At 45.8% G+C, this 144,179-nt stretch overlaps 1 protein-coding gene and 1 pseudogene across 1 annotated transcript; one reads left to right on the plus strand and one right to left on the minus strand.

The window, feature by feature from the left end:
• Positions 1–11,255: 11,255 nt before the first annotated feature.
• Positions 11,256–29,485, minus strand: LOC117507860. The gene is made up of 4 exons (XM_034167662.1): positions 28,604–29,485; positions 27,367–27,724; positions 11,473–11,641; positions 11,256–11,388 (listed from the first exon to the last, which is right to left on the minus strand). Exons 1-4 carry the CDS (start codon positions 29,000–29,002, stop codon positions 11,256–11,258), a joined length of 1,059 nt encoding a protein of 352 aa, XP_034023553.1. The 5' UTR covers positions 29,003–29,485.
• Positions 29,486–39,413: 9,928 nt separating this feature from the next.
• On the plus strand, positions 39,414–113,511 carry LOC117507975 (annotated as a pseudogene).
• Positions 113,512–144,179: the final 30,668 nt, after the last annotated feature.

A 144,179-nucleotide genomic window follows, 5' to 3' on the forward strand; every position in this document is an offset into this window, starting at 1 on the left:
AGGTTACACAATTCTGATTTGGTATTATTTATCTGAACAAACTGTTTTCTATTTTCTAAGTAGCTTTTTACCCACTGATGTGCAGCACCTCTTATTCCATACTGTTGTAACTTGTGAAGCAATCTTGAGTGGTCTATAACATCAAAAGCCTTTTTCAGGTCGATAAAAATACTTACAAAATAATCCTTATTATCTATTGTTGTTGATATTTTCTCTATTAGTTCCATATTTGCCATAGCTGTCGAATGTTTTGTTCTAAATCTATACAGAGCATTATTTAAAATATGATGTTTCTCAATAAATTTATCCAATCACAAAAACTTTTTCCATAATTTTAGAAAACTGGAAGCAATGATACTGGCCTGTAATTAGAAAAATTATGTTTGTCTCCATTTTTATATAATGGGACTCTTAGCAATTTTCATTTCATCTGGAAAAATCCCAGTTGACAGAGACAGATTACAAATATAAGTAAATGGTTCAATAACAATTTCTATTATACTTTTTACAGTCATCATGTCTAAATCTTCATGGTCAGTTGATCTTTTGCTTACACAGTTTTTTACAATATTTCTTATTTCATCTTTTTCCACATTGTCCAGGAAAATACTATTGACCGTATTTACCAGTGTATGTAATTTATCTTCTATTATTGGTTTATTTCCCACCAGACTTGATCCTACATTTGAAAAATAATCATTAAACCCATTTGCAACTTCTTTTATGTCATATATCTCTTTATTTTCCTTAACAAAGTAATTTGGAATAGTTGCTTTCGCTCCATCACTATCAATCACACTTTTTATAATTCCCCATGTTACCCTCATATTATCTTTACTCTTATTTAATTGTTCACTATAATAATCTTTTTTGTTTCCTAATTATTGTTAATAGTTTATTTTTATATTTTTTGTATTTATGTTCTGATTCCTTTGTTTGCAATTTTAAAAAGCACCAGTATAAATAGTTTTTCTTTGCACAAGCATTTTTTATTCCCTTTGTCAGCCATGGTTTATTCACTCTTTTCTTACTAATTTCTATTAATTTACAATTTTTATTGTATGATTTCATCAATATTTTCATAAATGAGTTATATGCTACATTGACATCACTGACATAAGCTTCTTCCCAATTTTGATTTTTAAGGTCATATTTTAATGCCTCTAAGGCTTTTACTGACTTATCTCTTTTAAAGTTCATAACAGTTTTTTTTGTTGTACCTATTTTTATATTTAAATATTGAAAAAATTGGTAAATGATCGCTAATATCTGTCATGAAGATCCCATTCTTATCATTTCATCTGTTCTGTTTGTAAATATATTGTTGATTACCGTTGCAGTTTGTGATGTAATTCTGGTTGGTTTTGTTATCAAGGGGAATAACCCCAAACTATACATCGAGTTCACAAAATCACTTAATCTTTGGCAACTGGAGCTTTCTATGTTAATGTTAAAGTCCCCACACATAAAAAGTGTTTTGTTTTTAATTTGATGGAATAATTCTACTATTTTATCTGTAAATTTCACAACACAATAATCTGGTGCTCTGTATACACAACTGATTAGAATATTCTTAGATGTTTCATGTACAAGTTCCACTGTTATAATTTCTATGACATCATTCATAATTGTCATTTCTTCAACAATTGTACACATCAGATCTGTTTTTATATACAGAGCAATACCACCGCCTTTTTTATATCTTCTGTTTACAAAATACAGCTCATATCCCTCCATTTGAACTTCATCCATGAGATCATCTTTAAGCCAAGATTCAGTGATTGCAACAATACTAAATCTATTTTTAAACTGATTTAAGTAATCTTTTATTTGTAACATTTTACAATACAAGCTTCGGCTGTTTATACTATGTAAGAGTGACAGGGTATCTTCTGCAATTTTTTCACTATTCAGCTGTTCTACCGTATAATACTCACAACCAATCGTTTTTAAGTCAAATATACTTTCATCAATATTAGTGTCTATGTCATATATTTTATCATGTGTTTCCATGTTTGATCTGATTTTTTGTTGGTCCAATTACCAACAGACGTCATATTTGATTGTCTATTCAGGTCTGTATTTCGTAAGGTCCTCCATGTTTTTGATTTGTATACCGTTTGTTCCTTCCTTTACTCTAATCCACACCCTACAATTCCAGACCCATGTAGCAACAATGTGTTTGTTTTCTTAATAGTCCTGCTTCCCTAGCAATATCTGCATTTTTTTTCGTTAGATGCTCATTTATATAGACACTCGTTCCTTTCAAATTCTTTGCCTGTCTTAATAACTCATTTTTATATTTTCTGCTTGTAAATCGTATAACAATGTTAGATAGTTTATTTTTTCTATCTTTAGTTGTAATAGTATAACAGTCTGATATTGTGTCTTGATGGATGACAACACCTTTTTGATATAAAAAATTTGTAACTTGTTGTTCCAATGATTGTCGTTCTTCAGGTGGTGCATCCTCCCCACTAGTTCCACCAGAATCCACCACCCTTGCATATGTCCGATGTTTTGTTTCTAGTCCAGATATTATAACGTCATCTTTTCTAGTGAATTGTTCAAGTTCATCTACTCGTTGCTCAAGTTTCTTAATGATCTTGTCCTTCTCTTTAACCAGATTTTGGAGTTCTTTAATCTCCACCATCAGCTTGTCTAAATTAGACATGTCTTTTGATATATGGTTTAATGAGGTCTTTATCTCCTCTATATCTTCCTCGAGTTTATCTGTTTTTCTGGGTGGTGCCATGCCGACTATCGTGGCTCAGTATGCCCACTATTGATTACAAAAACAATTCTCACCCGTAGCCTCCACCACCACAGGTCCGGTCACCGCACACCAACCCTCCCCGTTGCTAACCTCGTTCACAGCCGCCCCCAGCCACGGTCGTAGCTACCGCTAGCCACGGATGTAGCCGTAGGCAACCTCAGATGTAATCGCCTCCAGCCTCAGATGTCGCCACCGCCCCAGCCCCGGATGTAGCCGACGCTAGCCGTGGATATAGCCGCCGCTAGCCTCGGATGTAGCCGATGCCGCGGGCCTGGATATATCTCCCCCACTGACGCCGCAGGGCTGGATGAACCGCCTCCACCGACGCCGCGGGCCTGGATGAACCGCCTCCACTGATGCCGCGGGCCTGGATAAACCACCTCCGCCAATTCCGCGGGCCTGGATGAACTGTCTCTGCCGATGCCGCGGGCCTGGATGAACCACCTCCGCCGATACCGCAAGCCTGAATGTAGCTGCTGCTAGCCGCGGATGTAGCCGCCGTTAGCCTCGGATGTAGCCGACACCGCGGGCCTGGATGTACCACCCCCACCAACGCCGCGGGCCTGGATGAACCGCCTCCACCGACACCGTGGGCCCGGATAAACCACCTCCGCCGACGCCGCGGGTCCGGATGAACCACCTCCGCCGACGCCGCGGGCCTGGATGAACCACCTCCGCCGATACCGTGGGCCTGGATGAACCGCCTCTGAGCTGTCTATCGCTGTTGGAGTGACGCTGCCACAAGTGACGCTGACGCTGAGGAGGACTGACTGTGTCAGAGTTCATCAATTCGAATTGGTTCCAAGGACCCACGTTCCTATGGCAAAGAGAGCTTGATATCAAGCAAGGAACGGCAGGGCTGATGGTGGGAGACCCTGAGGTCAAGTCAACACAGGTGCTGAACACATTGGCTGTAAAGCATGATAGCTTTCTGGAGCAACTCTTACGGTACTCAAAATGGACCACTGCTGTGAATGTTGCGGCTCGTATCCAACGATTGGCTGAGAGGCCTAGGAAGAAAGAATCTCCAAATGTGGAAGAAAGAAGGCGAACTTCATTTACGCTCATCAAGCTTGTGCAGCAAGACTCTTTCAAAGAAGAGCTGCTTATCCTGAGCCAGAAACCAAGAAAGCTGTCACACAATAATCCACTGTACAACCTTGACCCAGAGCTCCATGATGGCATACTCAGAGTCGGAGGACGTTTGAGGAAAGCATCCTCACCTTTTGATGTGAGGCACCCAATAATCCTGCCAAGCAATGGTCATGTAACACGCCTCATTCTCAGCCATTACCATCAAAAGACACAGCACCAAGGAAGAGGGCAAACCCTCAGTGAAATTAGAGCCAATGGTTACTTGGAGGAAGTAAAGCTGTCACCAGTTACATAAGAGAATGCGTCTTCTGCAGAAAGGCTCTAAGGCCCACAGAACAGCAAAGGATGGCAGATCTTCCTATAGATCGCATCGAACCAGCGCCACCATTTTCATTCTGTGACATGGACTGTTTTGGTCCCTTTTTCACCAAACAGGGCCGCAAGGAACAAAAGCGGTACGGTCTTCTATTTACATGTCTCTGTTCCAGAGTGGTACACATAGAAATGCTCGAAGACCTGACAACTGATGCTTTCATCAATGGCTTAAGATGTTTCGTAACCATCCGAGGGGCAGTGAGACAAATAAGATCAGATAAGGGATCGAACTTTGTTGGTGCACAGAACGAACTAAGAAAAGCCCTTCAAGAACTTGATAAAGAGAGAGTTGCAGCATTTCTGGTGGAAAGACAGACTTCTGCATGAATGTTCCAGACGCAAGTCACGCTGGAGGTGTCTGGGTATATACAATGAGGAAAATAAGTATTTGAACACCCTGCGATTTTGCAGGTTCTCCCACTTTGAAATCATGGAGGGGTCTGAAATTTTCGCCTTAGGTGCATGTCCACTGTGAGAGACATAATCAAAAATAAATAAATAAATAAAAAAAATCCTGAAATCACAATATATGATTTTTTAATAATTTGTTTGTATGTTACTGCTGCAAATAAGTATTTGAACACCTACCAACCAGCAAGAATTCTGGCTCTCACAGACCTCTTATTCTGCACTCTTTACCTGTATTAATTGCACCTGTTTGAACTTGTTACCTGTATAAATGACACCTGTTCACACGCTCAATCAATGACACTCCAACCTGTCCACCATAGCCAAGACCAAAGAGCTGTCTAAGGACACCAGGGACAAAACTGTAGACCTGTACAAGGCTGGGATGGACTACAGGACAACAGGTAAGCAGCTTGGTAGAAGACAACAACTGTTATGATTATTTAATAGAAAGTGGAAGAAACACAAGATGACTGTCAGTCTCCCTCTCTGCACACGAAGGTTCAAGCTTGGCTGACATAAAAACATATGAATCAAATCCATATATTTTTTGCATATAATAAAAAGGTCGAATACTTTTCTCACAGACCTCGTATATATATAAAGAAGAAAAAAAAAGAGAAAAGGGGAAAAAAAGAAAACCTTCTTACTTTGTGGGAAATGTTGTGTCAGGAAATGTTATGTTTAATGTTTTAAATGGTTAAATAAAGAGTTTAAAAAAATAATAAAAAGGAGGGACAGAAGCCAGAGAAACCAGAACGTGAAAGAGTTTATTATTCTACTGCTGGTCAAGGGCGCACACAGTAAAAAAAAAAAAAAACTTTCTTTGTCCTGTTGTGAGTTCTGTGTGATGTTACATACTAAGTGTTTTGAGGTGTGAATCACTAATTAGCATAACAATGCTTTGCATTCAGTGCATTGCTGTGTATGAGCCAGCTACCACTTTATCACAGTGCTTTTCTTAAGATGATTGTTCATGCTCTATTGAATGTTTCTTTTCTTACAATGCACCTTTATTGATTTGCATATGGTCTTAATGTTTTAAGCCTGTTTTCTCTCAACATAAATATTCACTGAAACTTTATTTTCTCACTCTTTAGTTTTCACGGTGTTCAATGAAGAAATACAACTTGTCAAGAAAATAAATGCACTTTATTGACATCAGTATGGATCGTGGACTCAATGATTGACCAGGAAGTAGTTACAGTATGTGTTTAAAGCTGCCTGATTATAAAGTTTTTAAAATTAAGTTAACATAATGGTTTGAGTGCACAGAGCAGTTGGCTCTTTTATATTGTTAGTAGAGAAATGAAATTTGTTGTTTTTATGCATTTTAACCTGTAAAGTGAGTTGTGCGAGCTGCTGTGATTTTGCTAAAAAAAAATCTGATTTCCAGTTGGTGCGTGGTTTAGTGTCGCCATTTTATCTCCATGTGAGATCTACGTTAAACTGTTTTCTTTGGTCAGGTCTATCGATGTGGAGATTGATCGCCTTTGACCACAAATTTACATTTGCTTCTCAATATTACTACAGGTATGTCAATGTGTTTAAGTTCTGTTGAAAATATGTTGTTTTAAGGTTTATTGCTGTCAGTGACTTTAAATGTGGGGTAGTTGTCACTGTTGTCATGGGCATTCATAAGTATTTACTTTGGGAGGGATTCATTTTTATTCATGTATTTTTTGTTAGATCCTGTGGTCGTTTAGTTCACATTTTGGAGCATTAATTTAAGCTGAGCCTAATATTGGCACTTGATGTAGTTGTGCTCTATGTGATGAGATGTACCAAGTAGTATTTTTTACTTGTGATTAGGGATGGGTATTGATAAGATTTTATTGATATCGATTCTGCTTATCAATCCGATTCCTTATCGATACCTCTTGTGAATTTTCTGTGTACTAAAAGTAGGCTTTACAGGTTTTCTATGTTAACAACATTTTATTGAGTCTTAAAGTAAATAAATATGAAATTGGTCACTGTAGCCTTGATCTCTGGACATAAATAAAAATAAACAAAATCTGTAGCTTTTGTCAAAAGCATTTCCTTTCAGACATTTTGGCATGAATGTCTCTCCATACCTCTGAGCTGAACTCAGCCGGCTGCTGCACGTCAGTGCAGGACATCTCATTTTGTAAGGAAAAAACTGTTTTGATTGATTGCAGTTTGTTTGTATTACAACATTTGGAAAGAGGTGTGAATTGATTTAAACTGCGTTTCAGTTTGAATTTATTAATTCCGACAGGACTCTATCATTCTAACTTGACTCGGTGGAGAGCCGCGCAGCCTTTGTAGCTGTGTGAAAAGAACAGAGGACGATTCTCGTTTCTATCTTGCAACAACACAGGAGTCCCAGTTACTGACTTTAATCCGCACAAAAGTGACTCACGGTTGACATATTCAGGGATGCAAGTGGTGAAAAACAAAAAAGCTGTAACCCAAAATTACTCCCAACACCACCCCCCACGAAAATGTTTGAATTCTAGAAGCTCTGACATGCAATGGCGGGGAAAAATTAAGATAAAGCAAAACAGACTTCTGGGTGATTATGTCTGGCTAGAAGACATGCCTTTGCTGTGTTCTCGCTTCCACCAACAGGTATTAAAGTGTAATACGCATGACTACCTGTTGTGAAAGTGTAGTGACACGGACCCACAACAGGGGGCGTAAATGAACGGACAATAGAAGGAGTTAAATTTGAACACTTTACTGTTGTGAATGCCACAACCACACACAGCAGATTATAGAATAAATACAAAGTCAATGGATAAGGGTGTCGTGTGGGCAGGCTCGATGATAGGAGACGTCCGTCTAGAGAAGAACCGGAACCACACGATTTCCTCCGCCACCGAACCCGAAGGATACTGGAGCCGCCAGGTCCCCGAGTCCCTCAGGTGGCCACCGTCTCCGCGTGTCGGATCTGGTACTGCTGGCGAAGAGCAAAGACAGTCAAGTGTGGGTGTGTGTACACCCAGTAACAACAACGGTGGGAATTCCACCTCCACCTCTAACACACACTCGTGCAGCGTCTGTCTATTCACTTATCTGGCGGAAAGCAGAGTGAAGCAGTCGCGGCCCACGCCGGTCCTCCGGGGAGACAGCTGCAACAATGTCTCTACTGGAATCAATATTGGAATATTCAGGCTGAGAGTATTACCTCCGTAGAAGAACGATATCTCGGCGACGTGGTGGAGGTGTCATCCTGCTTTTATCCGGGGTGAAGTGCAGATGATCGGTGACAGCTGTCATAGTTGATGAGTGACAGCTGTCACCTCGGCTGTTCCTGTGAGGCGGCAGCGCCCTCTCGTGCCTGAAGCCCGCACTTCAGGCAGGGCGCCCTCTGGTGGTGGGCCAGCAGTACCTCCTCTTCTGGCGGCCCACACAACACTACCAATATCATTAATAGTTAAGCAAGCTACGTGTTTCTGGCACTATATATACGCACTTTCTCACTCTTGAACGGAGGACTATGTCGAAACAACTGAAAATCCAGACCAAAAAGCTCGCTGGTAACGCTAGCGCTAGCCAAAAAGATGCACCACTAACAGAGGAGCCATTTCATGCACAGACTCCAGCACCAGTCCACACAGTAAAAAAAACCTGTTGTTTTTACGGTAAACCTCCAGCAGCTGTGGTTGCCGAAACACTACCGTAAAGTTACAGTAAAACATTTTCTTCATTTACTACTGATACTGTTGATTTTACGGCTAAAAAATGTACATCGTTCCATTTTATACTGTGAAAAAAAATAGTTTTAACCTTTAAAAAAAATTGTTTTACTTGGAAAATTTACATAAAAATACAGCATAAAACAAAGTTTGCGTCATATGACGGTTTTTTCCTTGACAATTAACAGTCTAAATTATAAACTACTAATTTATTCTGTAAAAATGACCAAAAAGTACTGCAAATATTAAGGTCCACACAGAAATTCCTTGTAAAAATTACAGTAATTCGATGTCTGTTAGTAATAGCAATGGGTGCCAATGCTGCTGCTTTTATGGTTAAACATGTTTTTTTTCCACATATTTTACTGTAAAAAACACTGAAAGACCTCTTTAACCTAAATACTAAGCAAAAAGTTTTGTACCATGAAACATGTTCTTTAACTGTATAATTAGTACTAAAATCCATCAAAATGCAAAAATCTAACAAAAGATGTTAGATAAATGTAGTGAAGTAAAGTATGCTTCAGAGTAGAATCGAGAACATAATATAAAAAAGATCAGATGTGCATATTTTTAAAAAAAATATATACTTTAAATATTCAGCTAAATTAGCATTTCCACTGTTGTCAGAGGATACAGAACTTGACAGACAAGTGTGTATTCTTTGTCATTCATTCTGTTCTGTAAACTTAAAACAAAGAGCATGAATTAATATTGTCAAATTACTTAATGTACCATAACAGTCACAAAAAATAACCACCTTAAACTTTTCAAAAATATAAACTTTATTTGATAATTGTGAGGTTGTAAGTAACAAATATTTGAAGTTTTGCATATCACAAGATATCTATGAACGAGAACATCATGTAAAAATGTTCAGAAGTTCACTTTGAAACTGTTCCAATTTCAAACAGTGTAATAGCTGAACAGACCTTTTACTTACAAACTTTAACAATTTGCCAAGAATCCTTGAAACTTAATTTGATAACATTTAAGTGCATTTTTCTGGTACAGATCTAACCACAAATTGATATCAGTGTACATAGTGTTTCATTTTCACATTATCAAAATAAAATCATCCTTGAAGGGGAGCAAAAGTTTCAAATCTTGCATCAAAAGCTAAAGAATATAATATCTCTATGACTATAAGGAATTGATAAAGGTAACAGTTCACTTGAGGGGTACAAGTCATACTTAAGGAATGTTTAATGCATAATTCATGATGAATTACTACATGCACTACCAAAAGATGGATAATTATTTAATGTTGCTCACAGTTAACAGATTATGAAGTCACTATGACTTTATGTGATCACACTTAATAGATCATCAATTAAGGATTATTAATTCACAGGTATTTCATATGTCAATTGATATTTGATGAGAAGAGCTTGATTTCTGTAGTATAAAGGTTTATGGACAACACCTGCATCTTTATGGCATTAGGCCTAATAGAATTTGTTGGACAACTGATGGTATTATTTTGTTAGCGAATGAGTGTCCTTTACACTCAATCGACCATTTATTGGCACGGTCTGCAACACAATGTTGAGCTTAAAAATATCTGATCATAACATATTCCAACCACTGTGTTGTAAATCGCCCCCAAAATATGGTCTATTCCCTTAAATGTTTTAAGGGAAATTAAGATGTGGTCCATAAACTTTTATACAAAACAAAAAGAGAAAATAATTAAGCTAATCTTGTCAAATATCAATAAACATATGAAGTAACTGAACTAACAACCCTTGATTGATGATCTATTACGTTTGGAAAAAACACATTGTTTTTCAAAAGGAATTAATCAGGAGTCCTTCATTATTGCATAGTAGTTCATTATGAATTATGCATTATTTAAGTTTTACTTAAGTGAATAGTTCACATTAAAAGGGCATTCCTTCATTATCTACTCACCCTGATGCTTACACATTTTAAGACAATCCTGGAACTAGCAAGTTTAACTCAACTTGTTTAAAGTACAAAACCAGTGCAGTAAAATCGAACATGTACAGCAAGTTTACCTCAACTTGTTTAAAGTACAAAACCAGTGCAGTAAAGTGGAACATGTACAAACTGTACCAGACAGTTTACCTTGTGAAACTATACATTTTGTAAAACTTTCAGAAATTTAACTCTAACAACAAAATATCTGCAATGTATATAACATGCAGTGTATGTTGTGTGGGCCGCCAGAAGAGGAGGTACTGCTGGCCCACCACCAGAGGGCGCCCTGCCTGAAGTGCGGGCTTCAGGCACGAGAGGGCGCTGCCGCCTACAGGAACAGCCGAGGTGACAGCTGTCACTCATCAACTAGGACAGCTGTCACCGATCATCTGCATCTCACCCGGGATAAAAGCAGGATGAGATCGCGACTTCTGTGAGAGGTAATATTCTCTGCCAGTATTCTGTGATTTCAAGAGCTATTGTGTTGCAGTTGTCAACCAGAAGACCGGCGTGGGTCGCGACTGTTTCGTCCTTCGTCTCGTCAGATAAGTGGTTAAACAGATGCTGCACGAGTGTGTGTTAAAGGTGGAGGTGGAATTCCCACCATTATTGTTACGGGGTGTACACACACCCACACTTGACTGTCTTTGTTCTCCGCCAGCAGTACCAGATCCGACACGCTGAGACGGTGGCCACCTGGCGACTTCGGGACTTGGCGGCTCCAGTATCCTTCGGGTTCGGTGGCGGTGGAAATCGTGTGGTTCCGGTTCGTCTCCAGACGGGCGTCTCCTATCGTCGAGCCTGCCCACACGACACCTTCATTAATTGACTTGTATTCATTCTGTAATCTGCTGTGTGTGGTTGTGACATTCACAACAGTAAAGTGTTATAATTTAACTCCCTCTATTGTCCGTTCATTTACGCCCCCTGTTGTGGGTCCGTGTCACTACACTTTCCCAACAGTGTACCTTTTATAATATCATTCTTCAGCATCACTGGTAGGTCCACTCATGGTCAGCAAGGTCTGAGATCAGAGTGAGGACCCTGGGATTGACTGAGAACACTTTCTTCTTATTATTCCACTCGACTTTGGTGCCTTTCTCAGGATTTATTGAAAAGAAACACCTTTAAGAAAGAAAGAAAATGAACCTCAGGTGGGACATCAAATAAATTGCATTTTCTGATATTATAAAAAGAAAGAAATTTTACCGTTGGAGGAACTCCAGTGTAGACCGTAGTTCTACTGGGTAGTGTATGTTGAAGCAGTAGTAACTGCCAAACATCAGGCAGATAACAGGTGTGAAGGAAGTGATGTGGTTGTTGACAACCTCTTTGTCGATGCTCAACATAAATGTCTCAGCAGCAAAGCAGGAGGACCCTAAGAGTAAATAAAATGAATAAAAACAAAACTTTAATGACAAGGGCTTCAATATCAGCCATAAACAGAAATTCAGTGGTACTTATTTCAATACAGGATGAGTCATAAAGTGGGCTGCAAGTATGGAGCTAAATCAAGGCCAAAAGTTTTGTAATCTGAAAATAAAAAAAGATTGAAAAAATAAATTTTGAAACTGAAAATTAAAGTTTTGTTCTTGAATTTTATAATCATTTAAAAAGTATCAAAATAATAAGTGTAAGATATATATTTTTCAGTTTAAATACATTTTTGATTCATCTCTGTAATTTTTTTGATCAAATAATTTATTTTCATTCATATTTCTTTTTTTCACCTTCAGATCTTTTTTCACTTTCAGATCTTATTTTTTCAGTTTCAAACTTTTGGCCCTGTTCTGGCATGGGAGGGCGTGGCTTCGATTGAGAGGGGCGTGGAATTGTGAGTGACAGGAGAGCAATCAGTCCTCATGATGTTGCATTCAGGAAACGTGGGTACTTTGATAGATAATGACTCTGCTCCCGTCTCCATCGTTTATTTACGTGGCTGGCGCGTGAAAGAAAATAGAGAGAATGAAAGCTTATTACGAGGCTTTAAACCCTCGAGATAAAGCTGTTTATTGTGATCGATGCGTAACAGTTGGTTCAATGGATCCGTATGTTGTACCGGATAGTGAATTTAATGACCATGTAACAAAGTTGACAGCCCGTAAATCCAAAGCCGCACGGAAGAGTGCTCCGGCTACCGGCGGTGTTTAGAAGCCCCACCGTTACAGGCGCAGCACTGAGGCGCTGAGAGAGATCCACCGCCACCAGAAATCCACCGAGCTGCTGATCCACAAACTGCTGACCAGGTCAGCCTCGCCGGCATCCTGCAGAGCATCACAGTGGAGCTCTGAAAGCGGAGGTTGGTCTTGAAGTCCTGAGCGATAATCTTACACTTATTTTTATTTTGATAATACTTTTTAAATTATTATAAAATTCAAGAGCAAAACTTTAATTTTCAGTTTCAAAATTTATTTTTCCAATCTTTTTTTATTTTCAGATTACAAAACCTTTGGCCTTGATTTAGCTCCATATGCAAGATAACATGAAAGTAAATAAGCCAAGAATACAAATGGGTGTTGGTACAACGGTAGAGAAAGCTTGCAGGTTTGTTTGGTTTACTTACCACACACAATAAGGCAGGGTGTTGGTGGAACAGTCTCCATCTGAACCTCCTCAGCAAGGGTTGTCTTCTCGACAAAATGGAACAGATGCTCTTCCTTCTCATCAAAATGAGCCAGTAAAAGAAGCACCATCTGTATGACTTCTTCTGAGCAACCAGTCGAATGACCTCTTTCAGTTTGCTGCTTGAGAAGAGCATCCAGAACTTGTTTACGTTTATGTGCATCAACACGTTTGAAGAAGTTTAGTAGACGTGCGAGACATCCTCTGTCTCCAGCTGTTCGATGGCAGATCTGTACCTTTCTGGAGTCCGCTGCAGTCCACAGATGTTAGGATCAGCACTCTGAAATTCAGTTTGAGAAATCAGACAATATCTGCAGAAGAACTCAGATGAACTGAAATTTTCTATGAAACCGCCAATTGTGTGAGAGCCTAGGTTGTCTCCAGCAATGCAGTAGAGAGCTCCCTTTACCTTAAGTTCATCTCCCATTGTTATCCCATTTTCCTCCAGTTGTTTCAGATCAGTAAGCAATTCAGAAAAAAACCTTGGTATGGCCAAATTCCTTAAAATCTTTCTCTCTACACAACAAAACCAGCTGCATGTGGTCAACATTTGATCGCACATGGGGGGGGCATGTTGAGTAGAGAGAAGTACACAGCCAAAACCTTGTGCTTCTTTTTTTGCAGAACCTAAAGAGTTCACAACTTCAAAAGCATCCTGGTATAAAACCAGCTTGAGACAGTTTGGATTTTCCTGAAAAAATGTGTTTGACATAAACACCTTACCATCACAACTGTCAGAGAGAACATCTGTTTTGGAAACATCATTAGGATCCACTGACATGAGGCCCTGCCAAAAACTGGACTCCAGCATACCCTTTAAAGTGTCGCGCACAGGAATATAATAGGCACACCTCTCTGTCCTGTTTTCATCTGCCCAACAACATTTTTTTGGGCTCCACATATTTGAACATGTCTTTAAAGCACTGGGCTCTTGAGTAAGCAGTTCTCATGGGCCCTGTGTGGCAAGCTGTAAACAAGTCAGATTGTTTAATTGTGTCATGGATTTTTACAATCTCTTCATCTGAAGCTGACATATCTTTTAGAAGCAAGTTAAGTTGATTCAAAGTATATGTCTGTCCCAGCTCGTGTATATTCTGTATTTCTTCAACAATGTTTTGAATGGTAGACACTGGAAGAAGATGTCCCTGTAGTTTTATGTAAAACATACATATACGAGATCTGTCAATAAAGCCATCAGCCATCAGCTGGACATCAGCCAAAAAGTGGCTGATGTCCAGCTCTTGTGATAACCAGAGAAAGAGCACACGACGGTCTGGTATCCACAGAGCCATCTGTTTAGAAATGGTCCGGTGGCTTGTGCCGCGTCATCACAGCTTGGAGCGCGGCGCGCCGAGCGTCCTTAAAGGGGTCCTTGAAGCTGTAGTAACAGACCTTATTCTCTGTGAAGCCCGTAAAATTTTCACCGAAAGCCAGATAAATTTTTCGAATGGTTTCCAGGTGCCTGTCTCTAACCACTTCTGAAAAAATTCTGATGGAAAAAAGTCCTTTTCATTCCGCCATTTCCAGACAATGAAAATCTGACGAGGGGGTGGGACCACTCCTTCCCAAGGCGTGCTCACAGGCGAATGACGTCACCGACAGGCGTGGAAAAACTCACGCATGCGCACGAGGGTTCAAGCATGTCTGACGTAAAAACATATGAATGAAATCCATATAGTTTTTGAAAAAAATAAAAAGGACCGTTACTTTATTGACAGACCTCGTATTTCTCAGATACAGGTCACTGAAATTAGACCCATCCCCAACAGTGTCTTCAGCATCTGACACATTGGCAGCTCCCTGTGTGGTTGCACTTGTAGTGGGACTCTCACACTGTGTATCTCTGATTGATGGACAAATCACATTTTCTGACCATTGTCTGTGCTTTCTGGACATGTGAGAGGTAAAAGATGTTTTTGCAGTGAATACACTTTTGCATCCTCTCACTGGGCAAGCTACATGACGCCCTTCTGCTATGTGCTCCTTTAAGTGAGCAACCAACAATTTAGTTCCCTCACACTGACATTCACAAAGTGAGATGGTGCATGTTAATGGCGTTAAAGTCGTATCCTGAGTAGCTGTTGGTGTACTGTTGTGGTGGCGATAGAAGTGTGACTTTAAAGCTGCATATCCAGAAAAGACCTGCTGACAACTTGTTCCAACACATTTGAAAACACGTCGGGGTTCATTGCGGTGCAGTTTGCAATGCAAAACATATGCTTTTACCGACGGAACGTTTTCTCCACATACGTTACAAGAATACATATTAAATAATCAAAGAAATCCAATTCAGGCAAAGTTAGGCGACAAAAGACTGATAAAAGAGCAGATAGAACAAGGTAATCAATGGATTAATCTTCCGCTGAAACTTTGGCTAAATTGTTTTAATAAGAATGGTTGGCATGAGAAAGCTAGGATTTTAAGATGGTGTGCTTATGACTTGGATTTCACTCCTAATAAACTAGATACAACATATAAAAGTTGGGCCGGTCTAGGCTTAGGAGCTTATTGTATGTTGTATGATAAGGAAATTTTGAGGGAATTTCAATCAGTAAGGGAGCAATATCAACTAAGTAATTCAGATTTTTACAAGTTCCTCCAAATGCGTCATCATCTACAAAAGACTTTGCCTAGAAATAAGGATATTTTTGAAACTCCAATACTTAGAATTTTTATTAAGGCATATCACACAGACTCAAATTTTAAATTAATCTTGAAATGATACAAGGACATACAGGCAGCCAAGGATTTAAATACATCATATATTAAACAAAAATGGGAAAGGGAATCAAAGGTGGTGATTTCTGATGTTACTTGGTCTAAATATTGTGCATTTCAATGGAAAATATCCAGCTCTAATGTTTGGAGATGTTTTGGTTGGAAAAGCTTGTGTAGATATTTTATCACTCCAGCACAAACCAAATATTATTCAAGCTCCTCCAGTTGTTGGAGAAACTGCGGAGCCCAGAGTGCAAAACACTTTGTTTTGGTCATGTCCACTGCTTTTGGATTTGTATTCATTCTGAAATGGAAAAAATTTTGGGTCTGAAGTTCCCTTTTAATTGGGACGAACTTCTTTTTGGACCTTTACATTCAGTGGACACAGACAAAGAAACCAGATGTCTATACGGCATGTTAAGTACGGCAGCCTGTAAAGCAATCACCAAAAAGTGGATGAGCTCCCATGCAACATCTTTAGAGGACTGGCACAGGATTGTTTACGGACTATTCACAATGGAACAAATTACATTTTCCAGGAGATTACAATCGGACAAATTCGAAGAGGTTTGGAGCAAATGGAGGCAGGCAGGCATCCTGAATTTGTATGACACTCTGTATTCTCATTTTAAATTTAATGTTTTGAATGTTGTTGTTTTTTAAGTACACCCCTGCATGTTCTTTGATCTATGTTCTAAAAATTTTTTGTGTGTGTGTATCTCTGTAAAAATATTTTGTTAAACTTTAAAAAAAAATAAATTAAAAAAAAAATCAAAGAAACACAGGTTTATATCTACAACGTGAGCAATGTCATTAGCTAACCAGAGGCTTCAGCAGACTGACCCCGCGTTAGCTTGATGCTAGGTGGCTAAACACACAACGCATTTTCTGAAAGCAGTCAAACTGAAGGGTACTTACCGAAGTGACTGAAGACAGGTTCTGGCTAGAAAATTCTAAAAAGTCCAGACCGCTGATAAAGCTCCTCCGGTGATGACCATGAACTTGAACGGTTGAAGTCCGAAACAAAAAACCGACCCGAACCGGAGCGTGTCGGAGGTTAACAGACGGGAGTCAGATGCGATGCGCTGATTGACCCGTTTGAATTTCAGGCGCGTTGTCAAAGAACGCACAGTCTGTAGAAAGAACTGTAAGACTTCTACTCAGTTTTGAGATGCTTTTAAATTTAGTGAGATGTTTTTAAATCATTCAAATGGTTTTCTTTATATAAGCTGAATGTGCCTCTGGGTGGTAACTAAAGAGGGACATACTGTAGAACTATAGGCAGAGCAGACAGATTAATGTTTACATTTTTTTGTTTTTATATTTTTTTACATAAAAATGTAAGGGATCAGAACACCCAACATTTCACTTTAAATAAATACATAAACCTGGCAAAATGTATGGAAACTTCTGATTGAGCAACTATTTCTCTATTGTTATGATGCTAATTGACATTGTATTTTATATCAAATCAAATCAATTTTATTTATATAGCGCCAAATCACAACAAACAGTTGCCCCAAGGCGCTTTATATTGCAAGGCAAAGCCATACAGTAATTACAGAAAAACCCCAACGGTCAAAATGACCCCCTGTGAGCAAGCACTTGGCGACAGTGGGAAGGAAAAACTCCCTGTTAACAGGAAGAAACCTCCAGCAGAACCAGGCTCAGGGAGGGACAATCTTCTGCTGGGACTGGTTGGGGCTGAGGGAGAGAACCAGGAAAAAGACATGCTGTGGAGGGGAGCAGAGATCAATCACTAATGATTAAATGCAGAGTGGTGCATACAGAGCAAAAGGAGTAAGAAACACTCAGTGCATCATGGGAGCCCCCCAGCAGTCTAAGTCTATAGCAGCATAACTAAGGGATGGTTCAGGGTCACCTGATCCAGCCCTAACTATAAGCTTTAGCAAAAAGGAAAGTTTTAAGCCTAATCTTAAAAGTAGAGAGGGTGTCTGTCTCCCTGATCTGAATTGGGAGCTGGTTCCACAGGAGAGGAGCCTGAAAGCTGAAGGCTCTGCCTCCCATTCTACTCTTACAAACCCTAGGAACTACAAGTAAGCCTGCAGTCTGAGAGCGAAGCGCTCTATTGGGGTGATATGGTACTATGAGGTCCCTAAGATAAGATGGGACCTGATTATTCAAAACCTTATAAGTAAGAAGAAGAACTTTAAATTCTATTCTAGAATTAACAGGAAGCCAATGAAGAGAGACCAATATGGGTGAGATATGCTCTCTCCTTCTAGTCCCCGTTAGTACTCTAGCTGCAGCATTTTGAATTAACTGAAGGCTTTTCAGGGAACTTTTAGGACAACCTGATAATAATGAATTACAATAGTCCAGCCTAGAGGAAATAAATGCTTGAATTAGTTTTTCAGCATCACTCTGAGACAAGACCTTTCTAATTTTAGAGATACTGCGTAAATGCAAAAAAGTAGTCCTACAAATTTGTTTAATATGCGCTTTGAATGACATATCCAGATCAAAAATGACTCCAAGATTTCTCACAGTATTACTAGAGGTCAGGGTAATGCCATCCAGAGTAAGGATCTGGTTAGACACCATGTTTCTAAGATTTGTGGGGCCAAGTACAATAACTTCAGTTTTATCTGAGTTTAAAAGCAGGAAATTATAGGTCATCCATGTCTTTATGTCTGTAAGACAATCCTGCAGTTTAGCTAATTGGTGTGTGTCCTCTGGCTTCATGGATAGATAAAGCTGGGTATCATCTGTGTAACAATGAAAATTTAAGCAATGCTGTCTAATAATACTGCCTAAGGGAAGCATGTATAAAGTGAATAAAATTGGTCCTAGCACAGAACCTTGTGGAACTCCATAATTAACCTTAGTCTGTGAAGAAGATTCCCCATTTACATGTACAAGTAATGGTTTAATTACTGCCACTTTAAAAGCCTGTGGTACATAGCCAACTAATAAAGATAGATTGATCATATTTAAGATCGAAGCATTAATTAATGGTAGGGCTTCCTTGAACAGCCTGGTAGGAATGGGGTCTAATAGACATGTTGATGGTTTGGAGAAAGTAACTAATGAAAATAACTCAGACAGAACAATCGGAGAGAAAGAGTCTAACCAAATACCGGCATCACTGAAAGCAGCCAAAGATAACGATATGTCTTTGGGATGGTTATGAGTAATTTTTTCTCTAATAGTTAAAATTTTATTAGCAAAGAAAGTCATGAAGTCATTACTAGTTAAAGTTAAAGGAATACTCGGCTCAATAGAGCTCTGACTCTTTGTCAGCCTGGCTACAGTGCTGAAAAGAAACCTGGGATTGTTCTTATTTTCTTCAATATGTGATGAGTAGTAAGATGTCCTAGCTTTACGGAGGGCTTTTTTATAGAGCAACAGACTCTTTTTCCAGGCTAAGTGAAGATCTTCTAAATGAGTGAGACGCCATTTCCTCTCCAACTTACGGGTTATCTGCTTTAAGCTGCGAGTTTGTGAGTTATACCACGGAGTCAGGCACTTCTGATTTAAGGCTCTCTTTTTCAGAGGAGCTACAGCATCCAAAGTTGTCCTCAATGAGGATGTAAAACTATTGATGATATAATCTATCTCACTCACAGAGTTTAGGTAGCTACTCTGCCCTGTGTTGGTATATGGCATTGGAGGACATAAAGAAGGAATCATATCCTTAAACCTAGTTACAGCGCTTTCTGAAAGACTTCTACTGTAATGAGACTTATTCCCCACTGCTGGGTAGTCCATCAGAGTAAATGTAAATGTTATTAAAAAATGATCAGACAGAAGGGGGTTTTCAGGGAATAGTGTTAAGTCTTCAGTTTCCATACCATAAGTCAGAACAAGATCTAAGGTATGATTAAAGTGGTGAGTGGACTCATTTACATTTTGAGCAAAGCCAGTCGAGTCTAACAATAGATTAAATGCAGTGTTGAGACTGTCATTCTCAGCATCTGTGTGGATGTTAAAATCGCCCACTATAATTATCTTATCTGAGCTAAGCACTAAGTCAGACAAACGGTCCGAAAATTCACAGAGAAACTCACAGTAACAACCAGGTGGACGATAGATAACAACAAATAAAACTGGTTTTTGGGACTTCCAATTTGGATGGACAAGACTAAGAGGCACGCTTTCAAATGAATTAAAGCTCTGTCTGGGTTTTTGATTAATTAATAAGCTGGAGTGGAAGATTGCTGCTAATCCTCCCCCTCGGCCCGTGCTACCAGCATTCTGACAGTTAGTGTGACTCGGGGGTGTTGACTCATTTAAACTAACATATTCATCCTGCTGTAACCAGGTTTCTGTAAGGCAGAATAAATCAATATGTTGATCAATTATTATATCATTTACTAACAGGGACCTAGAAGAGAGAGATCTAATGTTTAATAGACCACATTTAACTGTTTTAGTCTGTGGTGCAGTTGAAGGGGCTATATTATTTTTTCTTTTTGAATTTTTATGCTTAAATAGATTTTTACTGGTTGTTGGTGGTCTGGGAGCAGGCACCGTCTCTACGGGGATGGGGTATTGGGGGGATGGCAGGGGGAGAGAAGCTGCAGAGAGGTGTGTAAGACTACAACTCTGCTTCCTGGTCCCAACCCTGGGTAGTCACGGTTTGGAGGATTTAATAAAATTGGCCAGATTTCTAGAAATGAGAGCTGCTCCATCCAAAGTGGGATGGATGCCATCTCTCCTAACAAGACCAGGTTTTCCCCAGAAGCTTTGCCAATTATCTATGAAGCCCACCTCATTTTTTGGACACCACTCAGACAGCCAGCAATTCAAGGAGAACATGCGGCTAAACATGTCACTCCCAGTCCGATTGGGGAGGGGCCCAGAGAAAACTACAGAGTCCGACATTGTTTTTGCAAAGTTACACACCGATTCAATGTTAATTTTAGTGACCTCCGATTGGCGTAACTGGGTGTCATTACTGCCGACGTGAATTACAATCTTACCAAATTTACGCTTAGCCTTAGCCAGCAGTTTCAAATTTCCTTCAATGTCGCCTGCTCTGGCCCCCGGAAGACATTTGACTATGGTTGCTGGTGTCGCTAACTTCACATTTCTCAAAACAGAGTCGCCAATAACCAGAGTTTGTTCCTCGGCGGGTGTGTCGCCGAGTGGGGAAAAACGGTTAGAAATGTGTACGGGTTGGCGGTGTACACGGGGCTTCTGTTTAGAACTACGCTTCCTCCTCACAGTCACCCAGTCGGCCTGCTTTCCCGGCTGCTCGGGATCTGCTCGAGGGGAACTAACGGCAGCTAAGCTACCTTGGTCCGCACCGACTACAGGGGCCTGGCTAGCTGTAGGATTTTCCAAGGTGCGGAGCCGAGTCTCCAATTCGCCTAGCCTGGCCTCCAAAGCTACGAATAAGCTACACTTATTGCAAGTACCATTACTGCTAAAGGAGGCCGAGGAATAACTAAACATTTCACACCCAGAGCAGAAAAGTGCGGGAGAGACAGGAGAATATGGTTGGAAAGCCTGTTTATTCACCTTAGTGATGTTGCAGTGGCAATTCTAAAGTCTGTTGGGGTCCCTTGGTCCAGGGTTAATCACCACTATATTATAAATAACCTGACATCTACAAAAAAATTGCAAAATGTTTGCATATTTTATTGGGGTCAGCCCTATGTTCTCACAACCCTATGTTCCCACATTTCTCATATTTCTAAGACCGTGCTTACATGAAGGGAAAGCACAGATATTTCCATGCGGTTTGGCCTCTCATTTACACGAGATGAGTGGCAAACCCCTAATTACCAAGGGTAGGAATGTAGGAACTGTGGGAACATAGGGCTTAATTTAGATTTTTTTTTTTTTTAGAAAGCTGGGAACATAAGGCTGTGGGAATATAGGCATGCTCCCATTTTAATTCCAAAAGTTCATATGAGAGTTATTTTCAAGATAAGCATTTAGACATTTTAAAACATTTAAAGGCAAGATTTTTTTTTTTTCCTTAGGACAGAAATTGTTCATGTAATTCATTGTAAAGGCCAATAAACAGGCTGTCCTACCATATGAAAAACAACAACAATTAGCATTGTAAGTTTTCAGTTTCAGTTTGTTATAGCATAGTTCTCTCATCAGCACAATGGTATAGTTGAATAGTACAATAGTAGTTACAAACTGCATTCTTTACAAGAAATGAATGTAAAAACTGTAGTGTGACCTGTTAAAAATATAACAGCATTTTCCATTATCAGCATAACAGCTAGTGTATTTAACATTTTAGATTTTTAGCTTGACATAAAGCTGTCAGAAATATTAAAGCATATGCCTTTTATTAACACAAAAGTAATGTGTGTGAAATAAATGCAAAAATTATCATGTTACTTGTTATAAATATCACAGCATGTTTCTGTGATCTGTTGTGTGTTGGGGGGGTTTGGCTGGACAAGGTTGGGTTGTTTTGTGTTTATTTTCCTTCCCAGGTGATTTGGGGCTGTTCTCTGAGGAAAATGTGCTGCAGAAGAGTCTCTCTCCTCTGTTACGATGATTGGCTGCACCTGTTGCATTCTCGTGTGGCTCTCTATCAGGACAATCCACGACACCTGTGATGTTCACGTGCAGATCTGAGGACTTCCAGCTGGTACCAATGTAGTGATGAAGAACTACATTTAAACCAGCAGTGAGTTGGATAAGATGGCCGGAGAATACGACCTTGTGACGACCGTGTGGGGACGCTGAGGGCCGTTTCAGAGTCTGACATCGCGCCTGTGAAGGAGGATGAGGGTGAGAGGCAAACGTTATCAGCACACAACAGAGGTGAATATTCTGAAAAGTTTATCCGTGAATGTAAATTGGCGTTTATACGCAGCTATAAGTAATTATTGGTGGAAATTGTTTGGCGTGCTCCTCACGGCAGTGGCGTGCGGATTAATGATCCTCCACTAGCTGTGAGCAGCAGCCTCTTTGAACTAAGTTTGAAACCAGACCTAAACGTGTAGCTGATAAGTTTGCCTCTAAACAGTATTTCGTAGTAATAAGTGTTGAATAATCTCATCTCTGATCCTCCTTCACAGAGTACAGTCTGGGAAAGTCACCTGGGGGGGGTGTTGGCGGAACTCCTGAGTCCTGAACGTTCGGACTCCGACTGTTGAGACGCTGAGAGAGCGCGCCCCCTTTTCACCTCACCAGAACTCTAATTATTTAGTATTTCATGTATAGCACAAAGGTAGAAAAATAAATGTGTTTTCTTTTTGGAACTGCTTCTGATTATTTCATGCTGGGTTCAGTCAGATACTGGACCACTCCTCAATCCACGTCTTATCCATAACATGATCAGCACAACAGTACGTACATTTAACTGTGAAATACTGTATTCTTTTCAAGAAATAAATGCAAAATTCATGGTATTGAATGTTATACATATTACGGCATTTTCCATAAAAAAAACTGTGCAAGAGTAGGGAAATGTATTTTTTCAAGAGAAAAAATTTAAAAAATACATTTTTTTTTTTTTGCTGATTAACGTATTTACAGTGATTCAGTGTTATATAAACACTATCAAACTGTTCTGGAGATTTACAGATTTTTGCTGTTATGATTCACAGTTATTCACCGCAAAATTTACGAACATTTTTTACAGTGCAGGGACCAGATGAGACCGAGGCACTGATTCTCAAAGTGTCTGAAAGTTTCAGTGCAGCGATGGAAGGCTGACTCACTAAGTTTTCTGAGACACTGGATAAAATCTCATCCAGACTCGATATGTATGAAACGCGTTTTATAGATGTGGAGCAGCGAGTCTCGGATGTTGAAGACAGCACTGGGGACCTGGCGCTAAGACTGGCTGAAGTGGAAAGGAGAACCCTTACGAAAAAGTTCAATAGGTTTCTATAGGATTCTATAGAGGTCATATAGCTTTCTATAGAACACCTATAGACACGCGACCTACAGGGGTCTTGGCCTATAGAGACCGATAGCATTCTACAGACATAAGGACCTATAGGCACCATTGCGTATAGAAACCTATAGGTTTCTATAGACATGCCAGTATATAGAAACACCATATTAATAAATTCTGACTCAAATGTAGCCGATAAATTATTTGATAGAAAAAAATGTGGAATTTGGATGAAAAAACAGATTGTTTTATTTTGTCTGCATATTTTTATGCAAGATAACGTTGCCACTGTACTAGCAAGGAGATAATTTTTGTTCACTTGTAACTATAATATATTTGAGAAGTGTGTATATACACATCACGCTTATACACAAGCAGATAAAGGCAAAGTATAAAAAAGTTACACAACATTACAAATTCAACAATATCTTTTATTACAAGTTAAAAATTATTACATGTATATACATAATCACATATATCATTTTCTTTGTCGAACCATGGAACTTGGAAACTGCAGTATCATCAAACACAAGTATAGATGTAAACATCCAAACAGGTCAGCATTAATGCAGACAGTTTGCTTCAAATGGTTACTATAACATCTGTAACTGAAACTACACATGCATATGTTATATCAGTTCAACCCATACGCCAGTGTATACAATCCTGTAGGACCATCTATATCCTATGCCAGAGGTGGGACTAAGTTACTGTCAAATCATTCTCAAGTCATGAATCGGCAAGTCTCAAGTCAAATCTCAAGTGAGCTTGCAAACAATTGGTGGCCGATTCATGACTTGAGAGTGACTTGACGGTGACTTTGAGAGAATTCTATAGGCTGCCCTATAGCATTCTATAGAGGGCCAAGTTCTGCTAACATGTAAAACATTCGTGTGTAACCATCAATTCACAACTTAATCCCAGTAAAACCGAGAAGGCAGTGGGCACAGGTAAGATGAAACATCAGTTTTCATAAAAATACATTTTTGCAGGATGTCTCCTGGATAAATACAAATATTTGGGTTATCTGCATGTTGGTCAATATTTACAAGAAAGTCAGATGAACAGCCTAGCCTTGCATCAACAAATAATGGTCTTCGTGTAATGCTGAATGGCTTTACTAGTATGATATTTGCTTTATCACACAAACAAAAACCATTATCATTCATGCAGTCTGGTCCCAATTTAACACAGAGAAACGTTTCAATTCTTCCATATTTATACACACCATGAGTAAATGCAACATAGCAGTTGCAATGCCGAGCAGATTGAAAATAGTCACTGCTGGCATACAGCTGGTGGTGAAAATAAATCTCTTATATACAATGGCGGAAGTGTGCACTTGGTTCCCTGTCAGTCTGCTTGCAGCCAGTAACTTTGATGGAGGCAGAATAACTTGCTCTCCTTTGCCAAGAGCACGCAAATTATTTGAAAGTACGTTTGTACATTTTGATTTAGTGTGTCTGCTGGCCAATGAGGTATACAGGACAGACACATCAGTGTTCTCCTCCATGCAACTAACTGCTAACTCTGTCATCACCTTCATGAGAGAGAATGTCTCACAAATCTGAAAACCAACTTTCTGGGTACCGTGGAAACACCTAATCAAAGTCCTGTTGTATCCCTCAAAAACAAAGGTGGAAGTTGCCCATAAAGGGCCAGTGTTGATAACTGACTGGGCAAAATGAATCAATGAGTGGACATTGAAAGTGCAATGTCTTATTCCATATAAACGCTCAGTCATCAGAACAAACATCCTGAGGCAAGCATTGCTCTCACGAACCTTTCTTTCAGAAACACTCTCACTCATGAGGTAATAAATACCAAATACAAATAGGAACCAGTGTTTCATATACACAGCAGGTAAAATTCCCTGAAATACCACCAAAGAATAGAACAGGAGAGCTCGCCATTCAGATGCCTTCCAATACTTCCGCGTTTTGAGAGACCTGGGGCATCTGGTTATTTCACTTGGAGGTGCTATATCCTGCAGTCTCTCATCTAATTTCTTCACTTGGTCCCCAATGTAATATGCCTCTGCTCTGTTTGCTGAATCCAGCCAAGTCCCCACAAAATGTCTAGTAACTCCTAAGAAAGCTGTGTGTTGTGATTAGAACAAATGCCTTTCACAGAGTCATAATGTGGTAACTGCATGACAACTGAAGGCCCCTTCACACCTTGCTGACACATCCCTGTTCTCTGTGACTCTATTGACAATCTCCTCTGATCATCGTCAGTTCTTGGGAGTGCTTCACCATTGTATGGGTAAGTACGAATGGGAGGACCATTTCCATTTGGTATTGGTGTGCCTTCCTGCTTACACCAGTCGCATCCATACTTCCCATTGAACTGTTTGGAATTCCTCACTAAAGACCTGGCAGGTGCATCCGCTGACAGGCAAAGAGCAAAAATCCTGGTTTGGCCAAGAGGTGAGTGCAAACCATCTGCACCCAAATCTCTAAGTTCATCCACAAATGGTTTTAAGAAAGTATTCATTTTGGGTTTACATTCTCCAAACCACAAGCCTGCCATAATCATATGTTTCCTGCGCATATGTGGTGGAATTTCATTTACTGTGGCAAACAAAGGCCAAACAGAAAAATTGGAGGATTTAAAAATAGAAACTCCATCAGTATTGAACAATAATGACAAGTCACTGGGACCTATTATGCCATCATGAAGAAGGTTTTTATAAAGTTTACCATGAACAATGTCATTTATGTTAGTTTCTCTCAAGATTTCATCAATATTTCGATTTTCAAGGGCAGCTGCCACTTCTGGTACTTTCATCATTCTTTTCAGCTGTGTTTTGATGGGCATCCTGAGAAAAAAACTACCCTCTGCAGTTGAGATGTCTGCACTGAATTCATTGCCGCTGTTGTGTGGGCCGCTGAAGAGGAGGTACTGCTGGCCCACCACCACCAGAAGGCGCCCTGCCTGGAGTGCGGGCTCCAGGCACCAGAGGGCGCCGCCGCCTTACTAGAGCAGTCAGGGTGACAGCTGTCACCCATTACTGGACACAGCTGACTCCACTCAGCACGGGGGTATATCATCAGGACGGCGTCTCCACCTCAGTGCCGAGATATCGCCTTAAGACTGAGGTAACGTTCTCTGCATTCATATTCTGAATAACCAGCTAAAACTTGTTAAACCTTTTCAGGACTGCTGACTACTAATAGCTAAATTGCTTGGATAAGTACTCACCTTCCTGCTATATATTGACAAGAGGTGGAGGCGGCTTCTCCCCTCTCCGTTACTGGGTGCTGTCGCATCCACACCTGTGTGTTGTTGCTCTCTCCCGCCAGCAGTACCGGATCCGATGAGCGGAGGCAATGGCCACCTGGGAATTCGGGACTTGGCGGTTCCAGTATTTCCAGGGTTCGGTGGCAGAGGAGATCTGGGTGGTTCCGGTTCGACTGAGACGGACGTCTCCTACCTTCGAGCCTGCCCACACGACACCAGCGGATTCGCCCCCAAATTGTTAATTGTTGTATTCGTTGTGCTCGTTTCACAACAGTAAAACTTGTTATTCACCTTTCTCCATTGTCCGTTCATTACGCCCCCTGTTGTGGGTCCGTGTACCTACACTTTCACAACAGCCGCAGTTTGTACAATTCCTTGTCAATTTCTCGGGGCCAAGATATACAGTGCACGGCATGCAATAATAGTGAACCTGAAATTGAAATAGAAGAATGGTATGAATATAAGAACATTGAAACCTGCGAGAGCATGGTCGTTTTTTAATGCACAACAGAAGCTTGAGCATATTGATTATCAATGATAAGCAATCTGTATAGCAACAAAAAAACACCATACACCAACAAGAACATGATTTACTAGCATACCATGGCAAATGATAACAGCACAGACTAATGCTGCATTTACACATAACAATGACAAGAAATGAATGCCACGAAGTATACATTCTTGGCCGCTGATCATGTTAAGAATGAAGCAAATATGACGTTCGTAATGCATTCTGCCTATGTGTAAATGCAGCATAACTCCCTTTATATGAAACACATTGGTCAGTACAGATGATGATTTAATAAAAAATAAACATACCTCGTACATTGAATCTTCAACACTCTTGTACAGCAAATACTTTGATGTAGGAACACTGTTTGGACAGTGTATATTCATCAAAGAAAGAAGATCATCCAAAGCACTATCAGAAAGACCATGCCGCAAGACATAGGACACTATCAGCAGTAGACTCTGTGACTTGGTGATGGGTGCATCTGGATAAATTGGAAGATTTCCATCTTCAAGGCTGAATCCCTAAAAAAGGCAAAAAAACAAAAAAACAAAACAAAACAGTGAACATCAGAAAGGTGTAACATTAGTCACGGGGCTGATATCAGAAAGAGCCTTAGATAAACGTGGCTGCACTCATCAGACATGGACTGTTTATAGTTGGTTGAGCCTTAATTTTTTATTATACGAACATTAATTGCGACACTATTACACTCACAGAAATATTTAACCCTGACTTTGAAGATTTATGTAATTTTATTACATGACTAATTCCCATTTACTTTTTTTTTTAGATAGTTTTAATACAAACCTACCAAATAGACCTTACATGATTCATATTCATTACTGTAATAATTCCTATTTATTTGAAATGCATAAGCCTCAGCTTTATGTATTTAGTATTAATAAAATATAATTACTCTAAATCAATAATGACAGTATTTATTTAAAACACCTAAAGTATATTGTTTGAACTGCATAATAATTAGGTTACCTATGCCATTTATCTTGTATATGGTTAAAATAAGTATAAATAATTTAAAATTCCTGTATACAAAAAGAATGAAATTTTTGGCCCAAGATGCACTTCTAATAGAGGAAATATGGTACATGTGTGTTTGAAGTAAGAAAATATTTTAATTTGTTTTTCTTTTGTTAAGGTTAAGGTCATAGACAATGCCCTAATTCATACGGTTACAGTGCATAGAAAAACCAAACACCATATTTGTTCTATTAGAATGGCATGTGCTTAAATGACAGAAGCAATTTTATGTTTAAAATAAGTCATATGTTAACATTTCTATATGCAATAAATGCAATGTTTGGTTTAGGTGTGCTTCTATTTATTTCTATAATAGAGGAAATATGGTACATAAATTGGTATCAGTCATGATGCTTATTTACCTGGTAATTATCATCTGGTTCATTTCCTTCCTCCCCATCACCATGCTGAAAATCATCATCTTCATCATCTCCTCCAGAGTCAACTCCATTGTCATGCCAGTCCTCATCATCCCCCTGATCCATTTCTTCATTTTGTACTGAGTCTCCACCCATGTCTTGCCTCAAATCATCCTCGCCTTCCTTGTTGCCATCAATATGCCAAGTGTTATCTTCAACATTATGATCACATCCAACATCACCATACCACATGTCTGCTGAATCTGCTTGGTCTACTTCATTGAGAACATCATCCTTGCTTCCATTGTCCACTAGATCATCCTGTTCTAAAACCACCCCGCCTTCTTGAGAACTACTATGTTGAAACACAGCTCTATTTCTGATGTCCATTCGATCATTCATTGGTAAGTCAGTTTCAGGTTGTTCAACATCAGTGCCACAGTGGTTACAATCAATCCCTTCGTCAGTCTTTGAATGCTCCTAGGAAAAAAATATAGGATACATGCACCTTTAGCAACATGAATTTCAAGTATGCAGAGAAGTGGCATTTCATATTTTTAATCTTGATTGATGTTTATCAAAATTTACAATTTCTCATAAAATTAATAAAAGGAAAAAGTCAGTATACAAATTATCTTCAAGCAAACAGAAATATTGTTCAAATGGAAACAATTCAAATAGTGAAAACAGCCATACTAATTTAGTTTCAATTTCAACTGGTTATTCTATACATGCTGTAGATCATAATATAGCCAACATTCAAGAATCTACAAATTAACCATATACATGCCAAATTCATTGTCAATCAAGTGGACAATGATTAGAATGGTGTGGCATTATGTTACATGTGTTTTTCTTCATGAAAGAAATCTTAATATTTTCGCATGCCTCGTTTTTTTTTTTTTTTTTTTCAAATCCGCCCGCCCGATTGTTAGTGACCCCCCCAGTCTAAACATAAGACAACGGGTCTCTTTTGTACTTACGGGAGCAACCAACTGTGAAGAGTTGAGATCAATGGTTTCACCACCTACAATTCTTCTTCTCTTTCGTCGATTACATTTTGTTTGTCTCGGAAGAGAGATATCGGGATTAATCCCATATTGTCTGTAACGTTGTCGAAGCATGTCAATCGAAATATGGCCGTCGGGTTGTTGGTGTTTTTCTTCTGCTGCTTCTTCTTCTCTCTGTTGGTCAGGAGGGGCCATCAGGTTAGGTGCGCATGCGTACAACAGAGCAGCGCCTGCAATGATTCAAAATGCATACATTTTTTAAAAATAAATGAAACAAAAATTTAAAATAGAATTAACTTTTCAGTTTTCTTCATAAAAACATCTAAACTTAGATCAATGTGAACAAATAAACACGTATAAGTCATGAATCTGTCTCCGGGTCATAGGTCGTTATATCCCATGATGCCACGCGCTCATAGGATCCCGCCATTTCAAAACGAGGCCGATCTTGGAGAAAGACCGCGTCACTTTTATCTGTTTCCTTTATTTCACATTTACGCTTGTATAATGGTGAAATACGCCCTTTTTGAGTTTTTTGAGGAAGATGCCGTTGAAGTAGGCGAATTCAAGTGGATTGTTGGCCACAAACAGATTGCAGAGTCTACAATTGGAAGTAAAACAGAGGTATGGATTGTGTGTTACGTGTGATCGCCTCGGACATCACACAATAAGAGAATGGAGTTCCGAGTGCGCGCTTGGGCTCCGGGTTGTACCAGCCAACCAGGAGTTATCCTGAACGGCAGTTCTATATTATACCATCTGAGAAATACAGGAGTGAGAAATGGCTCGCTACAATCGTCAGGGGGGCTGTAAACACCGATGGGAGTATCAACAAAAGGAAACAATGGACTCCCAAGTCCGGTCCTGCTGTGTTCTGCCCATTTCATCTCGTAAATACTTTTTGTGTTAATATTCGATTTCAGTTTTAAATCGATTCAACAATGCTTCACGATTGACGAACAGCGTTTGTTTATACCGAGCTGCCTACCAGATGTTCAACTCGCACATGTGCACTCCGAACTCCAATCTCGCTTATTTCGACCAGCATTTTGAAGGTGAATCTAAGACCTGCTTCAACACTAGTTCTGGACTAGGAAACTCATTTTACCATTGAATAAAACATGCTCAATTTGTTTGCAATGCTCGCCCTATTTATGCAAGGACACCCTCCCTCCATTGTGTCATGTACAAGTTCATTTGTCCTGTTGATTGGTTGTTTGCTAACAGCACAAAAGATGAAATTCATGTTTTGTAATAACCAGGCACTTTTTATCTACAGCATAATTAAATTCCATAGTGTTCATTTCTACTTTCCTATGAGTTCCATTACAAAATATAATCGCATTATGTTACCCCTAAGGTACAATGTGTGACTACACAGACCTCAGCAATAAATTAATTTAAAATGCCCCAAATTATATATGTAATATTTTGTCACATTGTGTTTCTTTTTCCTCAGGTTATTGTTAAATGGCCTTTAAACAAGAATTTGATGAAGAAACTTGGGAAAGAAGAGATCCACTTGAAGAGTTACCAGGCAAAAAACTGCTGCACATACATTTTGAAAACTGGCGGTGAGTTAAGTATTTTCACAATATATGACCACAATGGGTGGTTCTAGTTTCCTTACAAGCTTATGTATTATTTAGGGGGCATCATATTCTTTTTGGCCTTATTTAGGGATAACATGCTCCAGGAATAAATGGTAACAGAAAATAAATAATAATACAGTAATGACAAAGCTGCAGTAACCCCCAACAACCATATATTTTTATAAAGCTTAAATACTCTTCTATTAAATCAAATAATTATAAAATTAAAAAATAGACTGCTAACATTTATTTTTTAATTAATAAAAATCATGATTTTTATCCTATAAATTAGAAAATACTGTTATCTAAGCCGAACTTAGAAATTCTGAGACACCATTTTGAAGCCATTTACACGGGGATCTTTTTGCTACAAAATCCATCCAAATCCATTGAGCAATTGAAATGGTCAAACTGAGATAATTGCTAATTTGCATATCAACAAGGTCATTGACCTTATTACTATTATTGCAAGTTTAAATGCCCATATTATATAGAATCAGTGTATCTTAGATGTTTAAATGGCTATGTGTATGTTTTGATTATGGTAAACTATTAGATATATTTACACACCTGAAAGATTGCTTATGCAAATAGTATGCAAATTGGTCTGAAAAAATGAATCATTTTTGACATTTTCAACTCAGTATGTTACACTTAGGTTGAAATTTTCACAGAAGTAATGGGCCTTTCACACTGGACATGTCAGAGGCATCACGAATCGGTCTAAAAAGCATTATTGTCAATGAGACGCATTGCTTTTTAGAGACGTAAGAAGCGTCACGCCAAAAGCTAAAGCGACGCTTCTGACGGGAGTGCACATTGCCGCTTGTCGACAGGCGGACGCGGTCAAAGTTCAACCCAGTCCAACTTTTTGACACTGAGCTGTGACATAGCCAAAACACGGAAAACTAGTGTTAGAAACCGCTGATCTCTACATAAGAGATCGGCGCAGAAACCACTGATCTGTACAAAACAGAAACGTGTCACAGGACTGCTCAGTTATAGAGCAGTTTTCTGAAGAAACATGGTGATCGCTGAACTTTTTTCAGGTTGTGGAAACAGCCAAAGTGTGATGTAGCAATCTCCACCCCCTTGCCGCTTCCGAAGCGTTAAAGCGTTGGTAGGCGTTACCTGAAGCTTATGAAGTGTCCAGTGTGAAATACCCTTGAGAGGTATATATTTAGATTTTAAACATGCAAAATAATACATCTGGTGAAAATAATTAAATATCACATCCTAATACCTTACAGAATTAACATTCATGTACCTTCTATTTCAGATGATCTTCCAAGCTTGCGCCAAGCAGCAAATAAGTATGCAAAGAATACAAATGTATGTTTGCAGACACCAAACCAGAAAAGGGTGCGAGTGAAAAACCCAAGGTTTGATTCATCCTCAGAAGATGAAGATGATCGTCCATTATTGCAGGTACCGTTTTCTATATTTGCTTCTTGAATCATCAGTGATCTGTAAATGTCCTCCCTGAAATAGACACCCTCATTGTATCTGACACAAAACAAACAATACTTGTGCCTATTTGAGGCAATTTATCAACATGGTATTTAAATTTACATGCTTTCATGTCCTGCAAATTTCACCATTATCTCGATTGAGAAACTGAAAATAAGTTCACAGCATTTGTGCAGTTTTTGTAAAAGAAATACTACTTCTGGAATTTGATGGTGATTTTGACAGCGTATGCCATCCAGTAACATTGCTCTCTTAATGGCAGTTTAGGGATTGTTTTCTTCATGAATGCACTATGATAGTGTCTGTGTATGTCCTTGTCATGTGTGGATTTCACTTTGTTAATGCTGCAATATAATTTTGTCTCTGTAGATTAATAAGAAAAAGAAAGTGGTTTCAAAGAACAATGATGAAGAAGAACTGGCAAGAGCTATAGAGAAGGAAATGAAAGAGAAGGTATGTATAAAGTAACATTATGATTATTTCCAAGGAATCGTATAATAGTATATAGAGATAAATTACATTAACTGGCATGCTTTACATACACATCATATTAAACTGTTCTTTTTACCACACATGTACAGACCACAGCGGCTTCACAAGAAGAAGAATGTATTTTGAGTCCTGAGGTAAGCTACATCTACAATTCTTATTGTTCTTTGCTTGCTTTATTTGTAATCGCAACTCTTTGTTTAATTTCAGTAGGGTTAAATTAATCATGATTATTATTCTGTTACAGAGTGAAGATGATGATGATGAAGTAATGGACAAGGACATGGAGATTGCAAGAAGTGTGATACCACTGATTAAAGCCTTCCCCTAATGTTCAATATTTCATCCAATACAAAGTTAAATTGTCACTGTTTGTGTATTGTTTATTTGTGAAATAAATGTTATATTTAAATGTTTAATTGTTCCTATTATCCTTTGTATATTTTATGGCATAATGACTTGTAGGTTCTTATAGAGAGCCTATAGGTTAATCTATAGGTTACATAGAAATCCTATAGGCTATCGTATAAGCTCCTATAGGTTGATCTATAGGTTTAGATAGAAATCCTATAGGCTATCGTATAAGCTCCTATAGGTTGATCTATAGGTTCTGATAGAAATCCTATAGGTTATTGTATAGGTTCTTATAGGGGCCCTATAGGTTGTTCTATAGGTTTTGATAGAAATTCTATGGGTTGGTGTATAGGTTCTTATAGAATTCCTATAGGTTGGCCTATGGGTTCTTATGGGGGCCCTACGGGATCCAATAGAAATGCTATGGGTTGGCCTATAGGTTCCTATAGAGATCCTATGGGTTGGCCTATAGGTTCTTATAGCTGGCCCTATAGGACCGCCTATGGGATCCTATAGGTGAAACGTCCCAATTGCCTATAGGCACTTATAGGTTTTTCTGTAGAAGCCTATAGGTTGCTCAATAGGCTTGTCTATGGAAATTCTATAGACTAGCCTATAGCAACCTATAGGCCATGCCTATAGAATTTCCTATAGATTTCCTATAGATTTTTTTTGTAAGGGAATTGAACTAATGACCAGCGGGTTGGACGACCTGGTTAACAGAAGTAGACGGGACATTTGCCTTATCAATCTGAAAGAGGGCACAGAAGGAGCTAACCCACTGGAGTTTTTTTGAAGCCTGGCTCCCCTCATTTTTCAGTCTGGATAAGGGCACGGGAAATAGAGCTGCGCCCCGCATTAAGATAGACCGCGCACACCGAGGCTCTGGCAGACAAGGCACGCATCCACACCCGGTTATCATCAAGCTTAACAAATCCAGAGACAAGCAGCGCATCATGGCAGCAGTGAGAGCAGCAACAGAGCTTAAACATGATGGGCAACGCATCTTCATTCATCAGGATTTGTCCGCAGCAGGACGGGGGGAAGAGACGAGCCTTCAACGACGCATGCCGTGCTCTTACTGGAAAGAGCATACGCTTCATCATGCGTTATCCCGCCACACTCGCCTTCAAACACAATGGTACTACGCACGAGTTCTCCTCGCCAACGGATGCACAGGATTTCATCAACGCTTTAGAATGAAAAGTTCACCGTCAAGAAAACTGTTTCACGTAAGTATACTGTATTCATGGTCACATATCGAGGACAAAGCCTGAAGAAAAATGACAATTTAAGTACTTATTGTTCACAAATAATTTTGTAGTCAGAATAATTATATTGGTGGGAACAGAGTAGGACTTTTGTTTCCTGTAGAGTGGAGACTTCTTTTGGCAGCACTCGGGATTTTTTTTCCCATTTTTTGAGTGTTTCTTTTTGTTTGAATCATTCTCAAGAATGTACCTTTCTTCTTTTGCACATTTTGTTGGTTTGTGTGTAATAGTTCTTTTACCATCTATGTTTGATGGTTTTGTTCATGCCAGCACAGCTAGTCAAAGGGTCAATAACTATTGTATTGTGTTACTTACTTAAAATCTTTGAGTGTGGCTAATGAGTAACACTAAAATTCTGACGCTAAATGTCAAGGGAATTAATCATGTCATAAAAAGGCGCAAAATACTTTCCATGCTTAAAAAAGACAAGGTAATGATTGCATTATTACAGGAAACCCACCTAACTGACTTTGAACATTTAAAACTAAAGCGGGACTGGGTGGGACAGATTTTCTATTCTTCGTTTAACTCAAAGAGTCGAGGAGTGGCAATACTTATTCATAAAATCTTACCTTTCACAGTGGATAAAATTATTAAAGATGAGGAAGGACGTTTTGTGGTAATTACAGGGGTTTTATATGGGGAACAAATTTTACTTGGCAGTGTTTATGCCCCAAATACATATGATGGCACATTCTATTCTACAATTCTGTCAAAAATTTCATCTATATGTCCTCTTCATGTTTTAATTGGTGGTGATTTTAATTGTGGTCTTTCTTACTGCTCCAACTACCACCCACCTAAAAGTCAACCACTTTCTAAAATGGTAAAAGCTACATCTGACCTGTGTGCTGATCTCTGCCTCTTCGATGCTTGGAGGATTTGCAATCCAAATGTTAGGGATTTTACCTTTTTTTTCTCATCCTCATCAGTCTTTCTCTAGAATTGATTTCTTGTTTGTCTCTAGATCTATTCTTGATAGGACCCAGTTTGTTATGTGTCGACGCGGGTTGAGGAGCGGACCTGCGTCAGACGGAACCCAGCGCTACAAATAACCAGAAAAGCGGTTCCAAAAACAATATATTTATTTCACCCACTGGTGCATAAAAAGTGTAAAAACAGAAATAGCGTCCTTCTGGTGGAGTGAAGGCTGGCACGCTCTCCAACGCCCAAAAGGATCGAAGCCCGGTGCTCCTGGACCCACTACCACCGCCAAACACCCCCCAGGTGGACACGACAAACCGATTCTCTGCGAAGCATAGAAGAGGTGAGGTAAGTTAGCAGTTACAACTAATATCCTTCAAAAGACACACGCTATCAGCAACACATTCAGGTCTGTATTTTAAGCTTTATGCAAATGAGCAGCTTCTCACAACAGGTGGAGGACCACTTGTCCGCATGCCACAGCAGTGAGAAGCGAGCTGCACAATCCTCATCACAATTCAAGTTTACTGCGTAACAAAATACCAAGTTACTATCAACAATTAGTCAAACACTTAATCACCTTTGATGTGTGCTGACAGCATGTGTCCCTCACCCTTCCTTGCTTCACGGGCTCGATGTGTCAAACCCAGGCGCGGTCCTCAGCGTCTCACAAACGAACATCACAAGGTCGAGTTCCCGGCAGTTCTGCTTGAATCACACATGACTTAAATGCAGAACGCCATCCAATTATCTGCTTCAGCTGAAAGTCTTTAAGTTTGCATGTGAGCACCAGTCACAGGTGCTACACATGATGTTGATGAGGGTGAAGGATTCTTCAGCCAGCACCTTCTCCACAGACAAATCAGTTCTCATGCCACCTGGAGAGCAAAGAAAAGAAAAGAACACAAAAATATCCAGCCACACCCCCCAACACACAACACAGTTATGTTCAATTAACCCATGTGTCCTTTCTGACCACTCGTCACTTTTTCTGGATTTATTGCCACCCTACTGTGATCCTTTGGCGAGACATTGGCGCCTGAATCCTATTCTCCTGAGTGATTCCGTATTCATAAAATATATCAAGAACCAATGGGAATTATTCATATCTACAAATGATACTCCTGGAATGAGCGCCTCCAGCTTGTGGGAGGCGGTCAAAGCATTTCTGAGGGGTTCTATTATTTTATTTACACCTGCAAAAAAGAAGAATACACTCTCTAGACAATTGGAATTGGAACAGCAGGTCACAACTTTGGAGAGGGAATTTAAACAGTCCTCGTCTGAATCTGTACTCAAGAAATTAGATGCAGCTAGATCCGCTTTAGACCAATTACTTACCCAAAAAGCAGAAACAGCAATATTTTATGCAAAACACAAATTGTTTGAGTCAGGAAATAAACCGGGACACCTTCTTGCCCACCTCGCCCAGGGAAAAGGTGGCTCTTTTGCAATATCTTCTCTTAGAGATAAAAAGAATGATTTGCATTTTGAATCAAAGAATATTTGTAAAATAATGAGGGATTTTTATCAAGAACTCTACTCTTCTGAATGTGAGGGCACAACAAAAATAAGTGACAGTTTTTTAAATGGACTTGAGCTTTCTGTATTATCTCAAGAAAAACGGATTGATTTGGAAAGACCTATAAGCACTCAGGAAGTTTTAAAAGCTATAAAATCATTACAGAGCTGGAAAGCGGTGGGCCCAGACGGGTTTGGACCAGACTTCTACAACCCCTGGCAAAAATTATGGAATCACCGGCCTCGGAGGATGTTCATTCAGTTGTTTAATTTTGTAGGAAAAAAGCAGATCACAGACATGACACAAAACTAAAGTCATTTCAAATGGCAACTTTCTGGCTTTAAGAAACACTATAAGAAATCAGGAAAAAAAAATTGTGGCAGTCAGTAACGGTTACTTTTTTAGACCAAGCAAAGGGAAAAAAATATGGAATCACTCAATTCTGAGGAAAAAATTATGGAATCATGAAAAACAAAAGAACGCTCCAACACATCACTAGTATTTTGTTGCACCACCTCTGGCTTTTATAACAGCTTGCAGTCTCTGAGGCATGGACTTAATGAGTGATAAACAGTACTCTTCATCAATCTGGCTCCAACTTTCTCTGATTGCTGTTGCCAGATCAGCTTTGCAGGTTGGAGCCTTGTCATGGACCAGTTTCTTAAACTTCCACCAAAGATTTTCAATTGGATTAAGATCCGGACTATTTGCAGGCCATGACATTGACCCTGTGTGTCTTTTTGCAAGGAATGTTTTCACAGTTTTTGCTCTATGGCAAGATGTATTATCATCTTGAAAAATGATTTCATCATCCCCAAACATCCTTTCAATTGATGGGATAAGAAAAGTGTCCAAAATATCAACGTAAACTTGTGCATTTATTGATGATGTAATGACAGCCATCTCCCCAGTGCCTTTACCTGACATGCAGCCCCATATCATCAATGACTGTGGAAATTTACATGTTCTCTTCAGGCAGTCATCTTTATAAATCTCATTGGAACGGCACCAAACAAAAGTTCCAGCATCATCACCTTGCCCAATGCAGATTCGAGATTCATCACTGAATATGACTTTCATCCAGTCATCCACAGTCCACGATTGCTTTTCCTTAGCCCATTGTAACCTTGTTTTTTTTCTGTTTAGGTGTTAATGATGGCTTTCGTTTAGCTTTTCTGTATGTAAATCCCATTTCCTTTAGGCGGTTTCTTACAGTTCGGTCACAGACGTTGACTCCAGTTTCCTCCCATTCGTTCCTCATTTGTTTTGTTGTGCATTTTCGATTTTTGAGACATACTGCTTTAAGTTTTCTGTCTTGACGCTTTGATGTCTTCCTTGGTCTACCAGTATGTTTGCCTTTAACAACCTTCCCATGTTGTTTGTATTTGGTCCAGAGTTTAGACACAGCTGACTGTGAACAACCAACATCTTTTGCAACATTGCGTGATGATTTACCCTCTTTTAAGAGTTTGATAATTCTCTCCTTTGTTTCAATTGACATCTCTCATGTTGGAGCCATGATTCATGTCAGTCCACTTGGTGCAACAGCTCTCCAAGGTGTGATCACTCCTTTTTAGATGCAGACTAACGAGCAGATCTGATGTGATGCAGGTGTTAGTTTTGGGGATGAAAATTTACAGGGTGATTCCATAATCTATTCCTCAGAATTGAGTGAGTCCATATTTTTTTCCCTCTGCTTGGTCTAAAAAAGTAACCGTTACTGACTGCCACAATTTTTTTCTTGATTTCTTATAGTGTTTCTTAAAGCCAGAAAGTTGCCATTTGAAATTACTTTAGTTTTGTGTCATGTCTGTGATCTGCTTTTTTTCTACAAAATTAAACAACTGAATGAACATCCTCCGAGGCCGGTGATTCCATAATTTTTGCCAGGGGTTGTATAAAAAAATGGCCCCTAAGATTGTAAATCCCTTATTAAAAATGTATAAGGAATCATTTGAGCGTGGAACACTCCCTCCTACTTTGAATTTGGCTCACATGTCTTTAATCCTTAAAAAGGATAAACCCCCTGACTTGTGTACATCTTATAGACCGATCAGCCTGCTAGGAGTAGATTGTAAAATATTATCCAAGATTCTGGCTGGGAGACTCGAAGAGATTTTGCCAACTCTTGTGAGGCCCGACCAGACCAGATTTATTAGGACGAGGTACTCCCACTCCAACATGCTGCGACTTTTAAACATCTTGCAATACTCACAAAATAGAAGCTACAAGGCCCTCGCCATTTCATTGGATGCTGAGAAGGCTTTTGATCGGGTGGAGTGGGAGTACCTATTTAATGTGCTGGAGAGGTTTGGATTGGGCTCTAACTTTGTCAGCTGGGTGAGGTTGCTGCACAAGGCTCCCACTGCCAGGGTTTTGGTGAATGGGTGTACCTCTGACGCTTTCCCTCTGGGCAGGGGTACTCATCAGGGTTGTCCCTTCTCTCCCCTATTATTCACTTTGGCTTTAGAGCCGCTAAGAACTCATCCTGAAGTTATTGGAATCACACTGGGAAATACTGAATACAAAATCTCACTTTACGCAGATGATGTGCTGCTATTTGTTACCAAACTAGAGTCATCCATTCCAATTCTTCTTTCAATTATTAACACATTTGGACAAATTTCAGGATACAAAATTAATTTTGATAAATCTGAAGCCTTACCTCTGGGGGAGGGAGGGGACCCACCCCCAAATTTTCCCTTCAGATGGTCAACTGAAGGATTTAAATATCTAGGCATAAGGGTGTCAGCAAATACCTCTGAATTATACAAACTAAATTTTAAAACGGTTGTGAATACAGTAAAAAGTGACCTAAATAGATGGTTTGACCTCCCTCTGTCGCTGTTAGGCAGGATAAGTCTCATCAAAATAAATATCCTTCCCAGGATACTCTACCCTATGCAGATGTTACCTCTTAAGATTAACAAAGCAACATTCTCTGAAATTGAGAGACTTTTATCAAGATTTATATGGCACGGAAGGAAACCTAGGCTTAAAATGAAGATCTTGCAGAATCCAATTGACGAGAGCGGTCTTGCTCTACCCAACTTTAAATATTATTATTGGGCTTGTCACGTCAGGATAATATCAGGATGGGTACATTCATTTTTTCATCAAACTGAACCTCATGTTGATAGTTGGTGCTGTGAACCCCTATCACTGTTGAGTTTTTTATCCTTGGGTTTAAACAGACTACCAGTGGGGGTGAGGAATAACAATATCCTTTTTGTAACACTTAAAGTATGGCATAATATAAGGGTTTATTTTGGACAGAAAGATTTCTCAAGTGCATTGCAGCCTATTATTAAAAATATATTATTTACCCCTGGCAGAAGTGTTGGTATATTTGACAACTGGTACTCCAAGGGCCTGAGGTTCATTTGCGACCTGTTTGAAGGGGGGTGGATCTTATGTCTTTCAGACAACTTCAAAACATTTATGGTATCACTCGCAATGACTTTTTTGGTTTTCTCCAAGTGAGACATTTTGTACAATCTTCCCTCTCTTTTCCAAAGGATCAACCGATTCTTAATTCAATAGAAACTGTTGGGAAAGTGTAGTGATACGGACCCACAACAGGGGGCGTAAATGAACGGACAATAGATGAGCCAAAATACAACACTTTACTGCTGTGAAATGTGCACAACGAAATATAGACAAATACAGAATTTGGATAGAGTCAAATGTACAAAGGTGACATGTGGGCAGGCTCGAGGATAGATGACGTCTGTCCAGAGAAGACCCGGATCCCACACGATTTCCACTGCCACCGAACCCGGAGGATACTGGAGCCGCCAAGTCCCGAGTCCCCAGGTGGCCATCGTCTCCAGCTGTCGGATCTGGTACTGCTGGCAGGAAGCAGAAACAGTTAGGTGTGGGTGTGTGCACACCCAGTAACACAGTCAGCAACAGTTCCTTTATGGTGGGCAAAACACCTCCACCTCCGAAAGAGGAACACAGAAAAACAGCAGCGCCTGAATCACTACTTATCACAGTTCAGCATGAGGAGTGAAGATCGTCACTCTGTCACCAGCTTCGAACCCAGCCTTCAGCTGTAAGTGGAGAAACAGGTATGCCTGCAAACAATACAGAATTAGTGCGATAGGCACAGAATACGGCTGAGAGATTACCTCGTAGATAGACAATATCTCAGCAGCGGGGTGGAGATGTCGTCCGGCTTTATCGAGTGATTGATGAGGTGGAGATGGGTGACAGCTGTCATGAGATGATGAGTGACAGCTGTCACTCCCGGCTGTTCCCGTGAGGTGGCTGCGCCCTCTCGTGCCTGAAGCCCGCACTTCAGGCAGGCCGCCCTCTGGTGGTGGGCCAGCAGTACCTCCTCTTCAGCGGCCCACACAACAGGACCCCCCGCCTCAACGGGCGCCTCCTGGCGCCCGACCAGGCTTGTCGGGGTGTCGGGTGTAGAAGTCGGCCAGGAGGGCCGGGTCCAGGATGAAGCTCCTCTTCACCCAGGTCCATACCCCTCCCAGTCCACCAAGTACTGGAACCCCCGGCCCTTTCGACGGACGTCCAGGAGCCGGCGCACAGTCCAAGCCGGCTCCCCGTCGATGATCCGGGCAGGAGACGGCGCCGGTCCGGGAGCACAGAGGGGTGAGGTGTGGTGTGGTTTGATCTTGAAGACGTGAAAAACTGGGTGGATCCGCAGTGAAGCTGGGAGCTGGAGCCTCACTGCGGCCGGACTGAGGACCTTGAGGATCGTGAACGGACCGATGTATCTGTCCTTCAATTTAGGGGAATCCACCTGTAGGGGGATGTCCTTCGTTGACAGCCACACCTCCTGCCCGGGCTGGTATGCAGGGGCCGGGGAACGCCGGCGGTCTGCATGGGCCTTAGCCCTCATCCGGGCCTTCAACAAGGCAGAACAGGTGGTGCGCCACACCCGGCGGCATCTTCTTAGGTGGGCCTGGACTGAGGGCACACCGACCTCTCCCTCCACCACGGGAAACAATGGGGGCTGATACCCCAGACACACCTCAAACGGGGAGAGGCCGGTGGCAGAGGACACCTGGCTGTTATGTGTGTACTCGATCCAGGCCAGATGGTCACTCCAGGCCGTCGGGTGCGCGGATGTCACACAGCGGAGGGCCTGTTCAAGTTCCTGGTTGGCCCGCTCTGCCTGTCCATTCGTCTGTGGGTGATACCCGGACGAGAGGCTCACGGTGGCCCCCAGTTCTCTGCAGAAACTCCTCCAGACCTGTGAGGAGAACTGAGGACCACGATCCAAGACAGTGTCAGTTGGTATCCCATGCAGATGCACGACGTGGTGGACCAGGAGGTCTGCTGTCTCCTGGGCCGTTGGGAGCTTCGGGAGGGCCACGAAGTGGGCCGCTTTGGAGAATCGGTCCACTACCGTGAGGATGGTCATCATGCCCTGGGACGGCGGGAGGCCCGTGACAAAGTCCAGGCCGATGTGGGACCAGGGGCGATGAGGCACCGGGAGCGGTTGCAGAAGTCCTTGAGTTTTTGAATGGTCTGCCTTGCCCCTGGCACAGGTGGTACAGGCCTGGACATATTCCTGGACGTCGGCTTCCATGGACTTCTTCTGGTGGGACGTAGAGGCGGTTCTTCGGGCCCATTCCTGGGTGCAGGCTCCGTGCCAGGGCCTCCCGGACGGTCTTCTCCACGTCCCAGGTGAGGGTGGCCACGATAGTGGACTCTGGAATGATGGACTCCGGCGGATCCGACAGCTCTGTTTTGACTTTGTCTTCGTGAACCCGGGACAAGGCGTCCGATCTTTGATTCTTGCTCCCGGGGCGGTAGGTGATCCAGAAGTCAAAACGCCCGAAGAACAATGACCAGCGGGCTTGCCTGGGATTCAGACGCTTGGCGGTCTGGATGTACTCCAGGTTCCGATGATCCGTGAAAACCATGAATGGTACCGAAGCTCCCTCCAACAGGTGTCTCCACTCCTCCAGAGCCTCCTTCACCGCAAGAAGTTCCCGATTGCCGACGTCATAGTTCCTTTCAGCCGGGGTCAACCTGCGGGAAAAGTAGGCACATGGGTGGAGAACCTTGTCAGACTCCCCGCTCTGGGATAGCACGGCTCCTATCCCTGAGTCAGAGGCATCCACTTCGACTGTAAACTGGCATTTTGGATCGGGCTGCACCAGAACTGGCGCAGTCGTAAACTGGTGTTTCAACTCCCTAAACGCGGCTTCGCACTGATCCGACCAGGTGAAGGGGACTTTTGTGGAGGTCAGGGCTGTCAGGGGCTAACTACCTGACTGTAGCCTTTGATGAACCTCTGGTAAAAATTAGCAAAACCGAGGAACTGCTGTAGTTTCCTACGGTTTGTTGGTTGGGGCCAATCTCTCACCACCGCAACCTTGGCCGGATCAGGGGCGACGAAGTTGGAGGAGATAATAAACCCCAGGAAGAACAAAGAAGTACGTTGGAACTCGCACTTCTCGCCCTTCACAAACAGCCGGTTCTCCAACAACCGCTGCAGGACTTGACGTACATGCGTAACATGAGTCTCAGGATCCGGGAAAAAGATGAGTATATCGTCTAGATATACGAAGACAAACCGATGCAGGAAGTCCCGCAAGACATCATTTACCAAAGCTTGGAACATTGCGGTGGCGTTAGTGAGGCCGAACGGCATCACCAGGTACTCAAAATGACCTAACGGGGTGTTAAATGCCGTCTTCCATTCATCTCCCTTCCGGATCCGAACCAGGTGATAAGCATTCCTAAGATCCAGTTTTGTGAAAATTTGGGCTCCATGCAGGGGCGTGAACACTGAATCTAACAGGGGCAGAGGGTATCGGTTGCGAACCGTGATGGACGGAGTCCGCCGTCTTTCTTGCCCACAAAAAAGAAACCAGCACCCATCGGGGAGGTGGAGTTCCGGATCAGCCCGGCAGCTAACGAGTCCCGGATGTAGGTCTCCATTGATTCGCGTTCCGGACGTGAGAGGTTGTACAGCCTGCTGGACGGGTACTCAACGCCCAGGATCAAATCAATGGCACAATCATACAGACGGTGCGGGGGAAGGGTGAGCGCCAGATCTTTGCTGAAAACGTCAGCAAGATTGTGGTACTCACGTGGCACCGCCGTCAGATTGGGGGGGACTTTAACCTCCTCACTAGTTGTCACACCAGGCAGAACTGAGGATCCGAGACACTCCCAGTGGCAGGTTTCACTCCACTGAGCCACAACCCCAGACGGCCAATCAATCCGGGGATTGTGCTTTATCATCCAAGGATAACCCAAAATCACACGGGAGGTAGAAGGTGTTACATAAAACACAATCTCCTCCCTGTGATTACCAGACACCACCAATGTCACTGGTTGTGTCTGGTGTGTGATTAATGGAAGAAGGGTGCCATCTAGTGCCCGTACCTTCAAAGGTGAAGGTAGAGCCACTAGAGGGAGCCCGACTTTTCTTGCCCATCTGCTGTCCAGCAGATTCCCTTCCGACCCCGTGTCTACCAGTGCTGGGGCGTGAAGGGTCAGATCCCCACTCAGGATCGTAACTGGGATGCGTTTGGATTTGCGGGGTTTCCCCGCGTGCGTGTTATGGCCCACCCTTAGCCCAGCTTCTAAGGGCGGGCGTTGTCGTTTAACCGCTTGGGGCAGTTCCTCTGTAGATGCTCACTCGAGCCACAGAAAAAACACTCCCCGCGAGCCAGCCTCCGTTGTCTGTTATTTGATTTAACTTTGGCCCTGCTCGTGTCCATAGCTTCATCAGCAGGGGGAGCTGTTGCCACACGGGAGTCACGGGCTGTGGAGCGTGGGGAAGGCGGCACCCTTTCGGACCCGGAAGGAAGAGGGACGGCTCGTGCCCGGCCACGCCCCCCGCCCTGCTCCCGACGGCGTTCCTCTAATCGGTTATCTAATCGTATAACCAGATCAACAAGCCCATCGAAATCCCGCGGTTTGTCCTTAGCCAGTAAATGCTCCTTCAGGACCGGAGACAGTCCATTTATGAAGGCGGAGCGGAGCGCAATGTTGTTCAAGCCGGACCTCGCTGCCGCAATGCGGAAGTTGACTGCGTACTCTGCTGCACTCCGACTCCCCTGTCTGATTGACAGCAGCAAGTTAGATGCAGATTCGCCTCTATGGGGGTGATCAAAAACCTGTTTGAACTCCCTCACAAACCCAGTATATGTCGTTAGGAGCCATGAATTCTGCTCCCAGAGCGCCGTAGCCCAGGCGCGTGCCTCTCCTCGAAGCAAATTTATTACGTAGGGCACCCGGCTGGCGTCTGACTCGTACATGACGGGACGCTGTGAAAAGACAAGCGAGCACTGCATTAAGAAGTCTGAGCACATCTCGACACAGCCTCCGTACAGCTCCGGAAGGCTTATGTAAGCTTCAGGGGATGGTGGGGGGGTCGTTGAACGACCAGCGGAATGTCTGTTTCAGGCCTCCGGTCAGCAGGAGGAGGTGCTGCAGCAGCGCCCTGAGCTTGCGCTTCCACCCGGGCGGTGAGAGCCTCCATCCTCCGATTGAGAATAACATTCTGCTCAGTGACTAAGTCCAACCGAGCAGTGAAAGCGGTTAAGATTTGCTGCAGCTCACCTAACACGTCTCCTGCTGACGCCTGTTCACCTCGCTCTTCCATTGGCTGTTCAAGCGATGGTTGACGCCCCTCGGGATCCATGACGCTGGCCGAGAAATCCTGTTGGGAAGGTGTAGTGACACGGACCCACAACAGGGGGCGTTAATGAGAGGACAATGGATGAGCCAAAAAGTAACAATTAATGTTGTGAATTGCACAACGGAATACAGACAAAAACAAATAGAGGAGTACAGTCAATCTTATACAAGGTGACGTGTGGGCAGGCTCGAGGATAGAAGACGTCTGTCCAAAGAAGAGCCGGATCCCACACGGCTTCCACCGCCAGCGGATCTGAAGAACACCGGAGCTGCCAAGTCCCGAGTCCCAGGTGGCCACTGTCTCCAGCTGTCAGACCAGGTACTGCTGGCAGAAACAGAAACAGTTAATGGTGGGTGTGTGAAGACACACCCAGTAATCGTCCCTTGAGTAGTTCCTCCGGGAGGGAGAACCTCCACCTCCAGAAACAATTTCACCCGTGCAGCTCCTGTTGGTCTCTTTCCTGGATGGAGTGAGAGGCGAAGAATGTCGCCCTCCCACTGTCTGCCAATCCAGCTTCCGACAGAGCCCACAGGAACACGGCTGCACACAGAACAATGTTTTAGACAACAATAATCACAGCAGAGAAGATTACCTCGATTGGTAGATGATTTCTCGGCGGGGAGGTGGAGTTGCAGTCCGGCCTTTATGGTGATGGTGTTGAGTGGTGGATGAGTGACAGCTGGTACAGATGATGAGTGACAGCTGTCACTCCCGGTCGCTCCGACGCCCTCTCGTGCTTGAAGCCCGCACTTCAAGCAGGGCACCATCTTGTGGTGGTGGGCCAGCAGTACCTCCTCTTCAGCGGCCCACACAACACCTCCATCTGTTACACAATGGTACAGAGAAACATTTAGAATTTTTCCAATGGAACGCTTAAGTGAACTTTTGAAAGGCAGCTCAGACACCTTCTATAAAATATGGCAACCGCTCTTGGATCATCTTCCTCCGGACCTAACTGATACACTCTGCAAAGGTGGCTCAAATTTGGTCTTTAAACACAATCAATAATTGCTCTGTTAGAGCTGGGTGATTGGAGAATAAAAATAACAATAATCAAAATTTTACTCACTCACTCTGACTGACTTTTTAACCAATTCTTAATTCCATGACAAATCGCCCAGCTCCTGGCTGTGTATTTTCTTGACATCTTGGCTCACATTCAGACCCTGTATTCATTTTATTAGTTAGTTTCACACTGACTATGCTGTGCTGGATTGCCCTGTGTTGCATTGTTTTGTTAAAAGACAATAAATTATATTTAAACAAACAAACAAACAAAAAAAGATAAAGCGAAATAAAACAAAGAACCAATGAAGCAGTGGGTCGGATCAATGCTTCATTTATTCAAGCTTCAAAGAAGAGCCTACAGGGGTTCTGTAATCAATGTAGAAACATGGTTATTTTCCCAACAAACACGCCCAAAAACAACGGCCGTTTATTTCATTATTTGTGTCAGGGTTTTTTCTTCATGTTTTGAGTTATACTAAATGGAGTCTGCTCTGAGCTTGACTGGGGGAGGTCTGTTGATGTGGAGATTGAGCACCTTTGACCACAAACTTACTTTTGCTCTCTCAATATTACTACAGAAATAAACCTGCGTTCTTCCAAGTTGTGCCAGTGTTCCCTGTTTGAGTCAGCACCTGAACTCAATGCAGTATAGTTGGACACGTGCGGGACATGCCAACATCTATCTATCTATCTATCTATCTATCTATCTATCTATCTATCTATATATATATATATATATATATATATATATATATATACGAGGTCTGTTAGAAAAGTATCGGACCTTTTTATTTTTTTCAAAAACCATATGGATTTGAATCACGTGTGATTGCATCAGACAAGCTTGAACCTTCGTGCGCATGCGTGAGTTTTTTCACGCCTGTCGGTTGCGTCATTCGCCTGTGAGCAGGCTTTGTGTGAGCACTGGTCCACCCTCTCATCGTTTTTTTATTGCGAACAAATGTCTGAACAATTTGGAGCTTTGCTGCATCAATTTTGTTTCCAGAAACTGTGAGAGACCTCCAGGTGGACACTGTTCGGAAAATTAATATGGCTTTCAGGCACGATTTTATAGGGATTATACAGATTAAGGAGTGTTACTGCCACTTTAAGGACGGCCCAAACTGCTGAGAGCGCGGCGCGCTCCCAGCGCCGATCGACATGCTCAGACCCCGCTGAAACAACCAGATCATTTCCAACGTGAAGGCTTTGTTGATCCGGGACCTCGTCTGACTTTCACAAAAAGGCAGAAGGCGTGGATATCAGCACTTTTTCGGCACATTCCACTGTTACAGGAGTTTTTTTCATGGAAAGAAAAGCGGAGGGATGCGCCACAGAGCTGTTCATTACGCGGGACAAAACCACCTCGGTGTTGGTCTCACAGGACGGATTTGAGATGGCTTTCAGATGGATTCCGGTTGCTTTTCAGTCGTGTGATTATCCGATTGTGATTGTGCATGAGCTGGACATGTCCCAACATGTCCTGGAAGGCTTCATCACAGCGTTGCTTTGCGCCATGCGGCTCCACCGTGCGTCACGGTGGAGCCGCATGGCTCCTCTTTCCATGACAAAAACTCCTGTAACAGTGGAATGTGCCGTTCATTTCTAAACTGGACACTGTCTTGATCCGGTATGTCATCTGACTAGCACAGGAATTGTGAAAAGACGTGGACATCAGCACTTTTTCAGCACATTAAGACAGACGTGCGGAGGAGTTCCACGCGTCGCAGTGGAGCCGCATGGTGCAAAGCAACGCCGTGATGAAGCCTTCCAGGACATGTTGGGGCATGTCCAGCTCATACACAATCACAATCGGATAATCACACGACTGAAAAGCAACCGGAATCCATCTGAAAGCCATCTCAAAACCATCCTGTGAGACCAGCACCGAGGTAGTTTTGTCCCTCGTAATGAACGGCTCCATGGCGCGTCCCTCCGCTTTTCTTTCCATGAAAAAAACTCCTGTAACAGTGGAATGTGCCGAAAAAGTGCTGATGTCCATGCCTTCTGCCTTTTTGTGAAAGTCAGACGAGGTCCCGGATCAACAAAGCCTTCACGTTGGAAATGATCTGGTTGTTTCAGCGGGGTCAGCGCCGCGCTCTCAGCAGTTGTGGGCCTTCCTTAAAGTGGCAGTAACACTCCTTAATCTGTATAATCCCCATAAAATCATCCCTGAAAGCCATATTAATTTTCCGAATGGTGTCCACCTGGAGGTCACAAGTGATTCAAATCCATATGGTTTTTGAAAAAAATAAAAAGGTCCGATACTTTTCTAACAGACCTCATATATATATATACTCAACAAAAATATAAACGCAACACTTTTGGTTTTACTCCCATTTTGTATGAGATGAACTCAAAGATCTAAAACTTTTTCCACATACACAATATCACCATTTCCCTCAAATATTGTTCACAAACCAGTCTAAATCTGTGATAGTGAGCACTTCTCCTTTGCTGAGATAATCCATCCCACCTCACAGGTGTGCCATATCAGGATGCTGATTAGACACCATGATTAGTGCACAGGTGTGCCTTAGACTGCCCACAATAAAAGGCCACTCTGAAAGGTGCAGTTTTGTTTTATTGGGGGGGATACCAGTCAGTATCTGGTGTGACCACCATTTGCCTCATGCATTGCAACACATCTCCTTCGCATCATCCGTGAAGAGAACACCTCTCCAATGTGCCAAACGCCAGGGAATGTGAGCATTTGCCCACTCAAGTCGGTTACGACGACGAACTGGAGTCAGGTCGAGACCCCGATGAGGACGACGAGCATGCAGATGAACTTCCCTGAGACGGTTTCTGACTGTTTGTGCAAAAATTCTTTGGTTATGCAAACCGATTGTTCCAGCAGCTGTCCGAATGGCTGGTCTCAGACGATCTTGGAGGTGAACATGCTGGATGTGGAGGTCCTGGGCTGGTGTGGTTACACGTGGTCTGCGGTTGTGAGGCTGGTTGGATGTACTGCCAAATTCTCTGAAACGACTTTGGAGACGGTGTATGGTAGAGACATGAACATTCAATACACGAGCAACAGCTCTGGTTGACATTCCTGCTGTCAGCATGCCAATTGCACGCTCCCTCAAATCTTGCGACATCTGTGGCATTGTGCTGTGTGATAAAACTGCACCTTTCAGAGTGGCCTTTTATTGTGGGCAGTCTAAGGCACACCTGTGCACTAATCATGGTGTCTAATCTGCATCTTGATATGGCACACCTGTGAGGTGGGATGGATTATCTCAGCAAAGGAGAAGTGCTCACTATCACAGATTTAGACTGGTTTGTGAACAATATTTGAAGGAAATGGTGATATTGTGTATGTGGAAAGTTTTAGATCTTTGAGTTCATCTCATATAAAATGGGAGCAAAACCAAAAGTGTTGCGTTTATATTTTTGTTGAGTGTATATATATATGTATATATATATATATATATATATATATATATATATATATATATATATATATATATATATATATATATATATATATATATATATATATATATATATATATATATAGTTGAGCTCAAAAGTTTACATACCCTGGTGGAATTTTGGTTTTCTTGGCCATTTTCAGAGAATATGAATGATAACACAAAAACTTTTTTTGTTCACTCACGGTTAGTGGTTGGGTGAAGCCATGTATTGTCAAACAACTTTGAGACAACACTCACTGCTTGACCTTCTTACTCTTTTTAAATCATAATGACAACACAAACTACGCAAATGACCCTGATCTAAAGTTTACATACCTCTGTTCTTAACCTGTATTGCCCCCTTTAACATCAATGACAGCTTGGAGTCTTTTGTGGTTGCTTCAGGAAGGGCATCCAATGTAAAACTTGTGCCAGTTCAACACACAGCTCCACCTTGAATCTGCTTTGGTGACCCCGAATGAAAACCAGGGAGCAGCCAAAGGGGCTTGCTAGTTGTTTTTGAGGTGATAATGTGTACAACAAGGCTGAGCTGTCCTTTGGAGGGTGGCGTGGAGGTTATGGAGTCACCGGGAATTCATCTGGTGGGCAGACTGGAGGTTTTGACAAAACCAGCACTCCAGGAAGGGCAGCAGGGACAAGAGTCCCTCTACTCTCCTGCCTCAGGAATAGAAAGAGAGTCTGTCGTTCATTTCACATGGTTTTCTATTGAACAGTATTTCTTATTCTCACCACCAGAGGGCAGCAATACACCCACAACATACATATGCAAGTAAAATTACCATTACAACACTCCCACTTAATTTTATCATGACATTGACATTTTTTTGTCAGCAACTGGTAATCATTTTCTCATTTTGAAAACAAATGTTGTATAACTGTAACTTAATACTTTTATGTACCACCTCTTTTGTTTTGAATGCACACCAAATATTTGTAACACAGTTATTAACCTGTCTAACAATGAATACTGATTAGACATGTTCAACAAATGTTCAGATTTTTTAAACTTCACACAGTCCAATCTCTTCTCTGAGATACTCGAGTATCTCAGTATACTTTGGCGTTACAGCAACTGGAGTAGTCATCAATGAAAGTTATGAAGTACTTTGTCCCACCTAGTGACTCAGTCTACATAGGACCACAGACATCACTATGTACTAGTTGTCACTTATGTTTTTATCGTATTTCTCCTATTGGCTTGCAAGGCTTTCTAGATATTTTGCCCTCAACACAATCTTCACAGAAAGTTTCTTCCTCTTCTGCAGCAAAGTTTGCTCCTTTTACCAGGTTTTTGAGTTCTTTGAGTTTTGTAGTATGACCTAAGCGTTTATTGCCACAGACTTGCATCAACGATGCACTTGATACTTCAGGACAAATTATGTCCTGGATTGTATCAGCTAGACAGGATGTCATCAGATCTCTGTGTTCCTGTTCCATAAAGAACAGCATTCTTTCCTCTTATGTAGCAGTGAGATTTTTTTTAACTTCACTGTGTTTCCTATTCTGGTTGCAGCTCCCACTGAGAAAAGATTCATGGATAGTTTGAGAACATGCAATACATCATACATTGTGACTTTTTTAGCATCACTGACTTTGAATGACATTTTCGGTTCAGCTTCAACTACTCTGCCATTACCAAGTTTTACAGATTGTGGCTCTGAAAACTCCTGGTATTGTTGAAATCCTTCTTTGTTCCATGTCATGTTTTTTTTTTATTTATTCCCCCTGTTATCATATATAGTAATGGTAAATGCCACACTGGCAGAACCATTTATGTACATTAATACACATGAATAGCTTTTTAGCTATTTTTAAGTAAAAAACCATATCATGAGCCAACAAACCCAGTGTTTGCTTGTTTACACATTTTGAAATTTTGGGACTTTGTTGATTATATTACGATCCAGACCATGAATAAACTCTTGCGTCAACATGTCCAGGGTTAACCCTAACCCTAACTGTTTAAAATGAGGGAGTCCTGTTATCACCTGAGAGGAATACTAGTATTTGACAGCTTAAAGATTCGAAGTACTGTAAAAAGTCACTGCATCTCTGTAAAAGGTGTTAAAATCTGAAATAACTGTTCTGATAGCATTAAATTATCTGGTACTTTGGCTGGTGTTGGGAAGGTGTCGTAGCACGGACCCTAAAGAACGGACAATGAATAAGCCAAAAAGTAACAATTTAATGTTGTGACAACACACAACTAAAGACACTAAATCTGTAAAGTCAATTAACACCAGGTGACGTGTGGGCAGGCTCGAAGATAGAAGACCCCTGACGAGAGAGGAGCCGCGTCCCACACGGCTTCCACCACCAACGGTCTGAAGAACACCGGAGCCGCCAAGTCCCGAGTCCCCAGGTGACCTCTGTCTTCGGCTGTCGACCCTGGTACTGCTGGCAGAAAACAAAGACAAGATGAATGAGTGTGAATCCGCACACTCAGTAATCCACAGTCTGCACTCAGTTAGGAGGGAGCACCTCCACCTCCAATCACACACTCGTGCAGCTCCTGTTTAACCACTTATCTTGGTTTGGGGTGTGAGGCGAAGCGTCGCTGATCACACCAAACACCAATTCCACAGATAAGGCAGAACACCACAGGATAACAGCTGCAAAAGAAGTTCAGATTATCACTCAACGATGTTGTGTGGGCCGCTGAAGAGGAGGTACTGCTGGCCCACCACCACCAGAGGGCGCCCTGCCTGGAGTGCGGGCTCCAGGCACCAGAGGGCGCCGCCGCCTTACGAGAGCAGTCAGGGTGACAGCTGTCACCCATTACTGGACACAGCTGACTCCACTCAGCACGGGGGTATATCATCAGGACGGCGTCTCCACCTCAGTGCCGAGATATCGCCTTAAGACTGAGGTAACGTTCTCTGCATTCATATTCTGAATAACCAGCTAAGACTTGTAAACCTTTTCAGGACTGCTGACTACTAATAGCTAAATTGCTTGGATAAGTACTCACCTTCCTGCTATATATTGTCAAGAGGTGGAGGCGGCTTCTCCCCTCTCCGTTACTGGGTGCTGTCGCATCCACATCTGTGTGTTGTTGCTCTCTCCCGCCAGCAGTACCGGATCCGACGAGCGGAGGCAGTGGCCACCTGGGAATTCGGGACTTGGCGGTTCCAGTATTTCCAGGGTTCGGTGGCAGAGGAGATCTGGGTGGTTCCGGTTCGACTGAGACGGACGTCTCCTACCTTCGAGCCTGCCCACACGACACCAGCGGATTCGACCCCAAATTGTTAATTGTTGTATTCGTTGTGCTCGTTTCACAACAGTAAAACTTGTTATTCACCTTCCTCCATTGTCCGTTCATTACGCCCCCTGTTGTGGGTCCGTGTACCTACACTTTCACAACAGGATATCTCGGCCAGCGTCATGGACCCCGAGGGGCGTCAACCGGCTGTTGAACGGCCAATGAAAGACCAAGGCGCGTCGGCGGCTTCGGGAGGGGTAATCGGTGAGTTGCAGCGGATCCTCACCGCTTTCACCTCTCGGATCGATTTAATAACCGAGCAGCACGTTCTCCTAAACCGCAGGGTGGAGGCTCTCGCCGCACAAGTGGAGGCGCGCCCTCCGGGCGCCGCTGCGGCTCTCCCTCCCGAGGACCCTGCGCGTGAAAGTGACGTTCCACTGGTCGTTCAACGGTCCCTTCCTCCGTCCCCAGAAGCATACATAAGCCCTCCAGAACCGTACGGAGGCTGTGTGGAGACGTGCGCGGATTTTCTGATGCAGTGTTCGCTCGTCTTCGCACAGCGTCCCATGATGTACGCGACTGATGCTAGCAAAGTAGCTTATGTAATAAATCTGCTTCGCGGGGAGGCACGCGCTTGGGCTACAGCGCTCTGGGAGCAGAATTCACGGCTCCTTCATACATACGATGGGTTTGTACGGGAGCTCAGAACGGTGTTCGACCATCCCAACAGAGGAGAGTCCGCTTCAACCGCACTACTGTCAATGAGACAGGGGCGTCGGAGCGCAGCTGCCTATGCAGTCGCCTTCCGCATCGCGGCGGCGAGATCCGGCTGGAATAGCACTGCCCTCCGCGCCGCCTTTGTAAACGGACTGTCACTGGTCCTAAAAGAGCACCTGGTGGCGAAGGACGCACCGCGGGACTTAGATGGGCTAATCGATTTGGTCATACGACTCGACAACCGGTTAGAAGAACGCCGTCGGGAACGAGGCGAAGGGAGTGGCCAGGCACGCGTCGTCCCTCTCCCTTCCGGGTCCGATCGAGCTCCGCCCTCCCCACGCTCCTCTGTTCCTGCGCTCCGTGCGCCTATGGCTCCCCCTGCTGACGAAGCTATGGACACGAGCAGGGCAACATTTAGGGCACCTGGAGCACAAAGGAGGCGGGCCCACGGAGCTTGTTTTGTTTGTGGCTCGAGTGAGCATCTCGCAAACGACTGCCCCGAGCGGTTAAACTCCAACGCCCGCCCCTAGAGACTGGGCCAGGGGTGGGCCAAAACATTCACGTGGGACACACCCACATTGCCACACGACTCCCAGTCACAATCCTGTTTGAGGATTCAACCCTGAAGGCCCCAGCACTGGTGGACACGGGCTCTGAGGGGAATCTGCTGGACAGCAGATGGGCGAGGGAGATAGGGCTCCCTCTGGTGGCTCTTACCTCGCCTGTGCAGGTTCGGGCGCTAGATGGCTCCCTACTCCCACCAATCACGCATAAGACACCTCCAGTAACTCTGGTGGTGTCAGGAAACCACCGGGAGGTGATCGAGTTCTTTGTGACTCAGGCCACCTCCCGTGTGGTTTTGGGTTTTCCCTGGATGCTAAAACACAATCCCCGGATTGATTGGCCGTCCGGGGTAGTGGTTCAGTGGAGCGAAACCTGCCATCGGGAGTGTCTAGGTTCCTCAGTTCCTCCCGGCTCCCAAGCTAAGGAGGAGGTCCGAGTCCCGCCCAATCTGAAGGCGGTGCCGGCGGAGTACCATGACCTCGCTGACGTGTTCAGCAAGGATCTGGCTCTCACGCTTCCTCCCCACCGCCCGTATGATTGTGCCATTGATTTGGTTCCAGGCAGTGAGTTCCCGTCCAGTAGGCTGTACAACCTCTCACGGCCGCAGCGTGAATCAATGGAGACCTACATCCGGGACTCATTAGCTGCCGGGTTGATCCGGAATTCCACCTCTCCGATGGGTGCTGGTTTCTTTTTTGTGGGTAAAAAAGATGGCGGGCTTCGTCCATGCATTGATTATAGGGGGTTGAACGAAATCACGGTTCGCAATCGATACCCGTTGCCCTTGTTAGATTCGGTGTTCACCCCCTTGCATGGAGCCAAGATCTTCACCAAGCTTGATCTTAGGAATGCGTATCATTTGGTTCGGATCCGGAAGGGAGACGAATGGAAGACGGCATTTAACACCCCGTTGGGCCATTTTGAGTACCTGGTCATGCCGTTCGGTCTCACTAATGCTCCCGCGACTTTCCAAGCGTTGGTAAACGATGTCTTGCGGGACTTCCTGCACCGGTTCGTCTTCGTGTATCTGGACGATATACTCGTCTTTTCCCCGGATCCTGAGACTCATGTCCGGCATGTCCGTCAGGTTCTGCAGCGGTTGTTGGAGAACCGCCTGTTTGTGAAGGGCGAGAAGTGTGAATTCCACCGCACTTCTTTGTCCTTCCTGGGGTTTATCATCTCCTCCAACTCCGTCGCCCCAGATCCGGCCAAGGTTGCGGCGGTGAGAGATTGGCCCCAACCCACAAGCCGTAGGAAGCTGCAACAGTTCCTCGGCTTTGCTAATTTCTACAGGAGGTTCATTAAGGGCTACAGTCAGGTAGTTAGCCCCCTGACAGCCCTGACCTCACCAAAAGTCCCCTTCACCTGGTCGGATCGGTGCGAAGCCGCGTTCAAGGAGTTGAAACGGCGCTTTTCGTCTGCACCAGTTCTGGTGCAGCCCGATCCTAGCCGCCAGTTAGTGGTTGAAGTGGATGCCTCGGACTCAGGGATAGGAGCGGTGCTCTCCCAGAGCGGGAAGACCGATAAGGTTCTTCACCCGTGTGCCTATTTTTCCCGCAGGTTGACCCCCACTGAACGGAACTATGACGTCGGCAATCGGGAACTCCTAGCTGTGAAAGAGGCCCTCGAAGAGTGGAGACATCTGTTGGAGGGAACAGCCGTGCCATTCACGGTTTTCACTGACCATCGGAACCTGGAGTACATCAGGACCGCCAAGCGGCTGAACCCCAGGCAAGCCCGCTGGTCACTGTTCTTTGGCCGTTTTGACTTCCGGATTACCTACCGTCCCGGGACCAAGAATCAACGATCGGATGCATTGTCCCGGGTGCACGAAGACGAAGTCAAAACGGAACCGTCGGATCCCCCGGATCCCATCATCCCGGAGTCCGCTATCGTGGCCGCCCTCACCTGGGACGTGGAGAAGACCGTCCGGGAGGCCCTGACCCGTGACCCGGACCCCGGAAACGGACCAAAAAACAGACTGTACGTCCCACCAGAAGCTAGGGCTGCAGTCCTGGACTTCTGTCACGGTTCCAAACTCTCCTGTCACCCTGGGGTGCGAAGAACCGTGACAGTCGTCCGGCAACGCTTCTGGTGGGCATCCCTGGAGGCCGACGTCCGGGACTACGTCCAGGCCTGTACCACCTGCGCCAGGGGCAAGGCCGACCATAGAAAGACCTCAGGGCAGCTACAGCCACTGCCCGTGCCTCATCGCCCCTGGTCCCACATCGGCCTGGACTTTGTCACGGGTCTCCCGCCGTCCCAGGGAAACACCGTCGTCTTCACGATAGTGGACCATTTCTCCAAGGCGGCCCACTTCGTGGCCCTCCCGAAGCTCCCAACGGCCCAGGAGACAGCGGACCTCCTGGTCCACCACGTCGTCCGTCTGCATGGAATACCATCAGACATCGTCTCCGATCGTGGTCCCCAGTTCACCTCGCACGTCTGGAGGAGCTTCTGCCGGGAACTGGGGGCCACGGTCAGCCTTTCGTCCAGGTATCACCCCCAGACCAACGGGCAAGCAGAGCGGGCCAACCAAGAATTGGAGCAGACTCTACGCTGTGTGACAGCCGCGCACCCGACGGCCTGGAGTACCCACCTGGCCTGGATCGAGTACGCCCACAACAGCCAAGTGTCATCAGCCACCGGCCTCTCCCCGTTTGAGGTGTGCTTGGGGTATCAGCCCCCCTTGTTTCCGGTGGTCGAGGGAGAGGTCGGTGTGCCCTCGGTCCAGGCCCACCTACGGAAGTGCCGTCGGGTGTGGCGTGCCGCCCGCTCTGCTTTGTTGAAGGCCCGGACGAGGGCGAAGAACCATGCAGACCGGCGGCGGGCCCCGGCCCCCAAGTATCGTCCTGGGCAGGAAGTGTGGTTGTCCACCAAGTACATTCCCCTTCAAGTGGACTCCCCCAAACTCCAAGAACGATACATTGGTCCCTTCAAAATCCTCAAGGTCATCAATCCCGCCACAGTGAGGCTCCAGCTTCCGGCCTCGCTGCGGATTCATCCAGTTTTTCATGTCTCCCGGATAAAACCCCATCACACCTCACCCCTCTGCACCCCGGGTCCGGCACCACCTCCTGCCCGGATCATCGACGGGGAACCGGCTTGGACCGTGCGCCGGCTCCTCGACGTCCGTCGGATGGGCCAGGGTTTTCAGTACCTGGTGGACTGGGAGGGGTACGGCCCCGAAGAACGCTCCTGGGTGAAGAAGGGCTTCATCCTGGACCTGGCCCTCCTGGCCGACTTCTACCGTCGCCATCCGGACAAGCCCGGTCGTGCGCCAGGAGGCGCCCGTTGAGGCGGGGGTCCTGTTGTGTGGGCCACTGAAGAGGAGGTACTGCTGGCCCACCACCACCAGAGGGCGCCCTGCCTGGAGTGCGGGCTCCAGGCACCAGAGGGCGCCGCCGCCTTACGAGAGCAGTCAGGGTGACAGCTGTCACCCATTACTGGACACAGCTGACTCCACTCAGCACGGGGGTATATCATCAGGACGGCGTCTCCACCTCAGTGCCGAGATATTGCCTTAAGACTGAGGTAACGTTCTCTGCATTCATATTCTGAATAACCAGCTAAGACTTGTAAACCTTTTCAGGACTGCTGACTACTAATAGCTAAATTGCTTGGATAAGTACTCACCTTCCTGCTATATATTGTCAAGAGGTGGAGGCGGCTTCTCCCTCTCCGTTACTGGGTGCTGTCGCATCCACATCTGTGTGTTGTTGCTCTCTCCCGCCAGCAGTACCGGATCCGACGAGCGGAGGCAGTGGCCACCTGGGAATTCGGGACTTGGCGGTTCCAGTATTTCCAGGGTTCGGTGGCAGAGGAGATCTGGGTGGTTCCGGTTCGACTGAGACGGACGTCTCCTACCTTCGAGCCTGCCCACACGACACCAGCGGATTCGACCCCAAATTGTTAATTGTTGTATTCGTTGTGCTCGTTTCACAACAGTAAAACTTGTTATTCACCTTCCTCCATTGTCCGTTCATTATGCCCCCTGTTGTGGGTCCGTGTACCTACACTTTCACAACAAACGATTTGAGTCAGCAGAGAATATTACCTCTTCGGTAGTTGATATCTCAGCGAGGAGGTGGAGTTGCAGTCCGGCCTTTATGGTGATGGTAATGATGAGGAATGAGTGACAGCTGGAGCTGAGGATGAGTGACAGCTGTCACTTCTTCTGGGTCTGGCGCCCTTTCGTGCTTGGAGCCCGCACTCCAAGCAGGGCGCCCTCTGGTGGTGGTGGGCCAGCAGTACCTCCTCTTCAGCGGCCCACATAACAGCTGGCTTGAAAAGACTTTATAAAAACAATATAATTACTTATTATAGTACAATAAATTAGGTTAACTGACTTTGTTACTGTTCTTCTGTTTTATCTCTGCGTTATCATGCTGTTTGTTCTGCTGTGTACAGATATTTTAGTTTACTGATTATTCTATATTGTCTCTGCTTGTCTTTCTTGACTTTTTTCTTTTTTGGTATTTGTTGTTATGAGTGTACTTATATGTGTGTATATAGCAACTGGTGAAAGGGGTGGGTGCTTATAAGCTATGTTTTTGTCTATGAGTATGTGGGGGTGATACTTCTGAAGGGATTTAGTGTGGAATTGAACCAATGTTCAAATATGAGAGTTTAAAAATATGATTTTCAAAAGGTAAGAGGATGAAGGAGGTGTGGCCAATCACTAGGTTTTGTTAGGGGCAATGTGTAGGAATTCCTTGTTTTGGCTACTTTTGCTACTCTTTTTTGTGGTGTCTGTGTGTATTGAGTTTGTATGGTACATGTAGATTCATATGTGGAATGGTACTTGTGTTAATGAATGACTGAATTTGGCTATGTGTGTATGTTTATATGTATTAATGCATATAGCATGTGTGCATGTATTATAGTATGTTAAGTACATCTTACTTACAGCATATGCGTTATGTATGATGTATGTACTGTATATGTGTGTGTATATGTGTTTATGTCTGTCTGTAGGTATGTATGTATGGAAGTGTGTGTGTGTGTGTTCGTATATATATATATATATATATATATATATATATATATATATATATATATATATATATATATATATATATATATAAAACCTCTTCAACCTATATTCAATTGAATACACCGCCAAAGACAAGATATTTAATGTTCAAACTGATAGACTTTTTTGTTTTTGTGCAAATATTTGTCATTTTGAAATGTATGCCTGCAACACATTTCAAAAAAGCTGGGACAGGGGCAACAAAGGATTGAGAAAGCTGATGAAAGCTCAAAGAACACCTGTTTGGAACATTCCACAGGTGAACAGGTTAATTGGAAACAGGTGAGTATCGTGACTGGGTATAAAAGGAGCATCCCCAAAAGGTTCAGCTGTTCACAAGCAAAGATGGGGCGAGGATCACCACTTTGTAAACAACTGCGTGAAAAAATAGTCCAACAGTTTACGAACAATGTTTCTCAACGTTCAATTGCAAGGAATTTAGGGATTCCATCATCTACAGTCCATAATATAATCAGAAGATTGAGAAAATCTGGAGAACTTTCTACACATAAACGGCAAGGCTGAAAACCAACATTAAATGCCCATGTCCTTTGATCCCTCAGGCGGCACTGCATTAACAACCGGCATTATTGTGTAAAGGATCTTACCATGTGGGCTCAGGAACACTTCAGAAAACCATTGTCAGTTAACAGTTTGTCGCTACATCTACAAGTAAAAGTTAAAACTCTACCATGCAAAGTGAAAGCCATACATCAACAACATCCAGAAACGCTGCCACCTTCTCTGGGCCCAAGCTCATTTGAAATGGACTGACGCAAAGTGGAAAAGTGTGCTGTGGTCTGATGAGTCCACATTTCAAATTGTCTTTGGAAATTATGGGCGTCGTGTCCTCCGGACAAAAGAGTAAAAAGACCATCCAGATTGTTACCAGCGCAAAGTTCAAAAGCCAGCATCTGTGGGTGTGCTAGTGCTGTCATGCCTGGCCGGGGTCTAGGCCTTGATCCTTATTTTTCCTCTCCCTTTGGCTCACCTCCTGCCCTAGCTTTGATGTATTAGTTATTTTTTGTCATCATGTGGTTATCTTCTGTTCCAGTTTTGCTGTGTTACTTTGTTTTGTTACTTTTCATTCTTGAGCCAAAATCCAGTTCCATTCTAGTTTTGTTCCATTGGTTTGTGTTTGCATTATTGATCATTGTTTTTCACTTGTTTGTTTTGCCTTCTGTAGTTTGTTTTTCTTATAGGTTGTTTACCACCTTGTTTTCCAAGTTTAGTTTTGCTTAAGTATTTATGTTCCATTTTCAGTCCTCATGTTCATACCCTGTTTTTGGTTATGTTACTCTGCCTTCAGTTTTTATTTTACTTTTGTCCATAGTTCTCAGTTTCCCTCACGCCCAGTTAATTATGTTCACTCCATGCCCTGCACCTGCCATTATGTTTTTCCCTCACTTTAATTCAGTCTGTTTTGTTTCCATTCACTTACGGTCTTGCACCAGCTCACGTGTCTTTGTCTATTACATCACGCCACTTTGTGCACTTCCTTCCTCACTGTCTTGCCCCATCTATACTCTTTGTTCACAAGCCACACCCCCTTTCTAGATCTTTCTCCTCATGTGCACCTTGTTAGCACTTGCTTATTTAATCTCCTCCCAGCCACCACTCCTTTGCCAGTTTGTTGTTGCTTCTTGCACACATCCCAGCCTTTTGTTCTCAGTCCTGTTTTTTGCCAAGCCATGTACCGATTATTGCTCTGTTCTCCTTGACCACGCTTTTTGCCTCATCCTTGATTACTGTGTTTGCTCGTGCCTTGACCCCTGCTTGATCTTGACTGCGTTTTTGTCTGACCCCAATTGTACCTCTGCTCCACTGCCTGACCACCTGTGCACCGAACCTAAGCCTGAAATAAAGACCATGTTTTTTCCTACTCCAACACCAAGTCTGGGAGTCTGCATTGCGGGTCCAGCCGCTAGGGTTGTCGGGCAGTTGTCCGTTCTGACAAGTGCCCATGGCATGGGCAACTTACACATCTGTGATGGTACCATCAATGTTGAAAGGTACATCCAGGTTTTGGAGCAGCACATACTGCCATCCAAACAACGCCTTTTTCCGGGACGTCCCTGCTTATTTCAGCAAGAGAATGCCAAGCCACATTCTGCATGTATTACCAGTGGTGGGCACAGATAACCAAAAAATTAACTTCGATAACAGATAATCAGATAACTGAAAAGTTATCTTTGATAAAGATAAACCGATAAACCACCCAAAAATGCATCAGAAGTTACAGATAACCGATAACTTCCAGTATTGTTTCTGGTATATTTGCAACTACTAATAAGCTGAATTTGAGTTTTAACACCACGATCACTTCTGGAAACATCAAAAGCGACAACACCCAAACAATGAGCCCACGCTTCTATGTTTGAACATCCTGCCCCCTGCTGGAAACTCTTATTTACTACACGGCTTACAGCACAGAGGTGAGCTGAGAGCAGCCATAAAGCCCAACTCTCTACCCAATCACAACGCTCCGGTCAGGTGGAGGTCTTGGAAAATAAAGTCATACTGACCTATGGTTTGGTGAATAAATAAAATGAATACTGATAGAATAACTCCATTAATGTCAATTCTGTCATTTGTACAAAGTTAAAATATAACATACATCTTTTAATGTTGAATAATGCACTAATTCTGATGTTTTGTAACAAACACAGACAGATCGCAAAGGATTCTGGGTAAAAGTGCCTCTGCTAAACACTGATTGGTTCAGTCATTCATTATGTAAACCAACACGTTAATGTGACGTGTGTCGTGTGTTGGTGTTTACAGATAAATGTGCTTTTGTAAAATATTCCATTTTATATTTGTAAAAACAGGCATTTTTATGGAGCCCTGGAAGTGTCATCGCAACATGTTTTGCATGTGAAGAGAATGTGCGCTCATTTTTTTATTTTTATTATTTTTATTATTAGTTTTATGATGTGTGCACGTTTATGATGTTGTAAAATGTGCACTCAATGTTGTCTTGACACTTAAATGTTGGCTTTACACTGTGCGAGTTTTGGCCCTTTTTCAGATGATTTTTCATTCGTGCAAGAATTTTTTGGACCAAGTTTCAGGTTAATCGCGCGTCCTGCATCGTGTAGTGTACATGGAGTAACAAGCTGCGTTTAACATCTCACGACCACCTCCTGATCACCGATCGTATGGTCGAATGAAAATCAAACCTGTTTGATATTATTCTGGTCGGCTGTCATGAGGGTATCCTGCTGCTGCTGAAGACCTACAAGCATCCAACCGCTCGCACTGTGCATGTGCAAACACTGCAGAGCGGTCTTGTAATGTTTTTTTGTCGTTTTGTTTTTAAACTTTGATGTCTCCCATCGAGAGTTTTTGTAAATTAAGTTTGAAAAAACTTAACTTGTGATTAAAAATATCATACAGTGTCTGCTCATCTTCAGGACGAATACTGCCATGAACTGCCATGAACACTATTGGCCAGTAGATGGCAGTGGAGACCTTGAAAACTTGCCAAAACAAAATTCCAGATAATCCATGTCTGCTACATTTAAGATGCGTGGAATTTAACAAATACAAATACAATAACGTTTATAAACCCAGAGAATATATTCATGAGAGTTTTAGGCAATAGAGTTTAATGCTGTTGTCCGTGGAACCTGATCAGAGTGTCTGAAATGCCTTTGTCCTGTCGTGAACATACTGAGATTACCCATAATGCACTGCTGGGCACAGCATGTCCACACTAAAACCTTAAAAATTAGCACATTACTTTAAAACTAAAACATATATGTGATATTTTCACTTTATAAAACTTCAGACATGACAGTAATTTTAAATAACTTGTCCAAAATTAGTTTGGTTAAAATTTGAACCATAAGTTAAAAATGTATGCCTCTGGATGACTTGGGTGATATTGCCAGCATATCAGGATGGTGTTAAACAAAATTATTATTATTATTATTATTATTTGACCAGTTCTCCTTTGCCTGCAGAGGATAGAGTAGTTCTTCAAAGAAGCAGCTCTCTTCTGTTTGCAGAGGGTGGAACTATACATCTGTTAGGAAACTTTTATCAGGTAGGTGTTCAACTGATTTTAAATTTTAAAAATGTTTGCTGCTGTTCAGCTTTGTTTACTATGTTATCAGTCTAAAAGTTATCGGACAAAAATTTATCGGAAGATAATGGTTTTTAAAGTTATCTAAAAAGATAATCGGATAATGAAAACATATCTTCGATAATTATCTGTTATCGGATTATCGGAACTGTGCCCACCACTGCCTATTACAACTGAGTGCGGGTACTAGCCTGCCTGCCTGCAGGTCAGACCTGTCACCCACTGAAAATGTGTGGCGCATTATGAAGCGCAAAATACGACAACGGAGACTCCGGACTGTTGAACAACTGAAGTCGTACATCAAGCAAGAATGGGAAAGAATTCCACCTACAAATCTTCAACAGTTAGTGTTCTCAGTTCCCAAACGCAGTGTTGTTAGTAGGAAAGGTGATGTAACACAGTGGTAAACATACCACTGTCCCAGCTTTTTTGAAACGTGTTGCAGGCATCTGTTTCAAAATGAGCAAATATTTGCACAAAAACAATAAAGTTTATCAGTTTGAACATTAAATATCTTGTCTTGTGGTGTATTCAGTTGAATATAGGTTGAAGAGGATTTGCAAATCATTGTATTCTGTTTTTATTTACATTGTACACAACGTCCCAACTTCATTGGAATTGAGGTTGTGTGGAATGAGGCTGTATGTACGTGTGTGTGTGTGTGTGTGTGTGTGTGTGTGTGTGTGTGTGTGTTTGTGTGGTGTGTGTGTGTGTGTGTGTGTGTGTATGTAAGAGATGGAAGTTGATTATGTTTTGCTTCTCACTGCTTTTGAATATTCATTTGATTGTTTTCTTTATATTGTTTATTATTGTTTTTATTTTGTGCCTTGATATTCGACATAAACATTTATTGAATTGAATTGAAAGTGCAGAAACACAAACAGACAGACACACACATACTAAGCCACTAAAAACAATACTTCACTTCCGTAGTAAATAAATGTGTGTATACGAAGTCTATTAGAAAAGTATCCAAATTTTTTTTCAAAAACCATATGGATTTGAATCACGTGTGATTGCGTCAGACAAGCTTGAACCCTAGTGCGCATGCGTGTGAGCAGGTTTTGAGTGAGAAGTGGTCCAGCCCCCTCGTCGTTGTTTCATTGCCAGGAAATGGCGGAATGATTTGGGCTTTTTTTCCATCAGAATTTTTTCAGAAACTGTTAGAGACTGGCAGCTGGAAACCATAAGAAAAATTTATCTGGCTTTCGGTGAAAATGTTACGGGCTTGGTAGGAGAATAAGGAGCGTTACTGTCACTTTAAGGACGGCCCCCCAGCGGCTGTGGGGTGCGCCGCGCTCCGAGCCGCCCATCGACAGGCTGAACGATCATTCATTTCTAAACGGATGGCTTGTCTGGATCCGTGACCATCGTGTGCCATTCTCTGGTTATCACAAGAGCTGGACATCACCATTTTCCCGGCAGATTTCACTTTTAACAAGAGATTTTGTCATGGAAAGCCAAGCGGAGGCTTTGTGCGTCACGATGGATTCGCTACTGGTGCGAGACAAAACCACCTCCATTTTGGTCTCACAGGACGGCTTTGAGATGGCGTTCAGACAGCTGTCGGTTTTTCCATCGAGTGATTATCTGAGAAATTGTGGATGTGCCTGGACATGCCAGAACATGTCCCATGAGGCTTCATCACGGTGTTGCTTTGCGCCATGCGGTACCGCCGCGACGCCCGGAATTCCTCCGCACGTCTGTCTCCATGTGCCGAAAAAGTGCTGATGTCCACATCTTTTCACAATTCCTGTGCTAGTCAGATGACGTCCCGGATAAAACACAGCGTCCAGTTTGGAAATGAACGGCACATTCCACTGTTACTGTTGTGTGGGCCGCCAGAAGAGGAGGTACTGCTGGCCCACCACCAGAGGGCGCCCAGTCTGGAGTGCGGGCTCCAGCTACTAGAGGGTGCAGCCGCCTCACAGGAGCAGCCAGGGTGACAGCTGTCACGCATCACCTGCAACAGCTGTTACCAATCACCTGATCAGCAGGGGTACATCAGCAGGACGACGTCTCCACCTCTTTGCCGAGATATCGCTCTACCTGGAAGGTAACGTTCTCAGCCGACTGTGAGATCTCTCGACAGTAACCTTTTGTGACTTTTGTGCATTGCATAGCAGACTTTTTTTCCAACGAGAGGTGGAGGTAGTTTTCCTGCCGTGTGGATTGCTGAGTGCAAACGCGCCCACATTTAATTGTTTTTTTGTTCCTCGCCAGCAGTACCAGGTCCGACACGTGGAGGCAGTGGCCACCTGGGAGTTCGGGACTTGGCAGCTCCAGTATTCCCGGGGTCTGTTGGTGGAGGAAATCGTGTGGTTCCGGTTCTCCTTTGGACAGACGTCTTCTATCTTCGAGCCTGCCCACATGACACCTTTTGTGATTTGGCTTTTTGTTTATTGTTGTAATCTGTTGTGTTTGTTGTGCCTATTCACAACAGTAAAGTGTTGTTATTTGACTTCCTCCATTGTCCCGTTCATTTGCGCCCCCTGTTGTGGGTCCGTGTACCTACACTTTCCAACAGGATATCTCGGCCAACGTCATGGACCCGAGGGGCGTCAACCGGCCGTTGAACGGCCAATGGAAGAGCAGGGCGCACAGGCGTCTGCAGGAGGAATGATCGGTGAGTTGCAGCGAATCCTCACCGCTTTTACGGCTCGGCTGGATCTGATGACCGAGCAGAACGTCCTCCTTAACCGCAGGGTGGAGGCTCTCGCCGCGCAGGTGGAAGCGCGCCCTTAGGGCGCTGCTGCGGCTCCCCCTCCTGTCGATCCTGTGCGCAATAGTGACGTTCCACAGGTCGTTCAACGACCCCTCCCACCTTCCCCTGAAGCATACATAAGCCCTCCAGAACTGTACGGGGGTTGTGTGGAGACATGCGCGGACTTTCTTATGCAGTGTTCGCTCGTCTTCGCACAACGTCCCGTCATGTACGCGACTGATGCTAGTAAGATAGCTTATGTGATTAATCTGCTTCGCGGCGAGGCACGCGCTTGGGCTACAGCGCTCTGGGAGCAAAATTCACGGCTCCTTCTGACATATGATGGGTTTGTGAGGGAGTTCAGAACAGTGTTCGATCACCCAAATAGAGGAGAGACCGCTTCAGCCGTGCTGCTGTCAATGAGACAGGGGCGCCGGAGCGCAGCTGCTTATGCAGTCGACTTCCGCATCGCGGCTGCGAGGTCCGGCTGGAATAGCACTGCCCTCTGCGCCGCCTTCGTAAACGGACTATCGTTGGTCCTGAAGGAGCATCTGGTGGCCAAGGACGATCCGCGGGATTTAGACGGGCTTATTGATTTCGTTATACGATTAGACAATCGGTTAGAAGAACGCCGTCGGGAACGAGACGAGGGGCGTGGCCGGGCACGCGCCATCCCTCTCCCTTCCGGTTCCGACCGAGTTCCGCCCTCCCCACGCTCCACGGCCTCTACGCTCCGTGTGGTGACAGCTCCCCCTGCTGACGAAGCTATGGACATGAGCAGGGCCACATTTAGGGCACCAGATAGACAGAGGAGGCTGGCCCGCGGAGCGTGCTTTGTTTGTGGCTCAATAGAGCATCAAGTGAGGGACTGCCCCGAGCGGTTAAACACCAACGCCCGCCCCTAGACACTGGGTTAGGGGTGGGCCAAAACATTCACGTGGGACATACCCATATTGCCACACGACTCCCAGTGACAATCCTTTATGAGGATTTAACCCTGAAGGCCCCAGCACTGGTGGACACGGGCTCTGAAGGGAATCTGTTAGACAGCAGATGGGCCAGGGAGATAGGGCTCCCTCTGGTGGCGCTTACCTCGCCTGTGCAGGTGCGGGCACTAGATGGCTCCCTACTCCCTCTAATCACACATAAGACACCACCAGTAACTCTGGTGGTGTCAGAAATCACCGGGAGGAGATCGAGTTTTTTGTGACTCCTGCCACCTCCCGTGTGATTCTAGGGTTCCCCTGGATGTTAAAAACACAATCCCCGGATCGATTGGCCGTCCGGGGTAGTGGTTCAGTGGAGCGAGACCTGCCATCGGGTATGTTTAGGTTCCTTGGTTCCTCCCGGTTCCCAGGCTAAGAGGAGGTCAGAGTCCCGCCCAATCTAGGGACGGTGCCGGTGGAGTACCATGACCTTGTGGATGTGTTCAGTAAGGATCTGGCGCTCACCCTTCCCCCCCACCGTCCGTACGATTGTGCCATTGATTTGGTTCCAGGCGTTGAGTTCCCGTCCAGCAGGCTGTACAACCTCTCACGACCTGAGTGCGAATCGATGGAGACCTACATCCGGGACTCTTAGCCGCCGGGTTGATCCGGAATTCCACCTCCCCAATGGGTGCAGGTTTCTTTTTTGTGGGGAAAAAAGACGGTGGACTTCGTCCATGCATTGATTATAGGGGGCTGAACGAAATCACGGTTCGTAATCGATACCCGTTGCCCCTGTTGGATTCAGTGTTCACCGCCCCTGCATGGAGCCCAAATATTCACTAAGCTTGATCTTAGAAATGCATATCACCTGGTTCGGATCCGGAAGGGAGACGAGTGGAAGACGGCATTTAACACCCCCTTAGGTCACTTTGAGTACCTGGTCATGCCGTTCGGCCTCACAAACGCCCCCGCGACGTTCCAAGCATTAGTTAATGATGTCTTGCGGGATTTCCTGCACCGATTCGTCTTCGTATATCTAGACGATATACTCATCTTTTCTCCGGATCCTGAGACTCATGTCCGGCATGTACGTCAGGTCCTGCAGCGGTTGTTGGAGAACCGGCTGTTTGTGAAGGGCGAGAAGTGTGAGTTTCAACCGCACATCTTTGTCCTTCCTGGGGTTTATCATCTCCCCCAACTCCGTCGCTCCTGATCCGGCAAGGTTGCGGCGGTGAGAGACTGGCCCCAACCCACTAGCCGTAGGAAGCTGCAACAGTTCCTCGGCTTTACAAATTTCTACAGGAGGTTCATTAAGGGCTACAGTCAGGTAGTTAGCCCCCTGACAGCCCTGACCTCACCAAAAGTCCCCTTCACCTGGTCAGATCGTTGCGATGCCGCGTTCAAGGAGTTGAAACGGTGCTTGTCGTCTGCACCCGTTCTGGTGCAGCCCGATCCTAGTCGCCAGTTAGTGGTTGAAGTGGACGCCTCGGACTCAGGGATAGGAGCTGTGCTTTCCCAGAGCGGGAAGACCGATAAGGTCCTTCACCCGTGTGCCTATTTTTCCCGCAGGTTGACCCCGGCCGAACGGAACTATGACGTCGGCAATCGAGAACTCCTCTGCGGTGAAAGAGGCTCTGAAGAGTGGAGACATCTGTTGAGGGAACGTCCGTGCCATTCACGGTTTTCACTGACCACCGGAACCTGGAGTATATCAGGACCGCCAAGCAGCTGAACCCCAGGCAAGCCCGCTGGTCACTGTTCTTCGGACCGTTTTGACTTCTGGATCACCTACCGTCCCGGGACCAAAAAACCAGAGATCGGATGCCTTTGGTCCCGGGTACATGAAGATGAAGTCAAAGCGGAGTTGTCGGATCCACCGGAACCCATCATCCCGGAGTCCACTATCGTGGCCACCCTCACCTGGGACGTAGAGAGAACCGTCCGGGAGGCCCTGGCACGAAGCCCAGACCCCGGAACTGGGCCGAAGAACAAACTATACGTCCCACCAGAAGCTAGGGCTGCAGTCCTGGACTTCTGTCACGGCTCCAAGCTCTCCTGTCATCCAGGGGTGCGAAGAACCGTGGCAGTTGTCCGGCAGCGCTTCTGGTGGGCGTCCCTAGAGGCCGACGTCCGGGATTATATCCAGGCCTGCACCACCTGCGCCAGGGGCAAGGCTGACCATCGCAGGGCATCAGGACTACTCCAGCCGCTGCCTGTGCCTCATCGCCCCTGGTCCCACATCGGCCTGGATTTTGTCACGGGCCTCCCGCCGTCCCAGGGTAACACCACCATCCTCACGATAGTGGACCGATTCCCCAAGGCGGCACACTTCGTGGCCCTCCCCGAAGCTCCCAACAGCCCAGGAGACAGCGGACCTCCTGGTCCACCACGTCGTCCGGCTGCATGGGATTCCAACAGACATCGTCTCTGATTGCGGTCCCCAGTTCTCCTCACAAGTCTGGAGGAGCTTCTGCCGGGAACTGGGGGCCACGGTGAGTCTCTCGTCCGGGTACCACCCTCAGACCAACGGGCAAGCAGAACGGGTAAACCAGGAGGTGGAACAGGCCTGCGCTGCGTGACTGCCGCGCACACCCGGCGGACCTGGAGTACCTATTTGGCCTGGATCGAGTATGCCCATAACAGCCAGGTGTCTTCAGCCACCGGCCTCTCCCCTTTTGAGGTGTGTCTGGGGTATCAGCCCCCGTTGTTTCCGGTGGTTGAGGGAGAGGTCAGTGTGCCCTCAGTCCAGGCCCACCTACGGAAGTGCCGTCGGGTGTGGCGTGCTGCCCGTTCTGCTTTGCTAAAGGCCCGGACGAGGGCAAAAGCCCATGCAGACCGTCGGCGGACCCCGGCCCCTGCGTATCGGCCAGGGCAGGAGGTGTGGTTATCCACAAAGGACATTCCCCTCAAAGTGGACTCCCCCAAGCTACAGGACCATTACATTGGCCCCTTCAAGATCCTTAAGGTCATCAGTCCGGCCGCAGTGAGGCTTCAGCTTCCGGCCTCACTGCGGATCCATTCTGTGTTTCATGTGTCCCGTATTAAACCGCATCACACCTCACCCCTCTGTACTCCGGGTCCGGCGCTGCCTCCTGCCCGGATCATCGATGGCGAGCCGGCTTGGACTGTACGCCGGCTCTTGGATGTCCGTAGGATGGGCCGGGGCTTCCAGTATTTGGTGGACTGGGAGGGGTACGGTCCCGAAGAACGCTCCTGGGTGAAGAGGAGCTTCATCCTGGACCCGGCCCTCCTGGCCGATTTCTACCGCCGCCACCCAGACAAGCCTGGTCGGGCGCCAGGAGGCGCCCGTTGAGGGGGGGGTCCTGTTGTGTGGGCCGCCAGAAGAGGAGGTACTGCTGGCCCACCACCAGAGGGCGCCCTGTCTGGAGTGCGGGCTCCAGGCACCAGAGGGCGCAGCCGCCTCACAGGAGCAGCCAGGGTGACAGCTGTCACGCATCACCTGCAACAGCTGTTACCAATCACCTGATCAGCAGGGGTACATCAGCAGGACGACGTCTCCACCTCTTTGCCGAGATATCGCTCTACCTGGAAGGTAACGTTCTCAGCCGACTGTGAGATCTCTCGACAGTAACCTTTTGTGACTTTTGTGCATTGCATAGCAGACTTTTTTTCCAACGAGAGGTGGAGGTAGTTTTCCTGCCATGTGATTGCTGGGTGCAAACGCGCCCACATTTAATTGTTTTTTTTGTTCCTCGCCAGCAGTACCAGGTCCAACATGCGGAGGCAGTGGCCACCTGGGAGTTGGGGACTTGGGCGGCTCCAGTATTCCCGGGGTCTGGTGGCGAGGAAATCGTGTGGTTCCGGTTCTCCTTTGGACAGACGTCTTCTATCTTCGAGCCTGCCCACACGACACCTTTTGTGATTTGGCTTTTTGTTTATTGTTGTAATCTGTTGTGTTTGTTGTGCCTATTCACAACAGTAAAGTGTTGTTATTTGACTTCCTCCATTGTCCGTTCATTTGCGCCCCCTGTTGTGGGTCTGTATACCTACACTTTCCCCAACAGTTACAGGAGTTTTTGTCATGGAAAGAGGAGCGGAGGCTTCGCACGTCACGGCGGTGCCGCATGGCGCAAAGCAACGCCGGGATGAAGCCTCACAGGACATGTTCTGGCATGTCCAGGCACATCCACAATTTCTCGGATAATTACTCGATGGAAAAACCACCGACAGCTGTCTCAACGTCATCTCAAAGCCGTCCTGTGAGACCAAAACGGAGGTGGTTTTGTCTCGCTCCAGTAGCGAATCCATCGTGATGCGCAAAGCCTCCGCTCGGCTTTCCATGACAAAATCTCTTGTTAAAAGTGAAATCTGCTGGAAAATGGTTGATGTCCAGCTCTTGTGATAACCAGAGAAATGGCACACGATGGTCACGGATCCAGACAGCCATCCGTTTAGAAATGAAATGGTCGTTCAGCCTGTCGATTGCCATTTCCTGGCAATGAAACAATGACGAGGGGGCTGGACCACTCCTCACTCAAAGCCTGCTCACAGGCGAATGACGCAACCGATAGGCGTGGAAAAACTCACGCATGCGCACAAGGGTTCAAGCTTGTCTGACACAATCACACGTGATTCAAATCCATATGGTTTTTGAAAAAAATAATAAGGTCGGATACTTTTCTAATAGACCTTGTACATACTATACAGCCTTCGGTGTTTGGTCCTGTGCAGCTGTGTTTGCAGAGAAGGCGGTGCTCTCTGTGACGCTCACCATCCATCCATCCATTTTCTTCTGCTTTATCCGGAGTCGGGTCGCGGGGGCAGCAGCTCAAGCAAAGCCGCCCAGACCTCCTGATCCACACACATCTCCTCCAGCTCCTCCGGGGGAACCCCAAGGCGTTCCCAAGCCAGCCGAGAGATGTAGTCCCTCCAGCGTGTCTTGGGTCTTCCCCGGGGCCTCCTCCCAGTGGGACGTGCCTGGAACACCTCTCCAGCGAGGCGTCCATGGGGCATCCGGAAAAGATGCCCGAGCCACCTCAACTGACTCCTTTTGACGTGGAGGAGCAGCGGCTCGACTCCGAGCTCCTCCCGAGTGACCGAGCTCCTCACCCTATCTCTAAGGGAGTGCCCAGCCACCCTGCAGAGGAAACTCATCTCGGCCGCTTGTACTCGCGATCTCGTTCTTTCGGTCATGAGCCAAATCTTATGACCATAGGTGAGGATCGGAACGTAGATCGATCGGTAAATCGAGAGCTTTGCCCCCCTACTCAGCTCTCTCTTCACCACGACGGTCCGATACAGCGACCGCATCACTGCAGATGCTGCACCGATCCATCTATCGATCTCATGCTCCATTCGTCCCTCACTCATGAGCAAGACCCCGAGATACTTAAACTCCTCCACTTGAGGCAAGGACACTCCACCGACCTGAAGAGGGCAAAGCACCTTTTTCCGGTCAAGAACCATGGCCTCCGATTTGGAGGTGCTGATTTTCAGCCCAGACGCTTTACACTCGGCTGCAAACTGCCCCAGTGCACGCTGAAGGTCCTGATTTGACGACGCCAACAGAACCACATCGTCCGCAAACAGCAGAGACGAGATTCTGTGGTTCCCAAACCAGACCCCCTCTACACCCTGGCTGCGCCTAGAAATTCTGTCCATAAAAATAATGAACAGAACCGGTGACAAAGGGCAGCCCTGGCGGAGGCCAACGTGTACTGGAAACAGGTTTGACTTACTACCGGCAATGCGAACCAAGCTCCTGCTGCGGTCGTACAGGGACCGGATAGCCCTTAGCAAAGGACCCCGGACCCCGTACTCCCGGAGCACTCCCCACAGGGTGCCCCGAGGGACACGGTCGAATGCCTTCTCCAGATCTACAAAACACATGTGGACTGCTTGGGCAAACTCCCATGAACCCTCGAGCACCCGATGGAGCATGTAGAGCTGGTCCAGTGTGCCGCGACCAGGACGAAAACCACACTGCTCCTCCTGAATCCGAGGTTCAACCATCGGTCGAATTCTCCTCTCTAGTACTCTAGAATAGACCTTACCGGGGAGGCTGAGGAGTGTGATCCCCCTATAGTTGGAACACGCCCTCCGGTCCCCCTTCTTAAACAGAGGGACCACCACCCCGGTCTGCCATCCAGAGGCACTGTCCCTGATTGCCACGCGATGTTGCAGAGGCGTGTCAGCCCGACAGCCCCACAACGTCCAGAGACTTAAGGTACTCAGGACGGATGTCATCCACCCAGGAGCCTTGCCACCGAGGAGCTTTGCTAACCACCTCGGTGATTCGGCCTGGGTAAATGATGAGTCCGCCTCTGAGTCCCCAGTCTCTGCTTCCTCTTCAGAAGACGTGACGATGGGATTGAGGAGATCCTCGAAGTACTCCTTCCACTGACCTACAACATCCCAGTCGGGTCAACAGCTCCCACCCGCACCGTAAACAGTGCTGGTGGAGAGCTGCTTCTGCCTCCTGAGGCGTCGGACGGTTGCCAGAATCTCTCGAGGCAACCGATACTTCTCCTCCATAGCCTCCCCGAACTCCTCCCAGACCCAAGTTTTTGACTCTGCGACCGCACGGGCTGTGGCACGATTGGCCTGCTGGTACCTGTCAGCTGCCTCTGGGGTCCCACCTACCAACAAGATAAGTAGGACTCCTTCTTCAGCTTGATGGCATCCCTTACTTCCGGTGTCCACCACCGGGTTCGGGGATTGCCGCCGCGACAGGCACCAGAGACCTTGCGACCACAGCTACGAGTAGCCGCATCGACAGTGGAGGTGGAGAACATGGTCCACTCGGATTTCTTGTCTCCAACCTCCCCCGGGATCTGGGAGAAGCTCTCCCAGAGGTGGGAGTTGAAGACCTCGCTGACAGAGGGTTCCGCCAGTCGTTCCCAGCAGACTCTCACGATACGTTTGGGCCTGCCAGGTCTTACCGGCTTCCTACCCTCCCAGCGGATCCAACTCACCACCAGGTGGTGATCAGTCGACAGCTCTGCCCCTCTCTTCACTCAAGTGTCCGAGACACGTGGCCGAAGGTCAGATGATACGACTACAAAGTCGATCATCGACCTCCGGCTCAGGGTGTCCTGGTGCCACGTGCACTTATGGACACCCTTGTGCTCGAACATGGCGTTTGTGATGGACAAACTGTGACTAGCACAGAAGTCCAACAACTGAACACCACTCGGGTTCAGATCGGGGAGGCCGTGCTTCCCGATCAACCCCCTCCAGGTCTCACTGTCGCCGCCCACGTGGGTGTTGAAATCCCCCAGGAGATGGAAAAACTGCAGGAACTGCTTCACTTCTGACTTGACATGTTTGATAAATAATTATGCAAATAATTCTTTGTGATTGAGTGACACCATAATATGTTTGTGTGGCCATGATGGAAAGTTAATTTGTCTTTGACTTTCTTTAACCGCATGAAATTACCCTCAGAGGTCACGAGCTCAGAGCATTGCTGTGTTGTTGTTGTTGTCCTCAGGAGAGAGAAGCAGTTTCTGAAGTCCATTGTGGTTTTTCCCAGTTGCTGCTTGAGCTCAACAAGCCCGATGCTCCATATTCCCTGAGTTTGGCCAACAGGCTGTACAGAGAGCAATCCTACAAGTTTCTTGAGGTGTGTGTGTGTGTTTGTGTGTGTGTGTGTGTGCGTTTTCTCCAATATGAATGGCTTCTAAATCCCAAGGCTGAAAGAATTAACAGAACTCAGAGGGTTCACATCAGTAAATACATTGTTTATGTTTCTAGAATTTTTTGTCAGCTACCAAAAAGCACTACATGGCAGAGCTGGAGACTGTGGACTTCTTGTCCAGTGCAGAAGCAGTGAGGCTCAACATCAACAGCTGGGTGGAGAATCAGACATAAGGTGGCACTCACACACACACACACACACACACACACAACCACACACACACACACACACACACACACACACACACACACACACACACATACACATATAATATAATATAGGTGTTACAGGCCAGGCCCTACATTTTCACCAGTTTCATAAAAATGAGTTCATCAATCGAACAACTCTGTAAAATAAAGCTGTTTTGATTTTAAAGGTGCACTAAAATGACAATTCCTGTGATTTCATGGAGTTTAGTGGACAAACAAAAATGCTATTTATCCATATATTTCGCATATAATTAAAAATAGAATCTGTGTATCTATATTTAAAAACAACCTTTGTTTATTGAAATGAAAACACTTTTTGGTCGTGAACCCAGTCAGTGGGAATCTGCTAAACCCATCACATAAGAACCGGTTATGATAACTAGCTGAGCAAATTTGGACTTTCATCTGTTGAAGGTGTATTTGCTTGTTGTTTGACCAAAAAGTGTTTCCATATCACAAAGAATTTCTGTTTTGTTTTTTTCTTTTATTTCTTTTTTCTGCAGTCTTCTCAGTGACTTTGCGGATTCATCAGGGATTTGGTTCTGACACTGTTCAGTGTTTACATGGGCTCTGTGATGGACAGGGTTGTGGAGACAGATGCTCAGATGTCTTTGCTGCTGATGAAAGGTTTACTGACGTCTGTTTCACAGATGATATTTGTTTGTGAACATGGTTGAAGCTGTGATTGCAGCACTTAAAGCTGAGTGAGGAGTCAGAATGTCTGGGTTTGTGATAATCCTGGATCAGATCTACCAACCAGGCTTTCATTGACTTCCTGGACTCTGCCATTAGAAGTGTAGCGGAAAGCTGTACCAACATTCAACATCCTAAGTTTGCATTAAGCAAAGGCCATAAATTTCTTTAAAAAAAAAAGAGAACACAACACAGCACAGCAAGGCTTGGTATATCTCCAGGTGTCAAAGGGAGACCCTCTGAGCCAACATAGGATGGCTCGGTGTCATAAACCCTCACCCTTTCCAGGATTTAAGATTCTCGAAAGTGCATTCCTCACAGAGCTGTGAATCCCCTTTATCAGCCCGAAACCAGATGTGCCAACTCCTTTCTCATCTAAAAAACACAGACACCAGAAGAACATGCTTTCTCCCAAAAGTCTAAAAACTATGACTTTACAACAAGATTCAAGTAAAATCACCTCACTGAAGAATTGCCATCAACTTGTTGATCACAGTCCAGTTTTTCTGGTCAAAATCGACCCCAAATTGGCAGAGTTAACATTTTGTGATGAAATCCAAACCCCAGTCCCTTCCAGTCCATGGAACAAGAGTGACCCCTGTTGGACGAATTGGGGAAGAGCATGTAACAATTATGTACAGTGTTATAAAGTTGTAACCACATTTAAAAAGTGCATTTTATTGTTGTAACAGAAAAAAGAAAAGAAAAAGAAACAACATGTGACCATTTAACCTTACACATAAGATTTATATATATATTGTATCTTGTGCTCTGATTATAGATTGTAGGTAGTTTATCAAGTGTGTTTTTCATATTTGTGTTGTGTGGTAGTCCTAAGGAAATTGTCTACTCGAGTTTTGCAGTACAGGACTTGCTTGGTTTTAAAGCGGCAATCTAACAGTGGACAGTGATTTATTAAAACTAGAGAAAGAAACACAGAAAAAACTACAGTACCCAGAATTCTTGCGGGTGGAGCTTTTAACCCTTTAAAAGCCTGCACCCCCGGGGAATCGGGTGCTTGCTTGTTCTTCCACTCTTCCTCTTCACTCTTCCTCATACGCTCTTTTTTTTTGGGGTCTCAAGACGCGGCCTAGCCGTCCAAAAATTTAACGACCCTTTTGTCTGCAACCACATGTTGTGTAAAACGTATTTCTTGTTAGTGCATGCCAACAAGAAATTACTTTTTTCCTTTTTTCTACAGATAACTTTTGCTCAACTTTTGTAAAGTTAAACGCACAGGTGGATTTAACTTTCGTTTACAATTTTTCAAATTAAAACCTTTTTTTTTTTCTTGAACTCCAAATTCACCTCGTGAACATTGTTCTTACAAAGTCAACTATTTTTGTATTGAGTTTTTGATTTGACCCGGCTTCGACGACAAAAGACAAATTTTTGTTTTGGCGAATAGAAAAATAAAGACACTCAAGACTTTATTCTGACGATCCCTGACTACAAGCACTGCAGAGATAAAAACATCCAGGTCAGCTGAGACTGATTTGAACCACCACCGCAAGTCACAGCCTAACAACGGAAAGCATCCCCGGTAACCAAAGAAATTGGGCAGGGTGAAAGGCAGAGTCTCTTTATCAAGGTCCCTGAAGTAGCTGTGTGACGGACGAATCACTGACTGAAAACGAGACGATTTCCAGCACATGACCTCCGGAGACCGATCTGCACAGCTGTTACGTGCTGGGCACGTGATTGCTTACATTCTTATTTTTGTATTATATTTTTTTCTTTTCTGGTTTATTTTTTGGTTATAAGTATGTTTGTGGTTTTTTGTCTATTGATTTTTGTGGGTATTTTTTTTGTGGAAACGCCCCCTCCGTCAACCTATAAATAGGTTTGTCTGCGGGTGCGTCTCTCTCTCACCTTCTCCAGCTCACTTTGTGCCAGGGTCTGGGCGTGGCTCGTCAGCACGCACAGCTGCCAGCTGTCAGAATGCAGGCCTCAAGCCTTAGGCCTGAGTTTGTCCTGTGAGTATTTTTGTAGCATTGTTTTTGGACTTTTCTTGTCTTTTGGGCCTGGTGGGACTGGCTGTCCGGTTCTCGCTTTTCTTTTGATTGGGTTTAGGAGTTTTTGCTTTTTTGTTACTCTGGTGTTTGCAGCGGCTTCGACGGCCCTGTATGGAGTTGGCCCACTGCAGCACCTGTTGTTTCTGTTTAGCTGGTCTTCCAGGCCCCAACTTTCTTTTGTAACTTTTAGCTTTTTTTTGGGACACAGGGAGGTAAGGGTTTTGTTGTGAAACCTTAAGAAAGAAGTCTATCTAACTGAAATAACTTAAGAAGAATGAAGAATTCCTTAATAATTAATAAAATTGACTATTTGACTCTTTCCTCTGCTGTCTGTGTCTCAATGAATATGTTGTGTTCCTTTGGGGTCGTAACATATTTATGGGGGCTCGTCTAAAACCAAATTTCTCTTTTAGCAGTGAGTTGTGCCCCGTTGTTATTTGTAGTTTTATTTTTGGTAACTTACTATGGGGGCTTGTTTATAAACAAATGTTCCTTTAGCATAGAGGCGTGCCTTTTGTTATTTGTAGTATTTTGGTAGTTTGTGGTTGGGTTATTTTGTTTTCTGGCTTTTCGTTGAGACTTGTGCTGAGTTCATGGGAATATTGTTTTTTTTTTCTCTTTTTTTTTTTGAGTTGGAGTTAGAGTTTAGGAGTATTTGTTGTGGGGTGTATGCCTTTTTAGAGTGCAGAAAGATTTGTGTTTGGACGCATTTGTTCTGCATTTAAGATGTCGTTCAATTTAGACAAATTTGTTAAGGCACCCACTTTGGAAGGGTTTCACAAGTGTACTAGGGATAATTTGTTGGTAATTGCTGATCATTATGAAGTTCCAGTTTCGGAAAAGGCTGGGAAGGGAGTTATCAAATCTGAATTGTTAGCTGGTTTGATTGAACAAGGGATTTTTCCTGCTTCTTTGGTTCCTGGAAGTTCACGGGTAGTTGCTGATGTTGAGGAAGCGGCTCGCGTGAAGGAACTGGATGTGGAATTACAGCGTCTGAGTTTGGAACGGAAAAAGGTTGAATTGGAACAAATAAAAGTTGAACAGGAGGCTCAAGTTCGCTTGCGTGAACTGGAGTTGGAGTTGGTGAGACAACAGCAGCGATTGCAGACCACAGGTTTTGATGTCAGTAGAAATATTCGTTTAGTGCCACCATTTAATGAGCAGGATGTTGATAAGTATATTGTCATTTTTGAGAAAATTGCTGAAGCACTTAAGTGGCCTAGAGAGACGTGGACATTATTGTTACAGTGTAGTTTGGTTGGTAAAGCACAGGAGGCTTATGCATCAGTGTCTGTTGCTGATAGCCTTGATTATGCTAAAGTGAAGAGTGCCATCCTTCAGGCATATGAATTAGTGCCAGAGGCATATCGTCAGAAATTTCGTAAACTTAGGAGAAGAAATAATCAAACGTATGTGGAATTTGTGAGAGATAAAGAGGTGCTCTTTGACCGGTGGTGTGCTTCTCAAAAAGTTGAGGATTTTGAGCAATTGAAACAGCTGATTTTAATGGAAGATTTTAAAAATGGCCTACCTGATAGAGTTGCTACTTATGTAAATGAACGGAAAGAAAGTAATGTGGTAAGAGCTGCAGTGCTCGTTGATGAATATGTTTTGACGCATGAAACACATTTTGGGCACTCTCGTGGTTTTGTTAAATCTGACAGATTTAATGGCTATGGAAAGGAGGTAGAGAAACCGTCTCCAACAGTAGAGGCTGTTATGAGGCAGGTGCGGTGCGTTGTGGAGAGTAAATCGGACACAACTGGAAAATCTAATGATGTGCTGTACTTTTTATTGTAAAAAGAGAGGGCATATCGTTGCAGGCTGTCCAGTTTTAAAGAAGTACCTTAAATCTGTGGCTTTGGTAAAAACTGTGGATCAAGTCAGTCATTTGGCATCAGGGAAGCAGAGTGATTTCACTGATTTTCAGCCTTTCATTATGGATGGCTTTGTCTCTGTTGCAGGTGGTGAGAGCGCCCCAGTAAAAATATTACGCAATACAGCTGCCTCAGTCTTTTATTTTGGAGGGGATTTTGCCTTTAAATGATGATACCGCAGTTGGTTCTGATATTCCTGTTTGTGGGTTTGGTATGCGGGAAATTGACGTTCCTTTGCACAAAATAGTGATTCACTCAGAGCTATGGTCTGGAGAGGCTGTGGTCGGCGTGCGTCCTGGTTTTCCAATCTGTGGTGTTTCTCTGATTATGGGGAATGATGTGGCAGGAGGCACAGTGTTGATTACACAGGAGGTTATACCTGTCCCAGTTTTATGTTCCTGTCCAGACGAGCTTGCTCGTACATTTCCACACATTTTTACATCTTGTGCTGTTACCTGCGCAGTTGCTAAATGTGAGCAGGAGGAAGGAAAAGGTGAGATTGATTTGAGTGACAGCTTTTTGGGTAACACTGAAGTTTGGAGTGAGTGTTCCCTTTGTGCATGAAGGCGCAGTGACAGGAGTTGCAGAGGGTTGTGATGTGGGGGCGCTGTCACTGTCGAAGAGTAGATTGGGGGCTGATCAGAAAGCAGTTGACACTTTAGCACATTTGTTTGATGTAGTGACTGATGAGTCTGTGTCCATGGGTTACTTTTTGTCGGATGGTCTGTTAATGCGTAAATGGACACCTGTGGATGTCTCTCCTGTTGAGGAGTGGGGCATGGTTACGCAGATTGTGGTTCCGACAAAGTACCGTGTTGAAATATTGAAGCTGGCTCATGACAATCCGTTAGCGGGTCATTTGGGTATAAGGAAAACGTATGATCGCATTTTGCGTCATTTCTTTTGGCCTGGGTTGAAGCGTGATGTTGCGCAGTATTGTAGATCATGTCATCTTTGTCAAGTATCTGGGAAGCCTAATAAAATGATTCCACCTGCTCCGTTGTATCCAATTCCAGCAGTTTGTGAACCTTTTGAGCGAGTGTTGGTTGACTGTGTGGGTCCGTTACCATGAACTAAATCTGGAAATAAGTTTTTGATAACTGTGATGTGTGCATCTACGCGGTTCCCTGAGGTTTTCCCTGTTCGTAAAATTAGTGCACCTGTTGTTGTGAAAGCACTGACAAAGTTTTTTTCTTTGTTTGGGTTACCACGTCATTTGCAGAGTGACCGTGGTTCGAACTTCATGTCTGAGGTGTTTGCACAGGTTTTGAAATTGCTTGGCATAGAACATCTGCGTTCCAGTGCATACCATCCGGAGAGCCAGGGAGCTCTTGAGCGTTTTCATCAGACTCTAAAAACTATGCTTCGTACGTATTGTTTGGAGTTTGAGAGACTGGGATGAGGGGGTACCCCTGTTGCTCTTTGCGTGAGGTGGTTCAGGAGTCTTTGGGGTTTAGCCCAGCGGAGCTGATTTTTGCACACACGGTTCGTGGTCCGTTGAGGTTGTTAAAAGACAAATGGTTAGGGGGACACTCAGAGTAGAATCTTTTGGATTATGTCAGTAATTTCCGGTTTAAGTTGTGGCGTGCTGGGGAGATCGCAAAGGAAAATCTAAAAAGTGCGCAGTTTAAGATGAAGACGTGGTTTGACAGGAAAGCGAAACTGAGGGTGTTTGATCCTGGTGATAAGGTTTTGGTTTTATTGCCTATTCCAGGGTCAAGTTTGCAAGCGTGTTACAGTGGGCCCTATTTAGTTCAGAACAGGGTCGGTGATAGGGACTACTTAGTGGCTACGCCTGATAGGCGGCGGAAGTCTCGTTTATGTCACATAAATATGCTGAAACCATATGTTGAGTGCGCTTCTTCCTGGTGGTAGTGATGTTGGGACATTTGAGCCACGTGTCAGTATGGTGACAGATGTGCAGGGGGAGCAGTCTAGTGCTGAATTGGACAGTGATGTCTTTCCTGCAGCTTTGATTTAGGGGAAATTTTCTAATTCGTGGGCATTGGAAAATTTGCCTCTCCTATTGTCTCATCTTGAGTTTTCCCAGCAGGGGGATGTCATTAATTTGATCCAGTCATATAGGTCGCTGTTTGCTGATATTCCCACTGACGCATGTGCTCAGTCACGATATTGATGTCGGTGATTCTAAACCCATAAAACATCCTTATAGAGTAAATCCAGACAAGCGGTGCCGGTTGAAGAAGCAGGTGGACTATATGGTGGAGCACGGTATTGCTGTGAAGAGCAGTAGTGCTTGGAGTTCGCCGTGTCTCTTATCCATTAAAGCCAATGGAGAGGATCGTTTTTGTACAGATTTTAGGAAGGTCAATGGGGTGACAAGGCCGGACTGTTTCCCGCTGCCTCGAATGGAGGATTGTGTTCATGTTGGAGCTGCCCAGTTTGTTACAAAGCTAGATCTATTAAAGGGATACTGGCAGGTGCCTTTGACAGCACGGGCCCAGGAGATTTCTGCCTTTGTCACACCCGATTTCCTTCAGTATACGGTGATGACTTTTGGGATGTGTAATGCTCCGGCGACATTTCAGCGGCTTATGAATGTGGTTTTGTCTGCTTTACTCTTTTGTGAGGCATATCTTGATGATGTGGTGATCTGTTCTCAAACGTGGGATGAGCATGTGGACCATGTGGGTTCAGTGTTTGTATGTCTGAGTGAGGCTAATTTGACTGTCAATCTTTCAAAATGTGAATTTGGTCAAGCGACAGTGACCTATCTTGGGAAAATGGTGGGGAGAGGTCAGATGCGCCCTGTTCAAGCTAAGGTTGAGGCTATTTTAGCTGTCCCTGCTCCCACCACGCGTACAGAGTTGTGTCGGTATTTGGCGATGGTGGGGTACTATAGGGGGTTTTGTAAGAATTTTTCAGCAGTTGCTGCACCACTGATTGATATCCTTAGCCCGAAGGTGGATTTTTGTTGGTCTGACTTGTGTCAGTCTGCATTTGAGCAGACCAAGTCTTTGTTGGTGTCTGCTCCTGTTTTGGCTGCGCCTTGTTTTGATGTGCCATTTAAGTTGGCTGTAGACGCATGTGATTCAGGGGTAGGGGCTGTCCTGGTGCAAGATGGTGCTGATGGGGTTGAACATCCTGTTTCTTATTTTTCAAAGAAGCTTAATAAACATCAGAGGTGGTACTCTACCATCGAAAAGGAAGCTCTTGCCTTGGTCTTTGCTTTGGAGCATTTTGAAGTTTATGTGGGTGGGTCCAGCGTGCCTGTGCTTGTTTTTACAGATCACAACCCGCTCGTGTTCCTGGCCCGCATGCGTAATAGGAATCGGAGGCTGATGAATTGGGCTTTACGGCTGCAGTCCTTTACTATTGTGGTACAGCACATACGTGGAAAGGACAATGTGGTGGCTGATGCGCTTTCATGGCTGTAGGTTTGTTTTTTGTTTTTTCACTGAATGGATCTTTTTTTTTTTCAAGTTCCTATTCAGTGTCTTTTGGGTGGGGGTGTTACGTGCTGGGCACGTGATTACTTACATTCTTATTTTTGTATTTTTTTTCTTTTCTGGTTTATTTTTTTTGGTTATAAGTATGTTTGTTTTTTGTCTATTTTTTGTGGGTATTTCTTTTGTGGAAACGCCCCCTCCGTCAGCCTATAAATAGGTTTGTCTGCGGGTGCGTCTCTCTCACCTTCTCCAGCTCACTTTGTGCCAGGGTCTGGGCGTGGCTCGTCAGGATGCAGGCCTCAAGCCTTGGGCCTGAGTTTGTCTTGTGAGTATTTTTGTAGCGTTGTCCTGTGAGTATTTTTGTAGCATTGTTTTTGGACTTTTTCTTCTCTTTTGGGCCTGGTGGGACTGACTGTCCGGTTCTCGCTTTTCTTTTGATTGGGTTTAGGAGTTTTTGCTTTTTTGTTACTCTGGTGTTTGCAGCGGCTTCGACGGCCCTGTATGGAGTTGGCCCACTGCAGCACCTGTTGTTTCTGTTTAGCTGGTCTTCCAGGCCCCAACTTTCTTTTGTAACTTTTGGCTTTTTTTTGGGACACAGGGAGGTAAGGGTTTTGTTGTGAAACCTTAAGAAGTCTATCTAACTGAAATAACTTAAGAAGAACGAAGACTTCCTTAATAATTAATAAAATTGACTATTTGACTCTTTCCTCTGCTGTCTGTGTCTCAATGAATATGTTGTGTCCCTTTGGGGTCGTAACAAGTAAGACCGGGCTACTGTGTCAGATAAAGATAGAGTGGCTTTTATTTAAATTCTATTCACCTTCATTAACAATATCTCCCGATAATAAATACCAAAGTAAATTCCCCGCTGATTAGGACGAAATTCATTCTTAAATTCCTGCAACTAAACCAAGTTATCTGAACGTCATACAATAATTGCTCAGTGAAATTCATCATCAAATTGCCTGACTATGATATGTACGAGGTCTCTTAGATAATAAACCGACCCTTTTATTTTTATTTTTTAACTATATGGATTTGAATGACATGCGATTACACCAATCATGCTTGAACCCTCGTGCGCATGCGTGAGTTTTTTCACGCGTGTCGGTGACGTCATTTCCCTGTGGGCAGGCCTTGAGTGAGATGTGGTCCCGCCCTCTCGGCTGAATTCCTTTGTTTCACACGCTGCTCGAGACAGCGCGCGTTGCTTTATCAAAATTTTTTCTGGACCTGTGAGGAATATCCAAGTGGACACTATTCGAGAAATTAAGCTGGTTTTCTGTGAAAAGTTTAACGGCTGATGAGAGATTATGGGGTGTTTCTGTCGGTGTAAGGACTTCCCACAGAGCGGGACGTCCTGCAGCGCTTCCAGGCGCTGTCGTCGGCCTGTTTCGAGCTGAAAACATCCTAATTTAAGGCTTAATTCACCCTGGACATCGTGAGAGAACAGAGAAGATTCAGAAGAGGCCGGCATGAGGAATTTATGCGGACATTCCACTGTTTAAGGACATTTTTTTTTAATGAAAGACGTATGCGCAAATTCGCCGAGTCGTTTCCGTGACGACTCGGCAAATCTGTGTGCGCCGCGACAGGAAAAACACCTCCGTGTTGAAAACCATTTGTAGAATTCAGACGGCTTTTAATGGCTTTCAACAAGTGAATAACTGAGAAATTGTTTAACAGCTTGGGCATGTTCCAACTTGCCCGTTAAGATTTCCAACGGAGGTGTTTTTCCTGCCGCGACCCCCCCGCGGTCGGGTCCAGCCCGACATGCGACTCTGCCCGCACGTTCTTTCATTACAAAATGACCGTTAACAATGGAATGTCCGAATAAACTCCTCATGCCGACTTCTTCTGAAAGTTCTCTGTTCTCTGACGACTTACTGCGTCAACAGAGCCTGAAATGTGGAAGTTTTCAACTTGAAACGGCGAGACACTGCCGCCTCGAAGCGCAGATCGCAGTCAGGCGCCGTGGACCGTCCTTAAAGCGACACTACCAGACCAAAATCTCTCATCAGCCGTTAAAATTTTACCGAAAACCAGCTGAATTTATTGAATGGTGTCCACTCAGTTGTGCCTTACAGTTTTGAAAAATTTTTTATCAAACAAAGCAACAGTCTCTGAGCCATTCCTAAACAATGAAAAAAATCGACAAGCGGGTGGACGACTCCTCACTCAAAGACTGCCCACAGGCGAATGACGTAACCGACAGGCGTGAAAAAACTCTCGCATGCCCACGAGGGTTCAAGCATGTCTGATGTAATCACACGTGATTCAAATCCATATGGTTTTTGAAAAAAATAATAAGGTCGGATACTTTTCTAATAGACCTCGTATTGTTATTTAACTCCTGACTGAGTTAAAGTTTAAACGTGTGAAGTTGTCTGTGATTTTGTATGGTTTTACAGAGGGGGTCGGACTTGACATGTGGAACTTACTCCTGAAGATTAGAGACTGTTAATATTGATTTTAATATTTCCTATTGACTGACCCTAAAATCATAGATATTACAACCTTGTTCTAATATCATTCATTCATAGGTCGTGCCCCCAGTATTTGAGGTAAAATTATCCACAAGTGATAATTTCAAATATCCTAAAACACATTATATTCTCCTGTATCCTGCTACAGAAGTTTATTTGTATGTAGTGAAACTGAAAAAATTGTCCAGAGATTTAATTATCAATGCACTGACATTCATGTTTCTGGGTCTTCTTTATCTGAAATCGAGGGACACCTGCTTAAGAAGGCATGGAGTCATGAATTCGCTGGACTGGGGCATTTGTTGATGCAGATATTTTTGCAGGAGAATGAGGGTCCAAGTCCTGGTGCTTCCTGTCCCACGATACAGTTGTCAGACCTGTTATGTGTCGACGCGGATTGAGGAGCGAACCTGCGTCAGACAGGACCCAGCGCTATAAATAACCAGAATGTTGGGAAAGTGTAGGAACACGGACCCACAACAGGGGGCGCAAATGAACGGACAATGGAGTAAGTCAAAATAACAACGCTTTACTGTTGTGAATGTGCACAACGAATACAACCAATTACAGAAATGGACAAAAGTCAATACACAAAGGTGTCGTGTGGGCAGGCTCGAAGATAGGAGACGCCTCTCCAAGGTAAGACCGGAACCACACGGCTTCCTCCGCCACAGGACCCCGGGAATACTGGAGCCGCCAAGTCCCGAACTCCCAGGTGGCCACTGCCTCCGCGTGTCGGACCTGGTACTGCTGGCGAGGGAAAAAGAACAGTTAGATGGGGGCGCGTTTGCACCCAGAACTCCGAACGGCAGGAAAGGTACCTCCACCTCTCGTTGGAACAGTAAACCAATAACTAGCTCAGTCAAAACTGTGTACTCAGTAGGCTTTGATATGTTACCTCTCTGGTAGAAACGATATCTCGGCAATGAGGTGGAGATGCCGTCCTGCTGATATACCCCACTGATGATTGCCGTCAGCTGTCTCAGGTGATGGGTGACAGCTGTCACCGAGGCTGCTCCCGTGAGGCGGCGGCGCCCTCTGGTGCCTGGAGCCCGCACTCCAGGCAGGGCGCCCTCTGGTGATGGTGGGCCAGCAGTACCTCCTCTTCAGCGGCCCACACAACAGGACCCCCCCCCTCAACGGGCGCCTCCTGGCGCCCGACCGGGCTTGTCCGGGTGGCGACAGTAGAAGTCGGCCAGGAGGGCCGGGTCCAGGGTGAAGCTCTTCTTCACCCAGGAGCGTTCTTCGGGACCGTACCCCTCCCAGTCCACCAGATATTGAAAGCCCCGGCCCATCCGTCGGACGTCCAACAACCGGCGCACTGTCCAAGCCGGCTCGCCATCGATGATCCGGGCAGGAGGTGGTGCCGGACCGGGTGTACAGAGGGGCGAGGTGTGATGGGGCTTGATTTTTGACACATGAAATACTGGATGGATCCGCAGTGAGGCTGGAAGCCGAAGCCTCACTGCGGCGGGATTGATGACCTTGAGAATTTTAAACGGACCTATGTACCTGTCTTGGAGTTTTGGGGAGGCCACTTGCAGTGGAATGTCCTTGGTGGACAACCACACGTCCTGCCCGGGGCGATACGTAGGGGCCGGGGTCCGCCGCCGGTCTGCATGGGTCTTCGCCCTCATCCGGGCCTTCAGCAAAGCAGAACGGGCGGCACGCCACACCCGACGGCACTTCCGCAGGTGGGCCTGGACCGAGGGCACACCGACCTCTCCCTCAACCACCGGGAACAACGGGGGCTGATACCCCAAACACACCTCAAAGGGGGAGAGGCCGGTGGCTGATGACACTTGACTGTTGTGGGCGTACTCGATCCAGGCCAGATGAGGGTGCGCGGCTGTCACACAACGCAGTGTTTGCTCCATTTCCTGATTGGCCCGCTCTGCTTGCCCGTTGGTCTGGGGGTGATACCCGGACGAGAGACTGACCGTGGCCCCCAGTTCCCGGCAAAAGCTCCTCCAGACATGCGAGGAGAACTGGGGACCGCGATCGGAGACGATGTCTGATGGTATCCCATGCAGGCGGACGACGTGGTGGACCAGGAGGTCCGCTGTCTCCTGGGCCGTTGGGAGCTTCGGGAGGGCCACGAAGTGGGCCGCCTTGGAGAATCGGTCCACTATCGTGAGGATCACGGTGTTTCCCTGGGACGGCGGGAGGCCCGTGACAAAATCCAGGCCGATGTGGGACCAGGGGCGATGAGGCACGGGCAGCGGCTGTAGCAGTCCCGGAGCCTTGCGATGGTCGGCCTTGCCCCTGGCACAGGTGGTGCAGGCCTGGATATAATCCCGGACGTCGGCCTCCAGGGACGCCCACCAGAAGCGCTGCCGGACAACTGCCACGGTTCTTCGCACCCCTGGATGACAGGAGAGCTTAGAGCCGTGACAGAAGTCCAGGACTGCAGCCCTTGCCTCTGGTGGGACGTAAAGTCTGTTCTTTGGTCCAGCCCCGGGGTCCGGGCTTCGTGCCAGGGCCTCCCGGACGGTTCTCTCTACGTCCCAGGTGAGGGTGGCCACGATAGTGGACTCCGGGATGATGGGTTCCGGTGGATCCGACAACTCCGCCTTGACCTCGTCTTCGTGTACCCGGGACAAGGCATCCGACTTCTGGTTCTTGGTCCCGGGCCGGTAGGTGATGCGGAAGTCAAAACGGCCGAAGAACAGTGACCAGCGGGCTTGCCTGGGATTCAGCCGCTTGGCGGTCCTGATATATTCCAGGTTCCGGTGGTCAGTGAAAACCGTGAATGGCACGGACGTACCCTCCAACAGGTGTCTCCACTCTTCAAGAGCCTCTTTCACCGCAAGGAGTTCTCGGTTGCCGACGTCATAGTTCCGTTCAGCCGGGGTCAACCTGCGGGAAAAATAGGCACACGGATGAAGGACCTTATCGGTCTTCCCACTCTGGGACAGCACAGCTCCTATCCCTGAGTCCAAGGCGTCCACCTCAACCACTAACTGGCGACTAGGATCGGGCTGCACCAGAACGGGTGCAGACGAGAAGCGCCGTTTCAACTCCTTGAACGCGGCATCGCAACGATCTGACCAGGTGAAGGGGACTTTTGGTGAGGTCAGGGCTGTCAGGGGGCTAACAACCTGGCTGTAGCCCTTAATAAACCTCCTGTAGAAATTTGCAAAGCCGAGGAACTGTTGCAGCTTCCTACGGCTTGTGGGTTGGGGCCAGTCTCTCACCGCTGCAACCTTGGCCGGATCAGGAGCGACGGAGTTGGGGGAGATGATGAACCCCAGGAAGGACAAAGAGGTGCGGTGAAACCCACACTTCTCGCCCTTAACAAACAGCCGGTTCTCCAATAACCGCTGCAGGACCTGACGTACATGTCGGACATGAGTCTCAGGATCCGGAGAAAAGATGAGTATGTCGTCTAGATATACGAAGACGAATCGGTGCAGGAAGTCCCGCAAGACATCATTAACCAATGCTTGGAACGTCGCGGGAGCATTTGTAAGACCGACGGCATGACCAGGTACTCAAAATGACCCAACGGGGTGTTAAATGCCGTCTTCCACTCGTCTCCCTTCCGGATCCGAACCAGGTGATACGCATTCCTAAGATCAAGCTTGGTGAATATCTTGGCTCCATGCAGGGGCGTGAACACCGAATCCAACAAGGGTAAGGGGTATCGGTTACGAACCGTGACTTCGTTCAGCCCCCTGTAATCAATGCATGGACGTAATCCGCCATCCTTTTTCCCCACAAAAAAGAAACCCGCACCCATCGGGGAGGTGGAATTCCGGATCAACCCGGCAGCCAAAGAGTCCCGGATGTAGGTCTCCATTGATTCGCGTTCAGGTCGTGAGAGGTTGTACAGCCTGCTGGACGGGAACTCAACGCCTGGAACCAAATCAATGGCACAATCATACGGGCGGTGCGGGGGAAGGGTGAGTGCCAGATCCTTGCTGAACACCTCCGCAAGGTCATGGTACTGCACCGGCACCGTCCCTAGATTGGGCGGGGCTCTGACCTCCTCCCTGGCCTGGGAACCGGGAGGAACCGAGGAACCTAAACATACCCGATGGCAGGTCTCGCTCCACTGGACCACTACCCCGGACGGCCAATCGATCCGGGGATTGTGTTTCAACATCCAGGGAAAACCTAAAATCACACGGGAGGTGGCCGGAGTCACAAAAAACTCGATCTCCTCCCGGTGATTCCCCGACACCACCAGAGTTACTGGTGGTGTCTTGTGAGTGATTGGAGGGAGTAGGGAGCCATCTAGTGCCCGTACCTGCACAGGCGAGGTAAGTGCCACCAGAGGGAACCCTATCTCCCTGGCCCATTTGCTATCAAGCAAATTCCCTTCTGAGCCCGTGTCCACCAGTGCTGGGGCCTTCAGGGTTAAATCCTCATAAAGGATTGTAACTGGGAGTCGTGTGGCGATGTGGGTGTGTCCCACGTGCACGTCTCGGCCCCCCCCTAGCCCAGTGTCTAGGGGCGGGCGTTGGTGTTTAACCGCTCGGGGCAGTCTCGTACCTGATGCTCAATCGAGCCACAAACAAAACACGCTCCGCGGGCCAGCCTCCTCTGTGTGGCCGGTGCCCTAAATGTTGCCCTACTCGTGTCATAGCTTCGTCAGCAGGGGGAGCTGTGATCGCACGGAGCGCAGGGGCCGTGGAGCGTGGGGAGGGCGGAACGCGGTTGGAACCGGAAGGGAGAGGGACGACGTGTGCCTGGCCACGCCCTTCGTCTCGTTCCCGACGGCGCTCATTTAACCGATTTGCCTAATCGTATGACAAGATCGATAAGCCCATCCAAATCCCGCGGTTCGTCCTTAGCCACCAGGTGCTCCTTGAGGACCAATGACAGTCCGTTTACGAAGGCGGCGCGGAGGGCAGTGTTATTCCAGCCGGACCTCGCAGCCGCGATGCGGAAGTCGACTGCATAGGCAGCTGCGCTCCGGCGCCCCTGTCTCATTGACAGCAGCACGGCTGAAGCGGTCTCTCCTCTATTAGGGTGATCAAACACTGTTCTATGCTCCCTCACAAACCCATCATATGTCAGAAGGAGCCGTGAACTTTGCTCCCAGAGCGCTGTAGCCCAAGCGCGTGCCTCACCACGAAGCAGATTTATCACATAAGCTACTTTGCTAGCGTCGGTCGCGTACATGACGGGACGCTGTGCGAAGACGAGCGAACACTGCATAAGGAAATCCGCGCACGTCTCCACACAGCCTCCGTACGGCTCCGGGGGGCTTATGTATGCTTCAGGGGATGGTGGGGGGGGTCGTTGGACAACCAGTGGAACGTCGCTGTCACACACAGGGTCTACGGGAGGGAGAGCCGCAGCGGCGCCCGGAGGGCGCGCTTCCACCTGCGCGGCGAGAGCCTCCACCCTGCGGTTCAGGAGGGCGTTCTGCTCGGCCATCAAGTCTAACCGAGTCGTGAAAGCGGTGAGGATCCGCTGCAACTCACCGATTACCCCTCCTGTGGACGCCTGTGCGCCTTGTTCTTCCATTGGCCGTTCAACAGCCGGTTGACGCCCCTCGGGATCCATGACGCTGGCCGAGATATCCTGTTGGGAAAGTGTAGGAACACGGACCCACAACAGGGGGCGCAAATGAACGGACAATGGAGTAAGTCAAAATAACAACGCTTTACTGTTGTGAATGTGCACAACGAATACAACCAATTACAGAAATGGACAAAAGTCAATACACAAAGGTGTCGTGTGGGCAGGCTCGAAGATAGGAGACGCCTCTCCAAGGTAAGACCGGAACCACACGGCTTCCTCCGCCACAGGACCCCGGGAATACTGGAGCCGCCAAGTCCCGAACTCCCAGGTGGCCACTGCCTCCGCGTGTCGGACCTGGTACTGCTGGCGAGGGAAAAAAGAACAGTTAGATGGGGGCGCGTTTGCACCCAGAACTCCGAACGGCAGGAAAGGTACCTCCACCTCTCGTTGGAACAGTAAACCAATAACTAGCTCAGTCAAAACTGTGTACTCAGTAGGCTTTGATATGTTACCTCTCTGGTAGAAACGATATCTCGGCAATGAGGTGGAGATGCCGTCCTGCTGATATACCCCACTGATGATTGCCGTCAGCTGTCTCAGGTGATGGGTGACAGCTGTCACCGAGGCTGCTCCCGTGAGGCGGCGGCGCCCGCTGGTGCCTGGAGCCCGCACTCCAGGCAGGGCGCCCTCTGGTGATGGTGGGCCAGCAGTACCTCCTCTTCAGCGGCCCACACAACACAGAAAGCAGTTCCAAACAAACTATTTATTATACACCTGTGTTTAAAAGTGTAAAAACATAAAAAACAACGTCCCTCTGGTGGAGTGATCCGCGGCTCGCTCTCCAGCGCCCGCAAGGATTAAAGCCGGCGCTCCTGGACTTCCTACCACCGCCAACACCCCCCAGGTGGACACGACAAACTGATTCTCTGTGAAGCAAAGAGACGGTGAGGTAAGTCAACAGATACAACTATATCTTCCAATAAACACACGCTGCCAGCAACACACTCAGGTCAGTGTCCTTTTTTTTACTTTATGCAAATGAGCAGCTTCTCACAACAAGTGGAGGATCACTTATCCTTCACGCCACAGCAGTGAGAAGCAAACTGCGCAATCCTCTTTACAATTCCAGTATACTGTGTAACAAAACACCAAGTTACTATCAACAAGTACCTAAACACTTAATTACCTTTCGTGTGTGCTGACAGCATGTGTCCTCACCCCTCCCTGCTTCACGGGCTCGATGTGTCAAACCCAGGCGCGGTCCTCAGCGTCTCACAAACGAACGTCACAAGGTCGATTTCCCGGCAGTTCTGCTTGAATCACACATGACTTAAATGCAGAACGCCATCCAATTATCTGCTTCAGCTGCAAGTCGTCCAGGTTGCACGTGAGCACCGATCACAGGTGCTTTCCATGATGTTGATGAGGGTGAAGACTCTTCAGCCAGCACCTTCTTCACAGACAAATCAGCCCTCATGCCACCTGGAGAGCAAAGAAAAGAAAAGAACACCAAAACATCCAGCCACGCTCCCCCCCAACACACAACAGTACCCCCCCATCAACGGGAAGCCTCCCGGCGACCGAACAGACCAGGCCCGAGAACAGCCCCTCCCTCCGGGGTCCACGTCAGGAAGCAGACGGCAAGACAGGCACCGCAGCTGGAAGACCGGCTGGAATCAACAAAAGCCCCAAAACATTCCCCAGAACAAGTCCACTCACACAAAAAAAAAAACATAAAACCCACCCAAACCTCCCCAGGGGACCGTCCCATCAAACCCCGGGAGGAAAAGAAAAACTCCCAAACACAAAAACCCAACACAGTCCCACAACACAGTACAAACGCAGATGCATAAAAGAAAAATAACAAACAACCCCCCCAGAATGACCTGCAGAGCCCAACCCCCCCCTCAGAAGGCCTTCATTGCCAGTTCCAGGAGGAACAGCCAAAACCGTGATCCCACAAAGGTCCCCAGGTATACATGGAGTGAAACGGTGCCCCCCAGGGGACTGTATCATCAACCCCAGGAGGCACCCTCCCCACAACCCCGGAACCCCAGATCCGGTCACACTTGGCCGGTCGGTCCCAAGCCAATTCCCCCCCCCAGAGGACCGTCCCATCAACCCTGGAGGCGGAACCCGGAAGGAAACAAAATAAAACCAAAAACCAACCCCCGGAGAACAACCAAAAACAACCCCGGGGGGATATAAAACGACTATAAACCCCGTTGCCCTCCCCGGCACCCCGAAAGACCCCAGGTCCCTCCCAGAGCTCTTTGGCGGCTCTATTTTGGCGAACAGCTCAAAATATTAAGCCGGAGAAGGGAACAGGTAAAAACTAACCCAGCTCCAACCCCAAAGCGCAGCGGAGAACCGGAAATACGTCCGGCGCCCCAACTCGACCATACCCCAGCCACTCTGGAGGGGTGGAACCACCGAAATGGCAAACGGCAACAGATCGGCCCATCCCTCCGACTGAGGCATGTCTCCGCTGCACCACACCCCGGCAACTCCCATGACAATCGGTCCAACGGGTCACCGAGGCTGGAGTGGAACCGGGCCTTAACCAAACCAAAAAGAACGCCTCTAACACCCCCCCCCCAGGTGCAGAGGTCTTCTGAGAATGCTCAGCGTGACCAACCTGCACCACCCCACAACCCACAAGACAAGCGGTCTAAGGGCAAGTGAGGGTGGGGTTAGGAATGTAGAGAAGTAAAAACAACAAAACAAAAACGACCCAACAACCCAAACAGAAAATACCTAAAAACACATACAAAATTGACAGGTAAGTGAGCCCAGGCGGGCTTCCAACCGCCTATCACTCCACCAGATACGCCCCTACCTCCCCAAACAAGTATAACCCCTGATTAAAGAAAACATTTACGTGTGCTAAAAATTTTTTTTTATTTATTTTTTTTTTATGTGGGTTCTTTTGCCTGTCCAAGAACACTTGGAGTTACGTCACCGTTATTTCTCTTGACGCTTACGTGTCGGGGCAATACAGGAATCTCGACTCGTCCGAGCTGCATGGGCTCGTCAATAGGAGGAGCCGGAGGTCCCGTCGGAGGAGCCTCAGTGGGGCGAAGAAGAGGCGGCCCAGCTTTGTGTCGGGGAAAGCCCCGAGACAAAAAAACCGCTCTGATGGGCGTCCTCTCTCGCGTCCACGCTCCTTCATCCGATCATCTAGACGAATCACCAACGATATTAGCTCGTCTAAATCGTTTGGCTCATCACGGACCGCCAGCTCGTCTTTTAATGACTCATTTAACCCGTCTACAAACACGCCCCGTAATGCTGCGGCATTCCAACCTGATTGAGCAGAAAAAATCCGGAAGTCCACGGAATACTCCGCCGCACTCCGCCTCCCCTGCCTGAGATTCAGCAACCGTTGAGCAACGGTATTCGTTTTCACCGAATGGTCAAAAACCAGTCGGAACTCCCGGGAGAAATCCTTAAAGGACCCTAACAATGGCGAGTTGTTACTCCACAACGCTGTGACCCAAGCTAAGGCGTCACCTCGGAGCAAATTTGTCACATACGAAACACGACTTCCATCAGAAGAGAAGGAAGCCGGTCGCTGAGCAAAAACCAGAGAACATTGCATCAGAAACAAAGCACAAGCTTCGACGTCTCCCGCATAGGGCTCCGGATGACAAATGATCGGTTCAAACACCGAATCTTTGGGTGACGGAGTTATCTGCCTTGGTATCGATAATGCCGCAGCTGGCGCTGCAGGAAGCGGAACGGCTTGAGCTGCAAGCTCCGTAACACGGGTGTCTGTTTGTTTAATTTGATTTGCGAGGTGCTGTAATTGCTCCCATATTTTCTGCAAGTGTTCTTGAATCTTTTCGGCAAAAGGAACCGCCTCTGCCGCTGGGTCCATTACGGAATGGCCGGGAAATTCTGTTATGTGTCGACGCGGATTGAGGAGCGAACCTGCGTCAGACAGGACCCAGCGCTATAAATAACCAGAAAGCGGTTCCAAACAAAAACTATTTATTATACACCTGTGTTTAAAAGTGTAAAAACATAAACAACGTCCCTCTGGTGGAGTGATCCGCGGCTCGCTCTCCAGCGCCCGCAAGGATTAAAGCCGGCGCTCCTGGACTTCCTACCACCGCCAGACACCCCCCAGGTGGACACGACAAACTGATTCTCTGTGAAGCAAAGAGACGGTGAGGTAAGTCAACAGATACAACTATATCTTCCAATAAACACACGCTGCCAGCAACACACTCAGGTCAGTGTCCTTTTTTTTTACTTTATGCAAATGAGCAGCTTCTCACAACAAGTGGAGGATCACTTATCCTTCACGCCACAGCAGTGAGAAGCAAACTGCGCAATTCTCTTTACAATTCCAGTATACTGTGTAACAAAACACCAAGTTACTATCAACAAGTACCTAAACACTTAATTACCTTTCGTGTGTGCTGACAGCATGTGTCCTCACCCCTCCCTGCTTCACGGGCTCGATGTGTCAAACCCAGGCGCGGTCCTCAGCGTCTCTCAAACGAACGTCACAAGGTCGATTTCCCGGCAGTTCTGCTTGAATCACACATGACTTAAATGCAGAACGCCATCCAATTATCTGCTTCAGCTGCAAGTCGTCCAGGTTGCACGTGAGCACCGATCACAGGTGCTTTCCATGATGTTGATGAGGGTGAAGACTCTTCAGCCAGCACCTTCTTCACAGACAAATCAGCCCTCATGCCACCTGGAGAGCAAAGAAAAGAAAAGAACACCAAAACATCCAGGCACGCCCCCCCCCCAACACACAACTAGACCTGGACAATAATCTGTAACCTAAGCTGACCTCTAGATGTCCTTGGTACCAGTTACTCAGGAAGACTCAAATAAAGCATATTTCTTGTACTGTGAAGGAAGTTCAGCTGCATTATACTGGCCATAGGGTGTGTTTCTCTGTGCATGACCCAGCACATAGGTACAGGAGTGTTGCAGGTCCCAGCAACAGGGAAGTGCCAAGTGGATGCCCGTGTTTCACCTAGCTGCAACAGATACACGGTTACTTTCAAGATTTTGGGATGGACCGGGTGTTTGCCATTCAAGACCCCAGACAGTTCCATGTTGTGGCTAATGCAGCGACATGACGCATTCAGACTTAACATAACCCATTTTTCCATCCTGCTACAGCTGTGTTCAAAATGTTAGTTCAGCATTAGTCTTATTTTTTTTGGATATGATCTATAATGTGTAATGTCTTTTGTATATTTTGTGTTTGGCGTTGTTGTGTAAAACCTGTCTGGTCATTATGTATTAATGTAGGTAGGAACTTCTCCACTCGTCTGGCCATAATCGAGGTGAATAATCGGTAATCTATGTTAAGAACGGATGTTGGTCGATAGGATCCACACTCCATTTTATCTTTACCTTCTGTTGGTATAGCCGATATGATCACTTCCTTCCAATTGGGCAGTGTTTGCGCCTTTTTTAAAAACCCAATTCAGTGTGGGAAATATAATAGGTGTTAGTTCATCTCTAAATCTCTTATACCACTCAGCTGTATAGTCTGATCCTGGTTATTTATTTCATTTGAGTCGAGTAATTGCATTTATTAATTCCCCTTCAGTTATATCAGCAGTCATTATTTCATTTTGTTCCTCATTTAATGTGAGAAGCTCTGAAGAATTTAGATAAGCGTCAGTTTTGTCTACATTATCTCCTGGTACCTTAGAATGTAAAGTTTTATAATATACTTCAAATGATTTCTGAATGTCACTTAATTTATTTTTTATTTTGCTTGTTCTTGGATCCTTAATTCTATAAATTGTATTTTCTGCCATTTTTTTCCTCAGTTTCCAGGCTAATATCATCATAGATTTAGATCCACTTTCATAATGTCTCTGTTTTAAAAACATTAGTTTCTTTTTAATTTTTTGTGTGGCTAGATTATAATTTCATTCCTAATTTTTAAAATACCCTCTAATTTTGCTCAAAATTTAAATTGTGTTTTCTCTACAGTTCCTTTAATTTATTTTGCAATTTTCAATTTTTTTATTCATTATTTTCTTCTTATATGATGAGAATGCAGTAATTTTGCCTCTTAATACAGCCTTTAGGGCATCCCACAGGATGGGGGGTGAGACCTCACCATTATCATTGTTTTCTAAATATAGGCTGATTTCCTTTTTGAGTTTTTCCTTAATTGAGAATTGTTTAATAAACTTGAATTTAGTTTCCATGTAGTATTCTTCACCCACAGGCTAAAATCAACATTTAAGTAAATAGGTGCATGGTCACTTAGATCCATTGTCCCAATTCCACAATCTTTTATCTTATCTTTATCTTTTCCAAATGTTAGAAAATAATCGATTCTTGTATATGAGGCGTGTGGGGCAGAGTAGTGTTTATAGTCTCTTCTGATGGGGAAGAAGTTTCTCCATATATCTATTAGTCCAGCGTCGTCGAACAGTGCCTTTACTTTTTTATGAAGGGACTTTCCTACAAGGTGTTTTTTTTTTTTATTAGAACCATCTAACTGGGGTTGTAAGTGTGTATTTAAATCTCCCCCACAGATCAAAATTTCCATGTTTCTGTTACCATAATGTCAGTTTTTTGAAAGAAGCTAACATCACTTCCAGGTGGTGCGTATATATTTAATAAAGTAACCAAGTTACCATCTATAATACCTTTTACTAGAATAAATCTTCCCTCTTTGTCTCTCATTTCAAAGATCTTTTCAAAATTTAGCCTGTTAGAAATAAGCATAGCGACTCCTGTTCTATGTCCTGTTTTATAGGATGAAAAAAATAAATTAGTGAAACCCATGCGTGTCAGTTTTCTATGTTTATTGTCATTTAAGTGAGTTTCCTGTAGGTATACAACATGAGCTTTTTCCTTCATTTTTGACAGGATTTTACTACGTTTGATTGGATTCAACAGCCCATTGACATTATATGAGATGAATTTCACTGTACCACGAGTCATATAAATTAATCTGCCTATGTAACATTGATATTATCAAAACAAAAATTAACAAGTCTACTCCCTGAACAGTCCCAAACAAAAAAACACACATGAAAAAAAAAAAAGAACAAGTGTGGCTCCAAGGTTGGGGTCTTTTGGAAATGACCCTGAACTAAGCGAAAGAGAACCTTTAGCTGTGGGGGAAATCCTCTGCTACCTGTAGGGCGAGGGCCCCCAAAGCAGTCTTAGCTAAAATGGCTAGTTTTTTCAAAAATATTTGTTCTATCAACTTTCTGTTTTTGCGGCGTTCATCCTTGACCCAAAATACATAAGCATATCAAATGGCAAATCTCAGCTCTTCCTGGTTTTGCATGATTGAAGCCATACACACACACACACACACACATGCGGAGGCCACGTGGCTAAAATAATATAGAGATGTGACATTGTTACCTCTGACACTTTCTGTTGAAGACTGGCTGCCAGTGCAATCGGCAGCAGGGGTTTGAATGACTGCAGAGAAACGACAAACAGTTCTCCCCAGAGCAGAAGACACAATGCCTTCCTGAGTATTTTCAACTGGAAGTGCTTATTGCACCATGCACACACAAAAAATGAGGAGTGCTCTAACAACACAAACTATTCAGGCAAACAGTTTTTGAAATGTACACTCCAGCCTTTAATTGAAGGTCAAACTGGCAACAGGTTGCTACAATAACATGATCAAATGCAGTTAATTGTGGAGTCCAAACACAATCACAGCTTTACCTATGGCTACAGACATAGTTGTGGAACTGCTGTTTGGTTTTATAAGGTTGGGGGGGGGGACAGGGACAGGATGGACTGCATGTGGGTAGGGTGCAGGACCCTCCAAAATCAGCTTGACTGAAACACAGAATACAACCTCAATTCCAGTGAAGTTGGGACGCTGTGTGAAATGTAAATAAAACAGAATACAATGATTTGCAAATCCTCTTCAACCTATATTCAGTTGAACACACAAAGACAAGATATTTAATGTTCAAACTGATAAACGTTTTTGTTTTTGTGCAAATATTTGCTCAAAACACATGCTGCCATCCAAGCAACGTCTTTTTCAGGGACGTCCCTGCTTATTTCAGCAAGACAATGCCAAGCCACATTCTGCACGTGTTACAACAGCGTGGCTTCATAGTAAAAGAGTGCCGGTACTAGACTGGCCTGCCTGCAGTCCAGACCTGTCGCCCATTGAAAATGTGTGGCGCATTATAAAGCACAAAATACGACAATGGAGACCCCGGACTGTTGAACAACTGAAGTCGTACAAAGCTTCAACAATTAGTGTTCTCAGTTCCCAAATGCTTATTGAGTGTTGTTAGAAGGAAAGGTGATGTAACACAGTGGTAAACATACCACTGTCCCAGCTTTTTTGAAATGTGTTGCAGGCGTCCATTTCAAAATACCTCAAAAACACAAAAAGAATAAAGTTTATCAGTTTGAACATTAAATATCTTGTTTTTGTGGTGTATTCAGTTGAATATAGGTTGAAGAGGATTTGCAAAACAATGTATTCTGCTTTTTATTTATATTTTACACAACGTCCCAACTTCATTGGAATTGGGGTTGTATGTTTGTGTCAAACAAATGGCTACGTACTTGGGGACACTTAAATGAAGCGTATCACTTGCATTTGAGGAAATGTCAGCTATGACATTTTAGTCCTTTGGCCCTCTACAGTATGCCATAAATAAAAATTTGACTTTCTTAAGGTGCTTCCTGACAGAATTGTTCATCTTGATTGGAAATTTTTTTGTGCAAAATTTTATTTCAGCACAACTATTTTTAACCACTGCCGCACGCGGGGTGGAAATTGCAGTGGTTGAACATATTGGTGCAAACCAGCAATAGTAATGTACCTGATCACAAATGAAATACAAATGGAAACTACAATCCTTAAAAAGTATTACTTGTCCACCTGTTTGATGAATACTAACAGTCATGGGCAGTTGCATTTGGTAAAGATTTTCTTTGTCTCCGGGAACTGATGTTGATGCCACTCAGCAACTTGCAGCAGGTATTGGTGCTGCTGTTCATCCTTCATTAGGATCTTATTGTATTCCTGGATAAGTGCAACTCGTCGCTCAGCAAAATCATTGACAGCAGCAGCATTATCCATAACCTGCTGTCACGACTGGAATGACGGGTCTTCCTCCCACTCTGAGGGGTCCTTGATGAAGAAGTCCATGTTGATGTTCAATGCCTCAAAAATGCGGCTTGAGGCAGATGTAACAAAATCTGCCACTAATGAATGAATGTATCCAGTCCATAACTCAAAATGTCACTCGCATGTCCCAAAAAAGAGGGGCCGTGCAGCAGTGGGTAATATTTTTCAAATCTCATGAAATTTCACCCAATTTATTTTTACCTCTGAAGGACCCAAAAAATGAAGAAACACCTTGAAAAAGTCCTACGCACACATATCTGGACTTAATTCAACATGCAGGTCTTTCAGTGTTGAGGACCCCAGCAATGGGGAAAACAGGCCAAGTGGGTACCCATGTGTCACCTAGCTGCAACAGATAGAGCAGTGTTTCCAAATCCTGATCCTTGGGACCCAATGCACTGCACATTTTGTATTTTCTATCAGTTAGTCAGGTATGTTTAGCTAATAAACGGCTGACTGAGCTGCAAGAAACTGATCTCGATGGTTAAATTTGAGAAGTGGGCATGGACTAGTTGTCTGTCTGGGTGGCTGACATCCAGAACCCAATGTCATTCTGCATTGTGGTGGAAGTGGTGATGTGCAACACTTTGTGTTTGGCACCACATCATTCCAGTGACTCGACAAACTGTGCAAATTCAAGTTAAGACAAAATAGTTAGTCTTTGCATTTGTTGTTGTGCCTCTATGAAGAATGTACTGTTTGTGGTGAACACAGGTTATAACAGTTGTATTTGAATGAACTCTTTCATGGAAGTGGACAAAGCTTTTTCATTCAGTGTGGTTTTCATAAGGGAATGTGTGACATGCACAGGTGTAAGTGTGTAGATGGATACATGCAGGAGAAACCACTGATTTACAGTTAAAGAAATGTTGAGACTTGACACAGAGGAGTAACTTGTAAAGTGAGATTTGCCTCTGAGGTTGTTCTTTTTTCTTTTTGTTGTGTTGTGAAAGTGACGTGACACAGACCCACAACAGGGGGCGGTAATGAACGGACAATGGATAAGCCAAAAGTAACAATTTAATGTTGTGAATCGCACAACGACATACAGACAATAACAATATGGTGGACTGTCAATCATACACCAGGTGACGTGTGGGCAGGCTCGACGATAGAAGACGCCTGGCGAGAGAAGAGCTGGATCCCCACACAGCTTCCACCACCAACGGAGCTGAAGAACACCGGAGCCGCCAAGCCCTGCACCCCAGGTGGCCGCTGTCTTCAGCAGTCAGACCCGGTACTGCTGGCAGAAAACAGAGACAGTCCTGATGAGTGTGAGTTCGCACACTCAGTAATCCCACAGTGAGTGTTCAGTAAAGGAGGGAGAACCTCCACCTCCAATCACACACTCGTGCAGCTCCTGTTTAAACCACTTATCTGGTTTGGGGTGTGAGGCGAAGCCGTCGCTGTCACACCAAACGCCAATCCCACAGATAAGGACACACCACAGGATAACGGCTGCAAAAGAAGTTCAGATTATCACTCAACGGTTTAAGTCAGCAGAGAAATTACCTGAATGGTAGCTGATTTCTCGGCGGGGAGGTGGAGTTGCAGTCCGGCCTTTATGGTGGTGGTGATGAGTAGTGGATGAGTGACAGCTGGTACGGATGATGAGTGACAGCTGTCACTCCTGGTTGCTCCGACGCCCTCTCGTGCTTGAAGCCCGCACTTTAAGCAGGGCGCCATCTTGTGGTGGTGGGCCAGCAGTACCTCCTCTTCAGCGGCCCACACAACAGGACCCCCCCCTCAACGGGCGCCTCCTGGCGCCCGACCAGGCTTGTCCGGGTGCCGCCGGTAGAAGTCGGCCAGGAGGGCCGGGTCCAGGATGAAGCTCCTCTTCACCCAGGAGCGTTCTTCGGGTCCATACCCCTCCCAGTCCACCAAATACTGGAACCCCCGGCCCTTCCGACGGACATCCAGGAGCCGGCGCACGGTCCAAGCCGGCTCCCCGTCGATGATCCGGGCAGGAGGCGGCGCCGGTCCGGGGGTACAGAGGGGTGAAACGTGGTGAGGTTTGATGTGTGACACATGGAAAACCGGGTGGATCCGCAGTGAAGCTGGCAGCTTCAGCTTCACTGCGGCTGGACTGAGGACTTTGAGGATGGGGAAAGGTCCAATGTATCTGTCCTTCAACTTTTGGGATTCCACTTGCAGGGGAATGTCCTTTGTGGAAAGCCAAACCTCCTGCCCAGGCTGATACGCAGGGGCCGGGGCACGCCGGCGCTCTGCATGGTTCTTGGCCCTCGTCCGGGCTTTGAGCAGGGCAGAGCGGGCGGTACGCCACACCCGACGGCACCTTCTCAGATGGCCCTGGACCGAGGGCACCCCGACCTCTCCCTCCACTAGCGGGAACAATGGGGGCTGGTACCCCAAACACACTTCAAATGGGGCGAGGCCGGTGGCAGACGAGACTTGGCTGTTATGAGCGTACTCGATCCAGGCCAGATGGTCACTCCAGGCCGTCGGGTGCGCGGAGGTCACGCAACGGAGGGCCTGCTCCAGTTCCTGGTTAGTCCGCTCTGCCTGCCCGTTCGTCTGGGGGTGGTACCCAGACGAGAGACTGTCGGTGGCCCCCAGTTCCCTACAGAAACTCCGCCAGACCTGGGAGGAGAACTGAGGACCACGATCCGAGACAATGTCTGATGGAATCCCATGCAGACGCACGACGTGGTGGACCAGGAGGTCTGCAGTCTCCTGGGCCGTTGGGAGCTTCGGGAGGGCCACGAAGTGGGCCGCCTTGGAGAACCGGTCCACTATCGTTAAGATGGTGGTGTTTCCCTGGGACGGCGGCAGGCCCGTGACAAAGTCCAGGCCGATATGAGACCAGGGGCGACGAGGCACAGGCAGAGGCTGGAGGAGGCCTTGGGTCTTGTGGTGGTCGGCTTTGCCCCTGGCACAGGTGGTGCAGGCCTGGACATACTCCCGGACGTCGGCTTCCATAGACGCCCACCAGAAGCGCTGCCGGACCACTGCCACGGTCCTTCGCACCCCTGGGTGACAGGAGAGCTTGGAACCGTGACAGAAGTCAAGGACCGCAGCCCTGGCCTCTGGTGGGACGTACAGTTTGTTCTTCAGACCGGTCCCCGGGTCCGGGCTCTGTGTCAGGGCCTCCCGGACGGTCTTCTCCACGTCCCAGGTAAGGGCGGCCACGACAGTGGACTCAGGGATGATGGTTTCAGGGGGTCTGACAGCTCGGTCTTGACCTCCTCTTCGTGCACCCGGGACAGGGCGTCAGATCGTTGGTTCTTTGTCCCGGGGCGGTAGGTGATCCGGAAGTCAAAACGCCCGAAGAACAGTGACCAGCGGGCTTGCCTGGGGTTCAGACGCTTCGCGGTCCGGATGTACTCCAGGTTCCGATGGTCCGTGAAAACCGTAAATGGTACCGATGCTCCCTCCAACAGGTGTCTCCACTCCTCAAGAGCCTCCTTCACTGCAAGAAGTTCCCGATTGCCGACGTCATAGTTCCGTTCAGCTGGGGTCAACCTGCGGGAAAAGTAGGCACATGGATGGAGAACCTTGTCGGACTCCCCGCTCTGGGATAGCACAGCTCCTATCCCTGAGTCAGAGGCATCCACTTCAACAACAAACTGGTGCTTGGGATCGGGCTGCACCAGAACCGGTGCAGTCGAGAACCAGCGTTTCAACTCCCTAAACGCGGCTTTGCACTGATCCGACCAGGTGAAGGGGACTTTTGTGGAGGTCAGGGCTGTCAGGGGCTAACTACCTGACTGTAGCCCTTGATGAACCTCCGGTAGAAATTTGCAAAACCGAGGAACTGTTGTAGTTTCCTACGGTTCGTTGGTTGGGGCCAATCTCTCACTGCCGCAACCTTGGCCGGATCAGGGGTGACGGAGTTGGAGGAGATGATGAACCCCAAGAAGGACAAAGAAGTGCGGTGGAACTCACACTTCTCGCCCTTCACAAACAGCCGGTTCTCCAACAACCACTGTAGGACCTGACGTACATGCTTGACATGGGTCTCAGGATCCGGAGAAAAGATGAGTATATCGTCTAGATATACGAAGACAAACCGATGCAGGAAGTCCCGCAAGACGTCATTAACCAATGCTTGGAACGTCGCGGGCGCATTGGTGAGGCTGAACGGCATGACCAGGTACTCAAAGTGACCTAACGGGGTGTTAAATGCCGTCTTCCACTCGTCTCCCTCCCGGATCCGAACCAGGTGATAAGCATTCCTAAGATCCAATTTCGTGAAAATTTGGGCTCCATGCAGGGGCGTGAACACTGAATCCAACAGAGGTAACGGGTATCGGTTGCGAACCGTGATCTCGTTCAGCCCTCTGTAATCAATGCATGGACGGAGTCCGCCGTCCTTCTTGCCCATAAAAAAGAAACCTGTTGGGAAGGTGTCGTAGCACGGACCCACAACAGGGGGCGCAAATGAACGGACAATGAGTAAGCCAAAAGGTAACAATTTAATGTTGTGACAACACACAACGTAACACACAGAATTTGTAAAGTCAATTAACACCAGGTGACGTGTGGGTAGGCTCGAAGATAGAAGACCCCGACGAGAGAGAGGCCGCGTCCCACACGGCCTCCACCACCAACGGTCTGAAGAACACCGGAGCCGCCAAGTCCCGAGTCCCTAGGTGACCTCTGTCTTCGGCTGTCGACCCTGGTACTGCTGGCAAAAAGCAGAGACAAGATGAATGAGTGTAAGTCCTTACACTCAGTGGTCCACAGTCTGTACACAGTCAGGAGGAGAACCTCCACCTCCAAATCACACACTCGTGCAGCTCTTGTCTAACCACTTATCTGTTCAGAGAGTGTGGCGCAGTCGTCGTCGTCACGCCACACGCTGAAGTCCCGGATAAGGCAACGTCCACAAGAATAAGCCTGCAAGTGAGATCTGGTTTAGTACACACAAAGTGTCAGATAGCAGAGAAAATACCTCTCGGTAGTCGATTTCTCGGCGGGGAGGTGGAGTTGCAGTCCGGCTTAAATACTGGTGTAGATGAGTGACAGCTGGTGTGATGAGTGACAGCTGTCACTTCCTCTGGGTCTGGCGCCCTCTCGTGCTTGGAGCCCGCACTCCAAGCAGGGCGCCCTCTGGTGGTAGTGGGCCAGCAGTACCTCCTCTTCAGCGGCCCACACAACAAAACCAGCACCCATCGGGGAGGTGGGGTTCCGGATCAACCCGGCAGCTAACGAGTCCCGGATGTAGGTCTCCATTGATTCGCGTTCCGGACGTGAGAGGTTGTACAGCCTGCTGGACGGGTACTCAGCGCCCGGTATCAAATCAATGGCACAATCGTACGGACGGTGCGGGGGCAGCGTGAGTGCCAGATCCTTGCTGAAGACGTCAGCAAGGTCGTGGTACTCAGCCGGCACCGCCGCCAGATTGGGGGGGACTAAAACCTCCTCCTTAGCTGTCACACCGGGTGGAACCGAGGATCCTAAACACTCCCGGTGGCAGGTTTCGCTCCACTGAACCACAACCCCAGATGGACAATCAATCCGGGGATTGTGTTTTAACACCCATGGAAAACCCAAATCACTCAGGAGGTAGAAGGTGTTACATAAAACACAATCTCCTCCCTGTGATTCCCAGACACCACCAATGTCACTGGCTGAGTCTGGTGTGTGATTAGTGGAAGAAGGGTGCCATCTAGTGCCCGCACCGACAATGGTGACGGTAAGGCCACTAGATGGAGCCCAACCTCCCTTGCCCATCTGCTATCCAGCAGATTCCCCTCCGACCCCGTGTCCACCAGTGCTGGGGCGTGAAGGGTTAGATCCCCACTCAGGATCGTGACTGGGATTCGTGCAGATCGTCGGGGTTTCCCCACGTGGGTGTTGTGACCCACCCTTAGCCCAGTCTCTAAGGACGAGTGCTGCTGTTTTGACCGTTTGGGGCATTCTCTCTGTGTGTGCTCAGTAGAGCTGCAGAGAAAACACTCTCCACGGATCAGCCTCCTTTGTCTCTGATTTGATCGTTTTTGGCCCTGCTCGTCTCCATAGCAACGTCAGCAGGGGGAGCTGTTGTCACGTGGAGAGCCCTGGCAGCCCAGGCGCGTGCCTCTCCTCGAAGCAAATTTATTACGTAGGGCACCCGGCTGGCGTCTGACTCGTACATGACGGGACGCTGTGAAAAGACAAGCAAGCACTGCATTAAGAAGTCCGCGCACATCTCCACACAGCCTCCGTACGGCTCCGGAGGGCTTATGTATGCTTCAGGGGACGGTGGGGGGGTTCGTTGAACGACCAGCGGAATGTCTGTTTCTGGCACACGGTCAGCAGGAGGAGGTGCTGCAGCAGCGCCCTGAGCACACGCTTCCACCTGGGCGGTGAGAGCCTCTATCCTACGATTGAGAACACTGCTCTGCTCGGTAACTAAGTCCAACCGAGCGGTAAAGGCGGTTAAGATGTGCTGCAGCTCACCCAACACGCGTCCTGCTGGCGCCTGTGCACCTCGCTCTTCCATTGGCTGTTCAAGCGATGGTTGACGCCCCTCGGGATCCATGACGCTGGCCGAGAAATCCTGTTGTGAAAGTGACGTGACACGGACCCACAACAGGGGGCGGTAATGAACGGACAATGGATAAGCCAAAAGTAACAATTTAATGTTGTGAATCGCACAACGACGTACAGACAATAACAATATGGTGGACTGTCAATCATACACCAGGTGACGTGTGGGCAGGCTCGACGATAGAAGACGCCTGGCGAGAGAAGAGCTGGATCCCCACACAGCTTCCACCACCAACGGAGCTGAAGAACACCGGAGCCGCCAAGCCCTGCGCCCCAGGTGGCCACTGTCTTCAGCAGTCAGACCCGGTACTGCTGGCAGAAAACAGAGACAGTCCTGATGAGTGTGAGTTCGCACAGTCAGTAATCCCACAGTCAGTGTTCAGTAAAGGAGGGAGAACCTCCACTTCCAACCACACACTCGTGCAGCTCCTGTTTAAACCACTTATCTGGTTTGGGGTGTGAGGCAAAGCCGTCGCTGTCACACCAAACGCCAATCCCACAGATAAGGACACACCACAGGATAATGGCTGCAAAAGAAGTTCAGATTATCACTCAACGGTTTGAGTCAGCAGAGAAATTACCTGAATGGTAGCTGATTTCTCGGCGGGGAGGTGGAGTTGCAGTCCAGCCTTTAGGGTGGTGGTGATGAGTAGTGGATGAGTGACAGCTGGTACGGATGATGAGTGACAGCTGTCACTCCTGGTTGCTCCGACGCCCTCTCATGCTTGAAGCCGCACTTCAAGCAGCGCCATCTTGTGGTGGTGGGCCAGCAGTACCTCCTCTTCAGCGGCCCACACAACATTAAGCGGGTGAAGATGATGCACTAGAAAGCGAAGTTCCCTCTCACCTACATCCCTGAAATCAACTGCCAGGTAATGAATCATTCAATTGGTAATCTGTGAAACTACAGTCACATAATTTTGCTCAAATAGCACGCGTATCGATAACCAAGTAAGGATTTTATTCATTGCACAAAATGTCAACAGTTGTGGGGGTGCCCTGTTAGTCCCTGTCTGTGTGTTATGTCCTGTTAGTCTGTCATGTGTTAAGGTCATGTCTGTCTCCTGTGTGGCGTGGGTCTCGATCTGGATCTGATGTCTGTGTATGGATTGTCCTCCTCATCTGTCAGTCATGTGCGAGTGTGTGTGAGCACACCTCTGTCTGTGTCTGTGTTTTGGTGTGTGCACGTGTGTCTTACCTCTCGCTGTCATCTGTGTGTCTCCCTGTGCTGTGTGTATGAGTGTATCGTGGTATGGCTCCCTGCTGCCTGTCCCAGCTCCTGTGTGTGTGTGTGTGTGTGTGTGTGTGTGTGTGTGTGTGTGTGTGTGTGTGTGTGTGTGTGTTGCGATCCTCCTAGTGTCTGTTTCTATCATGTGGGTGTGTGGAAATGTCATCTGTGGGGTTTTCTCCCCTGCGTGTGTGTGTCATGTCATCCGTACGTGTGCCTGTCTTTATGTCGTCCCTCCCACTGTCCTCTGGTCCGTTGTAGTTTATGCCCTTCTGTTCTTCTGGATTTTGTAAACTTGTCTCATGCCCCACCTTTTTCTCTGTGTGCAATCCGGGATGTTAGATGTCAGGTTTTGGCACTTGCACTTTGTCTTGGTTTGATATTTCATGATTTGGTTTTAATTGTCCACTCACCTCGGGTTGTCTGTTTTGTTCTGTATCCCTTTATTTTGCCCTCGTGTTCAGGTTTTTACGTTCACCTGTTTGTTACACCTGTTGTTAATTAGGTGAGTTGTATTTAAGACTCTTCCTCCTCACTGTTGTTTGTCGGTTGATTATATTCAGTCTTGTTTCTGTCACGTGTTCTGTCCGACTTCACTTGGTTATTCCTGTTCACATGTTTCTCCCTGCTGTGTTTTTTGACAGTTGTTTTTTGTTTTCTCATCGTTTGTTTTTTCACCAAGTGTTTTGGTGGTATGTTTGGAATGTTGTCACGTGGGATTACCTGGGATCACCCTTGTCATTCACTGTCATTTTGGTGTATTAAAACACCTTGGTTTTTACCCTCATCTTTGTTTTCTGGCTGCTTGCATTTGGATCCTATCATGACTCAGTGTAGCATTAAACCGTAACACAAACTTTTCATTTAATTCACAATAAATGATCACTTTTGCTGAAGTGGTTACTGTATGTGTTGACAGATCCTAGAGATGCCTTACAAAGGGAAGGACCTCAGCATGCTCATCTTTTTGCCCAGTGAAATTCAAGATAATACATCAGGTCTGGAGAAGGTAGGGCACCTACTTACTGTACTGTATATACTATAAGCATAATATCAATGATGTGATATTCACCTAAAATGGTTCTTCTCCTAAATTTCTTGGCAGATTTTGAGTCTGAAGGTTCTTCTAATCACTGTTCACCTAAAACAGGACATGCTTCAGACAGGCCCAGCACCAGAAATAAAATATTAAGGGGGCGATGAGTTTATCACAGGGGGCGGGGTCGTCCCCACCAAAAAAAAAACTGCGCACCGGAGGGTACCTGCCTCTGAGCGTGCGTAATGAATTGGGTGCACTCCTAGAAAGTTCATGTATTTAGGCTACACTGTTGTAAGAGACTGACTGAGTAAGAATAAAGAGTGATGACAGTATTTTTTTAATTATTATTTGAATGTATAGACCCTCGGTCAAGTGATCTCCTGCATACCACAAAGCCAAACCAACAACTGATCTGAGAAACGACACGAGACAGTAGAATTAACCCCACATACAGCCCTCCATCACAAGCGGAAACACAGCGCAATTGGGCATAACAGTCACACAACGGGTCAAAGATAAACCTTTCATGTGGATATACAGTGGTCCCTCGTCTATCACGGGAGTTACGTTCTAAAAATAGCCCGCAATAAGCGAAATCCGTGAAGTAGACAGCATTATTTTTTACAATTATTATAGACGTTTTAAGGCTGTAAAACTCCTCACTATACACTTTATACACTTTTCTCAAACAGGCATTAACATTTTCTCACTTTTCTCTCGTGTAAACACTCTCAAAGTTCAAACTTTAGTAGAAAAATAAGACCAACCTGTTTTCAGGCCCAAACATTTGTTTGAGAAATAAAAATAGAACATTTTCCTATAAATAATTATGATGGCTTTTAGAACTAACAAATTTAATTTTAATGATCAACCTACGAGGTTGGACACATAAGAAATTATTAATAGTGACTCACCAGTATTTCACAGTTCCTCTGATTGTGCCTCTTCATCCTGGCGCCGCGCCACTGTTGCGCCTTTTTCCACTCACACCTCGCTGCAGGTGTCTTTTTCCGAGTGAAGAACACAGTTATGGGTAGTTGTTGGCGCTTTTTTTTCTTCTGGGCGAGAAGATTCTTATAAACAGACACGCAGAACACAATGCACGTACTCTCCCTTCACGGTGCCGCAACAGGTGTCCCGTCATCTCGACAGAACACCGGCCTGCTTGATGAGGACGCAGAGCACAATGCGCTGTTAAAAAAAAAAAAAAAAAAGCATGCAAAATTGGACTAAAAAAATCCGTGAAACTGCGAGGCGCTATATTTTCCAGTATTTCTTTTTCTTTCTTTTTTATTTTTATTTTTGATAACTCTCACATCCGAGGGGGCGAGGTTGATGAAGTGAGGGGGCGTTGCCCCCAAACGCCCCCTCGTGGCGCTGGGTCCGGCTTCAGAACTGCGAGGTTGCTGAGAAAGGAAAAACAAAATCACCAAAATAACACCGTTCAGAGACTTAAATAAAGATTTTTTGGGAAAAAATACCTCGGTTACCAGCAAAAAAATATTTACTGCAGCGTGTAAATTGCTATTTTCCAAGACTGTTTACACTTCTGTAAAAATTTTATCTCATACTTCAGGTTTCATTCAAAAGTTGTCATGACCGGCCCTGTTCCAGGCTTTGATCCCTTTTTTGCCCCTTTCTTTGCGGCATCTTCTGTTCCCGCTTTGATTTATTAGTGGTTTATTTTCATCATGTGTTTCTGCTATGTTCTATTTTGCTTTGTCACTTTGTTTCTTTGCTACTTTTATACTTTAGCCATTGTCCAGTTTTGTTCTTGTTTTGTTCAGCCAGTTTGTGTGTCCATTGTGTACCATTTGTGTATTTTGTCCTTTTCATTTGTTATATTATATGTTGTGCTTTGGTGTCAGTTTTCATTACAGTCTGTTTTATTTTTGGTTTGTTTTACCACTCTGTTTTCTTAGTCATTCCAGTTTAGTTTTATCTTTGTGTCTTCTTTCAGTTCTCATGTTCATGTCTGGTTTGCTATTGTGTTATATTCTGCCCCTGATTCCCATTTTAGCTCTGTTCTGCTTTTGCCATTTGTTTCCACTCCGCACCTCCCATCAAGTCTTTGCTCCTCGTCTCATGCCCAGTTATTTATGTTACTTCACTTCACTACACCTGCCCCATGTCTTTGTCTCCCACTGTTGTGTGTTGGGGGGTTTGGCTGGACATTTGGGTGTTCTTTTCTTTTCTTTGCTCTCCAGGTGGTATGCAAACTGATTTATTGTCTGTGGAGAAGGTGCTGGCAGAAGAGTCCTTCACCCTCATCAACGTCATGTGCAGCACCTGTGGATGGTGCTCACGTGCAACCTTAAAGACTTTCAGCTGAAGCAGATAATGAGATGGCGTTCTGCATTTAAGCCATGTGTGATTCAAGCAGAATTGCCGGGAACTCGACCTTGTGATGTTCGTTTGTGAGACGCTGAGGACCGCGCCTGGGTTCGACACATCATGCCTGTGAAGGAGGAAGGGTGAGGGACACATGCTGTCAGCACACATCAGAGGTGATTATCTGAATAATTGTTAACAGTAACTTGGTATTTTGTTACGCAGTATATTTGAACTTTGATGAGAATTGTGCAGCTCGCTTCTCACTGCCGTGGCATGCCGACTGATGATCCTCCACCTGTTGTGAGAAGCTGCTGTGTGTGCCTTTTGAAGGATATTAGTTGTAGCTGCTGACTTACCTCACCTTTTCTATCCTTCGCAGAGTCGGTTTGTCGTGTCCACCTGGGGGGTGTTTGGCGGTGAATGTGGGTCCAGAAGCGCCGGGCTTCGATCCTTTTGGGCGCTGGAGAGCGTGCCGTCCTTCACTCCGCCAGACCGACGCAGTTTTCGTTTGTACACTTTGTTATGCACCAAAGGGGGAAAATAAAATTGTTTTGTTATTGGAACCGCTTTCTGGTTGTTTTAGCGCTGGGTTCCGTCAGACGCAGGTCCGCTCCTCAACCTGCGTCGACACATAATACCCACCTTGTTTATGTCTGCTTTGTGTTTCCATTTACTCACGCTCTTGCACCTGTTCCATTGTCTTTGTCTGTTACATCACGCCACTGTGCTCACTCCCTTTAGTCACACTCTTAACTCCTGTTCACACATCTTTGTCTTTTCTTCTCTCCACCTTGTGCTCTCTTCCCTCCCTGTCTTGCACAACATTGTGTCTTTGTTCATGAGCTACGCCCGTTTCTGGAATCTTCCCTCCACACCTGCACCTTGTTACCTAATTAGTCTGCACATGCACATTGTTCACAGCACCTGTTACTTAAGCCCTTACAGTCTCACAGCACACTGCCAAATTGTTGTCTAGTACACTTTCCAGCGCCCAGTGTTACGAACCCTGCTCTGTGGTCTTCGACCATGTCTCTTGCCTCATCCCGGTTGTCGGTGTTTGCTCGTGCCTCTGAATCCTGCTCGGTTATGACTGCGTCTCAGCCTGACCCTTCTTGTACCTCTGCCTCGCTGACTGATTACATGTATACCGAACCTGATGCTAAAATAAAGACCACGCTTTCTCTTACACCCAAGTCAAGTCTGGGAGTCTGTATTGCGGGTCCAACCGCTCCTGGTGCCAGGCTGCCGCCCGGCTTGACAAAAGTATATTTACACAATAGTGTAAATGCTAAAATGACACTTAAATTTTACAGTTATTGGTAAAACTGAACCTGAAGTCGGATCAAGTTCCTGTAAAGTTTCTCTCAAGTCTCTTGACACAGTAAATCTCAAGTCAGCTTGACTGCCACATATTTAGAGCAAAGTTGCTCTCAGTGTGCAGTTGAGTGCCGTGTGTGTGTGTGTGTGTGTGTGTGTGTGTGTGTGTGTGTGTGTGTGTGTGTGTGTGTGTGTGTGTGTGTGTGTGTGTGTGTGTGTGAGAGAGAGAGAGAGAATAGGTGAATGTGAGGTATCACTATAAAGTGCTTGGACCATAAAAATTCCATATAAACAGTTTCTGTTCAGATGACTTTGAACTTGACGTGGAGTTCATACCACCAGAGTGACTTGACAGATACTTTGTTCGATCTCTAATCTTTGTTCCCCTAATATGCTCCCAAACAAATGCACAGATAAATTAATGTTTGATGTTGCATCTCCTTCAGCTGGAGAGAGAACTGACCTTTGAGAAATTTATGGAGTGGACTCGTCCAGACATGATGAATGAAACAGAAATCAAGGTGGGGTTGCCACGTTTCAAGATGGAGGAGAAGTTTAACCTGAAAGATGTTTTGACCAACATCTGCTCCCACTGAATTTGTTATATAGTAGCATTAGCGGACTGTGAAAGTTAAGGCTTACAGGGATTGTTTCAAAGGCTTTAAGCCTTAAACGATGCATACAATAATGACAGGTGCGCATTGTGCTGTTTCAAATGCTTGAACGGAATTTATAGGCTTGAAAGTTGGCTGAAAACACGATTGCAAAGCTCCGCCGAGTCCACACAAAGACGGAAAGAAGAAATGTGGTTGTAAAGCTACGTTCATTCTACACAATTTCCCCACTGAAAAGAAAGATCCAGACGGACGTAAAAGACGGACTAAATTTGTAAGTTTCTTGCACACATTTATTTTATCAATATCCTGAAACTGTGCCGAATTATAATGTGGCTGATGACGCCGTTTTCGTGCATCAGCTCATGACTTTAATGTCGCGGCATGAATGACACGGCGCGTAATATTGTAAAATTGACATGTTGTATAAACAAACTGCATGCATGCACATATCATTGTATGTCTGTCAACTTATCAAAACAAATGTGACACCAAAGAAGTTATATGTGAGACCCACCTTCCTTGTAGTCATTACAAAGCCGGTGGAGAAGCGATTTCTCATCCCTGCTTAGCAAATATTCTGCAATATCCACAGTTTCAGACTCTGGACTTTGTCTAACCATCCGTCAGTTGCCTTCAAGTGGTCAGAAATTTGTTTGTCTCCAACTATCAAGACAAGGACTGGTCATTTTCTACAGCAGCTCTCTCTTCCTCCTTTGTTGGCACTAACAGTAGTTTCTGTACCGATGCAGCACACGCAAGCACAGCCAGCTCTTCTTTCCGTTTCTGTCCACTGCCATACATAGTCCTGGTTGTAACAGGCAATCCAGCGGTTGAAATGATCCAAATCACAGCACTCCTCACTGCGTATGTATCATACATTTGCATACACCTTGACTGTTAACATTATTACTCAATTTTGCCCAATGCCACACTTTATACATGTTGGCAAACAAGTCACGTAAGTTATGTACGGTGTCAGCTGTAATTCTATAAGTCTTGTTTTTTTTTTAATTCAAAATACAGTTTTAATATATATATATATATATATATATTTGATTTAATTTACTATATCAGATTTTCAGTGGGTCAACTGTTTACATACATTGTTAGTATTTAGTGGCATTGCCTTTTATTGCTCAGTTTTAGTAGTTGGTACTCCAAAAGATTAAAAAAATGAGGTGGGGAAGGGGATATTTCGAGTGGGGAAAAATAAGTGTCTAAGTTTGCAAGAAGGGGGAATGAAAGAGAAAAGGAATATCAATTTTATTTTTCTTGTAAATTAGAATTTTTTCCCCATTGCAAATGTGACTTATTTTGTGGTAAATATATGACTTTATAATGTCAGAGAATATTCATTTTTTTCTGGTAAACGTAGAGGCGCCTGGGAAAAGCTTATGGAGTCACAAGGTCGCTGGACAAAGATGTTTGGTGATGCAAATGATCTTTGCAGTAGAACAAAGCTCCAAGTCTTTTGGGTATTCTTACTGTATGGTTGTCAGACTTTGACGTTAACCACTGACCTAATGCAATGGTAGGATGCTTTTTGGTACTAGCTCTTATCAGAAGACCCTTTGGTACTGCTGGAAGGACTTTGTGTCAAACGAGCGGTTGCTTAGGCAGACTAAGATGAAGAGCATCACTTAAATTGTAACAAAGCAGCAACTTCAACATTTTGGCCATGCGGTGTGTTTCTCTTTGAATAATCCAGGACATAGGTGTTCAGGATTCCAGTGACTGGAGAATTCCAATTCCTGCATGGGAAAAGTCATAAACGTGTTTTTGTGCATAGACATTATTTTTACATGAGACCACTGGACGTTACAGTAAGTTTCTGGGCCTCTTTTCTTTTAGATTTAGTTTCACCGATACGTTTTCTGTGGGATTTGAGCCAGAGCTTTAGGTTGGTCACTTCAACACTTTGACTATGTGGTTTGGAAGTGACTGTCCTGTCCTTTGGAGGATTGTTGGCCTACTGATCCAATTGTGACCATGTTTTAGGTTTTTAGCTGTTATCTTGAGATGTTGTTTGACAATTTCTAGATAATGATCCTTCTTTGTGTCACCATTTGTTTGTTTTACCTGAAATGGTTCATTGCTTGGTGTCCTCAACACCAACGTGTTAAGTCTGGTGAGAAAGAATGGCAACATTACAGAGTGGCAAATGCTTCAGTGTCCCATTTTTTTGGGGGGAATGTGTTTCACGCCTGAAATGCAGAAATCGAAGAAACACTTGTAAAACTGAAACCGCTGTTTATGTAACCTGATAACACCTCTGGAGTCATTTACAAGACATTTTGCAGATGTTTGCATGCATGCTAAACTTACGGTAACTCAAAGCTAACTTTCTATGGAGTTGCATTTGCCTCATTAATACCTGCAAATGCACAGAGCATGATCTACAAACCTCCGCTTGTTGTATGGCTGGGGGGGCCTGGCTGCCTTTTTGTTTCTGTCTTTTGTCCTGTCTTTTGTTTTTCCTTCCAGGTGGCTTGCATTTGGGACTGAGTGGCTGTGTAGCTGAGTTTATCAGGACCTCACCCTGATCACCTGAGGCTGATCACCTGTGGCTCGTCAGGACTCACAGCTGTGGTGCATCTACAATGGATTGGAACATGGTGACATTTAAGACTGGAGTACACAGTGTGTATTGGCCAGAGACTCGACCTTGTGACCAGACGGGTGAGATCGTCGTCTCGAGAGCCATCTCATCATCAGTGGATGCAGAGAACGTCCATGTTTGATGCATGGTCTGTGAAAGAGGAGGGGGTGAGGTCTCACGCTCGTCAGCACACTTCCTGAGGTACGTTAGATTTTGTGACTAACATTTATACAGTCAGTAAATGTGGTGTCCCTCACACCTTATTATATTGAGCTGTATGTTGGTCGTTTAAATCAGCTTCCACTGCAGTGGAGTTTTGTGAACAGGGTGTTCCATGCCTGCAGGGTGGGAAGCTGATTTGCAATTGAGCCAGGAAGTGTTTGCTGTTTGTACACCTTTGAGCGTTCTCTCTGTGTGTTGAGTGTGGACTCACATAATGATTCCTTCTTTCACAGACTCGGTTTGTCGCGGCCACCTGGGGGGGTGTCGGCGGGGTCCTTGGGTCCAAATTGGTTCTGGCTCCGGACCGTTAGCGCTGCTGGGAGCGCACCGCAAAACCACCACGCCAGACCGCGCACTTTTATATTTTTTCACATCACTGTTATGTTTATTAAACTCTGTTATCCTTTGTACCGTGCTCTGCTTATTTTATACTGGGTCCTTCAAACGCTGGTCGGTTCTCCGGGCTGCGTCCGACACATAACAGTAGTCTCTGGCCAACATCACGGACCCAGCGGTAGCAGAGACGGTAACGCGCCGGGAAGGCGGCAGCAGACGTTCAGAAGTTATCCGGATCAGTTGCGGGTGCTCTCCGCCCGGATGGTGCGCTTTGGAGAACCCATTACTGAATACTGATTTGAGCGCTCGTGCAGCCGTGTTCCTGTGTTTGTGCCTTATCCGTGGGTCGTGGTGGAGTGTGACTGGCGATGGCTTCGCGTCGCACTTCGACCGGATAAGAGGTTTGAACGGGAGCTGCAGGAGTGGGTCTGTAATGGGTGAACGCGCACGGCGGAGCTCTGTGGCACAGGTCGCGGTGCTTCCTGTGTTACAGTCGTAGCCCCGTTTCCCCGGGTAATGATAGCTACTGCGTCTGTTGTGTCAGCTCCGGTGTTATTTAGTTGAATCACATTTTTGGTTGTGTGTTGCACACAGCTGCGCACAGAAAAGCAACTCATTTGTTTTCTGTCACCAAAGGGGGTTTTTCATTTTTAGCACTCTGGCTCCCTCTGTTGGTGACTGAGACACATTACCGTCAAGCTCTTAAGTTGGAACAGGTGTGTTCCATTTGTTTGAGCTTGACGGTATAAACCACTGATTAGTTTTGTGTTGGTTCATTTCTTGTGGGTGTTTTTTGAGTTGGTTTTTGTGTGGGATTTTTTTTTTTTTTTTTTCCACTATTAGTGTCTGGGGTTGTGACCCTGCAGCCTGTTTGGAGCAACAAAACAGGACCCAAGCAACTTTATGTTAGTCTGTTAGTCTTTCTTTTTATTTTTTTTAGTTTCACCTCCCCAGGGTTTGATGGGACGGTCCCCTGGGGGGTGATGGGGTGGTAATTGGGTTGTTTTTTCTTTTTTTTGTTTGTTTTTTGTTATGCCCTCTCTTCTCCTCTGACTCCAGCCGGGTGTGCTGTACGTGTCGGCGTCGCTGGAGTGGTGCAGTTTGGTTATGCTGGGCGTTTCCCAGGTAACCTCTGCACCCGGGAGGGCGGGGGGGGGGGGGGGGTTGGGGTATTTTCTTTTTGTTCCCTCTCTTCTCCTCTGGCTCCAGCCGTGTGAGCCGTAGTGTCGGCGTTGCTGGAGTGGTGCAGTTTGGTTATGCTGGGCGTTTCCCAGATAACCTCTGCACCGAGGGGGGGGGGGGTTCGGGGTGTTGTTTTTTTTTTTTTGTTGATTCCCTGTTCCACCTCCGGCTTCAGCGCGCCTTTGAGCCGTCTGCCATCGGCGTGGCTGAGGTTTGGGGCAGTGGGATATACCCGCAGCTGGTGGCTGGTTTAGGAGTCGGAGGAGTGGCGCCGTTTTGTGCCGTCTGCCATAACCGCTGTTCCACTCCTCCCGGTTGGCTTCTGGGGTATAGTCATGGCTGGTGACACTGGACGTGCTTCCAGTTTCCACTGCGCCAAGGGGGTGGGGTTGGGGTTGTTTTGTTTGTATGTTCTTTTTTTTCTCCTTTTGTTTTTCCCCCCAGTTTCCGCCCTCAGGGTTTGACTGTGGTGTCCTCTGGGGGGGAAAGGGCTGTGGGTCCATCTAGCCATAGACGGCCGGGGCTGGGTCCGTTGGTCATGAGGGGAGGCGTCTCCTGGGGTTGATGGAATGGTCCTCTGGGAGGCGCTGGGAGGCCCCGTGGGTGACATTGGATCCCAGAGGGACCTCGGCTGTGGTTATTACTCCTGGAGCTGGCGGGATGTCCTCTGGGGGGTGTTGGTCCCTACATGTCGTTAGGGGGGGGGGGTGTTAGTGTTTTTATTTGTTAGCTTAAGTTTGGGTTGTTTTTCTTTTCTCCCCTTCCCGGGGTTTGATGGAACGGTCCCCTGGAGAGGGGGGGGGGGGGTGGTTTGGTTGTTTATGTTTGTCTTTTTTGTTTTATGACTAATCAGACCGAACATGGTTGGACAAAGGCTGACCGCACAGGTTTAAGAACTCCTGGCCACACCTGTGCTAAGTGACTGACAGAAATAAAGGCAAAGATGCAGCCAGAGGAGAAGACATCAACCATTCTGTTGGAAGACGAAGGCGGATACGGTTTCCAGCCATGGTCCTTGGAGGGGGGTGTTTCTCCTGGGCCAGGTTTGTGTGGTCGCCGGGAGGCTTCCCGTGAGGGTGGGGTACTGTTGTATGGCTGGGGGGGCCTGGCTGCCTTTTTGTTTCTGTCTTTTGTCCTGTCTTTTGTTTTTCCTTCCAGGTGGCTTGCATTTGGGACTGAGTGGCTGTGTAGCTGAGTTTATCAGGACCTCACCCTGATCACCTGAGGCTGATCACCTGCGGCTCGTCAGGACTCACAGCTGTGGTGCATCTACAATGGATTGGAACATGGTGGCATTTAAGACTGGAGTACACAGTGTGTATTGGCCAGAGACTCGACCTTGTGACCAGATGGGTGAGATCGTCATCTCGAGAGCCATCTCATCATCAGTGGATGCAGAGAACGTCCAGGTTTGATACATGGTCTGTGAAAGAGGAGGGGGTGAGGTCTCACGCTCGTCAGCACACTTCTTGAGGTACGTTAGATTTTGTGACTAACATTTATACAGTCAGTAAATGTGGTGTCCCTCACACCTTATTATATTGAGCTGTATGTTGGTCGTTTAAATCAGCTTCCATTGCAGTGGAGTTTTGTGAACAGGGTGTTCCATGCCTGCAGGGTGGGAAGCTGATTTGCAATTGAGCCAGGAAGTGTTTGCTGTTTGTACACCTTTGAGCGTTCTCTCTGTGTGTTGAGTGTGGACTCACATAATGATTCCTTCTTTCACAGACTCGGTTTGTCGCGGCCACCTGGGGGGTGTCGGCGGGGTCCTTGGGTCTGAATTGGTTCTGGCTCCGGACCGTTAGCGCTGCTGGGAGCGCACCGCAAAACCACCACGCCAGACCGCGCACTTTTATATTTTTTCACATCACTGTTATGTTTATTAAACTCTGTTATCCTTTGTACCGTGCTCTGCTTATTTTATACTGGGTCCTTCAAACGCTGGTCGGTTCTCCGGGCTGCGTCCGACACATAACACCGCTCTTAAAATGGAAATATTGTTTTTGATTGATAGAGGGGCTTTACCCAACATGTAGAAACTGTACGCAAGACAATATGGTCTTAATAATTAATTAAACAACTGCAAATTATAAAAAAATACAATACTCATACGGCCGAGGGTATTTTAGCATTGCATTATATTTTTTTAATTTGATTTTCTATAGAGTCCCAACTTCTTTCTGATTTGGGGTTGTATCAGTAAAACATCATGGCTAAAAGTAGATTAGATTAAATAGAACTTTATTGATCCCTTGGGAAGACTCCTCCAGGGAAATTCAGGTTCCAGTGGTATTGTTTTGCAGCACACAGGGTAAGAAGCACACATGTATGAAAGTAAATGAAAATTGTCTTCTCTTCCTGCTGACAGGTATGTCTCCTGCCAATGATCTGACATTGTCAAAAGTCGTCCACAAGGCTTTTGTGGAAGTCAATGAGGAGGGAACCGAAGCTGTGGCCGCCACAGCCGCCACACACGCCAACACAATGATGCGTTGTCTTCATATCCAGCGCCCCTTCATTGTAGATCACCCATTCCTCTTCTTTATCAGACATAACAATACCAAGAGCATTCTGTTTATTGGCCGTTACTGCAGCCCTGAATGAGTTTGTTTTCTCACCCTCATCTGATTGTTGTAAATCTGATAAGAGTACAACATCAAAATGAAAATTGAGAAACACAGTTGCAATTCGTGTGCACACCACAACTTTCCTGTACATTGCAGATCAGAACCAGAGTTCTTAAACTATGTTTTCAACACTGTTTTTTAATATTATAAATTTTCTAACCTAAATCATCAACAGGTGTGTGCACACACTCTGTTAACAATGTGCCTTTTCCTAGCAATAACTTTGTGGACTTGATATTCTTTGCACCTTATTGAGCAGCTTTAGGATGATATTTTACTTTTACTTTGAAGCCCTTTTTGTTGCAAACCTTTTTGTTGGGCTCTCTTTGCACCCTAGAGGTTGTCTTATTTTATAATTTGCATAATTTGAAAAAGTTTTTGTTGTTCACCTGACAAGCAGACACCAGCTGAACATTTATGGCACCTAATGATCAGAAAGTAGAAAGATTTTCTGTGCTTTATCAGTTCCGTTTGAATTATATAGCCAAAAATCACAGCTTGCCTCTGTGGACTTTATCTTGTCCACAGTACATGACAGCTTCTTGTAAAGCCTCCACAGGATGAGGACAAATCCGTAGACGTGCACGCATTGCCACACTTAATATCAGTAGTAGAAATGCAGTGTACAACAAAAATGTTGTTATGTGCCGACGCGGGTTGAGGAGCGGACCTGCGTCTGACTGAACCCAGCACTAAATAACCAGAAAGCGGTTCCAAAAACAAACAATTTTATTTTTCCCCTCTTGTGCAATACTCGGTGTACAACATAAAATATGGTTTGTCTGGCGGAGTGAAGGACGGCGCGCTCTCCAGCGCCCAAAGGGATCGAAGCCCCGGCGCTTTCTGGACTCACATTCACCGCCAAAACACCCCCCAGGTGGACACGACAAATGACTCTGTGAAGGATAGAAGAGGGAGGTAAGTCAACAGCTACAACTAATATCCTTCAAAGGCACACACTATCAGCAACACATTCAGGTTCTGAATTTAAGCTTTATGTAAATGAGCAGCTTCTCACAACAGGTGGAGGATCATCAGTCCGTACGCCACGGCCGTGAGGAAGCGAGCTGCACAATTCTCATCAATGTTCAAATATACTGCGTAACAAATACCAACTTACTATTAACACTTATTCAGACAATCAATTCACCTCTGATGTGTGCTGACAGCATGTGTCCCTCACCCGTCCTCCTTCACAGGCACGATGTGTCAAACCCAGGCGCGGTCCTCAGCGTCTCACAAACGAACGTCACAAGGTCGAGTTCCCGGCAATTCTGCTTGAACCACTCATGGCTTAAATGCAGAACGCCATCTAATTATCTGCTTCAGCTGAAAGTCCTTAAGTCTGCACGTGAGCATCATCCACAGGTGCTGCGAGTCATTAGGCCTGCACGTGGACATCCTCCACAAGTGCAGCCAATAATGTTGATGAGGGTGAAGGATTCTTCTGCCAGCACCGTCTCCACAAACAAAAACCAGTTTGCATACCACCTGGAGAGCAAAGAAAAGAAAACAACACAAAAACATCCAGCCAAACCCCCCAACACACAACAAATGTGATGTCATCATTTGATACGGTTCATTTCGCAAAGACAAGCTGTCAGAAAGAGTGAAGTGTCCTTACACATTGTACTGCACAGTGCCGTTACATTTAACTGGAAATTATGCTTCCAATGAAACTAAGTACAAAGAACAGATTTTGTTAAGTTCAAAAATTAAATTGAGTCCAGTCTATTTTATATTTGCTTTTACGTGTTGAATTAAAGTTGTTGTGGGCTGGGGTGTTTCGCTGGCTTGGTTTTTGTTTTCTGTTTCTCCCACCAGGTGGTATGCATTCAGGACTGAGTGGCTGAGCATTAGGACCTCACCCTGAACACCTGAGGCTTGTTTTCACATGCAGGTCATAAAGACTCACAGCTGTGGTGTATTTTGTCCTAATCAGAGATTGCTGCATTTACACCTTGAATGCACAGTGTGTGATTGCCAGAGACTCGACCTTGTGAGCAGACGTGTGAGATCGACGTCAGGAGAACAATCTCACCATCACGGACACAGAGACCGCTCCAGGTTTGACGCCACAGTCTGTGAAGTTGGATTGGGTGAGGTCTCACGCTCTTCAGCACACTTCCTGAGGTAATTTGGTTTTGGTGACTTTATGAAGTAATGACAGTGGATTTGGTGTCCCTCACACCTTGTGTTAGTGAGCTGTCACATTATGCTAATTGTCTAATCAGCTTCTGCTGCAGTGGAGATTTGAACTGAGTTGTTCCGTGCCTGCAGGGTGAGAAGCTGATGTATAGATTTAAGCCAGGAAGTGTTTGCTGATTGCGTGCACCTTTGAGTTGTGTCTCTCTGTGTGGAGTTGGACTCACCTCATGTTTTCTTTCTTCACAGACTCGGTTTGTCGCGGCCACCTGGGGGGTGTCGGCGGGGTCCCTGGGTCCGAACTGCTGTGGCTCCGGACCGTTTGCGCTGATGAGAGTGCGCCATGTTTCCACCTCACCAGACCGCGGACTGTTTAGTTGTTTAGCACTGCATCTCACTGTTATGTTTATTAAATTCTGTTATCCTTTGAACCGTGCTCTGCTTATTTTATGCTGGGTCCTTTCAAACGCTGGGTCGGTGCTCCGACCGCGTCCGAAACGTAACAAAAGTGTGTAGTTGCCAGATGCTGTATGGCTCTTTTTTAAATTTAAACTGGGGAATGGGGGGGAGGCACTGGGAGGCAGTGACCTCAAATGGTTCTCTGTTAAGACTCCATTCCTCCTTCCAATTTCATCCATAAAGCATGCTGCCAAGCTCCATGCCTTGTCAATCGCCAAGAACTGTGTGCAGTGGAATTCTGATGTGTCAGGGGCTACATTATGGCTTAACTCTTCCTTTCTACCAAAGTGAGGTTTGACTTTTCATGTTAACCAGACTGTTACCTTGGCTGTCTTTGCTCCACAATCTAGTTCAGAGACTAATTCTAGTGTGTTGTGTCCTGTTTGTGCACTTAGATGTTATATTGAATTGACAGCTGAGTTCCGCAGAACTGTTGCTAGCTGTCTGTCTACTTTTGGGGGCACAGGAAGGGATGTGCCGTGTCCAAACAAAGACTGTCACGTTGGATTGTTGATGCTATATTGGGGGCTTATGGGACTGGTGACCAGTGTTGCCACAGTTACTTTGAAAAAGTAATCCAATTACTGATTACTGATTACTCCTTGAAAAAGTAACTTAGTTACTTTACTGATTACTCAATTGTAAAAGTAACTAAGTTAGATTACTAGTTACTTTTTTAGTTACTTTTCCCAGCTGCCGACAACAACCCTCTGCCACCTCAACATGACAATGATACCTGTTTTGCCAAAAGTTACTTTATAGTCACCCTTTCTTGACTTCAATGAAAATAAATACTTGTTTTATAAAAAGTAAAATAAAGACCTCTTTCTTGACCTCATATTTAACTGTTGACAGCACTGTAACAGTAAAACTTGCAATTTCAAACCTACATTGTTTCTAAATGTAACTATTAAATTCATTCTAGCATTTTTCTAACATTTAAATTCTCTCTTAATATTTTACTTGTCGAAATTAATATTATTTTAAGTAGTATTAGTAGTTGTAGTAAAAAAAGGCTTCAAAACTGGACCTTTAATCTAGGGGTGTTGTGGGGGAGGGGGGCACATCCCTCCCCCACGCCCCCATTCCAGCTGGATTCGCCCCTGCTTTGGCGTTTGAGCACAAAGAATGGATAACATTTATTTATGCAGAAAACGTGACCAGATTTACAGGTAAGAAAGTTTTATTGTGTTTTCACATCATGTGGTCCTCAGAAAGAGAGTTTAGGTGCATTTGAGTGGAAAATAGTGTTAGTTGTTGATGCGTCATGGAGGATCAGCTGTTTTAACGTGCAGATACGGAGCGGCTCAGCTCAGCTCTAAATAAAGGAGGAAAAAAAGTATAAAAATGTCTTTGTAAAGCTCAGTGCAGGTGTGCTGATCACCGCGCTTTAAGAGGTGACGGCGAGTCGAGTAGCTGCAAAAAAAAAACGCGGATGAAAAGCTCACAGCTCACTGAAAGTGGGACGTTCAGTCGAACCCCGACCTCCTGCCCACAGACCAAGTTTAATGCTGCTATCGACCCACAATGAAAAATAATTGTAACGCACAGTGACATGAAGAAGTAACTTTAATCTGATTACTGATTTGGAAAGATTAACGCGTTAGATTACGCGTTACCGGCATCACTGCTGGTGACCATAACCTCCTCCAGTGAGATGACATTCATGTCCACTTCTGGGCTGCCCTGAGAGGTGTTCCACTGAGTGACATCTGTGCTGCAGCAACGTGGGCTTCCTCCTGTACTTTTGCCCGCTTCTACAGAGTTAATGTAGCTGGTCCTCATCCTGTGATGACAGCTGTATTATCAGCCTCTTCAAACTCCAATTGAGGTTCTTTACCGGAGAGAGGACTAACAGCAGCAACCAGGATTCCCTGCCAGACATAATCCATATCGGTTCCTTAACTAAATAATGTACAATATTTCATAATGTAGGATAATGAGCAGACAAACAGTCAAATAATGCTAGAAACATAACATAATAATTATAAGAACATGCTGCACGTCTCAACTGGACAATGGCTGGAAAGAAAACGGAAACGAAATTTATCCTCCTCATCATCAGAACCCATCAATATGTCCTGAGAGACCACAAAGGGTTGCAGCTGAGATGAAAGCATTATGTTACTGCACCTGAGAAATTGAATGGCCCATAAAGGTGGTCATTTGATGGGGAATCTGCATTTTGTTCTTGTTAACCTTGTTTCCCATTTTAGTCAACAACGTTAGGAGGCTGATTGTTGCAGCAATGTTGATTAATCCTGGCAAATTATAAAGTATTTTTTGTCTTTCTGATGCCTGATTCTGTTTTTTCTCTGTTTAAGGTGCAGCTCCATCCAGAGATGGGAATTGTGTTGTGTTGGCGACCCTCCTGTCCTGTGCACCAACAGCAATTCTTGTATATTCGTCCGTGAATTGTTCTGTGAATTATTTCTGTAATTTATGTTTGTAGCATGGCCCAAGCAGAGGGTCACCCCTTTGAGTCTGGTCTGCTTGAGGTTTCTTCCTCAGAGGGAGTTTTTCCTTACCACTGTTGCTCTGGGGGTTGGTAAGGTTAGACCTTACCTGTGTGAAGCACCTTGAGGCAACTCTGTTGTGATTTGGCGCTATATATATGAAAATAAATTGAAACTGAATTGAAATTGAGGCACAATGTGGCATCCAGGCACGAACTGGCTGAAGGTGCGGCCAGCAGATGTAATTAGCTGAGAGCAAGAGAAAGTCGCGTACTGACGATGATGCCAAAATGGGTGAATTTAAGCTACCATATGAAAGTACTGATGTGGATTGTGATATGGAATTACCGTTTCACATTTGATGGATTACTATGCGCCCTGACCGCTGTTGGAGCGACGCTGCCTCGATGGTAAGCCTCGCCAACCGAATTACCTACAGAAAAATAAACCGTGCAAAAGATGGAATTGGATTAGAATGGGAAGTTCACACCACCAGAGTGACTTGACAGATACCCGCGCCGCTAACGCATCGCTGGTAAAGCTCAATTTGCGACCGTATAAACCAGCATGAACATCTGCAAATCTATCAGACACAACAGGGTTTTTCCCCAATTAGACATGTCAGTTATATCACTAAAAAAATCCTCCAGTATATTTGTTCAGTTACATACAAAAACTGTCAAACAACTTCACTTTTCACACAATCTGATGTGACAATTTAACCCTATGATTCATTAATTAAGACCGCAAGGTATTATGAATTGTGTTTCAGATGTCACCATTCACCAACACTGTTCAACATCATGGTCCATGGAGACACCTGTCTGACCTCATCTGTGAACCTGTCCATCACCATGGTGAACAAGAAAGGGCTTAGAGCTGATCCTTGATGTAATCACACCTCCACCTTGAATGAGTCTGTCATTCCTGCACATCTCACCACTGTCACACTGTCCTTGTACATATACTACATTACCCATACTTCCGTGCCACTCCAGACTTCCTCATACAATACCACAATTCTTCTCTTGGCACCCTTGTCATAAGCTTTCTCTAAAACTACAAACACACGTTCTCTGTACTTCTCATTCAGTACTCTCAGAACAAACATTGTATCTGTAGTGCTGTTTCTTGGCCTGAAACAATTTTGCTGCTCACAGATCTTCACCTGTTTTCTAAGCCTAGCTTCTACTACTTTTTTCCATAATTTCATGCTGTAGCTGATCAGCTTAATGCCTCTGTAGTTACTGCAGCTCTGCACATCACCCTTGTCCTTAAAAATAGAAACCAGCACACTTCGTTTCCACTCCTCAGGTATCCTCTGACTTTCCAATATTTTTCTTAAACAATCTGGTTATAAACTCTACTGTCATCTCTGCTAGACATTTCCATGCCTCCACTGGAATGTTATCTTGACCGACTGCCTTTCCACTTTTCATCCTCTTCATAGTTGCCCTCACTTCATCTTTACTAATCTCTTGCACTTCCTGATTTACTCTCACCTCATCATCCAGCCTTTTCTCTCTCTCTTGTTCTTCATTCATCAGTTCCTCAAAACATTCCCTTCACCTTTGCAACACACGCCTTGCTTGTTGGCCCATTACCGTCTGCATCCTTTAGTACCCTAACCTGTTGCACATCCTTTCCAGCTCTGTCCCTTTGTTTGGCCAATCAGAACAAGTCCTTTTCTCCTTACTTACTGTTCAACTTTTTGTACAGCTCACTATATGCCTTTTCCTTAGCTTTTACCATTTCTTGTTGTACCTCACCGCATCTCGTCATATTCCTGTCTACTTTATTCATCTCTCTGACTATCCCAATTTTTTTCACCAACTTCTTTCTCCTTATGCTTTCATGAACATCTTCATTCCAGCACCAAATGTCTTTGTCTTTCTTCCACTGTCCAGATGTCACACCCAGTACCTTCCTAGCTGTCTCCCTCACCACATCTGCAGTATTTTCCCAGTTGTCCAAAACTGCTTCCCCTCCATCCAGTGCCTGTTTCACCTGCTTACTGAATTTAACACAACAGTCTTCCTTTTTCAGCTTCCACCATCTGATCCTTTGTTGAGCTCTGACTCTGTGGCAGTTCCACCCATGGGCCCATTTGGCCAAGGTTTTTAGGTCTTTGTATCATTTTGGGTTTTCATCTGTCTGGTTGCTTATGAGTCCTGTCCTGTAGGTTTATAAACATTCCATAATGACAACATGAAAAAAGTTTTTAAAATTTTTTTTTGAAAATTTATTAAAAACTCTCGCACATTGCCTCGCTTGCAACACAAAGGTGAATTTAATCAAGCAGTGTTTTGGCCAAAGGCCATCATCAGGCAAATAATTTCCATGAATGAAAAGCCATCTTAAACAGGGTGTGGCTGATTACATCACAGGATGTTGTCATAGAAAAAACATAACCTTTTATTATACACATCCATAAAACTCATACAATAATGTATACAAAATAGATATATACCTATACCACAATGAAACGTATTACATACATAAAAGACATGGATATATGACAGCTCAATATACATACACATATATACGAGGTCTGTGAGAAAAGTATCCAACCTTTTTATTTTATGCAAAAAATATATGGATTTGATTCATATGTTTTTACGTCAGCCAAGTTTGAACCTTCGTGCGCATGCGTGAGTTTTTCCACGCCTGTCGGTTGCATCATTCGCCTGTGGGCAGGCATTGAGTGAGCACTGGTCCACCCCTCTCATCGTTGTTTCATTGCGAGGAAATGGCGGAATGATTTGGGCTTTTTTTCCATCAGAATTTTTTCAGAAACTGTTACAGACAGGCAGCTGGAAACCATTCGAAAAATGTATCTGGCTTTCGGTGAAAATTTTATGGGCTTCACAGAGAATGAGTGTTACTACAGCTTTAAGAACAGCTCACAATGGCGCACGGCGCGCCACGCTCTGAGCCGCCATCGAGAGGCAGAAACCACCACATCATTTCTAAACGGATGGCTGTGTGGAGCCGGGACCGTCGTGTGCAATTTCTCTGGTTATCACAAGAGCTGGACATCAGCCATTTTCCGGCAGATTTCACTTTTAACAAGAGATTTTGTCATGGAAAACGGAGGTGTTCCTTTGTCTCGCTTCATCAGCGAATCGGTCGTGACACGCGAAGCCTCCGCACGGCTTTCCATGACAAAATCTCTTGTTAAAAGTGAAATCTGCCAGATATTATACTATATACGATACTATATATATATATATATATATATATTATATATATATATATATATATATATATATATATATATATATATATATATATATATATATATATATATATAATACAGTACTGAAAGAGTCAGTTTTTGGATATGCTGGTTATGAAAGCTAATGGTACTATCATTACTTCTTTATATAGGAAGGAGACTGATAGAAATGCTTTGCTATTAGCTTCTAGTTTTCACCCTACATCGCTCAGAAAAGGTCTCCCCATTAGCCAGTTTTACAGACTTAGGCGTATTTGCCATTCTGACGAAAATTTCATTGAACAGGCAGGGGAAATGAAAAAAAGATTCACAGAAAGGGGTTACCCATCCATTTTGGTTGAGAAGGCATATGATCTGGCTTTGAAGAAAACACGTTCAGAACTGTTAAAAAAGATTGTTAAACAGAAAAAGGAATTCTCTGTTACCTGCATTACACAGTATTCTCCTCACTCTGCTACCATCAAGGCTATTTTCAAAAAAACACTAGCACATTCTGACATCTGATCCTGAGCTCTACAATTTTTAGATACCCTCCCCTTTTTGTCAGTAGGAGGGGTAGGAATCTTAGAGACTACCTTGTTCGTGCCAATGTTACCCCCAAAGTCACATCTATTCAGAGTTTACTGGCACCTATTCCAAATGGAAATTACTGGTGTGGGAATTATGCACAATTTAATAATACTTATAAAACTACTTTTTTCTAGCACCCCCACAGCGGTAAAAAAAATATCCATTCGGAATGTAATAACTTGTGCGTCCACTGTTACACTGTCCTTGTGGTTTAGCATATGTGGGCAAGACCATAAGACAATTAAAACAAAGAATAAGTGAACACAAAAGTTCAGTCCGCAGAAATGACAGGAATTATCCAGTAGCCGTTCATTTCAATGATGCACATCATAATGTAAGCACCCTTCGTTTTTGTGGCATTGAACAGGTCCCTCCTCCCTTTAGAGGGGGAGTGTTGTGTGGGCCGCCAGAAGAGGAGGTACTGCTGGCCCACCACCAGAGGGCACCCTGCCTGAAGTGCGGGCTTCAGGCACGAGAGGGCGCTGCCGCCACGGACACAGCCGGGGGTGACAGCTGTCACTCATTATCTCTTGACAGCTGTCACCCATCTACACTTCATCATCTCACTCCATAAAGACCGGACGTCATCTCCACCTCGTTGCCGAGATATCATCTACCTGTGAAGGTACTTTTCTCTACTGACTTAAATCATTGAGTAATAACCTGAACTTCTTTGCAGCCGTATTCCTGTGGCGTTTCATTATCTGTGGATTGGCATAAAGTGTGATCAGCGACGGCTTCGCTTCACACTCCAACCAGATAAGTGATTTAACAGGAGCTGCACGAGTGTGTGATTAGAGGTGGAGGTGACTTTCCACCTTCTGACTGTTTTTGTTACTGGGTGTGCACACACCCACATCTCACTGTTTGTGCTCCTCGCCAGCAGTACCAGATCCGACAGTCGGGGACGGTGATCACCTGGGAATTCGGGACTTGGAGGCTCCAGTATTCACCAGGTTCGGTGGCGGTGGAAATCGTGTGGTTACGGCTCTTCTCGGAACAGACGTCTTCTATCCTCGAGCCTGCCCACACGTCACCTTTGTGTATTGACTGCTATCAGATTCTGTGATTGTCTGTATAATCGTTGTGCACATTCACAACATTAAATTGTTACCTTTTGGCTCATCTATTGACCGTTCATTTGCGCCCCCTGTTGTGGGTCTGTGTCACTACACTTTCCCCAACAGGATATCTCGGCCATTGTCATGGATCCCGAGGGGCGTCAACCATCTGTTGGACAGCCAATGGAAGAGCAGGGTGCACAGGCGTCGGCTGGAGGCGTGATTGGTGAGTTGCAGCACATCCTCACCGCCTTTACGGCTTGGATGGACCTGATGACCGAGCAAAACATCATCCTTAATCGCAGGATGGAGGCTCTCACCACGCAGGTGGAAGCGCGCGCTCAGGGCGCTGCTGCAGCTCCTCCTCCTGCCGACCCGGTGCCGAATACAGACATTCCACTGGTCATTAAACAACCTCCCCCACCATCCCCTGAAGCATACATAAGCCCCCCAGAGCCGTACGGAGGTTGTGTGGAGATGTGCGCGGACTTTCTTATGCAGTGTTCGCTCGTCTTTGCACAGCATCCCGTGATGTATGCGTCTGACGCCAGTAAGGTGGCTTTCGTGATTAATTTGCTTCGAGGTAAGGCACGCGCTTGGGCTACAGCGCTTTGGGAGCAAAGTTCACGGCTCCTTGCCTCTTATACTGGGTTTGTGAGGGAGCTCAGAACTGTTTTTGATCACCCTAACAGAGGCAAAACCGCGTCTACCGTGCTGCTGTCAATGAGACAGGGGCGCCGGAGCGCAGCCGAATATGCAGTCGACTTCCGCATCATGGCTGCGAGATCCGGCTGGAATATGACTGCGCTCCGCCTACCTGCAACCCTGGTAGTGTCTGGGAATCACCGGGAGGAGATTGAGTTTTTGTGACTCCTTCTACCTCCCGTGTGATTTTGGGCTTCCCATGGATGATTAAACACAATCCCCGGATTGATTGGCCGTCTGGGGTTGTGGCTCAGTGGAGCGAAACCTGCCACCGGAATTGTTTAGGATCCTCGGTTCCTCCCGGTGTATATGCTAAAGTCCCTCCCAATCTGATGGCGGTGCCGGTTGAGTACCACGATCTTGCTGACGTCTTCAGTAAGGATCTGGCGCTCACCCTTCCCCCGCACCGTCCGTACGATTGTGCCATTGATTTGGTCCCAGGCGTTGAGTTCCCATCCAGCAGGCTGTACAATCTCTCACGTAATGAGCATGAATCAATGGAGACCTACATCCGGGACTCATTAGCTGCCGGGCTGATCCGGAATGCCACCTCCCCGATGGGTGCAGGTTTCTTTTTTGTGGGCAAGAAAGATGGCGGACTTCGTCCATGCATTGATTACAGGGGGCTGAACGAGATCACGGTTCGCAACCGATACCCCGTTGCCCTTATTAGATTCGGTGTTCACCCCCCTGCATGGAGCCAAGATCTTTACCAAATTGGACCTTAGAAATGCATACCACCTGGTTCGAGTCCGGAAGGGAGACGAGTGGAAGACGGCATTTAACACCCCGTTAGGTCATTTTGAGTATCTGGTCATGCCGTTCGGCCTCACTAACGCCCCCGCGACGTTCCAAGCTTTGGTTTAATGATGTCTTGCGGACTTCCTGCACCGATTCGTCTTCGTATATCTGGACGATATACTTATCTTTTCTCCGGACCCTGAGACCCATGTCCGACATGTACATCAGGTTCTGCAGTGGTTGTTGGAGAACCGGCTGTTTGAGAAGGGCGAGAAGTGTGAGTTCCACCGCACTTCTTTGTCCTTCCTGGGGTTTATCATCTCCTCCAACTCCGTCGCCCCTGATCCGGCCAAGGTTGCGGCGGTGAGAGATTGGCCCCAACCAACATGCCGTAGGAAGCTGCAACAGTTCTTCGGCTTCGCAAATTTCTACAGGAGGTTCATTAAGGGCTACAGTCAGGTAGTTAGCCCCCCCTGACAGCCCTGACCTCTCCAAAAGTCCCCTTCACCTGGTCGGATCGGTGCGGTTCAGCGTTCAAGGAGTTGAAACGGCGGTTCTCGACTGCACCCATTCTGGTGCAGCCCGATCCTAGCCGCCAGTTTGTGGTTGAAGTGGACGCCTCTGACTCAGGGATAGGAGCCGTGCTATCGCAGAGCGGAGAGACCGATAAGGTTCTTCATCCATGTGCCTATTTTTCCCGCAGGTTGACTCCAGCAGAACGGAACTATGACGTGGGCAATCGGGAGCTCCTTGCGGTGAAGGAGGCTTTTGAGGAGTGGAGACACCTGTTGGAGGGAGCGTCTGTGCCTTTCACGGTTTTCACTGACCATCGAAACCTGGAGTATATCAGGACCGCCAAGCGGCTGAACCCCAGGCAAGCCCGCTGGTCACTGTTCTTCGTGCGTTTTGACTTCCGAATCACCTACCGCCCTGGGACCAAGAACCAGAGATCGGACACCTTGTCCCGGGTGCATGAAGATGAAGTCAAGACTGAGCTGTCGGATCCACCGGAGCCCATCATTCCCCGAGTCCACTATCGTGGCCACCCTCACCTGGGACGTGGAGAAGACCGTCCGGGAGGCCCTGGCACGGAGCCCGGACCCCGGAACTGGGCCGAAGAACAAGCTCTACGTCCCACCAGAGGCTAGAGCTGCTGTCTTGGATTTCTGTCACGGTTCTAAGCTCTCCCATCATCCGGGGGTGCAAAGGACTGTGGCAGTGATCCGGCAGCGCTTCTGGTGGGCGTCCCTGGAGGCCGACGTCCGGGAATATATCCAGGCCTGCACCACCTGTGCCAGGGGCAAGGCAGACCACCAGAAGGCACAGGGACTTCTTCAGCCACTTCCTGTGCCTCATCGGTCTGGATTTTAACATGGGCCTCCCGCCGTCCCAGGGCATGACGACCATCTTCACGATAGTGGACCGATTCTCCAAGGCGGCCCACTTCGTGGCCCTCCCGAAGCTCGCAACGGCCCAGGAGACTGCGGACCTCCTGGTCCGCCACGTCGCCCGTCTGCATGGGATACCTACTGACATCGTCTCTGATCGTGGTCCCCAGTTTTCCTCACACGTCTGGAGGAGCTTCTGCCGGGAACTGGGGGCCACTGTGAGACTCTCGTCCGGGTATCACCCGCAGACCAATGGACAGGCAGAATGGGCCAATCAGGAATTGGAGCAAGCCCTGCGCTGTGTGACGTCCGCACACCCGACGGCCTGGAGTAAACATCTGGCCTGGATCGAGTATGCGCATAACAGCCAGGTGTCCTCTGCCACCGGCCTCTCCCCGTTTGAGGTGTGTTTGGGGTATCAGCCCCCATTGTTTCCCGTGGTGGAGGGAGAGGTCGGTGTGCCCTCGGTCCAGGCCCACCTGCGGAAGTGCCGTCGGGTGTGGCGCTCCGGCCGTTCTGCCTTGTTAAAGGCCCGGATGAGGGCGAAGACCCATGCAGACCGCCGGCGGTCCCCGGCCTCTGCTTATCAGCCCGGGCAGGAGGTGTGGCTATCCACAAAGGACATCCCCCTCCAGGTGGACTCTCCGAAGCTCAAGGACAGGTACATTGGACCATACAAAATCCTCAGTCCTGCCAAAGTGAAGCTCCGACTCCCAGCTTCACTGCGGATCCACCCGGTTTTTCATGTGTCAAGAATCAAACCTCACCACACCTCACCCCTCTGTGCTCCCGGACTGGTGCCGCCTCCTGCCCGGATCATCGACAGGGAGCTGGCTTGGACAGTGCACTGGCTCCTGGACGTCCGTCGGATGGGTCGGGGGTTCCAGTATTTGATGGACTGGGAGGGGTATGGACCCGAAGAACGCTCCTGGGTAAAGAGGAGCTTCATCCTGGATCCGGCCCTCCTGGCCGATTTCTACCGCCGTCACCCGGATAAGCCAGGTCGGGTGCCAGGAGGCGCCCGTTGGGGGGGGGGGGGGGTCCTGTTGTGTGGGCCGCCAGAAGAGGAGGTACTGCTGGCCCACCACCAGGGGGCACCCTGCCTGAAGTGTGGGCTTCAGGCACGAGAGGGCGCTGCTGCCACGGACACAGCCGGGGGTGACAGCTGTCACTCATTATCTCTTGACAGCTGTCACCCATCTACACTTCATCATCTCACTCCAGCTCATCTCATTCCACCTTCTGACTGTTTTTGTTACTGGGTGTGCACACACCCACATCTCACTATTTGTGCTCCTCGCCAGCAGTACCAGATCCGACAGTCGGGGACGGTGATCACCTGGGAATTCGGGACTTGGAGGCTCCAGTATTCACCAGGTTCGGTGGCGGTGGAAATCGTGTGGTTACGGCTCTTCTCGGAACAGACGTCTTCTATCCTCGAGCCTGCCCACACGTCACCTTTGTGTATTGACTGCTATCAGATTCTGTGATTGTCTGTATAATCGTTGTGCACATTCATAACATTAAATTGTTACCTTTTGGCTCATCTATTGACCGTTCATTTGTGCCCCCTGTTGTGGGTCCGTGTCACTACACTTTCCCCAACAGGGATACCATGATAAACTTTTGAAAAAAAAAGAGGCCTACTGGATTGAAACATTACAAACTTCGGCACCTACGGGACTTAATGATGAACTGATTCTAAATATCTTTCTATGACATTTTTCTATTATAGTCCTATGGTACATGCTCCATTTCCTCTGTCTAGTTTACTTACTGAGGCAGGTCAGAGAGAAAACTGACCCACCTTTCGTCAAAAAAGTGACAGCTGCCAATCAAAATCGGCCACGTCACTAAGCCCCGCCCCCTCTATGACGTCATAGCCAATCAGAATTGATGACGTCACTATGTCCCGCCCCTAAGCCCCTCCCCTAGTCCCGCCTCCAAGCCCCGCCCCTTATGACATCACAGCCAATCATAATCGATGATGTCATTATGCCCCGCCCCTAAGCCCCGCCCCTAGTCCCGCCTCTGAGCCCCCGCCCCTTATGACGTCACATCCAATCAGAGTCGATGACGTCAGTATGTCCCGCCCCTAAGCCCCGCCCCCGGCTCCTCCCCTAGTTCCGCCCCTGGCTCCTCCCCTAGCCCCACCCCCAAGCTCCTCCCCTAACGCCGGCCAAGCACCGCCTCCAAGCCATACCTCCCCTCCCACCCAGGGTCTAATATTTTAATGTCATTTTATTTCATGAATTAAAGAATGATTAAAAATACCTAGATCTTTTTAATGTATTAAAGAATTAACTAATTCTGAAATAATTAAACATAAATCACTGTCTATTATTTAATGCCCCTTTAATATCTTTAATTCTTAAATTATTACGTTTCCTTTTCTGTTTTTTAATTCCTAAATTAAAGAAGGGGAACAAATACCCGTCTCTCTCGGCTGTAAGTCTTTGCAGCAAGACGGTCAAATACCCACGCATAGAGCCGCTCGCGGAAACATGACCCCACGGCTGTAAAACCTGTTGCAGACGCTGTGTCTGTGTGAGTGCGTGTGTGTGTGCGTGTGTGTGTGTGTGTGTGTGTGTGTGTGTGTGTGTGTGTGTGGCGGGACACCCGCTGAGCGGAGATGCTGCCCCGAGGTGATGAACCCGAAGAACAATAAACAATGCTCCTTATCACTCACGCCAGATGATGTTTTCTTTTAAGATATTAGCCGATCGATCATGGGGCGCGGGACACCCGCTGAGCGGAGATGCTGCCCCGAGCCCGAACAATAAACAATGCTCCTTATCACTTACGTCCCTGGGAACGAGTCAGCGAGCATTTCCACTACGACCGGTGAAGAGTGAAGATGCCTGGACCCCCAGCTATGGGTATAAAATAGAATAAATTTGCGGAAAAAATCCTGGAAACCATGTTGTTTAATTAAGTTTTCTTGTCTTCGAGCAGAGTGCGAAAACCGCATCAGCTTTCAGGGTAAGTGATTTAAGTAATCTGTTTTGATAGAAATGAGTGTTTTTAAATGATGCATGCCGTCTGAAACTCTTTTTTTTTTTTTTTTTTTTTTTTTTTTTTTAGACAAAACCACGCAGACGGTCCAGAGCGCGTTCGGACCCGTCCTCGGTAATATATTTGAAATAGTACAGAATATCCGCTTGCGAGGGTGATGCTTTGTATTCATTTATTTATGTTAATTCTAGAAATCAAGTCAGAGCCCCCTGAAGAAGTTCGAAGGCTGGAAGCCCCGACTTCACCACGCAGATGTAAGTACAGCGATCGAGATTAAATCACGGTTAAAACTCTGGAATAACCCGATTTTTTCTGTCACAGCCCATGGAGAAGCGGGTCAGTGGGAGAGACCCGTAAAACGATCCGCGGATGTACACGGTAAGGAGTCGGAGTTTATGTATTTATTTATTTTAAATATTTAATAACTAACGATTTTCTCTTTTTTCAGCACGCGGTGGAGGGAGACCGTCTATTTTCCACAGAGACGCAAGGCTCGAAGATATTCTGAGCTGGGATTAACCTCATCACGCAACTTTCTTGAAAATGTGTAGTCTGTTTTTATTTTTTTATTTTTTCTCTTATTCCGATGGAACGGGAGAATTCATTTGAAGAGGTATATTAACTGAATTTCTTGAGGTAGATTCTTCCTGCTACAGATTTTAAAAGATGGAAGGAGAGAATTCACATCGGGAAAATAACTTCGGACGTGTATTGGATTTAAACGCTTCAATAATCGACTCAGCGGGGAGCGCTCCTGGAGCAGATGGTCCATTACCCGAGGCGTTAAATTCGCCGCCTCAAAATAACATCGAGTCCGGAGAGAGACTTTTAAGCCGTGTTCGTTTAACACCGTTAAATGAGGCTCTTAACAATTTAGCTGCTGAACGAGAATCGGAAGAAATTAACCCCTACATCATTTCTGCGATTAACGCTATAAATTCGACGGTCCAGTCTGATACTGAAGAGCCCCCTGACCCCCCGCACACCTCACCTCCAGACGAGTCCGGTCCCGCGGCGTTGAACCAGGTACGTCTGACTCCGTTAAATAACGCCGTAAACCTCCTCGCGTGTGAAGTTAATCCTCACGTCCAATCCGCGGTGGATGAATTAAATCAAACGCCTAACGACGCTCGCGCTTTTTCACCTTTAAGAAGTCCCTCCCCGCGCAATGCGCGCGGAGAAGAGATTTTAAACAGAGCTCGTTTAACCCCGATAAACGCGGCGATCTCTGTTTTGATGGAAGACGGGGATGATGCACGACCGGGACCCAGCCGACACTCTCCCATGACGGGTGGTGGGGCTGCTAACATCATCAGGAGACCTGCTTTTAACAATATCGAAATCAGGCTGCCTCTCAATTTCCAGCGCGCCGACGAAATTCCCGACTACGCGGAATTTTACCGTAACGTCGTAGGGGCTCTTCATAACTCGGTCGAAAAGGCTTTAACACACGCCAGGGCCGGGGACTTTATCCAAATGGAGATTCGTGGGGACTCAGTCTACAACGAGGCCGCTTTGATCAGCTCATATAACGACGCTGGCGATGTGACGGGCTTCCAAAATCTGTTAGAATGATTGATACAATCAAATTCCAACGTTTTAGCCGACGAGTCTCTGGAATTAGTGGTTCAAGTCATCCGCAACCAGAACGGCGCGGGGAAGCGCAGAATAGATGACCTCCTCCATCACGAGGTTCTGAGGAAAAAATCCAAATGCCTTAATATCGTGTATAATCCTGACAACAGTTTATGTTTCGCGATAAACCTCGTTCAGTTATTGAATCCTCATCTGAGTACGCACGAGGCGGAGCAGCGCGGACTGGCGTTACAAAATAGCGTCGGATTAACGGAAGCTACGCCGGTATCTTTAGAGCAGGTGGGAAAATTTGAAAACGCTCTGGGTTGTAAAATTGTGGTGTTTTTCAGAGCCGAAGGGGAGAGAAAGCGGACAAAATTCCAGACAGGAATACCGGCGCAGCAGAAAACTCTTTTCGTTTTTCTGTTTAATAATCATTTTTACGGAATCATCGATTTAAAGAGATTTTTGGGAGTGAAATATGTATGTAAGTTTTGCTTTGAGGGGTACAATAACCACGCCTCCCATAATTGTCCGTCATATTGTAAAATTTGTGAATCCACGCAGTGTTATGAGAAAAATAACCCTGTATTCTGCAGCGAATGTAACAAGGAGTGTCGCTCTCCCACCTGTTACAGCCTGCATAAACAGCCGAAGTATCGTCCTTCCGCCGGTAAGTTCGTTAATGTGTGTGATAACAGAAAAAAATGCTCTCGATGTAAACGTGAGTATTACATAGCGTTTTCTAAAAACAGCGCTCCGCACGTGTGTAAGCAGAAGAGGTGTCATATATGCGGCGAGGCTCTCCAGGAGCCGAGCGAGGGTCACCTCTGCTATATGACCCCGCTCAAAGCTGAAGAGACGCATTCAGAGAAATATGTTTTTTATGATTTTGAAACGTATGTCGATAATAACGGGGAACACGTACCGTTTTACGTCAGCGCTGTAACAAAGACGGGTGATTTTTGGAGCGCATGGGGGACAGACTGCGTAGCCCGCTTCTTTAAACATTTTAGAACGAGAAAATTCAAAGAATACGTGTTCATCGCTCACAACTCAAAAGGTTTTGACGGCTATTTGCTTCTAAAGTATTTAGTCCAGCAGGGCGTAACCCCCGCTGTGATTATGACCGGGAGTAAACTATTACTCATGACAGACGCCGCCTTTAAACAGAAATATATAGATTCGTTATCTTTCCTTACAATGCGCTTATCTCAGATGCCTAAAGCCCTGGGGATCCGGCTGAAAGACGAAATCATCCGCAAAGGTTACTTTCCGCACCTGTTCAGTTCAGAAAAAAATCTGAACTATGTCGGTCCGTACCCTGACTCAGCGGCTTACGGGGTCGCAAATATGTCAGAGGGAGAAAGAGAGGAATTTAACGCATGGTACGTGCGGAAAAAAAAACGCAATTTTCGATTTTAAAGCCGAGGCCGTTATGTATTGTGATAACGACACAAAAATCTTGGCTGCAGCCTGCTCCAAATTTATGTCTGAATTCATCGCTGAAACACTCGTGGATCCTTTTACCTGCGTTACAATCGCCTCGGCGTGTATGAAAGTCTTCCAAACTAACTTTCTTGCTCCAAAAACGCTGGCGATCCCCTCCGCCGACAATTATAGAACGAGGCATAAAAAATATTCGGACGTGGCCGTGCAATGGTTAGAATGGGTTGCTGAGACGCAAAACATTATCATCGATCATGCTCTAAACAGGGGCGAGAAAAAAATAGGAGGTTATTATGTTGATGGGTATGCTCAGATTGACGGCCGGATAAAAGTGTGGGAGTTTCTCGGATGTTTTTACCACGGGTGTGCAAGGTGTTTTACACAGCACGAAATAAACCCTCTCACAAACACCTCATTTGGAGAGCTCCACGCAGCGTGTCAGAAAAAAATAGCCTTTCTGCGGGCTATGCCGGGCGTCACCCTCAACGTAATTTGGGAGCATCAATGGCTTGAAATGAGGCTGAGGGATGAGAGCGTTCAGTGTTTCCTCGCCCGCAGGGGGTTACCGCCGCCCCTCGAACCTCGCGACGCTTTATACGGCGGTCGGACTTGCGCGGCCCGTCTGAGGTACACGGCTGAGCAAGATGAGACGGTCTATTACGTCGACGTGACCTCGCTGTATCCTTACGTTAACGTAAATTTCACATATCCCACGGGGCATCCGGAAATTATCGAGAGAAATTTCAGAGACCCCAGGACTTATTTCGGGCTCATCAAAGCCATCGTGTACCCGCCCCAGGGGCTAAAATTCCCCGTCCTCCCACACAGAACTCCTCACGGTAAACTGGTGTTTACTCTGTGTCGCACCTGCGCTGATGAAAATAATCAAGCTGCAGCGTGCACACACAGTCAGCAGCAGAGAGCTCTGTCTGGGACTTGGACGACCCCGGAATTCCACAAAGCTCTGGATACAGGCTATGCTGTAGCTAAGATTTTTGAAGTCTGGCATTTTGAGGAAAAAAGTGATAAAATCTTTGAGGGGTACATAAACACCTTCTTAAAACACAAGCAGGAAGCCTCTGGTTTCCCTCCCGAATTTGATAAAGACTCCGAGAGCAGAGAAAAATACATCACGGACTACTGGCTGAATCAGAAGATTCGTTTAGACCCAGAAAAAATCAGTCACAATCCGGCAAAACGACAGATGGCTAAGATCTGCCTCAACTCCTTCTGGGGGAAATTCGCCCAGAGGGCAAATCTGACGCAGACCGCGCTCGTTAAAAATGCTGACGATCTGTTCAGGTATCTGTTTTCTGAAGAGTACGAGGTCACATATCTAACATTCCTCAGCAGTCAGGCGGCTATGGTTCAATGGAGGTACGGCCCGCGGCACGTCAGCCGACCGGGTAAAACCGTCAATATTTTCATCGCGGCATTTACAACGGCGTACGCGCGTTTGACCTTGTACGGTTTTATGGAGGCTGTGGCAAATCCTGACAGGATTCTGTATTATGATACCGATAGCCTGATTTACGTTTGTAGGCGGGGTGAAACCCCGCTGCCTACCGGTAATTATCTGGGGCAGCTCACCGACGAGTTGAACGGCGACGTCATCACAGAGTTTGCAGCGGCGGGACCTAAAAGTTACGCATATAAAACCGCACGAGGTAAAACGGTCATGCGTGTGAAGGGGATCACTCAAACCCACGAAAGCTGTCAGAAAATAAACTTTGACAGCGTCAAAGATCTGGTCGAGGGTTATATAAAAGATCCCGCCCTCGCTGCATCTATCATAACGCCGCAGCAGGGAATTAAACGTCATAAAAGCAGTTTCAGTTTGACAAACGTGTCATTTCAAAAATCCTTCAGGGTGGTGTATGACAAGCGGCGTCTTTTAAAGGACGGGGAAACCGAACCGTTCGGATTTTGAAACATGTCTCACTCTGGAAATACGGTGGAGATTGACCCCAGACTTCAGCTCCCATTCTCCTGTCTCATCGTTGGACCGAGTGGTTCGGGAAAGACTGTGTTTGTGAAAACATTGCTGGAAAATTGTAGCCACGCTATGAGATATGTGCCTGACAACATTGTATGGCTGTATACGTCTGAACAACCTCTGTATTCTGAACTGAAGAATAAAAATATTAAATTTGTAAGAGGACTCCCTGACTCATTTCTGGACGACAGCCTTTTCCCTGAAGGTCAGAGCCATCTGGTTATTTTGGACGATCTCATCTTTCAAGCAACGGATCATCCTGAAGTTGTAAGAATTTTCACCCAGTACAGACATCACCGGAATATGAGCGTCATCATGATCACACAGAACGTGTTTCATAAAGGGAAATACAGTCGAACCATCAGTTTGAATTGTAATTATATGGTGCTGTTTAAAAATCCCAGAGACAAGTTACAGATGAACATTCTGGCTCAGCAAATGTTTCCCGGCAGAAAACAATTTTTTTTGGAGGCACTTGATGATGCTACGAGCGTACCTTACGGGTATTTATTACTGGATTGCACGCAGGAGTGTCCAGATCAGTTCAGACTGAGATCGGGATTACTCCCGCACGAGTGGCCCACAGTTTATTTACAGAAAGATAAACGGATATGAGCTCTCTTTTAAAAAGGAACGCCCCCGCTCTTAAAGCGCTAATCAGAGCCGGGGCGAGGGAGCGTCACTACAGCCTGAAGACCTGCAGGCCGGAGCTTCTGAAAACTTTATCCGAGATCGCTTTGAATATATTAAAGGGGAATATCGCCTTGAGCGACTCTCAATTCCGGGCCTTGAAAAAACGAAAAAGAGTTTTACGTCTTCTGGCCGACAGAAAAACCAGTTATAAAAAGAAGCGGGGAGCGCTGATTCAGACGGGCGGCTTTCTCCTGCCTCTGCTCGCCGCGGCCCTGCCCGTTATAACGAGTCTAATAGTACCCAGAGGATAATGGCGTTCAAAGTGGCGCAAAAGATGTTTTTACTCACTCCACAGCAGATGCTTCAACTCGGTCATTCCGTTCCGCCGAGCGGAAATAACATCAGACAAACGGCGGAAAATGATTTAGACTCGCGAATGCGAGGTATACTGGAAGAACGTACTCACTCTCCTTATGAAAAAATTAAAAAGTATGAGGCTCTGCTGCAGCGCTATTTAACCCTGATCAAGCAGGGGGAACTCGAACCCGCGAGCAGCTTCAGAAGCTTAAAAAAGGCCGGAGCAGCTCGCGGGCTTGCGGGTTTGATACGCACGCCACTGGGATGTTCCGCTCCTGTAAAATATTGAGGAACTTCACCCAGCCTGTATGAGGCTCTGCTGCAGCGCTATTTAACCCTGATCAAGCAGGGGGAACTCGAATCACGAGTTTCACCCCCGCAAGAGACTCGCGTCGCTAAGCAACCTGAGGAGGAGGGGGTGGAGGAGGAGGAGGAGGAGGATGAGACTGTCACAGAGGTCCTGAAGAATATCCCCTCCAGAGAGCGTAGAAACGCTGAATATATTATGAGGAAATTATCGAAGGGTGATACGCGCTGGAGTCCGTCGGGGGAATTTATTTACAAGGGGAAAGTCGTGAGGGGGTCTCACGCCATAGATCTTATGAAACATCTCGGATCCTCGTTCAAGAAATCGAGCCCTCCTACAGGCTGGGTGAAGTTCCTCAATATTTTACAGGAGCGGAACATCCCAGTGGCGTGCGTATCAAACCCGCAAGCCCGCGAGCTGCTCCGGCCTTTTTTAAGCTTCTGAAGCTGCTCGCGGGTTCGAGTTCCCCCTGCTTGATCAGGGTTAAATAGCGCTGCAGCAGAGCCTCATACTTTTTAATTTTTTCATAAGGAGAGTGAGTACGTTCTTCCAGTATACCTCGCATTCGCGAGTCTAAATCATTTTCCGCCGTTTGTCTGATGTTATTTCCGCTCGGCGGAACGGAATGACCGAGTTGAAGCATCTGCTGTGGAGTGAGTAAAAACATCTTTTGCGCCACTTTGAACGCCATTATCCTCTGGGTACTATTAGACTCGTTATAACGGGCAGGGCCGCGGCGAGCAGAGGCAGGAGAAAGCCGCCCGTCTGAATCAGCGCTCCCCGCTTCTTTTTATAACTGGTTTTTCTGTCGGCCAGAAGACGTAAAACTCTTTTTCGTTTTTTCAAGGCCCGGAATTGAGAGTCGCTCAAGGCGATATTCCCCTTTAATATATTCAAAGCGATCTCGGATAAAGTTTTCAGAAGCTCCGGCCTGCAGGTCTTCAGGCTGTAGTGACGCTCCCTCGCCCCGGCTCTGATTAGCGCTTTAAGAGCGGGGGCGTTCCTTTTTAAAAGAGAGCTCATATCCGTTTATCTTTCTGTAAATAAACTGTGGGCCACTCGTGCGGGAGTAATCCCGATCTCAGTCTGAACTGATCTGGACACTCCTGCGTGCAATCCAGTAATAAATACCCGTAAGGTACGCTCGTAGCATCATCAAGTGCCTCCAAAAAAAATTGTTTTCTGCCGGGAAACATTTGCTGAGCCAGAATGTTCATCTGTAACTTGTCTCTGGGATTTTTAAACAGCACCATATAATTACAATTCAAACTGATGGTTCGACTGTATTTCCCTTTATGAAACACGTTCTGTGTGATCATGATGACGCTCATATTCCGGTGATGTCTGTACTGGGTGAAAATTCTTACAACTTCAGGATGATCCGTTGCTTGAAAGATGAGATCGTCCAAAATAACCAGATGGCTCTGACCTTCAGGGAAAAGGCTGTCGTCCAGAAATGAGTCAGGGAGTCCTCTTACAAATTTAATATTTTTATTCTTCAGTTCAGAATACAGAGGTTGTTCAGACGTATACAGCCATACAATGTTGTCAGGCACATATCTCATAGCGTGGCTACAATTTTCCAG

This window comes from Thalassophryne amazonica, chromosome 1, assembly GCF_902500255.1.
Source record: "Thalassophryne amazonica chromosome 1, fThaAma1.1, whole genome shotgun sequence".
NCBI lineage: Eukaryota > Metazoa > Chordata > Actinopteri > Batrachoidiformes > Batrachoididae > Thalassophryne > Thalassophryne amazonica.

Excerpts from the sequence above, each read along its gene's own strand:
- LOC117507860 (XM_034167662.1), bottom strand. The coding sequence starts at position 29,002 with ATGAATGATCGAATGGACATCAGAAATAGAGCTGTGTTTCAACATAGT. Across the intron at positions 27,725-28,603 it reads AACCAGATGATAATTACCAG|GGATTCAGCCTTGAAGATGG; the intron begins GTAAATAAGCAT and ends TGCCTTTTTTAG. Across the intron at positions 11,389-11,472 it reads ACACTGGAGTTCCTCCAACG|GTGTTTCTTTTCAATAAATC; the intron begins GTAAAATTTCTT and ends TCTTTCTTAAAG.